This window comes from Erithacus rubecula, assembly GCF_903797595.1.
Source record: "Erithacus rubecula genome assembly, chromosome: 5".
Lineage (NCBI taxonomy): Eukaryota > Metazoa > Chordata > Aves > Passeriformes > Muscicapidae > Erithacus > Erithacus rubecula.
In genome coordinates this window covers 25,609,448-25,753,626 of record NC_136687.1, presented here as the reverse complement: position 1 = coordinate 25,753,626, position 144,179 = coordinate 25,609,448, and the positions used below count along the sequence as shown (strand labels likewise).

The 144,179-nt window shown below is 39.1% G+C and overlaps 4 protein-coding genes across 11 annotated transcripts; 2 read left to right on the top strand and 2 right to left on the bottom strand.

The window, feature by feature from the left end:
* The first annotated feature begins 27,852 nt into the window (after positions 1–27,852).
* Positions 27,853–41,041, top strand: NMU (neuromedin U). Of its 2 annotated transcripts, XM_079305742.1 has the most exons (10): positions 27,853–27,960; positions 30,483–30,541; positions 33,789–33,836; positions 33,935–33,994; positions 34,324–34,353; positions 34,461–34,511; positions 36,512–36,586; positions 38,644–38,697; positions 40,105–40,144; positions 40,718–41,041. In XM_079305742.1, the coding sequence occupies exons 2-9, from the start codon at positions 30,491–30,493 to the stop codon at positions 40,138–40,140; spliced, it is 405 nt and encodes a 134-aa protein (XP_079161868.1). In that variant the 5' UTR covers positions 27,853–27,960; positions 30,483–30,490; the 3' UTR covers positions 40,141–40,144; positions 40,718–41,041. The 2 variants fall into 2 exon arrangements, with proteins under 2 accessions (XP_079161868.1, XP_079161869.1); XM_079305743.1 differs by lacking the exon at positions 34,324–34,353.
* An 8,281-nt stretch (positions 41,042–49,322) lies between these two features.
* CLOCK (clock circadian regulator) lies at positions 49,323–114,710 on the top strand. Of its 7 annotated transcripts, none has more exons than XM_079306137.1 (24): positions 49,323–49,636; positions 59,352–59,450; positions 61,401–61,487; positions 79,370–79,483; positions 81,659–81,749; positions 83,403–83,462; positions 83,867–84,015; positions 87,891–87,982; positions 89,269–89,358; positions 90,633–90,753; positions 92,329–92,442; positions 95,023–95,141; positions 98,811–98,893; positions 99,123–99,229; positions 99,662–99,809; positions 100,014–100,089; positions 100,985–101,126; positions 101,492–101,592; positions 102,311–102,400; positions 104,337–104,483; positions 105,589–105,795; positions 106,828–107,036; positions 107,331–107,616; positions 109,165–114,710. In XM_079306137.1, exons 5-24 carry the CDS (start codon positions 81,703–81,705, stop codon positions 109,339–109,341), a joined length of 2,565 nt encoding a protein of 854 aa, XP_079162263.1. In that variant the 5' UTR covers positions 49,323–49,636; positions 59,352–59,450; positions 61,401–61,487; positions 79,370–79,483; positions 81,659–81,702; the 3' UTR covers positions 109,342–114,710. The 7 variants fall into 7 exon arrangements, with proteins under 7 accessions (XP_079162263.1, XP_079162260.1, XP_079162262.1 ...); XM_079306136.1 differs by having other exon boundaries at positions 49,324–49,636; positions 104,325–104,483; XM_079306134.1 differs by lacking the exon at positions 61,401–61,487 and having other exon boundaries at positions 79,375–79,483.
* Positions 114,711–118,504: 3,794 nt separating this feature from the next.
* On the bottom strand, positions 118,505–128,278 carry TMEM165 (transmembrane protein 165). Its single transcript, XM_079306159.1, has 6 exons — positions 128,024–128,278; positions 126,180–126,405; positions 123,658–123,833; positions 122,861–123,043; positions 120,657–120,762; positions 118,505–119,394 (listed from the first exon to the last, which is right to left on the bottom strand). Exons 1-6 carry the CDS (start codon positions 128,192–128,194, stop codon positions 119,318–119,320), a joined length of 939 nt encoding a protein of 312 aa, XP_079162285.1. The 5' UTR covers positions 128,195–128,278; the 3' UTR covers positions 118,505–119,317.
* Positions 128,279–130,794: 2,516 nt separating this feature from the next.
* SRD5A3 (steroid 5 alpha-reductase 3) lies at positions 130,795–136,879 on the bottom strand. The gene is made up of 5 exons (XM_079305917.1): positions 136,383–136,879; positions 133,281–133,432; positions 132,677–132,871; positions 131,547–131,669; positions 130,795–131,140 (listed from the first exon to the last, which is right to left on the bottom strand). Exons 1-5 carry the CDS (start codon positions 136,736–136,738, stop codon positions 130,881–130,883), a joined length of 1,086 nt encoding a protein of 361 aa, XP_079162043.1. The 5' UTR covers positions 136,739–136,879; the 3' UTR covers positions 130,795–130,880.
* Positions 136,880–144,179: the final 7,300 nt, after the last annotated feature.

The following is a 144,179-nucleotide window of genomic DNA, read 5'->3' as shown; positions in this document are numbered from 1 at the left end:
TTTTTTTAAATTTTTTAAATAGTTACACAAATAAGAGCTAATTCTGTCTGGTTTCTCTGGGTGGAGGTTCTTCTACTGAAACATTCATTCATTTTGAAAAACAATAAAAGAACTTCAAGTAGTTATTTGAAAATTTAAAATATTTGCACTGCAATAAGTTTCTAAATAGAAAGGGTTTTGCTTTCAAAAAAAACCAGTACGACAGTTGTTTTTCTAGATATAACTAAAAAGTACAAAACTAGGCAATTTTATTCTCAACATTTTTCATTAAATTTATTCTACTGTGTTTGTGCTAAGATATTTATCTTCATTTGACTACATTATTTGCATATAATAGTGTGTAATGCTTCACATAACAACATATTTGACAGTTTTATGAAATTGTTTACTGAGAAACCAATATCTCATAAGATTGTTCTATGCTGTCATTATGAGTAATTGTAAGTAATTTAAACAAGGTGATACCACTTAAAATTATGGAATAAGGGTAGAAATGCTTAAAATCCTCGACTGTCTATAGGGAGAAATTCACCTAAAACTGATCAAGGCAAGCCATTGTTCCCTGGTAGATGCACAGGCATCAAATACATTTAATCTGCAAAGAATCTGTCGAGGTTTAGGATCAGCACTCCCTAATTTAGTGCCCCATCCCTCCCACAGTCATTCTCCTCCCCGCTCTGATGGGAGACACAAGAGGCAGAGGTTACAGCTTGAGATAAAAACAATTCACTGAGATAAGAAAACAAATAGCAACAAATAAAAATATACAAAAAGAGGATGATTTATGGGCAAAAAATTGCTCACAGATCACGAAAATGAACACAGGATGGGCAGACCCTCCAGCTGGGATCAGTGTTACCCCATTGTTCCATTTGCTGCTTGCTGGAAAAGGGACCTGGGAGGAGAGAAAGTCCCTTTTGCCCACTCCCCAGCCACGGTATGTGGAATGGAAAGGAACAGCACAATGTCTTGGACATGCCCACACTGCTCCAGACTCGGCCCCTTCACTGCAGGAACAGCCCTGTCCTTGCAGGAAACCAGGGCAAAATCAAAATACTGGTATGTGGATAGTGGTGAAAGCCAGGGAAAGAAGCAGTTGGATTTGCTCAGGCTGCCCAAGGAAAACATAAGAGAAAGAATTATAACAATGATTAAGCAGCTGCTGGATGCATGAGAGATATGATGTGGTGAAAGCATGTTTGCCTTGCACCAATGAAATTGCTTCTATCTTAGTTCCACGATCTACTCTATACAAGTGTGATTTGATTCTTTAATAAATGGCTTTTTACTTCTCCTCTGCATAAAGAAAACATTGTTCTGCATCCTTTTTGCTGCTCCCCTGGCCCAGCAGCAACACTTGTCTGCACTGTGGAGCACTTTGAACTGTTTGTGAGAGCTGTATTTATGAGAAAATTACAGCTTGGGGCACATTTAGCCTTCAGCAATAAATGAGCTTTTCCTCAGAAGCTGATGCAAGATGCTGGGTGCTCAGCCCAGCACACCATGCCCACTGCTCTGACATGTCTGTCTGGCTGTCTCAGGAGGGCAGGAGCTGCTGGTGCCAGCCCTGCTGGGCTCAGAGCCCCTGTCCCAGCCTCTGCTAATGCAGTTAGGTGGCTCTGGCCCACGGCTTGCAGGCAGCTGCTGGAAGCAGGACAGAGCCCTCAGCCAGCTGATCCATGTGGGTGGAATGAGAGGCGAGGGGGCAGAGCTGCCTTCTGGCAGCAGCAGGTGTGGCCAAGCCAACCCAACATACAGCTCTGCTACAATTCACATGAAACTGGTTTAGCTGTCCTCTGAAATAATATGATATTGCCTCCTGATCTCAGCAATGGAAATGTCACCTATCTTTTGTCTTACAGAATTTGTTCCTCTGGCTTAGACAAGGTCAGTGGGTTCAAATACAGTGAAGAAAAAACCCTGGAATTTTTGATGGCACCAATATCCATCTGTCCTGGTTGTGGCTAGGACAGAGTTCATTTTCATCCTAAGCCACTACAAAATCACAACCTGGCTGCTGCATGATCAAACACAGCTTTTGTTGAAAGTTGGGAGGCTCTTGTGTGGCAACCTGATGACTGGATTATTGAGGATGTGCAGAAGTGCTAATAGATGAAATGACACACCTAATAAAATAAAATGGGTGCTATTTAATTCCTGTATTACAGAAGAAACTGTGGGTAAGTGTGTGTGAGAGTATGTGAGTAAGAAACAAAATGTAAGAACCAAAATTAATTTTGCAGCTAATCTATGACTTGAGCTGTTCTTTCACAGCAGACACTTCAAATTCACCTGGTTCTCTTGCCACCAAACTGGCCATGGAAGTCAAAACACAAAATTACTTCAGTTCAGAAGATGCCACTTCTCTAGTTACCACTGTTACACACAGTCTCCCTTTTATACCATATATATGGGACAAGGATTGCCTTGACACCAATCTTTGCTATACCCTATTGCTTTGAAGACCCCAATATACTGCCCCAAGAATGAAGTCATTTATAAAGAATAACACCAGGAAAATTATCAGATAGAGTTGCCATTCCTTTGCAGTACAATGCAGTTTTAGTTAAGCAGCAGATGTACCATGAAATTATACGCCATAAAGTATTTAGTAGGTCATTTCTAATGTTATTTTGTATTTGTTTAATCTTTACAGGGAGATTTTCTTCCTTTCCCTGGCTCCAATTTAATTTAGAAAAAAAAAAAAAATAGTCTGGATTTTGCAGGACAGAAGCCCCCAAAAATTAAATTTTTTGTGGCTTCTGGATATTAAAAAGAATTGAATCAAGCACCTTATGAGTACATTGGTCCTTCCTTTGCAGATCTCCTTAAATTTGCCATATGACAGCATAATTTCCAGATACTGCTGCTTGGTTGGAAAAGGGTATATCACAGGGAAAACTGGGATAGATAAAATTATTAACATATAGAATTTTATTATGGCACCTCTGTAAATCTTTAATTATCCTAAACTAGATAGGTTTAGCAAATGCAGTCATATATGCCTTGCACCACACACTACTACAAAACTAGGAAAAACCTGAGACAAAGGAGGCCAGAGTTAGACAAAGCCTGGGGGTCTGGTGGTCTTTGCAAACACCTCTCAGTGCTGAGCAAAAGCCAAGCAAAGGTGTGGGCACAGGCACTGCCTCTGCACTTCAGGCTCACTTTTCATAATTGTTTGCCTTAAGTATTACAGAAAGATCTGAAGATCCCAATTGAAAAGTGCAATTCACTTCAATTTCAGTAAAAATAAAATCTCATCCCAATGCTTTGGAGCAGAGTAGGAGGTTTATTAGCAAGCATAAAACTGTGTTTCATTTTTTAAACAGATTTGCAATGCCTTTTTCAGAAAAATAAAGTCTCTCCAGTACACTGCTCCCTGTAGAGATATTACAGATCTTGCTACTGAAATGTAACATATTCAAATATTAAGAAATAATCCCTTTTCTTGAAATAGTAAGGAGAATTTTTTAATAACTAGATGCAAATGTATCCAGTTAAACTTGACCTATAACAAAAATGTGTACCATATGTGTTCTAACAAGCTACATGAACACTTCATTTCTACTCACAAGGCTTCAAATTTTGTCATGAACTGAGAAAATATGTTGAAAAATTTTGCTTTCAAGTCCGCTTTTTGCAGTTTGCAAAGTACAGATTTCTTTCACTTCTATGGTATGAAATTGCCCTAAGTAATTTTGGAGATTGCTTTGCTTCCAAGAATTTCTGGCTTTTTTTGCCGTCTCTAGGACAGGCACAAGCATTATCTCAGGAAGCTCTAATGGTCACTGTCATGTCAGTGAGTTTATTAAATACACCTACTTTCCAGAAGGTGCCTTTAAAGTCACTGTAAGGCACAGTACTGAGGGTTTCTGTGACAGTGCTAATGCAAACTCCCACTGTGACAGAGCTAATGTCATGGAAGTCTGGCAGATTTAAAGGTTCTTAGGCTGACAGGATCTCCCCCATTTCAATGCTAGGGTTTTCCTATAAAGCAGCCTCTGCATAGCTTTGTGCAGTGGGAATGCAGGATTTTGGTCATCTCTCAAAAAGCAAAACCACAGAGAAGTGTCACATGGCTACATCTGTCTGCTGAGACTTGAACCAGTCACTGAAATAGTTCTAACATCTCAGTAATGGATCATTACTGATTTTTTAACTAAAGAGGGCTTCTCAAGGATGGAAAGATGTTACCTGAAGAGCCATCTGGGAAGCACTGTGAATTTCTGGAGCCAAGAATTATGGTTAAGGTTTTACATTTTCATTAAAGGCTGATGGAAGGCCCCACAGCGTTTGAATTGGAGAGCATCTTTTGCAAGCATGGATTTTCTGGGTAATCAGAGCAACCTTAATATATAGGGCTGGTTTTTACTTGTTAATATCATAACTAATACTGTACCTTTTCTTTCTTCATATAATCTGACAAAAAAAAAAAAAATCTGTAATCCTTAAAGCAAAGCTGCATGGACTCCTGCAGTTCCTACACCTCAAGACCAGACTGTCTTATGTAATTTCTTAGGCTGGAGATTTTTTAACAGAAAATCTTGTGTTTTAAAAATTGCTTGAAGAATGCTAGCTTGACCTTCTTGCATGTTTCTGCACAAATACTGCACAAATAAACATAATAAATGTGTTTTACTGAGCTCTAGCCTGATACTAAAGTGAGCAGTTTGACTGATTTGGACAGGAAGCTTGTCAAGCCAGGTAATGATGAAATAATGGCTCTTTATTATGACTAATACTTCCTTTTTCTTTCTTACTTTCTTTGTATAGTGCTGACATTGTTCATATGAAAAATGTCTAAGAAATAATATTAATCAAGTGATACTTAAGCATATTTTAGGTTAGTAGGAAAGAATTGTAGGTATAGTAAATGTGCTGATAAATCTTTAGCCAAAAGGAACGATGTTTTGTTTTGTTTTGTTTTGTTTTGTTTTAACAAAAAACTTGACTTCAGAGGTCACACAATTATTTGGAATTATTCACTTTTTTTGCTTGAATGAACTCACCCTATCCTGGTGTTCAAACTGCAATATTACACTGTGTGAAATAAGGACATCATGCCTAATTGAAAAACTCATGCCAGAATTTATTTTATTAGAAGGTAATTTAAAAAGTCAGAGAAAATGAATCATTTCCTAAATTAATGAATGTATCACTTACTGTCATTAAAACCTTGTTAATTTGATCCAGTGACAAAGCTAATTAAGAAGATACATGTGCTTCTAAAAACTAATTAATATTTTAAACACTTTATTCTTTTAACATCTTACTCAATTGTTTTAATAGACAGTGGCAGCACCGTGTCATCCTCTGCTGGCCAGAGGTGCCTTCAGAGACCCAGGAGGGAGAGGTAACAAGGCACTGCAGGCAGATCAAACAGCAGGCAGCATTTCTGGGAAGTGACAGCTCTGCTGGAAAGCCAAAGGGTGAGAGCAGAACTTCTCAGTGAGGGCAGATCTCCCTCAGCAGCAGCAGATGGCTGAAGCCAGAGACACATCATGACTCTACTACCAACTTAAATGCAATTACAAAGCTAAGGAAATGGTAAAAGCCTCGTCTTCCTCCTTAAATATTTAAAATGTTCTTGCTAAAGGATTTGTTGTGCTGCCAGCAAAATTTCAAAAGCCATGTTTTCAAATAAGTTCTTCTCCTGTGCCCAGCCTTGTGCTCTTCGATCACCTTATAAAATATTTCTTTTACCTGTGAAACTGCACCACCTCTCTTGAGATGTTTTGTTGACAGTGTAGATGAAGATTTTAACCTGAGGGTCCCTCTCTGTCATTATTTTCACAAGAATTTATACTCTTAAAAAAGCAGAAAAATGTGAGTGTCTAGCAAGTTGTCATATCCAGTTTTGTACTGCAGTCTTTTAGAAATAAGGCAGCTACTAAGCCAGGCAGGCTTCCCTTTTATTGCATTTCTACAACAGTTTGAAAGCACATGCCACTATTTACCCTTCTTCTCCTTTTTTGCTTATTTTTCCTCCCCAAAAAGAATAAATTGAAATAAATCATACAACTCCTCTCTCCTCACCCTTACATGTATTGCATTTTGCTTCCTGAACCATTTAAAAATAAGTCTTAAATAATAATTTAAATCTGATGGTCAACTTGCAGATACTCCTTATAATGTTTTAGGTATCTAGAATAGCTGAGACTATAGAATATTTCTATTCTATACACCTCTTCTTTGCTGGCACCTTCAGGTTTTTAGTCCCAGTATTTTCATCAACACCAGCTGTAATGCTTTTTAGCTGGTGGAGATCTCAGTGTAAACTTGTGTGAAGTACACTTGTGTGAAGGAACAGTGAAGTGGATGTTTAAATGGAAGGCTTAATACTTGATAGAGGGAATGAGAGTCTTTTCAGAATCAAGAAAATAATTTTTAAAAATAGTGTAACTATTATATACTGAAAATCAGAAAATTTGGCCATTACCTTATAAAGAAAGCCTTGGAGGAAGCAGGTTAATGGTACAACAGGGGAGGTGTATTCTCATGATCATAAAATACAACAAATACAGCAAAGGGGATCTAAAGCCACTTCAGTTTTTTCTGCCATGTGACTGAGGCATGGAAACATCTGGCAAATCAAAGTAAGCTGACACTTCTCAATGTGTCTTGCCAGATAAACCTTGAATTTACAGTCAGACATGTAGCTGGCTTCTAATGCTCTAAATCAACAAGTCAAGAAAATGTCTTACAAAGCCAAGAGTGACCCCCAGCCAGGCTTTGACCTGACAGTGATGCTCCTGTGCTCTTCTGAGAGCCTCCCAGTGCTGGGCACACAGCAGAGGCATCTCACAGTGCCCCTGTAGATTTGGGGCTCCAGCTGCAGCACTCGAGCTGCTGCTGCTGCTGTGAGCTACAAAGTGGATCACAAGGTGCTGTTTCCACACCTAATTGCTGGTCTCTGAAAGCAGTGGCCTCTATTCTACTGCATTTGGTAAGCCTCTAGAATGTTACTAAGATTGCTGTCAGCCAGATTTGTGGGGATTTTTAAATTGAAAGCAATTTTGTTTTATTGAGGAATAAAATAATAAAATGCTTTCACTTGTGAAGCAATATACATTTAGGAAAATTAGTTTGGAAACTTCTTGGGTGCATATTGGAATGGGAAAATTGTTTTAAAGTGCTCAGCATTTCATTAATCTGGGGAATGCTTTGTTTTCATGTCATCCTGACTGCTTTCACAAAAACAAATACAGGCTTGATGAACAGGATTTTTAGAGATACTGTTAATGTAGAGTCTCCTGTGGTTTTAAATGGAAATCTGTCTCTTTGGTAAAGCTGATGCTGTGGACACTGCATCCTGCTTCAGAGACTAATACTTCTGTGGGAAAGGAGGAAAAGAGACTGAGGTCTTGCTGTTTGTTGGAGAAAATATCTAGGCTCTTCACAGAGTTTGTGCACATGCACACACACATTCACAATATGCTCAATGAACAAAGACTGACAAAAAAGCTAATAATACATTCCTTCTTTTAATAAGTGCAGAATAGTGGAGAGCTGCAACAAAATAATATTCATTAGATTATTAACACTGCATGTCTACAAGTCTAGAAACCAGCTTGGTGCCAGGCTTATATTAATTATGGGATTGCCATGCTCACCAGTATCCTCTCCTAGCTTCCTTGTTCTCCCCAAGTCTTCGTTTGGTTTGGTCTGGTTTGGTTTGGTTCAGGATTTTTTTTTGCAACTTCCATGTGCAAGTGCTTTGCTTGCAACAAATCAGCCTTTTCCAACCAAATAAATATTCCAGACAAAAAAAAAACAAAACCCAAAAATCCCAAAACTGTAGCTGTCTTTCTGATTGCATATATTTGAACTCTGGCCTTGCTTGTTTGCTGCACGTACTAGGTCTTGCATGACTGATGCCTCATTGACAAAAATTACTGGAGGATAAAAAATAATAATAGTGCATTGAGACACTTTCCTAGGTCCTCCTGCACAGGCTGTGGAGTGATTCCTTCCATTGCTCACCATGGCTTTTCCTACCAGTTTTACCAGTAGATGATGTTTCATGCTGTATTGTTCAAGATGTGAGTTAATATTCAACATTCCAAAGATTCAAAATGAGGCAGGCATTAGCAGATTAGCATACTACAATTTAAAAATACTTATTAAAATAACTTTAATAGTGGTTGAAATATAGATTTAGTCTAGAAAGTTAGCTGTTAAATTAACAACAAATTATTTATTAATGAAACTAATACTGAATTACCCATATTCATGTTATAAACACCTTGTGGTCAGTAAAACAAAGGAGAAAGGTGGTTGACCATTAGTGGATAGCTGGTAGCTGTGCATAACATGTCACAAGGCAAAAGCAGACCATCTCAGACAGAGTTTGTATTTCTCTGAGCTTGCAGTATGGCTGAGGGTAGGGCTTGAACAGCAAGTTTTTTTCTTGAAAAGGCACTTTTTTTTTTTTTTTTTTTCATTAAGAACCACTGCATTTGCTTTCCTCAGCAGTTCACACAGATTGGAAGGTTGTCCTGTTCACCTCTGGCCCAAACCCTGGTGCTTGTGCCCCTGGTGAAAGCTGTAAGATGGGATGTGTGTGCTGAGCAGTGCTGACATCTGCATGAGGAGCTTAAATAATTGAGTAGTGTCAGACACAGACTGAGCAGCAGAGGGCAAGGGGTTAATTATCTGGCAGCTGTCATTGCCCAAAACACCATGGGTCAGCGTGTGCCAGGGGTCCCTGGGGGTTCACAGCTGCAACAAGCAGAAAAACAAGCACATTTCTGAAACCAGTGATCCCAGCACAATGCTACCACTTTAGCAGTATTTACATTTGTAGGGTGGGCTAAGGTGTGGCTGGGTGGCTGCCCTGGCCTCTTGCTTAGTCTATAAATACCCAAGGGAGCTTGTCTGGAGCTCTGCACAGCCCAGCAGCCACAAACTGAACCATGACCACCAGTCCACACCTCTCTGAACCTTCCAAGGCTCATTTTCCCTCCTCTGCACCATGGCAGGCTTGCATGGCCAATTACTGTGGAAAGGGAAATTAGGAACCATTCTGCTTCAAAACAACACTTTGCCACTCCATCCAGCATTAGCTTAACCTATCTCTGTAGGGAGTCATAACACTTTCCTAACCACAACACTTACTTAAAGTACCTTGCAGTGCTGGTTTAACATCTCAGATGTTCCACATGCAGCTTGAGATTTCTGTAATGACGTGCTGGAGTTCTGAGTTATTTGCTACTTGGTAGGTAAAAATGAGTTTGCAATTATATCCTTTATGCTATTATGTGTCATCAGAGATAAAGCAGTAAATGATGCTTAATATATTAATAGTGTATTTTAGCCTCTGTCTTCACTGGCTCTCTTCAGATTGTATCCTTAGGTTCAGCTTCTGCATTATTGACTTATTTCAAAGCAGTACTGTGGGAATCTGCCTCAGGGTATTCCAGCACTACCACCTTGCCAGAGCAAATTGTCACTGGAATGGGGGGTGACTTGTGAAGCTCTGCTGTATTTGAGTTGGATCAGCATTTGACTAGAAGCAGTTTGCAAAGTTACTGTAAATGTAGCTGTGTAAGTGTAGAAGTTGCAAACTCTTATATTTATATATGAACTATAGGGAAAACAGTGGGTTTTTTTTTACCAGAATACCTGTGTTATGTGAATTTAGACATAAAATGCCAGTAACTGGAAACAGAAGCAATTTCTTCCAATGTAAGAAGTGAGTCTTTCTGAGCCACACAAATTTGTGTTGTTTTTCTGGGAGAACACAAAGAATAAGGTTTTGGAGAAGAATTTAACGTCACTATTATTGTCAGTCCCCATAACAGTACAATGAAAATGGAAAGGTTGCCATTTGCAAGGAAACATGTTTAGAGCTGTCAAGCTCTATCACACCATCCTGTGCCTTGCAGGTCAGGAGGGAGACCTCCCTAAGGACCTAATCCAAGATCTTTCTGTACCTGAGCATGGGAGCAAAGGCAGAACAGGAACGTTCCCACTGATGTTTGCACACTGGACTAAACTATCATGGAGCAACCAAGGGATTGTTGTGGAGTGACCAAGGGGGACTTGTGAAGGCCTGGTAATAAATGACTGCCAGTTTCAGGGCAGAGTTGGCCTTTGAGGTGTTTTACTTGGGTACAGATGCTGACTTTTCTTTTTCAAGGCGGAAAAGTGCTCTGGTTTTAGTGGGGTTTTTTTGTTTGTTTGTTTTTACATTTTGGCTGCATTAAGAATTAGAAATACACATTGAAAGAGATGAAATCTAACCAAGAAGTTTTTAAATGCATTATATCTGGGAAGGATATAATGAAACAGGTTAAACTTGCAATAAGAGAAATAAACAAAAGTAAAATACATGCTCTAGTTGTAAATTGGAAGGACTTGGAAAAGAACTATTTAGCCTCAGGAAGAGATTTCCAGTATGCTATTTTTATTTTAGTTATGCCTCAAAGAACAAACTGGGGGGAGTTTTTATTTGAAGGACTTGGGAAACATGGAAATACAATGAATCAAAGGTATCACTTCTTTTTCCAAAGCAAGAAATCAAAGCTTTGTATTAAAATTTGTTGTCCTACAAATGAAGCAATTTAATTAGAATGTGTATAATAGTGTAGATACACTAGAAATTTGTGCATGCTCCTATTTCAGTGTCTATTTCTGTGGGCTATATATGTTGGTGTGGGCTTTTTTGTTTGCTTTGCTGCCTTCTTTGAGCAAACCATCTGCAGCTTGGCAGATTTTTTTATTTTACCTTTCATCAGCAGTTTGAACTAGACTATAAAAATCCCATACTTGGCAGTAGTCTATGCATAAATAATCAATGTAATATGTTGATTATATTTATAGTAAAGTTAAATACATCCTCATGAATCTTCAGAAAAGAAGCTGTATTGTTCTAATTAGTTTTGCATAATGTTCTATTTTCTAAAACTTGTATATATGTCCTCTATACACTGCCTAAACACAATACGCCTTTTTGAAAATTTTAATTTTGCAGATCTAGTGAACCCCTATAGGCCCATGTTTATGAAATACAATTTATTCTAAACAAAGATCATCATGTTTGTCTTAAAACATGGCACACAACTCTGAACAGCCTCCTTTAAGAGCTAAAGACAACAGTTTCATTTTTTTACCAATTATTAATTTTAAGCCCACATATGGTTTGGATGCATGTGCTGACATAATGTTTGTAGGTTGTATGCATGATTACACTTACTAAAAAATGACCTCAAGAACTATGGCTTCACCCTGAAAGGTCTGTACATAAAGATCCTGCTTGTGCTAGGAAGATACACACAGCTTCCTGTTTTACAGTGTCCTCATAAAAAGTGAGATATATTGCTTTCCCAGACACAGGAATCAAGTAAATCCAAAGTTTTTTTGTATGAGAGGCAGGACAGACCCTAGAAAATAAAAATTCTTATTTTTTTTCCCAGTGAGAATCAGTCTATAAAGATGACTTTCCCATGAGGAAGGTAAGTGAACCTCTTAACAATGTGTTGCCACCAATTCCTACATTGTCTTATTTTACATCATGAAATGAGAGCTGCTGATGTTGGAAATGCACTCCCTTGCCTCATGATCTCACTCAAAAATACTGAGTTGAAATTTCAGGGGTTTTTATGCAAATCCACTACCAGAACCTGGTCAAGAGAAAAGTTACATTCAAGACTGTTAACATGCCCTCAAAGATAACAGTACCACTGAAAAAGAGAGAACTAAAGAAAGTCAAATACTGTTTTTTCCTGATTAGACCTTTAAAGAGTCTCTTGAAGGAATAGGCTTAAGGAGTCTTTTACAACGTGCTTCTAGAAATAGAAGGTGCCTCTTGAGAGATTTGTGTAATTTGGAAAATCATTCTTACTATTAATGTATCCCACATGGTGCAGGATGTCTGGAATAACAATTAGGAGAGGCTGAGTGGCTGGGGCTAGAGTTGCTACACTTGCTCTGTGTGTGTAAGGTCTGCAGCTGTGCACAGAGAAGATGACACTGGATAAACCACACCAGCATATCCAGCCTGCCTGGTGGTTCTGGTGTGTACTTGTGCCTCGTGTGGACTGTGCTTTGGGAAGATATGAGCTGTTTCTTGTGGAGTTTTGCTGCATCTGTTGTACTGCATCCTCCTGTAGTCCTAGTCCACGCCAACCCTTGTCCTCTCTTCAGCTGGGGACTTGCACTGCCAAGCTGGGGATTTACATGAGTATTTTAAGTACTTTAAGTTCATTATTTCAGTCCTTCCTGGCTCCTGAAATTAGGCATGTACCTCAGCTCTGTCTTGAATCCACAAGGAAGATTAAACCTGTACTGATTCTTCATTTCTGCTGCCTGAAAGGTGTGACCTAAGTGAAACCTGGCCACACTAGCACAGAAGTCAGGCTCCCATAGGCAGGATGGGAACTTTTAGTTCTTCATGGGATAAACCCATCCTGAAACAGTTTAGATGTCAAAATCCTAAGATGTACTTGGGGGAACTCTCCCAACAGGTACTTCTACCCTTTTACTCAAACAATATTAATAAGAGCTCTAGGACTAGACCTTAGGATAGTGATTACAATAGCAGTTCATTTTAAAAAATATTAAAACCCAGTGCTGAATAAAGCTAACAGCTCCATGGCTGTGCTTGAGTGCATTCATTATGAGAAACCAATTTAACCCTGGGCCAGAAACACACTAAGCAGGCAGATATGGGAGTTGTCATGATGAGGCTCTCGAAGCTCCAGGGCAAAGCTAGAAAAATGGGGAAGTATTACAGCAACTTCAATTATTTTGCACATGATGCTGCAATTAGTATTGATTCAGTGAATAGAAGCTTATGCCCAAAGAGCTCTGAAGTGTGAGGTATGGTGAGGGGTGAGCAGTGACAGGAGTGGCAGCAATTCCCTTGTGAAGGCTTTGTGGGCAGCTGCTGGGAGAGCTGCTCCTGTGCCTGGGTTCCTGCCACAAAGGAACCTTTTGGGATGTCCTTCTTGTAGTGCTGCTCAGTGAGACACTTCCAGTCCCCTGTGTCCCCCCAGTGCAGGCACAGCATAAGGAAAAGCAGGGAAGCAGCTCTCCCAGGCTGGGCATGTGGAAAGCCAGCAGCAAAACAGATCCTCTGGGACCTCTGAACAGCAGGCAGGTGGCTGGGTAGTGCTGAAATACAGATTTTGGCAGAATGCTTTCTAGACTCAAACATTTTACTGCTGGTTCCATGAAGTATAGATCTTTTGTGTTTTACTTGTTTACTGGAGTAAATTTATTGGAAGTGTCACAGTGTGAACTCGGGAGTGCAGAAACAACAGTGAAGGAAAAGCTGCAGGGCAAATAATTCAGGACAACTTTCCTGCTCTGGTATGAAGCAAACTGTTTTCACCCTTGTCATCTTTCTGATTTTTATTATTCATCAGGCTGGGGGCCGTGTTCTGCTCTGAGCTGTAGCAGGACAAAAAAGAATAAATTACCAACCCAAGCGTGGGCTAAACTGGAGACAGATGATTTACTCTGGATTCTTCATGCTGTAGTTAGGCTCAATTCAGGTGTAATTCAGCAGAAACTGGTTTTTGTATTTTGTTATCCAAGACACTTTGTTTCCCAGGCAAGGCACTCTCAGGCAAGGCACATTATCATTATGAGGGGTGTGTGGGGATGACCTCAGCCTGACAATCCTAGGACACTCCAAGATTATCCCTCAAGACACATCCCTGGTCAGGTCCTTATACCACTGCTATCCTGATTGTACTACAGCCTCTGCTAAATTCTCCAAATCCAGCTGCTTTTCCAGGGAGCCTGAGCCAAAATCTTTCCAAGAGGCATCAGCCCTGCAGATGTGTTTAGCTGGGCACCATGAGAGACAATCTCCCCAGAGTGCAGGGCTGCCCTGCCCCTGACAGCACAAAAGCCTAGTCCTGCTCTAATGCTCTGCCCCAGGAGAGCCCTCTGCTCTCTGCCTCCAGGGTCCTTCACAAAAACCTTTCTTTTCCCCCAGGCTGTCTGGTAAGTTATAGGGTAGTTTCAGGATTCACCATTACAGTTATATGATTACTCCTACAGTCTGATAATGGCCAAAAGCATGAAGTTTTAGCAGGAATTAATGTCTATTGCAGACTTCCACTGGTGTATTAAGTATAGAATTGATGAGGTCTTATAGCATCTTAGGATACTCAATGGACACTTTGCCCCTGAAACCCCTTCTCACACAGTATATCAAATTCTCCCTGGATCTTTAGGGGAATGAATGAGGCTTTATTACACTTTTCTCTCTGTGTAAATCTGTAGTTGGCTTCATCATCTACAATTTAGAGTATTCTTGTCATCATTGAAAACATGTCTGAATATAGCAGGGTTCATTTACAGCTTTCAGTGTGGGATTATATCTGAAGGATGAAAAATTCCTTATGTTCCTCTCATAAATTAGATGGTGCTCAATTTCTATTCCTTTTTTAACTACTGACCATCTCCAGGGCAAAGGGGAGTAGGTGTGAGACAGAAGCCTGTCAGAATCAGTTCAGGATCATCATGCCTCCAGGTATCAGAGCCCCTTATCACCTTAGGATCAAACATTTTGTTGCTGTACACCTGTGTTATCTTTGCATAATTTGTGGGTGAGTGCATTATTCCTTTCTCACTTGGAAAGAAGAGTATGAAGCTAAATGACACATGCTAGGTGCTAAAATACAGCAGAGCTGGTCCAAAGGGATTGCTTCATATATATCATATTTAGGCTGCTTGAAGTACTGCATTAGTACATTCAACCATTTGCACCAGTGAAGAAAGCAAAGTTTAAAAACCTTTGTGTGAGAAGTTGTGACACAGTGAGTTGCAGGGAAGTAGTTTATAATAGTTATCTTCAAAGATGGATTGTATTTGTCTAGCTAGGAGAAAAATCCTATAACTAGCTAGGAAAGAGAAATCATCACAAAGAAAATTAAGAAAATAACAGTTCTCAAGACAACCTGACATTTGCTCTCCACTTGAGGAAAATATCTGAAAGAAACTTGGCATTTAGAGCTGTAGGAAAATGGGCTATTGGAGTAGTGTGCAGCTGAACTTGTTACCTATTGTTCTGGTTAATGACACAGACTGCTAATGCCACATGCACAGCATAACAAAAGAGCCATCTTAGCCAAGTAAAGAGAGTTTAAATTGGCCTGTTCTACACTCCTACTTATTACACCATTAAATATTTAACAGTAGTCTGAGGACTCATAATTATAGTTTTGAGCTGTTCTTTAGTGTTCTTCAGTTCCAGCACCAAGAACTTAAATCATTAAAAATGTATATAGGTTATTACTAAAATTTCAATGTTGTTAATATCATGAAATAAACAAATTCAAAGCAGGCTGTAAATTGTTATTATTTCTATTTAGATCCACTATTAGTACTGCTAAATCCTACAGACAGGCATATTGACAATAACTTCAGTGCTTGTACTGCCATACCTGCTTTATAAATATTCTCCTAACTGATCAAGGTAAATTTTCCTTTCCTTGGAAGTTAGCTGTAAGCCAGCATGAAGCCTGGTAATGGATAATTTTTGCTTGCATAATACAATCTTCTGACCTTTGGTGAGAAAGAAGAGGAAAAGCAAGGTTTGTTGGAGATCAAGAAAATCTGTCCAGGCAACATGGGGTTACTCACTTTTAAAGAATCTTCTCTCTTCATGAGAGAGGCAGGGGAGGTTGGTGCACTCCACTGTCCCCATTTACACACTGATGAACATTAAATATCTCCCACGGTGTTGGAACCCTGAAGCCTGGGAGTTTTGAACTTTCTGTGCTGTCAGGCACTGATCCTCAGTGGTACACTAGTTTTGACTTGAGGCCTTGGAGAGGCCTTCCAAATTTGGGTGATGGAGTTGGTGTCACTGGTGTGCAGTTTGAATAGAAGTGTGTGATATTTCACATGGTGAAGGGCTGGGAATTTGAGGGTTTATAATGTAGTAATGGGTATGGGACAGGGGGAATGTTTTGAGGCTTTGGTTTTTCTTCCTTCTCTTTCCTTCTTCCTGGTTTTAGGTGGTATTTTTATGATTAGATAGAGGATGCAGCACTGAGGGACAAAGGTGTTTGGTCATTGGGTCAAAAGTAAAAATAATAGGTGTTAGTTTTTAATTGGACTGTTTGGCTTTAAAAGACCATGTAATGAGCAAGATACAGCTCCATTTCATGACTTTTAGCTTGTTAGCTAGCAGTGCTGTAGCACTCACTGTACTATAGATAAGAATTAATAAACTGAGTCCGAACAAGAAAATCCATCTCTTCAATCCCGACTCTTACTGAAGACAGAGGGAAAAGGAAGATAAAACCTAATACCACAGTACTGAGGTACCAGGGGAACAGTGTGGTGACCCAATCCCTGCAGCACAGTCCGAGCTGGTACATGTTGGACTTGTCCTGGTGACCAGGAGAAGCAGTCAATTCCTGAGCAGTGAGAGGAGGGGGACTCACTGTGCACCTTCATCTGCCACTGTGTTCTAATGCAGAAAACAGCAGCTGATTTTGGAATACATTGGTCATTTAACAACAAAGTTACTCTATTTATCAGAATGCTTTGTCTCTCACTATGTTAAATTTCTACTGCCAGCACTCCAGGTATCTATGCAATTGAGTTTCATTTTTAAAAATCGATTTTCTGCAGCCCAGAGCATTGTCTCATGTCGCTGGCATCACATCAGTTGGTGTCCTTGAAAATGATCTGGTGTGAATGTGCAAGATTCCTTGGCAGTATTAAAAAAAAAAACCCACTTTTGCTTTGACACTGGACTACATTTGGATCTGGCATAAAGACAGAAAAACAGATATTGGGGTAACCACAGTGACTCCATTAATAAATTTGGACTAATGGCTCAGGATTTTTTATTATAATCTTTTTCTTTACAATAATAATGCAGCCTCCTTGAAGTCAGAGATTTTCACACCCTGCTGCTCTGAACATTCTTACCTAAAACCTGCTTTCTTTCTTTTCTTAACATTTATCTATTGCTTCACCAGTAAATATGAACAAATTGCTGAGGTTTTCCTACATCTGGCTGATTAGATGGGGTGATTGGAGGAAGCAGCAAGGAAATGGGTCAAATGAATTCAAAGTCACAAGTTTGGCAAAAAACCCAAGAATATTTTTCTCACGTTTCTCCTTCCCAAAAGTGATTTGCCTTTCTTAAAATGCATTTAGTTTTAGTAAAAAAAAAAAAAAAAAAAAAATCTCTTTTTAAGGTACTAACAACAAAAAAATTCATCAGACACATTATTTTTAAAAGCTCACTGATTTGCTTCCTTAGGAGTATCTTGGGAATGTGAAAGAAAAGAACTGGCTGGTAATAGGTGTGTGTGGTTATTCTCTAGACTGAAATGAAGAGCTCACACTTCTTTAACAGTGTTTAAATTCTACCCAATTTCTAACTATTATTCCCAACAGGTATTACACATCTGAAAAAACAACTGAAGTATAAAAACTCATTCTAAACTCCTGCATCACAAGCCTACTGCTTTTTAAATGGCTGGAACACAGCATTATGTTCAAGTTCCTTGGGTTTGGACTGTAATCATCCCATTGTCTCCTTGACAACACAAGGAATATCAGGCAATTCAGTAAAGGAGAGCCACAGTGGCAAAGGTTGCAGCCCTTGTAAAAGACATTTCAAAGACTTAGATCTGCCCAGAGAAGAGGCATCAACTCGTGCCTGACTTTCAGAATCATCTGAATTCAGGGACATTATTTTTAAACTATTTTTTTTCCTGGAATGGAGAAGATGTACAAGGAACCTGATCACCCCATATGTCTGCAGCAGCAAAAGAAAAAGGATATGCTTTTACATTTTTACTGCAAGATTAACAAATACTTATGAGTAATTACAGATAGTGAGAAAGTGATACATTTGTTGCAGACTTTAACAAAATTTTTTGTGCTTCCTGACTACACTTAATTCTAGAACTCTTCTTTTTCGAAACAAAGTTTGTGCTCAGATGGTGAAAATTTTTATGTAATGTTCATTGGGGAGGTTTAGGCTGCATATCAGAGAGAGTTTTTTCACTGAAAGGGTTTCTGAGCACTGGAAGAGGCTGCCCAGAGAAGTGGTGGAGTCACAATTCCTGCAGGTATTTAAAATCCATGCAGATATGGCACTCAGGGACATGGTTTAGTGCTGGACTAACAGTTGGTCTCAGTCTTAAAAACCTTTTCCTAGACAGTTCTGGTTATTTTAATTCAGGACGAATCAGGACTGGTAAACTGAAAGAGATAAAGGAGCTGCAAAAATCTCTTTAATCTTCTACCTTCCATGTAAGTGAAATGGTTTGCAGGTACAGGAGGCTGGAGTTGTAGATATGTCAAAGAATCATCCACAGCTGGAGACACACCAAGGAATCCCAAAGACAAGACTTGTACGTTTGGGGCTGCAGAAACAGGGGAAAATGGGATCTGTGGGTGGGAGAAGGGGTGGAATTAAAGTAAAGAACCTTTATTTTCAAACAGTAAATATATTATAAAACAGTATTCTTAGTTTAAGTATTCTAGGTATAACATATATATATTACAGCTACTTCATGCAGTTACCAACTCAGATTTTTAAAAAGAAGTAAAGAATGAGTAACCCACACAGAATTAAGCCTATATGAGCCTTAAGGCAAAATGTTCTTCAGCTAGGAAAGATTCTAAGTCTGTCTAATACACAGAAGCATTTACAATTTTTCAGGTCTTTAATCTGGAAATGTCCAGTGTGATTTGAATTAATTAAAGATGTCTGGAGAGTGTTACTTTTTGTGGAAGATGATATCTCAACTCCCACTTCTGAATCAAACTTTAAAGAGATGAAAAAATTACCACTTCGATCCCCAAACAGGCCCAAAGATAAAGACAGAAAGTCATGAAATCATGCCATCTGGAAAGGGGAAATTGCAAACACTGGTGGTCAGTCATTCTGCAGAGGCAACCAGGACATCTGCTACAGGGAGTTTGTCCTCAGTGCTCCTGCCCTCCAAACCTTCTTGGATACAGCAAAAAGAGGGGTCTGCTCCCCTTGTCCATGTAGGAGCTTCCTGAATGTGTCCAGAGCCTTGTCTCAGTGGAATGAAGGAGTTTTTGATCCCTTGTTTCTTTTTTAGCCTGCCTGTTATAGCTAAGTAGCATAAAGTGTGTGTGGTGGTTTGTGGTCTCCTCTTTTAGTTGACTAGGGGAAGGGTATATGCTCCATGCTTCCAACCAAGACAAGGCATCCAAACCTTACTGGCTGTCCTGGTTGGCTCTGATGAATAATTTCTAGCTCTGTTCTGTTTTTGAGCAAAGTAGGTAACACATACTCTGTTTGATCTTGATCTCTTTAATATTTGTTCCTGTAGAAGTGCTATCCTGCACAAATGTTTTTGTCCATGGCACTGGAAAACACACAGAACTGTCAGAAAAATGAAGTCCAGAAAGGAAGCAGGGTATGGCATTGTGTTCTTCAATGGTGACAGAACTCATCTGGGCAATTAGACTGGGAAACATTTCCATATAACTTCTATGAGATTTTACTTTCGTCAGTGAAAAATAATACTTTTCATTTGAGCTTTACAAGTTTGGATTATCATGTTGCATGATTCTGTACATGGTGATGACTGCTTAATGAAAAGCTGATTTGATAATACAGAGCAGTTCACCCTGTAGCTGCCCTTGCCCTCTCACACCAGCCCAAGACTTTGTTCAGCACTGAAACAAATGTTGTAAATTCCAGTTTAAGCTGCTGCTGGCCACTAAGGAAAGCCAATGCATAACTGTGTGGTTCGTGCCAACAGAGTATTTGAATTTTTTTTCCTTTAAATATTTTTGAAAATCAGAAGTTGTCTCTAGGTTCAGAGCATTTGTCACAAGCAACTAACACCAAGAGCTGTCAGGTCATGTATGTCCAGCAAAATGTCTGGTGAAGTGTTAGCTCTCCAACACTGAAATACACTGAATAAAAATTTCCAGAGCAGAATATGTTAATGATTGGCTTGGTCTCAGTTTAAAGTTAGTGTAGCTCCATTAGTTCTCTGCCTCACCTGTGACAGACTAAAAGAGCAATAGATGTTCTTTCACAAAGAACTGACCAGCTGATAAACCACTGTACATACTCTATACCTGCCATTCAAGTGCAAATTGTATTTCCATTTTAAACTCTGTTATTTTATTAGAGTGCAGTAATTGTGTTTTCATTAGTTGTGATCCCCATTCTCTGTCTTTCACTTCTAATGTGTTTTCCTTGGTGACATTTTTTCTTGTCAGGGAAAGGTCGTGACATTTCAGGGTGTTCACTTCCTGAAGCATGACTCCTTGGAGTAATGAGATTCAGCTGATCTGTCAGTAAAAACCTGCCACAGTGAAAACAAGCCAGGCAAAAGCAGAGCTCAGAGGCATCAAGGCATGGTCACTCCTGATGGAGCTGATGGCTGCTCCTGTTCCCTGTGTCATTACAAGGCTGCCCAGAAAGGACAGAAACCCCAGGACTATGTGTCACTGGGTGCTGTTGTTATTTGAACCTCTGTTTTCAAGCATCCCTTTAATTTGCATAGTGATTCAAGCTCAGGCAAACTTTGATTTGTTTAAGCCTTAAATGATGTTAACCATAAATGTCAAAAATTTTGGGTCCTTAATGAGTATAAATAGATTTCAGACTGCATATGTTAGTTTGAAGTTTCCTGACTGAAATTCTTAAACTTTTTTATGGTAGTTGTTACTCAGGAGTGCAACAGTGAGGAATTCAACCTCGAAGTGAAGTCCCTTTGCTGCTGGCATCTCCAGAATGTAAATCAAAAGTAGATTTTGTCCTGACTGGAAAAGTTGGTTGTTTTCTGCCCCAGTTTTGTTGCAGAAAAGTTGCATACAGTTTTCATTTCAACAGTGCTTTGCATTCTCTTTTAACCTGGGAAGGACTACATTACATTATTCAACAAAAACATGCTCAGCCCAGGGCGAGACTGAAAATAACCTTTACACATTCCCTTTGTGCCAATGCATGGAGAAATGTTAAACTGGAGAGAAAAGTGTGCTCTAGTGTTTTTAACATAACCTCCTTTCAGTAACAGTTGTTAAATAACAATTTCTGATAATTTCATCACATCTCCTCAAGAAAAGACCCAATTTGACCAAGTATATATTTTTGCCTATTACAGATTAGTATGTATTTCAGCCTTCATCCATTTTAGGGGCTGTGCTTAAGGCTGATAGTTTTTCTTTTCATAAGTTGCTGTCGGTTTTCAATACATTTGAAAAAAAATCTGTATTTTTAAACATGAACCTCTTGAATTGATTTATTATTTTTATTGGATCTCCCAACTTCACTATTTTATTGAAGTTGTTCTGTAATACTTGATTTCTGCAGCATTCATTGATCATATTCACCAAGCGAAAAAAATAACCCATTTTTAAAAATCTCGTGTCATCAATAAAACTGGAGTTTTTTCACAGATGATGTGTATATTTGAAGAGTTTTTTTGTCTGGGAAAACAGCAATATGAAACTAGAATTAAAAATGAAAATCTCATTATTTTAGAGTGATATTTCCCTGAAGAAGATGACAGTGTTAGGTACCTCCTTAAAAACAATTAAAACTAGTTTGTCCTAAATTTCTAAGTGTGTTTAAAAGACACCCATGTCTTTCTCCTGACATTAATCCATTTTTAACCTATTAAAATATGTTAAAATATTAAGTTACTGCACTTTTTATAGCCCTTGTGGGCTCACTTCCATGATAAGAATAAGAAATAATGATCCTACTCACTCCAGGGCTGTCATTTGAGATGGAGAGTGCAAGAGTGGTACAGACAGTTGGGTTTTATTTGCAGTTATGGGGAGAGCTGTCACTCATAGCAGTAGTAATAATCTGTATTATTCATCATTTGCAAATGTTTCTTCCTGCTAAGTAGCAGGAAGGAAAGTCACCTTCCATTTTTCCTGGAAATAACTGTGTGACCAGCATGTACTATGAACAACCAAATTTATAATGAGAGGGTTTTCAACAAAACCTGGAAGGAGTGGAGAAGGATGCTGAACTGACCATCAGTGATAGACTGGATCAATCTGCACAAAAAACTGTTCCCTTTTTGGGATAATAAAGAATGTGGTGTGTATAAAAGGTTTAGTAATTCCTAAGTTGCAGTTTATTATTGTAAAACTGTTGAAAAGTTCACGTCTGATCATGTCTCAGATTAGATAGGTAAGACACTTTACAAAACCCTCCTATGAGAGACTTCAAAAAACCCCAAACTAAGAAAAGACAAATTTCTTGAGTTTTGATGGCAAATACTCTACTAGGTTTTGGCATTCTTCTGCATTCAATGGTTGGAAGCATTAAAAAAGAAAAGTTGCAGGTTCTGTACAGAAATAATATTCTGCATGGTGAGGTGCCTTGCTGATTAACCCACAGCAAGAGCAGCTTTGTGGTGCTGGGAAGAGGAGGAAGGGATTGGTAGAATTGGATTTTTGTTTATGATTATTTTGACATAACACAAATCTATTAATTATTCTTCAGTTTTCTGCTCTCTTAGTAAATACAATTTATTAAGTAAATCTGACATGAGCCAAGTGCTCTGGTCTTAGGCAGACAGTGACCAGATGAACAGGACAAACAGGCACTGGGATCCCATTGCTTCACAGTTTGGGCAGAGAATCTCTGAATGATTCAAGCTGCAACACACTCAGAGGATTTTTGTACATTCTTCCAAATTATTTCCTTATGGTCTTTTCCCTCAGACTTCCAAGCATGTTCTTACATGTTGCATACATGCAAAGAAATTTCCTGCAGTTGGCATTAGCTGCACCTTACTAGGAAGCTGTGAGGAAACTTCAGGTGAAATACTAGAGTTTAGACAGTGTACCAAATTTAGCCCTGGATTATGTTGTTTTGTTTTGGTTTAGTTTGGGTTTTTTTTTCTGAAGCCAATGAAAATTGGAAAAATATTAACTTTAGAAACCAAATTTTCAGGATTCCTTCCTTTTGCTGGATTTATGTGCATATTGTGAAAAAATTACACAAAACCATTGTGAGGTTGTGATATGAGTTTGTCTCTCATTATAAGAGAAATGATCCCATTGTAAAACCAACTCACAGGGGTGTGGAAAAGAAAATGACATTTTCTAAGTGTCATTACCCATCTACCTTCACTCCTCTATTTTCTTGTTTAAGGCCTTTTCAGTTAATAAAACCTGTAGATTCTGAAAGCCGTATTGAGGAGAGAAAAGTGAGATGAGAATATCTTGAAGACCAACCTATTTCAGAAAAATGTGTGCAATCACACTTCTTAAAGAGAAGTTATAGTAGATAATTATGGCTTTCCTTTGAAAATAAATTTATATATATATTTGGACAATCATCAGGACTTCATAAAACAATAATCTATTCTGTTTCCAGTCCCATGTTTGTATAGAATAAATGGTGAATGCCGGTGGGCAATATAGAAAATGGTGTGAGTTTGGTGGAGAAAGGTTTATCATCTGTGACCTGTTCCACTGCTAAAACAAACTCAAGTCCATAAAAATTACACATTTCTTCTGGCTATTCACAGGTAGCCACCACTTTGGAAAGATTATACTGTTTTTCCTGAGGTTAGTTACTATTATCAAATTTTCTTTAGTCATTAAAGGGTTCAGTCATCTCTCCTTTACACAAGGAATTTTTTATGCAAAACATTCTGTAACTTTTGAAGAGAGCCCTGAACACTTGCTGTAATCTATGCCATCACTGTTCCCTAGTGGAGTCTCTCTTAGCACAGGGGCTGGGTTTTCTGTCCTCATTTCCAGTACTTCATGCAAGATCTAATTCATTAGAGGATCATTTGTGTTTTACTTATTCATAATGGAAGAGCTGAGGCATCATCTTAGATAAAATAAAAGAGGAATTTTTTTTTGTGAAAATACAAGGTCTCTCATGCCAAATATGACTTGGATTTTGTTGTTTGCTTTCTATTTGTAGGGAAACATCCCTGAAGACTACTTCTGACTGATTATCTCTTTGTGTTAGGTCAACACTGTAATAAAAGCCCATTTAGAGATGCTTATTCTTGAACTGAGACTCCAGTGACTTTTCTTTACAGATCTTTTTTCTGTTCTGACACAAACTCTCTATTCATTAGTAGTAATAAAAGGAGAGAATACCTTGAAGGATCACTGTATCTGAATAGCCATTAATTCATTTTTGAGACTTACCTACTCAAAATGTAATTCCCTAGAACATAAACCAGTAAGAACAAAATCCATGCACACAACTTGCCCATTGTACAGAAGGATTAACAAGTTATTAATGGGCCCATCTGAAGTTGTGAGAAACATCTGCATGCTTGCACAGTGAGCCATTTCAAGCACTCTCCGGCAAGTTTAGAATATATTGGTGGAGAAGCTGCAGTGTGGATAGAAGCACTCCTAGTGCAGATGTAGGAGGAATGATTTCTCATAATTTTTATTAAATTGAAGTCATAGAAAAACCAGCATGCACGAAGCTCTTCACTCACAGGCTGTGTGCGTGTGCTCAGAGAGTGGGCTCAGTGACGTTCCTCCTGACCCTGCCCTTGCAGAGACAGAGGAGATGATGTTTTCACAGACTCAGCTCTTTGATTTCCTTTCCACTAGCCATAATTAACATTTATTCAAGCAACATTAGGAAGAACATAAATATTTCAAAGAAGCTAATTACAGTATCCAAAACATCCTCCAAGCTATTCGTTTAATGAGGATGTGTTTTGTTCCTGCAATAGTGTAACATTAATTTCATCAAGCAATTAAACAAAACAAAACCAGATACAATAGAGAAAGACATATTTTTCTCCTGTTTACAAGAAGGCTTGCTTGAATTTCAGCGAGTTCCTTGAATAAGAACGAATGTCATAAACCATACAAGGTTCCTATAAACCTTCACCACAAGCTTGGTGAACTTGCTCTGTCAAAATTTGCACCAATTGCAGTAGAAATAAAATCTTGGTATAATATATAGTCTGAGCTTAATGCAAATGTACATTTTTGTTAGAAGTCATATTGCTTTTTCTAGTATGTTACAAGGAGGATTATAACTATGCCCAAATCAGTTTCTTATACCCACATATTAGGAAGTGCAAAACTACCCTGATGTTTTTAATAAAAAGGCATGGTCCAAAAACAATTCAGAGCTAGGTTGGAAATACTGGAGGAGTGTAGCCTGTTAGGATTCAGATACTGTAACTCATGGCACAAATAGGATTGAATGTGTAATGGCTACTGCTTTTGTCCATTAGTAGGAATCCACTGAAAACAAAATTCACATTTCAGATGAAGGACTATCAAGCAATACAAATCCAAGCAAGAGAGAAATACTATATTTTTAGATTTTTTAATGGTAAATGGGAGACCAGAAATTTTCTATCCGGATTTTTTTTCTCATCATCTTCAAAATCTCCTGATATGTTTTTGTACAAGAGGGCTCGAAAATTTTTCAGTTTGCAGTACTGGAATACACTGTGCCAAAATGCAACTTCTGGGCTAATCAGAACCCTTTCCCCTGAAACTAAAGTTTAATTAAAGATGTATCTCTTTTTCATTATTCTTAAAACACTTAACAGGTGCAGTATATTTACAGGTATCCTGTGCTTAAATCATAATAGACTGAAATTAATTTTAGTTCACAATCTATTAAATATTTAATATTACAAGACTGTAATAATTAAAATGCATAATAAATTAAATCTTTCCTTAGGCTAAAGCTTGGGACACTGATTCATGCAGATGAATCAAGATATATTAGGGAGATACCTTTTAGCACTGATGACTTCCCATTTATGAAAATTTCTTCAAATAAATGTGTTCTGCTTTTATTAATGAAAAACCAGAAATAAATGCAATCCCTCGATTAAGACTGTTTTTTAAAAACTCTTTTAATTGGGTAGATATAAATACAGTCATATCTACAAAATACAGGCTTCTTCAATTTATGTTCTGGTCTGACAACTGGCTGTCCATTGACATGAGGATTAGCTCTGTCCCCAGACAGAGGAAGGAAAGCTTTGCTACTGAATCTGATAGAGAAGATGCTTCTATTACTAATAGGATTTTATAGCATGCTGCTTTGGCAAAGCTTTTGCAATTTTGATGGCCTATCAAAGTGTCCAGGGTGGCAGAGCCCATCCTGTTTCACATACACCTGATGAAGGTGAAGGCAAAGAGCAGACATCAACACTATGGCTATAAATCAAAGTTTTGTTTGGTTTCACAGTAAAAGCCACTGCTCTTGTCAGGAAGATTTACTCCACCACATACTACTCAGCCCCCAGCCAAAACCCACTGAAATGGTAGAAAAGAACTGCAAGTTGTTTTGGAAAATTACAATCTCTGCATTGTCTCGTTGCTGGACTGTGATGTACTAATTTCCTTTGAGAGAAAAAAAGCAACCACACGAAAAAAATATGAGCGAATTGAAATAGAAGGGGAAACAAATCATAAAGGCAGACTCTAAATTGGGATCTCCTGTCCTGAAACCATCTCTGTAGCATTGGAGCAGCAGCTCAGATCTTCCTGGAGCAAATGGTGAGAAAGCAGAGACAGTCAGACATGCACCGTGCCTTAAAGCCAGACCTTGCTACTGGGCTCGGTGTGAGAAGCAGGTCAGCACTAGCTGATCATCATTTGTTGGACCTGATAGCAGGAGGAATGGCAGACCTGGGTACCACTCTGGTAAGGCAGACCTTGCTGGGGATGGCTGGACCAAACTGCCAAAGTGCCTTTACAAATCTGGAGTCTGTGTACTTTGGCTGTAGTTGTTTTCATTATATACAGGCATAAATAACAACTGAGACCAAAGTCTGCAGCTGTATTATAAGCAAAATACCTTGCTAAGCACAGTGTTAGGATTTTAACTACTAAATATTACCATATCGTAGAGTTCAATTTTGTGGTGTGGCACCGTGAGTGTATTTAAGGCACAGGAAAAGTCAGGAGGTAGTCACAGACCTGCAACGACCAAAAAATCAGTGACCAGTCGGTCACTGCAAGGCAAAGGGGTGCCCATCCCCAGAGCCCTGCATTCCCATCCCCAGAGCCCTGCATCCCCAGAGCCCCGCATCCTCAGAGCCCTGCATCCCCAGAGCCCTGCATCCTCAGAGCCCCGCATCCTCAGAGCCCTGCATCCCCAGAGCCCCGCATCCTCAGAGCCCGCATACAAGCTCCACGAGATTTACTCCCACTTTCAGCTAGCTGGGGGCAAATCAGCTCGTGGACCCGACTGACCACTTTAAAAGACGGCTCTTGTCCCGGCACACCGGGCTGGGTGTCTGCCCACCGCCCTGGTCTCATCCCTGCGAGCAGCCGGCAGCGCAGGAGCAGTGAGCGCCTGCCGCGCAACCACCGCGGCTCCTGCGGGGCTCCGGGGGTTTCAGACGCGGTTTTTTAATTTTTTATGTATTTTGTTTGTAAGGAGGGGGTTTAGTAAAGAGCTGGAGCCTCTCCCCAGTGCCTCGCAGGGCACCCCCGCCCCAGCCCCGTTCCAGCAGCCCGGGCGGGGCGGAGCGGGCTGAGTCACCCCGGAGCGAGCGGGGAGCGCTCCCGAGCCGCGCCGGGGCTCGGCCACGTGTCGGGGGCGTTTAAAAAGTTGTCGAGGATCGAGGCCATGGGCAGCAGAGCGGCTGGCAGAGGCAGAGCTGCCGGCCATGGGACAGCGGTGGCAGCCGCAGCGCCCCGCCGCCAGCCCCGAGCGCCGCCGCAGCACGGCAGGGCACGGAGCGCTGCCCGCCGCCCCGCCGCTCCTCCTCCTCACCCTCCTCCTCCTCGCTGCCGTGTCTGCCGGCCAAGGTGAGACCATCCCTCTGCGCACACCGTCGGGGTGCCCGCAGCTGCCCGGCAATGGGCTGGGGGGGTTCTTCGCTGGGATGGCTCTGTCCTGGAAAAACGCTCCAGCGACTTGCGGAATGGGCTTTTGTTAAGAGATTTTATTTTAATTATCATTTATTCTGATTTTTAAAAGACGTGAAACAACACGCGTCGCAAAATTGAAGGAAAAATTAGGACCCTCTGGCCAATATTTATCAGGTGAGGGATCCTGAAAGATGCTGCTTTTGTAGCAGGGGGCTCTTGTGAAACGTCTAGCGGACTGTTTAACAATCCAGACTCTCTTTTCTACTCTAATCTCCCACTTCACATAGATTAGGTGCTTAGACCTTGTAAAGAAACTACAAAATGCCGTGCAAGGACTATTTCTACTTTGTTCGTATTATATTTGTGATTTGTATTTGTGTGATTTGCTTCATTTGTAAAGTTTTTGTTCTGCTTTGTAGTGTTTTTTTAACACCAATAACCAAAGAAATCTAATTGCAACATACTTAATATTATGTTAAGAATAAGTTCTGAAGATGGGAAGAGGGGAGGGAAGGAAGAGGAGTGCAGTGGAGAGCAGTGGCACACGGTATTTCATCACTGTGCTTACACAAATGATTGCCAGGAGCTTGTTTAGGGACGCAGTAGAGAGAAGAGATGTAAGAAGTGAGTCCCAGGCTGTGCAGCTGGCATTCTACTGCCTTGAAAGAAGTTGAATTTCTTCAGGATGGCAGAATTGAAGGACAGGACAGCAAATGTGCTGTGGACAATGCTGATTTTGTAGAATAATTTTCTCCTCCATGTTCCCTGTAAACAGAACTCTTTTCTTCAACAGCACGTTTCTTTCTTTTTCTCTCTCCTCTCCCTCCTCTCCCATCTCTCCCTCCTCTCTCTCTCTTCTCTCTCTTGCCTTTTTTTTTTTCCCCTTCCCCCTATGGTTATTTTGTGTATATTGCAAGAAACCTTAACACTTCACTGTGTGTGCTGTTGTGTAAATGAATGAAGTCCCATAGGTAATGCAGCCCTGTTCTGGAAAGGGTGATGGAGGAGCACTGCTAAGTCTTTGGAGGAACACAGTCCTAGGTGCACAAAACAGATGGGATTGCACATGAAATAAAAATTTCTGAATATGTAGAGAAGGGTAAAGGAAAGTGAGGAGTGGATGAAATAATTTATTATCTCTCTCCAGAAATTTATGCTACAGGCCAAAAAAAAAAAAAAAAAAAAAAAAAAAGAAAGTTATAATATTCTGGCTTTCCTGGTTATTGCCCTAAGGTTTACTAATTCATGCTAATGAATTTCTTTAGCTCTCCCTGAAAAGCCTTGGGAACCAGTGAATGGCAGAAGCAGTGTTCAGAGAGAGGCAGGTAATGCTTTGATGGGGAAGGTGTGCTAATTTGAAGTGTTCCACTCCTTTAACTAGGATACTAATCCCAGGTAGTACTCCAGTTTGAATACACTAATTTAAGAGTAGGAGACAATGTAAGACAACTGTAGCACCTTTAATTTATTTGACATGTTTCTTTGAAATTATGCAAATAATTGGAAATCAGTTTCCTTGTTTTGTGAACAACTCAGAGATTTAAAAAATAATCCCACTTCTAGATAGTGTGAAATTAAGATCCCCTCTAATTCATTTTTTGGGGCAAAGCAAACATCCATAATAATTAGTGACTCTAAATCCATGCCAGTACAAAAATGTGGTTTTGAAATCCATCCCATTCCATTAATGCCTGGAACTAAGTACTGTTGTGATAATTGTTATTAGGGGTAAATGTAAAACAAATAACATGATAGGCAATTATTACCTGCTCACTGGACATTCCAGCTAGGTCTGGAGGCCTAGCACCAGTTTCCCTCCCATGGGAGTTACAGGTCATCCCCTCACTGATGCCATTGCGTGGTGCCTGACGTACTCACAATTCAGTGATGTTCATTTCTGTGATTTACAGAGACTCTAACAATCCACTGCTATCAGAAATACACTGCCAGGTAAAATAACAATGTGTAAGAGGGATATCCTGGACACTGAGCTGGAAGGGATCCTGGGACAGTGACTTCCATGCCTGCAGCCTGGGTGGGTAGGGATAGAGAAAGGAGCTGCCCCAAGTTAAGCACAGCTTCACTGCATCATTATGCAATTAAGAACACATTTAATCTACTGAGGGACAAGCTTTTCCACATCACACGTGTGAGACAGAGGAAACAAATCCAGTTACACATGTACTGTCTATCAGCTTCTCAAAACGACATGTTCACATCATGGGCACTATTTATATGCAATTGTGCATTTTATAGTGCATGCTCAGCTCTGCAGCTGTAGCTTACAGGAATGCAAGAATTAGAGCCAGGTCCTCAACTCACAGTGTGTACACTGGAGGTGAGCAGATTTCTCAGAAAGCTCAAAAGTTGTAGGAAATGGAATGTGATTTTCTGAACAGGTCTCAGTGAGACCTAAGTAACTTCCACACTGTTAGGCATGTTTAGACTTCCAATGCTCTGACATGTGAGTGTCCATACCTGCTGTGAATTTGTGAAAAAGTGGCCTGCTGTGTTGTTGAAACAGAGCAGGCAAATACTACTGGACAAACCACAGAGCATCCAGGGTCACAAACTTCCTTGGACCAAGCAGATCCTGGAGTTTGTAGTTAATAGTTGTGCTGGGTATGTCTGATATGGGACATTTATACAAATGACCTTTGCTGTACAGCATTGCTAAACACAGTCTGTGCTTCCAGGTGCACCAATGCCATCCCAAGCACTTGTATCAGATGAGGATTTGCAGCTGTTGAAAGAGGTAAGCATCACCTACCATGTGGTACCCTCCTATTTCTTCTGTGCCCATCCTTGCTACAGTCCCACCTCACTGTCCAGGATTTCTCTTGCACAGAGTTCAGCTATGTTTTCTTCTAGTATGACTTCCTGTATGACTCCTATCCTAGCACCAGCAAAGAGGTGAAATATCTAATTTTCCAGATATTCTGAACAGTTGCTTTGGGAGGATGTTTGAAGAAAGTGTTGAGATGTCATTCTGAGAAGAGATTGTCATGCCTCAGTGGAGAGTTGTGTTTGATAACTGTCAAGGATGAGGCAGACACTGTCCCTGGAAGCATCACAGTGTCCCTCCCATCTGGTAGTTTTATAATCTGTACTATAATCTGAGTTTCAACTCATCCAGTCCTGCTTTTTGCATCCTCTGCTCTGCACACAAGGCTGGGACTGTTTAATCCTGTCCTAGCCTCTCAATTTACTAGGTAAAGGACAATGTACAGTGTCAATTAGCCCCTCCCTCTAACATTTGGCTACTGATTGGTATCATAACCTCCACTCCCATCTCTGAAATGAACCTTTGTTTGACTCTGGAGTGTGATGCATGTGTTAACACAGGCTCTTCCCTGCCCTTTGGGAACAGATGGAGTGGCAGGGCAGAGCATGTGCAGAGGGTTTATCCTGCAACTTGCACACCCTGGTGTTGCTGCAACTGTCAGCTATTGTGTTGATATTTAATTTAGTAGCTTTTGATAACATTGGAAAATAAGTGACTCATCAAGGGAGCAGATGCAGAGAAGTAAATTTCTTCTGATTGAGAGCATTACAGGAGACATTCTGCTTACTGTCATCTCCCCACAGTCCATATTGGACATGGTGACTCAAAACTAACCTATTCCAGACTGGCACTTGAATGGGCCCTAGTGGAGTTTATCACCCAGGAAAGAATGGTCTCTTGGGAAGTAAGGTCCTGAAAACTATAAGAAGTTTTTGAAAATGAGTTATTTATATTCTAGATTTTAAAGCTGTTTTATACATTTCTGCATATCTTGGTAAGGTTTTCTATCTGTGAGTTTTGTCCCTGTCATGACTGGAAATCATTACAAAGGTCCTGTTGATTTCAACAAAGAAAACTGTATGCATAGAATGCTAAATTTTGCAAAATTTTTTAAGAGAAGCAATATAAAAGTTACCATTAGAACTAGAATTTCGCTGGACTGGAAAGGGTCTAAAGAAAGAGAATTAGATATATAGTTATATACACTAAATCAACCTATTTACTCACTCATACAAGTTCACCAGGGTTTCATAAAGTGCAAATAATAATTCTTCCCTCTTTGCTACTTTTCTAGTGGATCATTCAGGAGAAACCCTGCCTGTAAATAAACCTAGTATGTTCCAGGAATGTCTCTGAGTTCATAAATTTGAGACCTTTGTAACGAAGTATTTTGTTTCTTTACTTATCCCTTACTTTCTTTTGTTTGTTTATGTTATTTAAACAACCCCAAGCAACTTGCAGTCTTCTACCCTCAGGCCACATTTCTGAGACAGGAGAGAAAATTTTGGAGAAGATGCATAATAGATAGAAACTATTAATTATTTTAAAAGGAATTAACAGAAATTGTGGGTTTCCCCCAGCCCTTGCTTTGTCTGTGAAGGTTTTAGCTGAAAGATAATATTGTGTTGAGCACAAAGCAGTCTCTGGCTTGTTCTGCTACTGAATTATGGTAGCTCTCTTCATCAAGTAAAAAAATATAATAAAACCCAGACACAAGCAATACCCAAGAGAAAACAGCCCCTTTTTTGAACATAAGCTTCCAAAATTACTTCAGCTTAATTTTATCTCATTCATTACTGACTTCTTCCTCTATACTTTCTTACTCTGAAAGAAGTGAAGCTGAACTAATACTCTCAAACACATGCAAGGTGAAGGAAAAAGAGAATGGAGAGGATCTGTTACCAATGAAATCTATTTGAAAAGGGAATTCTGTGAGCTCTTAGTTTTCCCACCATGTCTGCTAATGCTTTCTCATAGATTGTCTCTGGAGAAATGAATCATCTCCTGTCCTGAAGTGAAGCATTATATTTTTTAATTTATTTTTATCCTTTAATGTTTTCATTGCTAATGCATGTCACTTAGAGCTTCTGATCTATAAAAAATTGCAGGAAAAATTGCACTGCCTGCTCTGTAAAAAAAATAAAACAAACAAAAAAAATCTCAAAAACCAAAACCCACTATGTTTTTTATGCAGTCTGTGTACAATATAAGTGGCAAAGATTTTTTTTTTCATCTAACACTAACAAAATGTACATGGAAAAAGCATAGCATATACTGATTGAGGTTACAATTGATGCAACTTTTGAAGTTTCTTTTTGTCATCATTATTAAACTGTGCAACTTCAGTTGCAGTGCTGGAGACTTTTCCTTCCAGAATACTCAGACCTTTCAGTGCTGGTATTATTTCTCTGAACTCAAATACCTTTTATTCCATTTCTTATTCCTTCTCTATTAATAACTCCTCTAAAAATGAGTCAGAATTACACTATTCTTTCATCTTGGAAGAGAGACAGATGGAGGATGTAATTAATAGAAGGTGATGAACTGTAGGGGGAGGATGGCTAGGAATCTCTTGTTTGGTACTTCTCCCAAGACAAGATCATGACAGCACTGGATGAAGAGAGGTTTGAAAGGACTGGTGAAGACAAACAGAAGTGCTGTTTCACTCAGTGTTTAGGAAACTTCTGGCACAAATTGACTGATGTGCATAAGATGTGCCACCATATATCATAATGCATGCATTGTACACCTGTAGGGATGCTGTAATACAATTGAAAGAGTTGTGTTGGAGGATTGATCCTTGAATCCCTTGCTTTAGTTTTGTCATTTTCTTCAGTTTTGTATAGTTCAAAGATATTGCAGAAGAGTTTCAAGTTCATAGTTCATGCCCCAGATGGTTGCAATCATAACTGAAAATATGACTTAGTCTGAGAAGTTTGCAATTAAGAGGGTTAAATGGTGGGGAGGAAAAAAAGGTCACAGATAAGTGTGTTCGAGGAAGTATAAGTTTGTTGTTGTTGTTGTTGTTTTTATGTGGTTAAAGCCCTTTTTCTCTTTGAATGCAAAATATTTAATGAATGGATCTAAAAGGATGCCTTACAGTCAGCAAACTTGCCATGCCATTAGCTGCACTTTTCTTTTTCTGAGAATGTGCATATTTCACTTGTTTCTATTACTCTGACTTCCTAAAAAAACCCAACTGTGTGAACTCTTACAGATAGACGATGCATGTTCTGCTTACCTGTCCACAGATTCTCAGCCTCAGGTGAGTCAGACAGAGCTAACTCTACTATTTTGATACTGTTTGTTATATGTAGCAGAATTGGAAATGTGATACCCGAGTTCCTGTTTTCTTTGCATTAGGTGTCCAGTACACTAGAAGAACTTTGTATTTTGGTCATGGGATTTCTCCAGAAAGCACAGGTAACACACACAAAAGACTGCTTAGCATTTTTGAAGCCTGATCTCTCACTGTGCCATTGTCTGCAATGAATTCTGAGGACCCAGTATGAGTCATTCAGCACTGGAAGTGCTTTTATCAGTTTTCACTTTGAAATGCCATGTGCCAGAATGTAACTCCTTGTAAAGACAACAGGGATACATCAATGTCTGCAAAATTATCTCCAGGTTGGGTACAAGGTGTTAGGTGTTTTTATTACTCCAGTTTAGAAAAGCTATGAAAAATCAAAATTATCCATTGCTCTTTTTATTTTAATGAATAAAAGCCTTTCTACCAACTATTATTCCCACAGGGTTTAGATGAGAAAGACAACACCAAAAGGGTAAGATGTCTATATATGTCCTACAATCACACTAAAAAAAAGGCAAGAAAATAATAAAACTCTTGCCCTGTTTTATAGTAACATCCACTTTTAATTTTTTTGAACAGTTCTTATTTCATTATTCTAAGACTCATGACTCGGGCAACTCAGACATCATGGTAAGTGGCATGAGTGAGTACATGTGTGCTTGTATATAAAACCAATATTCTTTCTTGCAGTAGTTTCTTCACCTGTATAGCAAGCTCGGGACTGGGAGTTGCATGTTTGCAGTATAGAAGGTGTTTTAATAATATGGGAGAGATGATCAGTACTGTACAAGTGTGGACAAAAAAAAAATCTAAAAACTCAACCAAACTTTCACGGAATCCCAACAGAATCTTAATCTTACAGTTTCAAGTTTTAAGAATGAGATCAAATACTTTTTTTGGGTATTGGAACATAGCATGTGTAGTGAAACAATATGGATTTACAGGACCTGAGAACATGACCATAATAGATAGTCTTGAAGCATTTTTATTAATTATTAATTTAACTGTATTTTTTCATTTGCACATCAAAAATATATATCAGGCAAAATAGTATTTAAGTCTCACATGGACTTTGGATTATATTTTGAATGAAAAATATAGCTTAAATCATGGCCAAGAATTGTTGTTCTAAAAGTATTCCCATAAACAAAGAAGGCAAGTACATGATCCATTCTTGCTTTTGAAGTGCAAACATACTTTGTTATCCATGTGCATCTATGCACCAGAGGATTTAAAGAGTTAAACATATTCATATTTTCTTGTTTCTTAACAATCATTCTTGCGTGCCAATGTCCATTTTTGCCTTGTTCTTTACATTTCTTCAAAAATTTGTGATGTATTTGCTAGGAAGTGATATCGCTCGTATTGGTGTCAATGTTTTTGTGCTACAGCTGCTTTGGAGGTTTTAATGGTAATTAAGGCACAATGAAATGAGCTATTTCTGCTGCTGCTCCTGCTTAAAAGTTACTGCATCCCACTGCCCCATGATTCTGAATACCTTTGCCACTGCCCCCAGAGATTACTGCTTTCTCACTCCTTTTGGTTCAGCTGTTCAGATGATTCTTTTCTAACCAGTCTCAGAGATACTAACTTAGGTGACATCCATCATTCCTTGGCTTTATAAGCTCTCTCCACTGGCTGCAAGACAGAGCCCAAGTGGACAGCTGGGATGTTCATTAACTACTTCAATCACATAAGACTCCTACTTTTCTTTTAGGTATTAAGATCCCATATTGCCTGCCTTAGGCAGGTAGCAAAAAATTGGCTAAAAATAAGCAAGTTCTTTTTACCTATTAAGTACAATAACACTTCAGTAGCTTTGGTTACTCCATATATTACAATGTTCTTAATTGCATTGCTTTTCTAAGAAGTATTGTAGCAAAAATGCATTGTTTTTTAAATTACATTTATATGAGTTGAAGGCTTAAATTGGTTAATGGAACACAGGTTTTTAATATTTTATTTCTTCCTGTGGACCCCTCTCCAAAATCCCACATAGTTGTGTTTTTCCAGGGTGAGCACTTAGACTGCACACAATACCACTGTGTATAATTAGGTTGTCTGCAGGATTAAAGTCTTGTAGAACACAAGGAATTCCATGATTGGAGCTTAGAGTGACCATGGTTACAAACATTCCTTGAGAATGGATTTCTACTGTATGCCATTCTTTAGCAAAAAATCCAATTCTTTTTGTTGCCATTTATTTTGAAGTAAAAGGAACTTTTTGGTACAACAGAGGTTGAAGCTGCTAACTTGCATATTAGAAAATCGTAGAAGTGTTAGTAAGAACACTGTGTGGAAATATTCTCAGTACCACTCATAGGGACTGATCAAAGTTTGAGTAATTCCAGGAGTCTGTAAATGGTTCTGAACTTTCAATTAAAGGTCAAGATACATAGCTTTTCCCTCCATCGCTCTATGTAGTGTAAATATAAATGTTGATGCCTGTTTGTTGTCAAGTCAAAATGTTAAAAAAAAAAAAAAGTTTTTCACATAATATGTTTCTCAGTCTTCAGTCCTATTTTGGTGCATGTTGGTCCATGAGCCAATAGTACAGAAAGAGACTTTTTTTTGCATCATAAGGGCCAAATTTCACTGTTGCTCATGTGTGTGTGTTCGTGTCCTCTCAGTCGTCTGTCCTGCATCCTTTACTGCAACTCGTTCCCCAGCTTAATGAGAGAAGAATGAAGAGATACAAAGTGGACGTATGTAACCTTCAACTCTGTATGCTTATGTTCTCACACTTTGGGTTCATTAACTTTTCTAAAAATGCCCTTGTAGACCCTTCTGCTTTTATATTTTGGTTGGACTACCCAAATCTTGATGTCACAGAATGTGCTTCAGAAAGGGTTATCTTGCTGGTCATCTTTTTACTTCCTCATATTGGGAAGAAAAAACAACCTGCTGTACATAAACACACAACACCTTTCCCTGCCTACACAAGGAATTGAAAAGGTGGATGGGTAAAGGAGGAAACATGCTCTGTTACATCCATTCTTTCTCCCCAGTTTGAAACAACACCAGATTTTTTCATGGCTTTGATTCCTGTTTGAGGTACAGTCTGCCTGGTAGGATATGATCTGAGAGAGAAGACTCAATTTTCTTGGCTAGTCAATACACCAGACTGGGCAAAATACCTTCTAGAGGGCAGGCATTAAAATAAAACTCTAAGTAGTCTTACATCTTCATGAATACATATTTTTCTATGTACATATGTATATGCAGGTTTGCGAATAACCTTGCATATTTATTACAGCAGGTATTGTTTTTTCTTTTTTTAACATCTCCAAACCCTTAGAAGTTTAGAAGGTGGGTGTTACAAAATCAGCTGTTTTCTAATACCAAACTTCTGACATTGAACTCAAACAGGAACATGTAATCTTTCAGAAGTTTCTGGTTGTAAGAGGAAAATTACATTAACATAATTCACATTTTCTCACTGTTTATTTTACTCTTGATTTCTTTTCTGTTCTGGATGAATTTCTTAATCTTGCAAAAGCTGCCTATTTTGTTCCTGTTTTCAGTTTTGTTCACACATTGAATAGAACAAGTAGAAAAAAATGCCTAAGAATACCATAAGACTCAAATGGCAATGTACAGAAAAAATTTTACCCTTTCAAAATATAAAAAATTATAATAGTGATCATATTATAAATCCAAGATGGGTGTTTCAAACACAGAGAATGGGAAGAACAGTAGAAATAAAAATCATACAGCAAGAAACTGAAAATAATGTTATATGTGATGAACTGAAGTCAGAATTAAAATCAAGACCCAAAAACTTCCTTTGAAAGCTTCCCTGGATTGAACCTACTTCTGTAGTTTGGAAATTATGGGAGCCATCCTGTTTTACACAATTCTCACAGCATTAGAATAGAGCATGATATGATTCCTTCCTATGACACTTACCCAAGAGATCACAGCATCCCAGTTGTTAGTTGAGAAATACCCTCATTGCTAAATAAAAGCTATCTTTATTTTATGTTCTCATAAGCATAACACTGAAAGTATTTTGTTTCTCAAATTTACTCTCTCCCAGCCTGCAGGACATCACTTCTGTCTGATACCAAGAGAAGCAATAAAACACTGTGATTAAGCTTATATATTCTCTAATCATGAAGGTCTCATCAAAGCAACTTGATACCTCATGCTTTGTACTTGTTACATTTAAATGGAATTTTTATTGTGTTCATCATTTGTTACCTTCCTTGCTGTATGGCTCACTAGGCAGCTGTTTCACCCTGTGTGCAGCATGAGCAGGACAGACTATCACAAGCACTGCTCTTTGAGAGTTAATGTGAGAGGGGTGGTTATGGTACATCTCTTGGAACAGTCTGGGGTCTCATTCCTGGGAGCAGCCCAAGCATTTCTGATATTTAAACCTCTTATTTTTGTCCTCCTGCAAGATGCAAAAAGCAGCTCTGCTTTACCTGTAGAGACTCTGCTATCATGAAGACAATCTTCTTGTGCCTGGGTAATGAGCCCTGGAAAATCAGAGGCAAAGGCTGTTCAATTCTAGTGCCATTCAAAAGCAATCTGAGCTCATCTAAAACTTCAGGTGGAATTGGGCTCCATTCATATGTTCTCTGCTATTTCTACATGATAACATCAACTTTGTGTTACTGACATGGAGAAATGCACATAAAGCACTTAAGGAGTAAGACTGTATGCAGTACTGAAGAAATATTTTTAAATACATGTAAACAACCTCTGTATGTATTAATTTACAGCTGTAGATACAATTTTAAATACTTTTTTTCAGGAAGAACTTCAAGGACCTGGAGTGATTCAAAGCAGGGGCTACTTTTTCTACAGGGTATACAGTTTACTTGATTTTTTCTTTTTGTTCTGTGCTGAGAGTTGCAAAAAAAAAAAAAAAAAAACCCCAAAAAAACCCCCCCCCCAAAAAAAACCAAAAAAAAAAAAAAAAAAACCAAAAAACAACCAGGTAGAGAAATAATTGAATTACAGAAAGAATTACTGTGATTGAGGACTTTTTCAGTAAGAGCATTCCACCCTACAGGTCTGCTCTTGATATTTCCTTGTATTAAAATAGAGGCATTGTAGGAATTTTGAAAAAATCGTATTCTTAGATTTGTGTATATATTATACCATTCTATGCCTTAAGAATTCATTGGTTATTTCATATGTATTTGTCAGAGAAAGTTCTAGAAAATATGGCATCTTAGAAAAATCATCATAAAGCATTGTTCAACAGGATATCTTTATATACACTATATAAATTATATAAATATGATTCCATGCTTACACATTGCAATTTTCCTTCTGTTTTGACCAGTAAGGTAAGAAACTGGATACAGAAATTCTGAGACTGAGTCTACTGTGCTCATATTTTATGCCATAGAGCCTTTTTACTTCACTTTAACAAAATTGAGAAGGTGCCAAGTCAGATGCTTGAATAGTTATTTTGATTTTGGTTTGTATTTCTACTTAAATAAGAAAGTGGTTAATGACTTTAAATAAAAATGTGGCTAAGGTTGTACTCAATGATTTTAAAGGTCTTTTTGCAACTTAAATTATTCTATAATTCTAAGGAAAAGACCACAGATTTATACAGTTACATTTCTAATATATCAGGCTTGGATCCTTAGAGTTGTTATGACAGGCCAAAGTTATGGGTAATATTAACATTGGTTCATTCATGCTTCCAGAGAAAACAAGAAATTCTTACTAAGCCCAGGAAGAAATTTTCTACCAGCTTTAGTAGAAGCTGTATCAAGTCCCTCACTAGAGGAAAATATTTCTGAAAAACCCCACAGTAAAAAGGAAGTCCTTACCAAATCAAAAAATACAGTTTAAAAAGAAAATAATTGAGAGTAACATGTATTTGTTTGTTAATAGAAACAAATACTTATAATGCAATAATAACGACAATCAGAGAGCACATTTTAAGAAAATACAAAAAGAATAAGGATTAATGATCTCTAGAAAGGGCTTCTTACAGCTTTCTCCCCTTTCTAAAATCATACAAGATAGACAATTCATTCTTCAATCCATATGCAGTAAATTTTAGAATTTTGCTTCTCCCCCAGGGGTAAATATAAATTAAACAATAACTTATCTTAGGTCTATCATTGATAATAATCACAATTACACTACTGAGAAATTCATCAATTTCTATACACACCAAGTGTTTTGGGGCTTTGTTACTAAATTCTGTCAGTTTTATAGAATATAAACTTACTGAGTATTTGTCTTTCAGCCACGTAATGGAAGGAGATCCGTGGATTTTCGTTAAGGAGGTACTTATTTAATGCTTTTAATCATTATCTACATGTAAATTAGTTCGTTTTTATCCCAATAGACCACAATATTTTTGTCAAGAAGTTGTCTCAGAAAGCCTTTAACTGTGTAATTGGTTTAGATTTCCACCCACAAACTTTTCCTAGATGTGCTAAATACACTTATGTTCAGATAAACCCTAGATATTCAGTTCCCAAAACTAAGAGAGCACAGAGGTGTTTCAGGTAGCAAGAAATGGAAAATATCCCACATTTGTAGACAATTTGGAAATTACTGATGATGATGAGTAAATCTAAAAGAACTGAGTCAACTACCTGTCAAATGAATGCTGAGAAGGAAACTGAAATCCTGAAGGTAATTCCCTAATCTTATGAAGATAAAAAGCTCACAGTGAAGCTGAGTGCAAACTTCAGGATTTAATTTCAGTGTCTGCAACTATTTGGAGAGATGTAAAAATATAGACCAATACTATAATGCTCTCTTTTCTAATTTATTTTATACTGCCATCATTTTAAAATGTTATCTCCAGCTTAGTGTTATATCAACAGCTAATGCACTATCTTATTTTTCAGGCTTGTAGATTCCTGACTTAGAACTAAACCTGCAGGAAGGCTGACTACATGGACATCCTGTTTTCCTTACAATAATTATTTGTTATTAATGTACAATTAGAAATCACTTGAATGTAAATATTCCTAAACCAGATTCAGTTAAGAAGGTCTTTCCTATCTCGATTATATTAAAAGCATATTAAAATTATTTGTTTCCTAGTGTTATGATGTTTACAACCACATGTAATTCAACTGTAAGAGAGTCAGTGTTTGCATGCAACAGACATTGCCTCTAACAACCCTGTTAAGCAAATTTTCCCTTCTAAATAAAGGCCCTCAGCCAGACAGTTGTTTTAATAGGAATGTTTGCAATCAAGACTACTGTGTTTTTTCCAGAATACATTGTGATTTGTGTGTTACATTATCTGAGCAAAAAAAAAAAGATAATCCCTTTTCCCTTAATAAAAGGAACCTGAACAAGTTGCATGTTTTGAAGAAATATTATTACTTTAATTCAACTAAAATATAATGGCATCCTGGTTTAGTTATTAAGAACACTGATGCACTATGGTTCTCATTTAGAAGACTCAATTGTAACTGGGATCACAATTCACTTGAAAACTCAAGAGCTTTTGATGGAGACTAAAAGTAGTTTCTCTACTGAGAAACTCAAGTTAGCCTTACAATCTTCCCAGCTTCTCTCTACGAGTTTATTTTCACATCAAAATTGTATTAAATTATGTTGTTGAAGTTGTAATTATATTGAGAGCAACTAATCACTCAGAACTAGATGATCTTTAAGTCCCTTCCAGCCCAAACCATTCTGTGCTTCTATGACTCAGTTTAGAGGTGGGCTAGAGTTTTAGACACTTTATTGGCAGGTCATGGTTTGAATTGGCCTCAGCATTACTGCTCTTGCTTCTGCACTTTTGGATGAGCAATGAAACTTCACAAGGTAGTTGAAAAAATTACAGCCTCAGAGGAAGACAAATTGAGAAAACCTTTTCCTCTTCTTGCCCACTTTTTGTTCTGCATTTCAATAATTAACACTTCTTATTAAAAAAAAGTTCAATGTTTTTGGTTTAATTTTAATGATTTTCACTTGATTATTTTAAAAAGGATTCTAAATTAAATATACAGTGCAGATAGTGACAAGCAGTATGACATCTAAGATGTACAGTTAACTAACATAATTTCATGAGGGAGCCAGTCAGTATAAGGAATATTACCATTCTGAATTATTGGTAGCAATCCACTCCTGTATTTCTGTATTTTCCTGTATAGTTATAATGAAATAATTTCTTTTTTTCTTTTTTCCCTCTCTCTTACTCAGAGTTATGGCAAAGTTAACTAATTTCTGAAACAAATACATACTTTTCTTTCATTAGTTACACATCTGCTTATTACTTTTCATATATTTAAAATGTTTGGTGACTCTAGAAAACAAAAGGTGAACTTGTTTTGTTTGTTTATTTGCTTATTTTGGTTTGGGGTTTGTGTGCTTATAGTGAAACCACATGAATGAATGAATCTTGAAGAACTAAAGAAAGCTGAAGATGGCTTTGATGAGACTGATAGGAAAGCTATTGATATGTACAGGTGTAGTGAGAGATATCTACCCAGATTAGCAGAGCACATGTCACTATTGTACATGTACATGCCCCTAAAAATAAACCCAGAATCTTTTGAACAGCAATGTCTGCTGACTGACACAGCTGCCTTTTTACACTTTCTACTCTTTTGACTTCAGATAGCACTCACATTACTGTCCCAGTTCTTCCTGATTGCCAATTTACAGAGAAGTAGTTTACACCACATTTTGCTTTGACATTCTGTTAGAACAAAATTACTCACCCTGAAAGCTGGATATTTAAAAGAAAATGTTGAACAGGCCAAAGTGGAAACCACTGTTACACATCCTCAGTTGAGCTGAAGATACATTGAGTTTGGAGGAGTTCTGTTTGAAGTTCAGGACAAATGTTGATAGTCTCAACTCTGCCACGCTAAAGACACATTCTGCTAGTCTTTAGGACTTTGTGCAATGATGATAAATGTTCAAAGAAAGAAATTCAGAGTCCTATTTTCTCCCTTCTGTTTTGGATAGACTTTTCTGTGCATTTCAAGCCAGAAAGAATGGACAACTGGTTGTAGGTATCCCTTTTCTCTCGTGTGCACAAAAAAAATAGGAAAAACAAGACCTTGTCATACATGGGTCCAGTTTGCATATGGGGCTCATGCCACCTATATGAGGATGGCATGCCATTAAAGAAGAAAACTCTATTTTAGAGCTGGAATAAAACTGTCCAGAGTTTTTAATTGATTAAAGGGACATATGGCTGTGCAAGGTTCAGACAAGGTAAGAAAATGATGTGTGAGGGGCAGTTAGGTAAGGCAGCTGGTTAAGGGACAGCTTGGGGCTAGCCAGTCATGCAGGAGGGAGAAGGGAATTTGCAGAGAGAAGACAAAACAGAGTCAGTGCTCTGTGGAGTTGCTTGATAGAAGTTCATTGAGGGAAAGCACAAAAAGTTTTTAATAGAGGACTGATGATGGTGTCAGTTCAGTCTGTCTCAACATAGTTTTCTTATAAGAGAGATGCTCCAGTCAATGAACTTGTGTGGTGTTAAAGCCAGCTGTGGATCCCTAATAAACAGGTGTTGTGTTTGGTTTGTCTCTTATTCAAGGTAGATTTTAATGGCTTTTCTATTTCTTACTTCAGGAAAATGTTCATTTGATGTCTATATTGAAGGAAGGCTCAGGGGAGACTAAATTAATGTCTATAAATACCTGAATGGAGGGTATAAAACAGAGACAAGGTGTTTCTAGTGGTACCCCATGACAGGACCAGAGGATGTGGGCACAAATGGAAATGCTGGAGGTTCCCTCTAAATATCAGGAAACACTGTTTTACTGTGAGGACGACCAGCTGAAATGTTGCATGGTTTTCTTCCTTGGTGATGTTCAGAAGATGGCTGAATGTGGCTCTGGACAGCCTGCCCAAGGCTGATGCTATTTGAGCTGGAGGGTTAAATCAGGTGACCTCCCTCCCAAGCCCAGCCATGCTGCAATTTTGGGATTCTGTGATACACAGTGCACTGTTTTTAGGTATAACTGTGACACAATCAACCTTATATAACTATTTAATAGGACTGCATCAATCATTTTACTTACAGTACCATACAGAGTCCATGCATTTATGAGTTTGGGTTCAGAAAAAATTGCCACCTTGTATTGACTTCAGCAATTGTTTTTATACCAGACATTCACATGTATTTTTCTGTACATATTTTACAAGGTTCTCTGCCCAGTTGTGGGGACTCTGGAGTTGTGTCCAGTTACATTCTATTGTAACTAAGAAAACTGAGGCACGCAGTTTACACAAAATAGAAACCTAATGTGATTGGAACATTTCTTCTGTCTAGATTCTACTTGTACTTACTGCTGCTGAATTGTTAAATTGCTAAGATAATTCTAAGACTAACACAGTGTATCTAGTAATGCACTCTCAGAGAAAGAAAATAATTCACATAGATACGTGGAAGTTGTGAGCCAAAACTATAATGTATTGTTGCTAGAGTATAATAACATTGTATGCTTATAATTTCTTTGTGTGTGAAAAGTAATTCCACAGTACCTCTCAGGTACTGTAATTAATAGTTGCTTTTAGTTCAACAAGTTTCAGTAAAGCATTTTCCTTTTCTAACTTGCAAGTATTTTTATAGATGAAGACTGCCATCTACTGATTTTACATTACAGTTTTCATTAATTATTTTAAAACTGTCTGGTAAATATTTGTATAAGTACTGTAATATCTCCTTAAACTAATATCATATGCAGAATCACACAAGTATAGAGTACCTGCTTTAATATCTCTTGCTTCATCTCAAATGAGAAATGCTTATACAATTTGTTTGCTATTCAAGTTTCCCAAATCTGATACTGATAAATTAAGAAAGCTTATCTTAATGTTACCTTATTGAATAAATATTTGCATAGAAGTCTTTCTAGCTCTAAAATTTTGAGACTGCATGGTCAAGACTTACTTAAAAAATTTAAGTAATTGAGATGCACTAGATATTATTTTAAAATGCATGTTAAATATTCCAAAGATGCTTATTATTTTTACTTTCTAATTAGGCAGCAACACTTGCAGAAATGGAAATGTCTGCAGAGGAAGAAAAAGTAGGTGAAGCTGAGAAAGTTGTGGAAAGCAGTATGCAAAAGAAGTTTACAAATGCTCCAGAGGATGTTTGGGTTACAATTCATCTTCATTGGTCAAGGAAATTACATTCTTGCATAAGATGTAGAATACTTCAATACAAATAATTGAAATGGTAATAAAAAAGTTAAATAAAGGAAACTAATGAAAAAGCAATTTTTGGAAGCAATAGCATCATAGACTACCTGACCTACTCGATTTGTTAATTCACTTTCTGAGAGTTAATAGTTCACTTTTGTTCAAATATATGGAAGATTTATTTTGCTGTGCATGCTTATCACCATGCATGTAACCTTACTGAGATGTGAGTTTCACTAAGAAAGTGGTGCCCTGTTTGCAGTTTCTATTCTCAGAGGGAGTGGTCTAACAGGTTTATTCTACCTCTATTTTCCCCTTGACTTGAACAAATCTAAAGCCCATCAGGAAAAGTCTCATGTACGCAAGCTGAGGAAAGCTGGGGACTTTTAGTTTATTTATTACCCTGTAAATTATCTGATGATAGCAGAAGTTGTGACAGGATGCAGCAGAAATGTCAAGACTCCCATTATTTGCTCTGTGTATGTTAGCAACTCTATTAGATGTTTTTGAAAACCACTGAGAAATAGTATAGAATGCTTAATAATTTTTTAGATTCAGACCAGTTTTCTCTTTGTCTTCTTTTAAAGTTTTTTTGGGAGGCAGTTTCTTCTCAATTGTCAGGAAACAAGTATTTTTTTCCAGGACCAAAAGGAATAGGACAACCAAATGAAATTGTTAGAATTACAGTAATGTAAATTTCAAGATCTGAAGAAAATAGTGGCATTTCCTGATTTTCATTTGATTTGTATAATGGAGAATAAATTCTGCAATTTACCATTGCATAAATAAGAACCCCTGAGGAAATTTGTAATCCCTTAGGAAGGAGTATGAGTATCCCCAGGCTCTCACCCCTATTAACAAACCTGGCTCACCTGCTGTGACCTCCAAGGTGCACAGGCCACATCAGCTGATTTAACTTCTGTCAGATACAAAAGATCCTAATTGCTCAGAGGTTAATGTGCTGGAGGGGAACAAGAAAAACTCTGGTGCTTTTGGTGTTTTTTGTGTCTGGTTTTTTTCATGATTGTTTGGTTGGATTTTGGGGTTTATATAGTGATTATATTTTAAATAGTAACTATGATAATAATGAACATGGCAAGCTGTGATAAAAGTACACAATGGTTTCCCTGATGCTACTTAAGGAATGGAGAAGAATTTAAATGTTTAACTGAAATCTAGTTAAAATAAATCAAAGTAAAATGTATGTTACAGCTTCAAAAATCTCATTTAAACACTATGGTGGACAAAATCAGTTTTAAAAACTTTGTGAGGAATGAAACTGAGGCACAGTGCTTGAAGTGTCTGGTAGCTTTACTAACATACTTTGTAGACTGTGCCTATGTATTTTTACTTTAACAGCTCTTTAAATCCCAATGCTTTTGGAAGAAGTTATTAAAATTTGTCCTGTAATTCTCTTAACAAATTAAAGTAGAAGCAGACTATAGGAAAAGGTACATGTATTCTTCAAATGCTTTAACTTCAGTTATTTTACAGATGTTTTACACCAGAAGTGCCATTATATTTCCTTATTATTTTCTAGTATCCCAGTGTGTTTACTGGTTAATGAACACCTCAACCTGATGGCCTGAAAGTTTCCAGTAGGCAAGTTTCTCAAAGCCATTGTAAACTGCTGCATTCAGAATTACCAGGACAGGTGTTTACCCACAATATTGGGTGTATATATAATCTGATGAAATACAGGGCAGGCTCATTGGAGAGGCTAAACATAGGGGGATATATCTGAAAGCAGAAGCTACTAGAAATATGTCTCAATAATTCACATTATGGAAATTTATGTTGTTTGCAATGATTAGATCTAAAGGCCACTTAAATGTTAAAAAGGGAAGGGAAAAAATTCTGAAAAAAAGCAAAGAATTTGGATAGAATTGATGTAATTCTGAGGTAAGAATATTGCCTAAGCATGGGTATTTTGCAATTTCACAGTTAGATATTTTACTGAGATAAAGTTGGGCTGGCTCTAATTTTTGTTGTTGATATGTATCTTGGTCTTTATAAAGAGTCAATTCCCTTTTCTCTTGTGAGAATTTACTGCAGTATCAGAATAAATTATTACTTGTTACTACAGCAGAAGTTGGACAAAAACCAGTGATGTGATAAAAACATGTATTGCTCGAAAAAATTTTAATTAAGATCATGTGTTCTGACACGAGTTCGTTCAGATACAGTTTTCTACTCCTTTGGCAAGCCTATTGGTAGATACCTAGTAGCAGATACCAGTATTATTTTGCAGATTCAAAGAGATAACTAGTAGATGCATTTCAGAGACAACAGCTTATCTGCCATTATCTGCCACTTCCAACTAGAACGCCAGCTAGTAGTTTTATATGTAAATAGGTCACCAGGGACTTTAGATACGATTGCGCAGTCCCTTCAAGTGTGGAAGCTGGCTGCTATAAAAGCAGCATTGCTTCCTCCCGGCAGCCAGCCTCCCTGTGGCTGCTGCCAGGGACAGGGAGAGAGCCAAAGCTCCCCTTTGCTGATGGCCCTGGCTCTGTGCGAGCAGTGACCACACGGCGGTAATTAAAGCCATCACACGTAGCAAAGCAGCAGCAAAATCTAAGGTCATCTGCAGGTTAAATCCAGGTGTTTATGGTGCTGGGTCAGTTTGTTTGGAAGAAAAGGCTTCAGGAATGTCAGCCAATCTTGCTTTACAAGGATTACGTGGATTGTGACAAGCTTTCAAATCAAGATCCATTTACTTTAGTATTCTGGAGTAATGTGAAATTAATTTCAAAACTAGTTTCCTCAAACAGATCCTCTTTTGAACAGGCCAGCGTGGATCAAAAAGGAGCACACTAAGCAGGTTGTTCTGTAGCTTTGCAGTGCATCATGCAGGATAGCAATGGCATTTCTCTAGGAAACATGGCTATAGTTAGTGGAAGTGCACTGCAAATTTCTGCATTTCTGGCCCAATGCAGCCCCTTCATTCACCAATTCACAAAAGATCTGCTGTTCCTAATTTGGCATTGTTTAAGAGAAGTAGCATTTAAAAAAATAACTTCGATTAGGCCACTGCTTTGGCAGAAAATGCAAATGTGTATCATCATCTCCACAGCTGTGTTGCCTGTTTTGACCTGGCCAAAGAATAACTTGCAGTAAATTGGTGTTATGTTCCCATTCATGCAAGGTGTGAACAGATAGAGCAGCATTTTCTGAAGAATGATCACTGGTTACTAAAGATCTTCTGGCAAATTCCACAGAAACAGCTTGATGCTGTTTGTAGCCTCCTGGCTTCTTTGCCATATTCTAGTCCTGATAATTCCGCATTCTTGTTGAAAATATTCCCCCATTTTCTCCTGGATGTTCCATTCCTGCTGTACCCTATTATCTCTAATACATTTCATCATAACAGCGTTATCTTTTGTGTGAGTGATAATAGTATTTGTTTTCCTTATGTCACATTTTCCTCAACTGAAAGCTAGAATTAGAGTATTATGAATCAGTAAGCAAAATAAGTGTTTTTACTAATGCTTTCCAGAATTCCTCCAGTGGAAAAAGCTCATAGTTAGCTCTTTGGGAGCATTACTGGTAAAGAAGCTCTTATGCAAAGAAGTCTTTGCACAAGACTTTGGTCACATTTGTGAATGAAATGGGGAAACTGAACTACCTGAAAAGTAACCCAGAAAGGAAAACCACGACAACTTGCAGTCAATCTGCAGTCTTTACTTCGTTCTAGACACAACCACGATTTAAGCTTCTATAGATACCTTTAGATACATTGCTACTCAGGTAACAACTGAAAAATAAAATCATTTTAACTGAGGAAAAAAAAAATTGGATTACTTATACAATATTAGTCATAAGCGTTTTTATTTTACAGAGGACGGTTCACTGCAATGTTCTGCTGCAGGTATAACAGGTTAATGTTTAAATGGTCGCCAATTATTTGTGGAATGGCATTAACAGCCTCGTACAGACAAAAGGGTTGAGGCAAACACGTCTGGTCTCTGTCGCTCTAGGAATTTCACCGGTGTATGCACAGGAAAGAAGAAACCACGGACCCCACGGGTTCATTGACCCCCTCAATATCTCGGGACGCATTTCCCGGAGAAGACCCGGGATGTCGCTTGTTCCGCTTTGAGAATGCGCGTGTGACGGCGTTTTGTGCCGGGGTCACCGTGCGGGGGGGAAGCGCCTCCGTTCAGCGGAGCCCCTCGCTGCCCCGCCGGCTCAGCGCCGCCGCCATTTCCTCGGCCGCGGGGTGAGGTGAGGCGAGGTGAGCCGAGGTCAGGGAGGCGCGCGCCCACCGCGCCTGCGCGGCGCGCGCCCCTCCCCGCCCCCTGCGCACGCGTGACGGGGCGCGCGCGCAGAGCGGGGATCACCTCCCCGGTGCGCCGTTCCCGCGCACGCGCGGCGGCGGCGGCGGCCCCGGGGTGCCGCGGGTTGCAGTGCGCGCCGGCGCACGCGCGGTGGCGCGAGGCGCCGCGGCGGCCGGCGGCGGTGGGGGCTCGGCGGCGCAGGCGCGGTGCTGTCGGGGGGACTCCCGGGCCCGGGTGCTGCCGCGCCGCCGCCGGAGAAGCAGCAGGGGGACGAGGTTCAGCCAGGCAGTGCCGGCGGGCGGCGGGCGCGGGGCTGCGCGCGAGGAGCCACGCTACCGGGGCAGGGCAGCGGCAGCGCGGGGCCAGGTGAGCGGCGAGCGCGGCGCGGGGCGGCGCGGGCGGACCCGCCGGGCCCCGGTGTGCGGTGGCGAGGGGAAGGCGGGGGCGCGGCACGGAGGGGCAGCGGTGGAAGTTTGACAGCGCCGGCGCGTCTCCCGCCGCGAAGCGGGGGGCGGGAGTGCAGCGGCTGCCCTTGGGCGGGCACGGCCTCGGCCGGGGGCGGGGGGCGCTCGCGGGGCACCCGCTAGGCCCGGTGACCCACTTTGCTCCTGTCACAACTCCCGGGCGCGTCGGGAGCGCTGCCCGCCTGGCCCCGCGCCCGCCAGCCGGGCAGGGCGGTGCGGGACTCCCCGGCATCCCCCGGGCCGGGCCGCGCCGCGCCGGACCGAGCGGAGCTGCGGGCGGCACCTCCCCGGGCCCCTCCGCCGCCGCTCCGAGGGGCGGCTCGTCCCGCGGCTGCCGGGGGTACGCGCCCGGCCCCGCCGCCCCGGGCGCGGGGAGGTTTCAGCGGCGGCGCTGCGGAGCGCGGTGTTTACACGGCGGGCGGGCGGCGGTCGGTGCCCGCTCGGCCCCGGGCCCTCCCCGCGGCGGGACAGCTCTGCGGGGCCTCGGGCTCCGCGCTCTCCCTGCCGCAGGTGGGCTGCAGCTGCCGGCTTGCCTCTGCACCTCGTGGGCTTATTTTTTTCCCCCTCTTTTTTCTTCTGGTTCCCATAACTTTATTGCGATAAATGTAGTATGTTCACGCTCGTAAAACCTGAGGGATTCTCAGTAGCCCCCGGTCCTTTCTCGAGTTATTGCGGCCTTAAAGTCAGGGTGTTAAATATTCCGTGCATGCAGGTGTGAAACACGACCATCGAGGGACTGGAAATCCTTGGTACTTCAGTTTTGTGTTTGGGTTAAAGTGGTTCAGGATTTCTGGTTGGTTTCGCTTTCAAATTCCAGCTAGTTTAGGCTTCGATATAATTTGGATTTTTTTTCAATCAAACATATTTGCAGTGAGATTTTTGTAAGGCCGTTGTTGGTAACAGTTAACCTACCAAGAGGCACAGGGCAAATCAGATATGGCTTTGGCTGCAATATGAAACTGCATGTAGAGTCTAATTCCTTAAAGAACTTATTTTTTCTTAAATGACTGGTCGACAAGCAGTGCTTTTGGTGGCAGTATTGACTTGACCTGGCCTGCCTCTTCCTTGCTCCAGCTGTACCAGCACAATGCTTTGTGGAATAATGTCCCATAGCTTGAGGAAATGATTCGGGTTAAAATTAACTACCTTGGTTTTGTGTTTTTGTTTTTTCTTTTTAATGTGGTTATATTTAACCTATATAATTTCTCTGGCTAACAGGTGTGTCAGGAGGCAAGAGGATTGTTTAAGCAAATACCCTAGTGAGAGAAGTACTTGAGAAATACACCTTGACTGTGTTAGTCCTGGCAAAGTTCAGTATGAACAGTTGCAGTTGTTTCACAATGTTCAGTTTTACAGAAGTAATATTGACTTTGTTTATAAATGTCTGTGGGGTTTTGGCCTGTTGTTTGAAATTGGAGAGCATTTGATTGTTGTAATAGAGGGATTCTAGTTGAAAGTAACTCTGCTTTTTAATTTTTTTAGATTAAACTATTAATTTTCATATGTATCCACTTAAGACACTTCCTCAAACTCCTTACAGACACTGCTTTCAGATTACTAGACATAATATATTTGGTTCTTTTTGTAGAATATGGCAACTTTGTCTGAGAATTTTGTTGGTAAGGCAAGGGTTACTGCTTCTTAACAAACAATTCAAACAGGGAAAAAACCTCCAAACTTCCGGGTTGATATTTAATAGTGTAAGGTGCCATTCAGCCATGTCTTGTTTTTTATTTCTTCCGCTTCATGTTCTTACATGGAAAAGTTTAACACATATCGGCAAAATAAAAGAATGTGAACAAAGCAGAGTGTTTTCATTGCTAATGCTCTTTGAAGGACCCCAAAACCTCTGCTGTAGGTAACTGTACTCTCTTTGTACTAAGCAATTTAAAAACTGAGTGGTAATTACCCTAAATTTAATTTGTAGTGTTGGTTAATTAGCTTCTTAGTATAGAATTTCACTGAAGTCATGAATTTTCATGGGTTGGATTGGTCTTGCAAAAGAAATTGCTGCTTTTAAGAGCTTTGAGCTTTTGCTTTTTTTTCCCCACCTGCATTTTAAATTTCCTACAAAAAGTTGTCAGTGCCTCAGCTTAGCTTTGTAGATGAAGACTATGGATAGCTCTCATATTAGGATAAAAAATTAGTATCCTGATACAGTTTTTAATATAAAATACAGTTTAGAAGAAGTGGAATTCCATCTGAAAGGTGCCTTTTCATCACATTGCAATGAGTTCATTTTTCTTGAGGGAAAGACTTTGGTAGATCTCTGAAGTAAAGAAAAGTTCATTTTAGTGTTTCAGCCTTTTAAAAGCACTAGCTTCCCTATGAACACTGCAAACTGTGAAGGTCAAAAGAGAAGCAAATGTAGAACAGTTTCTGAGAATTTGGTGATATTAGTAGGTAAATTCAGTAGTGATTGTTCCTGCCATTCTTACTGTTTATTTAGTTTGCAAAGTATTTTTGACCTTTCAGTGTTAATGAACTGGTTCACCACTGAAGGAGTGGCATAAGAGTCACCTGGCTGTTGGGAGAACAGTAGGTGTTTTACAGGAGAAAAAAAGTGTGAGACTACAGATAGTGGCTAAACCATTCAAATGTTTCTCTCATCTTAAGCTAATACCGAATTATTGTTATTTTGGATTTTGTGGTCCTTTAGAATAAAAAGATGTGTTAGAAGCACACCTTCACTTCATGACCAGATTCTGAAATGAAAGGTCTCAGTGTCTCTTTGTAACTGGTGCAAGCAAATTTAGCTATGCCCATTAGGAAGGATAATGGATATGCACCACCACAATGGATAATGGATGTGGGTGGTGCACCTCGGGAAAGGAACTTACTAGTATAGTTGGTTATTTTGTTAACTCAATGGGAATCTGTAATAATTTGACACTCTGACAGACATTATGCTGTTCGTTTGTTGTAGGACTTATTAAAGATGTGAAATGCAAAATCACGGAAAAGAGACTCAGGGTTAATGCAGCTGCCCTGAAGGATTGCATTCTCTATCCCCACTGTTGCCACAAAATTCCTTTGTCATGTAAAAGCCACTTTAATTTTGGCACACCTCAGCCCTGAGTGTTTAAATTTATAGTCTTAGTGTTTTCTTACCATACCTTTTGTGTATGTTATGAATTCTTTATTGTAGCCACTTTTAGAATATATAATCATATACATAAAACATTTTGGCCCTCTGTAGTTGTCATATAGTTAATATTATGTGGAAATAACAAGGCTTTACAGATTCTTTCAACAGTTTAGAGCTGCACACTTTGGTCTCTTTCCAACTGTTACATTTTGTCATTAAAATCAGTGAGTAATTTACCTTACCCTGTACTGATGTTCTGAGTATATTATGAAAATATCATTAATAGAATTAATATTTTATTAAATATAGATCCTTAAAAATTAGATATATATATGAGATTTAAGACCAATAACGACTTATTTAGGGTATGATGCTTTTGAAGCTTAGTGGACAATATAGGCATTTCTCATATTCATGATAAAAAAGTAGCCAAATTAGGCATAAATGTGGCTACTTCAATGCTTTGTTCTTAAAACTGTGTGTTTGATAATCTCAGAGTATGTAAGAAGGCTTCAGTTTTGAAGCTAATGTCATTTTACCACTAATGACAGCCTGGTACCACAAGATAAATGGTATTAGACTATTATCCTTTTGTTAAAACAGAAGAAAACACTTACTGGAGTAAGACATCCAATTAAAGTGGATTTTTAAAATAAATATGTGACATAATTATTCTACAGAGGTCCTTCTAGAATTCCTCTAAAAAGGATATTTGTAGGTACCCCTGAGATAGTTTTTGATGTACGTTATTTTGGTATGTGGCCAGATCCATAAAATAATATGGAGAAGTCAAAATTGATTTAGATGGATTTCGTGTGTCCAGCCCCAAATAAAATTTTTATATCCTTGTTAGAGGTTTCTAGGTTTTCACTAGTAAAGTTTTTCAAAGTTGAACACTGAAGTTCTGTTCTCATTCATATCTTCCAGAATCTTATCACAACCGAGCATCTTGGCATCTAAATCTGTTTACTATTCATAAATTAGGCAATCTGTAAATTAGGCCTTCACTTGTTCAAAGGCATGTTCAAACCACACCTTAGGCACACCTATGGAATTGGACTTGGACCAAAACCCTGTGGTTACTCTCCCTTTTGTTCAGAAGCACAAAGGAGTGAGGAGGAAGAGGTTTTGTTCATGTCTCCTTTAAAGAAAGAAATGCCTAAAATAAACAACAGACCACCAAAACTCCAAAGCCTAGAACCTCACTTTTCCTTGCAGACAAGATGATTAAAGTCTGATTGGGCTAAAGAGATATACTAGGCCAGTTGTTTTCTTGGAGCAAAAGGACATTATATGTATATATATGTGCCTATATTCTGGCCTGTGTTCTGTTTAAAATATTGAATGCCATAATGAACTGGAACCCATGACTTACGTCTCTTGTTTGCTGCTCTTCTCCTTAGTGAGGCATGTATACTTCTGGTGCTGCTCTGTCCAGTAAAGCTTTACTTTTTAGTTTTGATTCTGTATTCTGAAAATTGCCACTGAAATGAAAAGTTGTGAGTTGATGCATCTTCCCGGTGTGATCCAGAACCTTCTGAGAGATTATGGTTTGAGCCCTGTTTGGCAGACTAGAGATTAGCTTTCCAGGTTCTGTGTTGCAGGTTACTGTGCTGTAACCCTTTGCTGCTGGACAAAATGAGAGCACATCTTTTTCCCCCTGCTGGCATGTTAAAAGTATATATTGCTCCTGCTTTGATGGGAAGAGTTTAGCTATGTGTATGGTAAGGACAGTGACCAGGATTATGAGTACTTGCCTTATCTATGTCCTTGGCTTCAGAAACAGTTGAAGGCAAAATACTGTATTCACTGGTTACTTCCATAGTTTGCATCATTATTAACTTTTGAAAAAGTCCTGCTGAATGATGAAACTCTCCCTGGCTTTGGTACTTAAGAATTGTAGATACTTTTGTATAGAATCCCCTTTTTGTGTCCTGTTTTAGTGAAGATTTTGCTGCCTTGGGGTTCTGCTGCCTATTACAGCCAGAGCAGGCTGCAGAACTCATTAACCACATTGCATAGTAAAGGTCTTGCTGTGGGACACTTAGAAAAGGAGGAATACCTGGGAATGGGCTGATCAGCCAGCATGATGTCACAATTTTAAGTGCTTTATAGTGGGGAGTAGCATTGCTAGCAACTTCATCTGCAAGAGTTTTTAGCTTGCAGCACCACAAGTTTGAGAGTGTATCTCCATTGCTTGCAGAAGAGTGATCCCAGATCCCATAAGCATGTCATTCATTACCTGCTGAACTGGTAGATCTCCAGAAAGTTTCAGCACTTTCTTCATTGGGGCAAGTATTTGTGAACATAGAGGAGGCAGGCTGGCCTGTAAGAAGTGGCTCTTGTGGGAGATTAATGTGGGAGTTTCCTAATGTACATTAGAAACACTGAGTAAAATATATTTTCACATCTTAAATTATGATCTTAATGAGAGTAGGAGATACTAAGCTGCCTAATAAAAAAGATATTTCAAAACACCTTAATGCAGGTAATTTAATATTTCAAATTCTGAGAATCTTGCTGCTGTTATACATAAAACATTAGTCACCATTTTTATGTTTAAGTTTTCAGTGAAGTAGTTAATAATAGTTTCTGGCATTTAACAGCATTTGAAGTGTTTGGTGGCTATTTCATTACATCTTAAATGCAATGTCAGTGACTGCCTCTTGAGTTTTGGCTATTACTGACATGAATCCTGGCAGAGCAATGTTCCAAGAGTTTAGAGGTTGCTTTTGAGAAGATGGTTGTGAATACAGAGAAGGTAGTCTCCTGCTGGTGTGCTAAAGTAGAATATATTGTAATTTTTTTCAGATTACTCTTGCTAGAGAAATGTTAGATGCTTGTGGATTTTCACCTGTCATCCTAAAGCCTCAAGATACATTAGGAGAAAAAACCCTGTCTGGTTTCATGTGGTAACTTTCCCAGATCTTAGTTCCCCAAAGCTTAATTTGAAACCTTCATGTGAAGTTGTAGAAAGATAAAAAATATTTGCCGAAATCTGCTTATTTCCTTGACTCAGTAAACAACTAGGAAATGTTCCTCGATTAAAAGCTGTAGGGAGTTGCCTTTTTTATTAGACTGATTTCCTAAGAAAATGTGATTTATGCTTTTTCCTTGTTTTCTCTCATTCTTTCCTTATGTATTCACCAGTAGGTTTTGAATTGTTGATCAGTTGTAGCTGTGTTTGTAGGAGGGATGGAAATCACAGACTGTAATGTTACCACAGGTTTTGGAAAAATTGGCAAGCTGCATAGAGAGAAATGTGTCACTGCCCTCTCTTGAGAGAGAGATAATGCAGTGGGATTTTGGTACTGACCTGTTTTTTTCAGCATGCACTGGGTCTGTGTTGGATTGGAGAGCAGGAGTTGTATGTGTCATCAGGACTTAAGGAGACAGGAAGTATATTGGGCTGCTTTGGAAAGGGTGGGGACCAACGATATCAGTGTGACATTATAGCAAAATAGTAATAAAACCAATGTTTTTCTGTAAATGTAAGAACAAAAGACAGTAATTCCCAAATCACATCTCCAGTAAGCCCACTCCTCAGTCTTGTAACATGGAGTTACTTGTTGAAAAGCAGAAGCTGAATTTATGTCTAGAATTGCATTTCTTGCCCTTTTTTCTGTCTGGCCTGTATTTGCATTACCTGTTTATCATAATCAACCTCAGACTGCAATCTACCTCATTATGTTCAACTGGAAGATTTTTATCAAGTCTCAGTAGAGAAATGTAGGGTATCCTGCTGGTTGGTTTAGAAAAACTGAAAAACTTGGTGAAAGTGAATAAAACTTTATTAGCTTGTGCTGCTTTTGTTTCTAGAGAATTCTCTGCTGTATAATATGAAATATGCTTATCAAACCTTCAGTAACCACCATAATCTTTATAAGTTTTAATTTATTCAATTATTAAAATATTTCAGTTTTAAAATATCATAGCAGACTGCAAAATAGGTGTTTCTGACTTGTGCTTACTTTATAGTAGTTTTCATAATAACAACAAATACTCTAAAGAAAACAGTGTTTTCCTCTACTGTGAGTAGAAAAGAAAGTAGCAGCATGAATCACAGCTTCCAAGAACTGTCAGAATAGGAATGCAGATTCTCTCTCACACACACAGATTTTTCTCATACATACACACGCTTTTCTGTCAGTTTTAATGTAGTAATGTGATTTAATTAAGTTTTCTTACCATCCACAGCAGCAACATCCATTATGTGTAATCAAGCTACTGCTAGCAACTGTGTGTTTGAGAACTACAGTTCAGAGCTAGTATGGTAGTTCCACTGATAGTTTTCTTAACATCTCAGCAATTTTACATGTAATATTTTTTTCTGGAAGTGTTTTTGTTGTTGAAATGTCCTACTTTATTTTTTAATATAGTCTTTTTTTCCAGCTCAGAAGCTGTAGCTAAACATTCTGTGCTACCCTAGAGCTTTTCATGATGTTTCATAGATAATAAGATAGAATTTCAGCCTTGAGAAGCTTGTGATCTGAATTTCACTGACATAGAAAACGATGACAGTGACCTCAGAAAGGGGGACAAGGATTCAAATTAATAAGCATGTAATAGTGAGTGAATTAAACAAGTTCTCATTTCTAAGAACATAAGATAGATCAGCAACAAGTAATATGAGGATATAGAAGCAAAAGTCAAAAAAAAAAGAAAAGAAGCAAAATATTTTACAGGACCTGGAAAGCATAATGAAATCAGAAAAGTAGTGTGAATCAAGAGGAAGAATAGAATGTTTTATGAAATAGAGCAGGAAAATGATCTATAGGAACTTAAAAATTATGTTGATGGGTTTAGCTCTTCTGAAGGAAAAAAAAAGAGACCGGAAAAGGATTTGATAATATGCTGTTTTGGTCAGTATGGTTAGGACACAAATTCTAGTACTAATATACATGTTTTTTTAATTCTTTAAGAAATTTTGCTGTTGCTTGAACTTGCTTTTAAAGTGAGTGGCAAAGCAACAGGCAGTGGTGCCTGAAAATTTCATCTCAGGCATCCCTATTGCTCTGTCACTACCTTCTGTTAGACACAATTTTTCTACAAGCTGGAGGACTTCATATAAATTTCAGTACAATTGAGAGTGGGACTGTAGAAGTTTTTAACATCAATGGTGGTTGACATACTACCAATTTATCTAAGTCAAAAGGATCACAAACTTTTTCCCTAAAATAACTGAAATTGCTTTTTCAAAATATTTTAGTTAAATTTGTACTGCCTTTATAGAGACAATTAGATTTATGGTTGATTTAGATTGAGTTACATTAAACTTTATGTTGCCAACAGAAGTGAAAAATAATCTTTCATAAACCGGCATATATTTTTAAGAAAATGCACCTAAACTTCCTATCTTGTAGAATATAGTTTACCATTTCTTATCTACATACTGATATTTGATTCAATTTATTGATTTCTAACACTAGAATATTTCATTTAACCACTTAGGAAAATAGATATGTAGGTGATAATGGTCTGCATTTCTTACCCCATTATCCTTGGCAGTAGATCTTCCTTAAACATTGGCTTTCTTCTTCCCCAGGCTGACAGCTGCTGCTTTCTATGTTATATGTACTGAGGGACAAGGTGGTAAAGAACGGGGGTTTAGAAGTTACTTTGTTTTGGTTATTTTATGTCAAAGGAAATCCGCCTGTCCTTGTATGCAATGGAAGGGAATAGATTTATGTATGCCTTAAAGGATATGCTTTGCCACATGGGAGTGCTGAATAGAAAACATCAGCAGTGGGTAACTAGAAGTAGATTTTTCCAGCAGTGTTATCATAAGTTAGATGATATTACCAAGTTGGTGCATGTGTATTTAAAACACAGCATGGTGTGTAGGAATGCAGTATTTATGATCTGTAGCAGGTAGAGAGCTATTTCTTCATTGAATTAGTAGAGTATTTGTGTATAGATATCTCTGTTGTATAGTTAGCTTTTGCTCAGCACATCTTACTGAAATTGTTTTTTTATTAGTGAAGGGAGTTTGATTAGAGAGGGGAATCTTGTGCTGTTGCATACCATGTTCTCTGAGAGTTTCAGGTTGTATTCTGAGGTAGTTCATGTGTCCTGTTTGAACCATAGTGTACACAGTTAAGATTTTATTGATGCATTTCCTTTTGTGTACTATATATATTGAGTGTATTACTGATGTCCTGCAAGGTCATAATACCATCAAAACCAATTGTAATGCAATAACTGTAATATTAATGCTTTGTTGACATCATTGCATCTGTAAATTTCATGTTACCGTGGGGCTGTTGCATTTGTCTCTCAGGTTTGGATTTTAGACAGTGCCAGAGCTATGTAAAAGGTGGTGTGCAATGCTGAAGTTCTTCTTCACGAGTATTTGCATTATTTTATTGAATAGAAAAACTGGAAAGTGAAATTGTGTCCAATTTAAGGATGCATATAAAATGATTGAAATGGCAGGAGAAAAACCAGAAATAATTAAGGGCTCATCCCCAAAAGTTTTTTCAAACAGATTATTTTTCATTAAGCTATGGGTTTTTTTGTTGTTTTCCAGAAGACTGTGCCAAAGACTTTTACTCAGATGACATCACGTTTGGACTACTAATGCTACCCACCCACTCTACAAGGCACAATGTATTTCTAGATAATATAAGTAAGTATGTAGATTTTATTGCTATAAGAACAGTAATGCTTTAAACAGAACCATCTCTTTTTCAACCTCAGGCAAGGTAGGCATTCCACTTCAATTTGAGATTCAAATTAATGGTGTGTGTGGGCTAGAATAAACTTCAAATAGGCTTTTTATAAGCATTTATCCTGTACACTGGAGCATGGAGTGAAACAACTGAACTGTACCTGAGCTGCCTTGGAAGCTAGAAGGAAGACAAAGCCCAGACCTCATGAAGGCACTGTCCCCAGCAATGCAGCGTGCTAATGTGGCCCTGTGGTTTCTGGAGACTAAACTAATATCTCACCCAGAGAATGTGTTGCAGTGAATGAGTGTACTGCCATGCTTAGTGCTATTCAGAGTGGTTTTTTGTTTATTTGGGTTTTTTTTTGTGTGATGTGTTACCTTATCTATGAAAGGGTTGCTTCTCCCTGCTTCCTCGATTGGATACTGTGTACTGTCCAGCTGAGGATGCACCAGGAGGTGCAGATTTTCATCTTTGCAAGATTCGTCTGTGTTGTATCTTGCAGTAGGTTTGCTGATGGTTTTGCACATCACTCAGAAGCACAAAACAGCAGGGTAGCTTGTTTATGGTTCATCTTTTGAGCAACAAAGGGATTTTGATTCAATGTCTCATGAGGATCATGTCCATGGCCCTCTATAGACTTCATGTATGTGTTTTTATGTTTTATCTTTCAAAGTAGATGTTGTTGTTCAGATGTTCTCTTTTTTTTTTTTTTTTTTTTTGACTGGGTCAAAACATACACAAAAAACACCAAGAAATTGATCTATTTATGTAGAACAGACATTGTGCCAATCTTGCTGAAATGGGATTATTTGTCTTGCTGGCAGAAAGCCTTCCTGTATTCCTAGTGGCCTATAATGTATTGGAGATGCTTAGTCATGCATGAAGTTTGGTCATGAATGGAATTACAGGTAGCAGTGCTTGTAGTTAATGATGCTTGACACTTTCTATTCCAGAACCCTGTTTTTGATTGCTTATAATTTACTAAGACGTCAATCTCTGTTATATGTCTCTTTCACCTAAAATTTGACCACACATCACCCTGTGTCTGAGAATGAGTTGAGAGGGAGGAACATACTGTTTTCTTTGTGCAGAATGCAATGAAAATTTTGCCACTGGAAAAATAAAGCACCTGCATATGCTGGAGCAAGCACTCAAGGTTTTAGGAGAAACAAATTTCAGTATTTTTTCTGCTATCCCACTTACATTAGGCAGCATGATAGATTTCTGAAAATATGTTTTGTACCATTTCAATGAATTTCCTAAATCCATTTCATTTGTCCAAATCAGATGAGGTAGATATATTCCAAATCCTTTTAGTCATAAGCAGACAGAGCTACTGAGCATGTTCTAGCTGGACTGTGAGAAGTAAACAGGTCTAATCTCCTCAACTCCATTGTAGTGTCAGGTTCAAACACTGAGTAAGAAGATTTTCTTCTGTACTCTTTGTGCTTTTCCTTAGCTTTATCACCTGTCTAGTGTTGATTTGGTCCTTCAAATTCTACTTCAGCAGTATATATCCATAACTGTTGTCCCTTTTTTCATTCAATTTTTCTCTATTCTTTACTTTTTTCATTATTGTTGCTCTAATGTTCACAAGAGATCATAATAAAATTCATCTTTTTGGACAGTGCAGTCTATGTGTGGTTAAAAGTTATGAAATATTTCTTTTTCAGCCTCCCGTAAACCTCTGTGTATTGTGCATCTTTGATGTTGCTTTTCAAGTAACATCTTTAGAACATGAAGACGGTATTTTTTCTGAAATGGAAAGGCAATATACTTAAAATTTTCAAATTTTGTACATGCGAAAATTTGTATAGTGTTGTATTTCTAAAAAGACAATTTTTCCTTAGGAATTGCTCCAAAGAGATCTGGTTTTTTTTGGGTTTTTTTTTTTCATCTAAATTTAGCAAATGTAGAGAGAAGCCCATTCTTTCGTTTGCAGAATCTTTTGGAAGTTTATTTAGATGTTGTATACTGAACTTCTGTGAAACTAGGTGAGTCTGAATAGTTTGATTATTCTAAGCAACTTATGAATTAATTGTATGTAAAAAAAAAAAGGATTAAAAAATCCTATTTGTAATTTACAGTTCTAGGAGTAACTCTGGCATGTAACCTAAAATCCGGAGGATTAAATTGTTATATAAATTACATACCCCAGAAAAAAAAGATCAGAGATTAAGCAATATATTCTTGGGTTTACATCTAAGGTAAAAAGCTATGTATATACCAAATATCTAGTGTTTCTTTAATGAAGTTCTTGCATTCCATAAATTGCCTGATTAGCTTCCCTTAGTATTTCTTTGTTCCTGTGGCTGTTCTCTGAGATGTTTAGAACCAAGCTAATTTCAGTCTTACAGCAGACTAATACGTCCTGTGTCATTAATCTGATTTTTCTCAATTCCCACAGTTGGTTAGGGATTTAGAGATCGATTTGAGTTATTGCAGTAAACCCATCTTTGATCATCTTTACTCCTTTTAAATTTTGATTTAGAGCAAGTTAAATCATAGTAGTAGTGCTTATTGACCTGTTTCAGACTATACTATCTGAATTTCCAGGGGAAAAACAATACTGACACCTCAGAAATGCAAGAATATTTTCCCTTGCTATATTTACTAGCACAGGTAATAGAAGGAAATAAATAAATAAATGAGAGAAAGACTGAAAGAAATAAGCTAGAAACAAGAAGTAAAATACTTGAAGTGAGAAAACAGGTCATAAAAGATGAAGTAAATAAGCAAAGAAAAGAGAAAGGAAGCCTAGGAATAGGGATATCTAGATTTGTCTTCTGCTGAATTCTGGCACAGAGGAAATTTTATTTTTTTGTGGAAGCCAGTAGATGGTCTTTTTTCATGATTTTGTTTTTCAATTGTGAGACATAATGAAAAATGCTTACAGGATTTTTATGAAGTGTTTCAGTGTCATCAAGTATTCTGTTTGTGACATGACATCTCTGTTGACTAGTCTGATTTGAAAAGGCAGTGTATAACTCTGATGTATGCATTACAGTTGTGATTTAGATGATTAAAACTGCTTTGGAAAAAATCTCACTGTTGTCTCCCCTTACCACTTGCTTGGCTCAGTGTGTTTGAGCTACTTTCCTTTATCAGAAAACTAGTCTGTGAGTTCTGCTGCAGGTGTAGGGTGCTCTTCTGTCTCTACTGGGGACATGGAGTTCTGCATCAATCATGAAATTCCTGGAAAAATTTGAATGGTCCATGTGATAGTGATGTTTGCTTCTGGATACCAGATGAAATGTAATCCAAAATAAACCCTCTTGAACAGCTAGCATAGGAGTGTCAGCACCAGCTGCTGTGGTCTACTGATCTATTTCTGTGGTGTCAGATTGCTTTCTAATGGGGACAGAGTCATAGTTGTTCGCTTTGGTTATAGGTCAGTAGATGAGGGCAGTGAACCTCTAAGATACGTATCTATGCTATGTCCAATTATAAGTTTGGGTGTTGATTTTGAAAAATATTGAAGTGCCAGGAGCACTTTTTTCCAATTTTGGTAATATAAACCATCAATGAAGCACATAAATACTGTAAATGACAGTGGTTCAAACAACTAAATCATAACTGCCTTTATTCTGATGGATTAGTTTGGGGTTTTTACATGCTTATATTTTTAAATTGTTAAAGAGAGGATTTCTTTCTAATTTCTTTCATTTTTTAGTTTTAGCATAGAATCCAAAAATACACATGCTTCCTGCCCCAAATGTTTTGCTTGAGCTGCTTATCTGCTTGATAAAACCCCAAGGCCAGTGTTTTATGGCAGTCATTCATTAAGAGCAAGGCAAAAAATGAAAAAGAGATGGTCTTTGCAGGTTTTTGCAGTTATTACCCTTTTTCTTGTCTTAGCTGTCATGAATCATAACAGACTTTTTTTTTTTTTTTTTTTTTTTTTTTGTCTGGAATGAATTCCTCAGTTGTTAAGGTGTTGAAAATCTAAGTAATATTTAGGTGCTGGTGTTAAATCATTTTATCTTGAAATAGCAGTTGAAAGAGGACTCTCCATCTGCCCTGTTTAAAGTTCCAAGTTTCCCAAGAATTTTGCATGCTTAACTGCAGTATAATATCCCACATATCTAAGCCAGTAATTAGGACTAAATTCAGCTGTGTTTCTTTTTTATTAGATCTTTGCAGAAACTTGACCTTGGCTTTCAGCATATTTTCCAGAAGATTTCCAATATTCAATTAAGATTTCTGTTGACAGGAATGTTTAAACCTACCAATATAATCATTAAAATCCACCTGAAATTATTAAGCTTGCAGCAGGAGAAGCAGCAGCAGCATTTTGAAACTGTTTGAAAAATATAATTGACTTTAATAAAAACAACAAAATAACAAAGTTATTTGCAGTATTTAATTTCTTCAAAATTGAGATAGAAGCCTCAATTTCAAATGTAGAAAAATGCTGAGAGTCACAATGGGAGTTGTAAGCCAGTAAGTTCTGAAGACTCCTCATTATTTTAAGTACTCTTGGCTTAAGAATATTTCATTGCTATTTTTTAATGTGTTTGCTGTAAGTAAACTGTTTCAAGCTTTAATGTGTGCTTAAATACAATACTGCTGTTTTCATTGCCCTGTTAGCATATGGCCTGAATGTAAAATTTATGTTAGTTTCAAGATTTCCTGTAAATATTGATAACTTTTGGTATTCCATTCCTCAATACCAGTGTTTCATAGCCTAGTAGCAAGATCCTATGTCTTTGAAACCATTCTCACAATGTGGTAAGCAGAAGAAAATTAAATAAAACCTGATGTAATTTTGCTTTTTGGTAACTGATACATTAATTGTAAATGGAAATAGCTGTAATACTTCTATAAATATTTTTAGTGTTGCTTTTGGAGACTTAGATGATCTAGGTCAGATTTTGTTAATTAAGTGGGAAAAGAGCCCTTTGAGTGATGGAACCATCCACTGTGAAGGGGCCTTGGTCCCAGCAGTGAGTCTCTGATGGTGGGAGTGGCTGCCAGAGTGGATCCCAGGCAGAAAGGAAACTTTCCTTAATATTGGGATCTCAAGAGTGCAGATAAGACTTCGAGGGGCAGAAAATAAGCACTCAGAAACATGTGTCTTGGTACATAGAAACAATGTGGTCTGATTGTTCTGTGAAAGAAAAACTTGAGAACTGTAGAAGATAAAAATTTTAAAACTGAGGAAGGGAGTTTGAAGTCACGCAAATGTAGCAAGTGTGGTCCTAAGTAGTTGATATGATTTTTTTTTTTGTTGAGTATTACAGATAGAAAAAGGACTAATAGTTCTCACAGAAATGACTTTGAGGACTCATTTGAAGCATTGTAGGGTTTAAATAGGGTGTCAGGATAGAATCTGAATTACCAAAATACAAAAAGGAGCTGAATTTGTGACCTTTTCCCCACCCTTAATCTTATCTTGAAAATTATTGTCTTCAATAATGTAGCTGCAAAGTTTATAAGAGCTTGGTGTGGAATTTCCTGCTATGTGTTGATTTTCAGTCAATATCATGCTCTTAGAATATTTTTGAAAGAATGGGAGACACATGATAGAATTTTGCTATGAGCAGTGAATTAGTCTGCAAGGTATTGAAAGCCTTCATTATAAAAATTCCAGTGCATGAAGAGTAATATTCTCATCATAATTAATTAACTTAATTTACAATTAAATTGACTGGAGCCAGTATTTTGAAGATGATACTGATATATGAAAAAAGGAATTTGTTGTTTGTCTTCTGCTGTTTCTCTGGTGACCCTCAAAAGGTGATTTCAGTAGGTTTTCTGGACTTAGCTTAGCTCTGAAAGCTTCAGAGGAGAGAGTGCATGCTTCTACTGCACAGGAGAATAAAGAAAAAAATTGTAGTCTACATAAATAGATAATGTTTTAGAAGCACAAAATGTTAAAAAAATGTTAAATGTTACAGTAGTACTTTAAACTGCAATTTTTCTTTGACATTTGTTTCCTGAACATTCAGAAATTGTTGCGTTCAGTGCTCTGTTTGAATCAAGTAAAGATACTCTTCTTTTATTTCTGTATAAGAGTATATGCAGAGTGATTGCACTAAAATGAAATTAAATTTGGAGTTGGCTTTTTATACTTTTTCCTATTGCTGCATTGCTGTTTCTGTTTAGTTCATGCAGCACTATCTCTTTTGTTACAGCAATGTATCATCTTTTCTACCTGAAAATGTTCAATGACAGAATAAATGCTGGCTGATTCCATTTCCTTTGAATTCTTCCTTGTAGCAGGGTGGAAAATATACCCCAAGTGGTTACTGAGTGTTTTGCCAAAAGTTTCTGGGGACAATAAAACTAAACTTGTTTTGTCTTAGTTTTATTCATTCTTCAGCCAAGAGTTATTTCCTCTCTGTATCAGTTGCAAAACTCTTCTGGTTTGTTGCTTTTTTGGTGGTTTCTGTTTTGGTTTAGTTGGTTGGATTTGTTTGTTTGTTTGTCTTTTTTTGGGAGGGAGTGTCCCCTTTCCCTGTTAAGGCACTTCTTGCCTTTGTAATATGGAGTACTTGTAAGTCTTGCAATCACTGTAATTTTCAGTTGAGCCCAGATTCTTCTGTTGGAAGTTCTGACAAAAAGAGTAACTCCAGTATTTGCTTTAGTGAAATTCAAGTCTGGAATTCTGCAAGTATAGTGTTGAGTTTTTGTTCACAATATAAGCTTGTATTTTTAATAACAGATAGCTGTGTTGAGGGGTAAACTGAAAAAACTGACAGACACTAGAATTCTAGAAAATGAAGTTCTTCTGTTAAAACTTGTTAACCATAGGAATATAATAGTATAAGCATGCTAATACAGAAGTGTGTTTTGTCACATATTTTTTTGATAGAATCATAGGCTTAGTTTGGAAGAGACCTTAAAGATCATCTAGTTCTAATCCCCCTCCCCCATGAGTAGGGAATGCCATTCACTAGATCAGGTTGCTCAGGGTCACATCCAGCCTGGCTTCAAACACTTCCAGGAATGGACTATCCACAACTTCTCTGGAAAACCTGTTCCAGTGCTTCAGCACCCTCTGAATAAAGAGTTTCTTCCTAACATCTAATCTCAATCTTTGCTGTTTTAGTTTTAAACTGTTCCTCCTTGTTCTATAATTACCTGCTTGTGTAAAAAGTTGTTCTCCATCTTTTTTAAAAACCCCTTCAAGTACAGAAGGCTGCAGTGTCGTTTCTGTGGAGCCTTCTCTGCTTAGGCTGAAGAATCTCAGCTCTCTCAGCCTGTCTTCAATAGAAGAGGTGCCCCAATCCTCTGTGGCCTCCCCTGGGACTGCTCTAGCAGGTCTGTGTCTTTCTTGTGTTGAGGATCCAAGAGCTGGATGCAGTCACCTCTTCTCACTGGCCTTCATCTGGACATAGAGACATTGACTACAAAGTCTTCTGGCTGTGTCCATCCATCCAGTTAGTTTTCCCTCCAATAGTCCACCATGTAAACCTATGTCTCTCCAATTTGGTCAAAAGGATGTGTGGACCATGTCAAAAGCCTTGCAGAAGTCTAGTTAGATGACATTGGTTGTTCTTAACCTTGTCAGCTTCATCATTGCTTCATCATTGAAGGCCACCAGATTGGTCAGGCACGACTTGCCCTGAGGAAAGCCTTGTTTAAGCACTTGTATGTGCCTTAAAATTGCTTCCATGATCTTCTCAGACACAGAGGTGAGGTTCATTGTTCTGTGGTTGCCTGGATATTAATTTCTTCTTTTTTTATAAAATAGGACTGATGTTTTTCCAGTCAACAGGGTTTTTGTCTGACTGCCATGGCTTTTCAAATATGATAAAGAGTGGCATGGCAGCATCATCTCATCAGCCCAATAGACTTGTGGCAGTTCATCAGGTAGTCTCAAACTTGCTCTTCTCTTACAGTTGAAATACAATGAATTGACCATCCCCTAGTGCTTTCCATGTTTTGTTTGGTTATTTTTTCAGCTACCTCATTCATTTTTCTTTCATTACCACTTTGTGGTCTTCAAAATGATGTGCAGGAGTTCTGAGGAAAGTGGTAGGTGGAGGTAGGGAGGAGGAGCTGCTTGTTTGGCAATTTTTGACTTGGACTGCACTTCAGTGTTGTAGCTTAAAATTTTCCAGTTCTTCATTTTATGGAAATGTGAAGTCTCACTTTTTTCTTTTAGAAGATGCTTTCCAATGAAGTACACTGCCTACTCCATTTTTCAGGCAGGCAAACAGTCCACTCTTCACAAAAGCTTTACAGAATAATTTAGCTGTGCATGAGTCACCCATGCTGGGAAACTTAGGCACCAGAAGCACTTCCACAGCTGCACAAATCATGGATTGTGCAATCAACTTATAAAAAATAAAGTAATGACTAGCACTAAATATTTTTGAAGCGTTTTATTTGCATGTATGCATGTATGTGATACAGATAATTAAGTTTCAGATTAAATACTAGCTTTGCAAGGCACCTGTCATATGTTTTTGGATGTTGCTGTTAGCAACTGTTGTCAATTTTTAAAAATTATGTCCATTTGGTATACCTGTACAATTGTAAGTGTTAGAAGTAGCTGCTGTTGGTGTAAAACATTAATCAGATTTTCTTAGTTTCAGATTACTAATTTAGAGGAATATCCTTGTATAAGTATCTGTACTAAGGATCATCCTAAAACCATCCAACTTGATGCTAATGTACATGCTGTTTGATAAATAGGTTGACAACTAAGCAACACATCAGGTATATATATTTCCATTTTGCTTGAGATTCCCATTGACTCTGAGTTGGTTTTCATAACCAGAAGCTGATCTGTGAGTCTGGATCAATATGTAAGAATGAATCGCATTCTGCCCAGAAGTTTAATTTGTCATGGGTTGTCATGTGAGAGGCAACAGCACATAGGAGACTAAAGATGTTTCATTTAAATATGGTGCAGACTTCTTAAGTAGTAACCACAGTGCTCATTTCTTTGAGCACAAATTTGAATCTTGTTTTTCCTAATTTTGCTCTCTGATTATGATTTAACAAATGGTGTAGGTCAGCATGAAATGCCAAAGTTGCTGAAAGATGTCTAACCTGGTGATTTGCTGCTTCTTCTTTCCCTGTGCCAGCACAGCTTTTGAGCAGCCATATGGTGAAAGAAACGTAGTTGATGTAGCTGAATGAAACAAAATTTGAGTTGGTTTGGGACTTGACCAGTTTTTGGCTGTGTTGACTGATCACATATTAATGCTAGCTGAAAAGAAGGAATTTAATGTAGTCATGAAAATGAGTGGTCAGAGTAATGATCTAAGGCTAACATTGCACAAACTCTTGGCTTATCAAAGAGATCAGTTTAAAAGTGCTTACAAACATAAGTAGCTGTTAGGGTGTCAAGTGCCTGGTCTCTGTAGCCACATAGTTACCTGTGTGGTCTGTGTATTGCTCTTGCTGTCTTTCATGTGGTAATTCTTCATCTGTGGACAGATTCAGAGGAAGTACTTAGTCTTACATCTCCCACATTCTTGGTAAATATGCTTATCACGAGTTAGGAATAAGTCTTTGTCTCCTATTTAGAGTAAACCAACCAACCAAAGAAAAAAGGGCGAAACAAAATAAGCAAAAAAACCCCAACAAAACAAAACCAATTACAAAAATCCACTGAGTTAATTCTTTTTAGTTGTCTGGCACGGTGTGCCAGTTCCCCTCTGACCTCTCCCTCACTTTTTTATGTGGGCATAAGTGAGAAGCAGTAAGATGTTTCTGGATATGCCAGACATTTGTAACTTAAAGGAGTAAGTTGATGACATAAAAGAATTTCACGTCCCTTAAAATTGATAAGACTCATAAGCTATACCTTTATGGATGTAAAGGGTGAGGATGAAGTAGGGCAGCAAGTAAGATTATAGCCATGGACTTCAGGAGAGCTAATTTTGCCTCTCAGGGATCTTGAAAAAAATCCCATGGAAACAGGAGTCCAAGGGAGCTGGTTAATATTCAAGCATGACTCCCTCAAGGCTCAAGAACAATGAACAAGAAGTTGGGCAAAGTGGGGCAGGAGACCTGCATGAATGAATAAAAAACTGGTGTCATTTTTCAAGTATAACCAGGAAATACACAGGAGGAAGCAGGGGCAGATTGCTTTGGAATCACTGTAGAATGCTTGTCAAAGCAGAAACAAGACCACAAAGACCAAGACCCACCTGAAATTAAATCTGACTGAGGGTATTAAGGACAAAAAGAAGGGCTTCTTCAAATACATAAATAATAAAATAAAAAGCTGAGATAATCAGAGCCTCTTACTAAGTGGAAGGGGACCCTGGTGACAGAGGATGCAGAGGAGGTGGAGACACTGAATGCCTTCTTTGCATTGGACTTCACTGACAAGACCAGCTCTCTGGAACATCTGCGTGGGGAGGCCAAGGTAAAGGAATGTTGGAAGGAAGACTTTCCTTCAAGGAGGTCAAGGAGGATTGGGTTAGAGAACACCCAGGTAAACTGAACATGCACAAGTCCATAAGCTGTGATGGATTGCATGAACAAGTGCTGAGAGAGCTGGTGGACACCACAGTGAGGCTGCTCATGAGAGGTCAGGGCAATCAGGACAAGTACCTGAGGATTGGAAAAAAGCAAATGCCATCCTGGTCTTCAGAAATGGCAAAAAGAAAAGCCCAGAGAACTACTGGCCAGTCAACCTCATCTCAATCCCTGGAAAGGTGATGGAATGTCTCTGGAGCCCATCTCTATCCATGTGGGTGACAAGAAGGTGATCAGGAGCATGGATTCACTAAGGGCAAATCATCCTTGGCCAACCTGATTGCCTTTTACGATGAAACAACTACCTGGAGGGATGAAGGAAGAGCAGAGGATATTGTTTAACCTCAAACAAGACCTTCAACACACTCTCACAACATTCTTGTAGGCAGACTCAGGAAGTGTGGCCTGGATGAGTGGATGCTGAGGTGGATTGAGAACTGGCTGACCCCAAGAATCATTGTCAGTGACCTGGGGTCTGGCTGGAGGCCTGACACTAGTGGTGTCCCCCACCATTCAGAATTGGGAATTGTTTAACTTATTCATTAATGACTTGGGTGAAGGGGCAGAGACATCCTCAGCAGGTTCACTGACATAAAGCTGGAGGAGCAGCCAATACCCCCAAGTGCTGTGCAGCCCTTCAGAAGGGGCTGGAGACTGACCTGCTGGACAGCACTGTACAGGGAAGGATCTCGGGGCTCTGGTGGACTCACTGTCCATGAGCCAGCCATCCATGAGCCAGCCAGCCATGAGCCAGCCATCCATGAGCCGGCCATCCATGAGCCAGCCATGTGCCCATGTGGATGAGAGGGCCAGTGGTGTCCTGGGGTGCACTGGGAAGGGCATTGCCAGCAGGCTGGGGGAGGTGATGTCTGCTCAGCCCTGCTGGGGCCACATCTGGAGTGCTGTGTCCAGTTCTGGGCTCCTCAGGAAAAGAGAAACATGGAGCTCCTGGAGCAGGTTCAGTGCAGGGCATGAGATGAGGAGATGAGAAGGGGATTGGAGCAGCTTTCTTGAGAAGAAAGGATGAGGGAACTTGGCTTGGAGAAGAGACAGTTAAGAGGGGATCTTATGAATGTATCTAAGTATCTGCAGGGAGAGTTCTGAGAGGATGAATCCAGGCTGTTCTCAGTGTTGCCTAGCAGTAGCACAAGAGGCAATGGGCAGAAACAGGAAGTTCCACCTGAAGAGGAAGGGCTTCTTTACTGTGCAGGTGAATGGGCCCAGGAACAGGTTTCCAGAGAGTCTCCCTCACTGGAGATACTCAAGAACTGCCTGGACATAACCCTGTGCCTTTATGCTTTAGGATGACCCTGCTTGTGCAGGGAGGGTGGATGGGATGACCCACTCTGGTCCCTCCCAGCCTGACCCATTTTGTGATTCTGCGATAAGGGCATTGGGTGCAGAAACAATTTGTGTAACTGTAAATGATTTCTTGCAGACCCTCTTGGTTAGCTGTTTGCTTTCTTGATTTTTGGAAAGTTTTAGAATGGCATAATGAGAACAGAGCAGGAAGTTTTGACTGAAGTTTTCTCTTGATTAGTCAATTTTTTATGTAAAAAAGTGTAAGTGTTCATTTGAATGTGAAAATTAATAAATCTTCATTGAGTGTTTTTTTCTGGATAGAATTTTAGAAAGATTCATTTGTGTGAATTTCATCACCTCTTCTTAGCATCTTTTCCCACCTTTTAAGACATCTGCTGCTAGAAGTTTGGCAGTTGATGTGCTCACGTCATGTGTAGGTTTGTAGGTTATTTCAGGAAGAGTAATTGAGGTGGATAGCTGAACGTTGTTGCAGTAATAATAGCTGTGATAAAGTCTCATTTCCTAAGTTTAAGCCTGCCTGTTTCTATCAATATCAGACAGAAATTTTGCATGGAATAGAAGAAGAATGTCCTTGGTGTTATCTTGCTTTGAATGTGTAATAATTATGTCTGTTGAAATTGATAATTAATTTTCTCCAGGGCAGTTTGCACAAAGTAGTTGACTTTCTGTATTTAGTAATTTTTCCCTTTTGTTACTGAGGTAGAGGAAAACCAATGTTTGACTCTTTGATCTGTCTCATTTCTTGGTGAATTAGCATGTTTATTTTCCAGTATAGGAATTAAATGTTTAATAAACTTTTCTTCTTTGGTTTGATTTAATAGGATTCTTTGTAGTATTTTTGCTTTGATGAAAATGTGACAAACCATTTTAGAAAAATTGATTGTTAAACTAACACTTGTGTCTGATACAAAACATCTAAAATTCATAATGCTCAGTTTCGTAAGTATGTAGATTTTTAATTGGATTAATTATTTCAAAGTGTTTTTAACTCTAGGATAGATATCTGGGTACTGTATTTTAAAGTTTTCTCTTTGAATTTCTGTTCATATTGAGAAATCATTAAGTGAGGATTTTTTTATTGTCTGGTAACTTTATTCTGTAGAAAAAAATTGATTTGTGTGTAGTAAATAATTTCATGGAATAGTTTTAATATTCATTGGGAATTTAAACTTTGGAATCTGCATGTGGAATTTTTTCACCTTTTGAACTTCTGAAAAAAAGTGCCAGTTGTCTACCTGCTCAGTTATATCTGAGAGGCTAGAAGGAGGAAACTTGGTTTTATTTGTTCATTGTAAAATGTACCAAATGTAGGTGAGTCCTGTTAGAGAATAGCAGACTGTGGATTTTATACCATCTATAGCACTTTTTTCCTCTGCACAGTGAACTTTAATTTAGGATCTGTTCTTCAGCTGGCTGGCTAACTGCAGGTTGTATCTCCCAGAATTCCATTAAAGGAAGTGGAGATTTACACAGGGATGTGAAAGTTTTCAGTTTTGGAGTGTAACACTAACAGGTTAGTAATTAGCCTCTCTTGATCTGAATTCCTGTTGTGAAGTACTGGTTTGTTTTAAGCACCATTTAAAGAAACAATAGGTGTACTTTTAAGCCAGACTTGATTATGAAATATATATTGTATTTTAGATGTGCAAACACAGCACATACTCATGTCTAACCCAGGTACCCTGTTACAGAACCAGGAGTGGGAGAGGTGGCTGAGAGATGTAGCTAACAGTACAGAGAATACTGTTTTTAGCTGTGCCAATTTTCAAAGATAGATGGAGCCACACTTTTAAAATACAATCTTTATTATTTTGTTCTTATTAAAATTACTGTGTGGTATGTGCGTTCTTTTAAACACATAATTTCACAATCTGCTTCAGTGTGTGGCCAGAGATAAAGAGGTGTGCTCCTCCAGGGAAAGCCAAGGGTGGAGCCTTAAAAAAATGGGAACAAGTGGGATCATAACATGTAGCCACTATCTTTTTTTTGTACACTAGTTGCACATGAGTGCAGACATCATTTCTGCCACTTACTCTTGGAGCTTTGTTATTGAAGGAAGATAATCTCTTGTAAGGAACTGTGTATACAAATAACTGAGAAAATATTTTAGGTGAAACTACAGAAAAATAGCAGCTGTTTCTTATGGCTAGATTATTAAATGCTACCTTTCAAATTTATCTTATAAACTTGGGTTTGTAGTGTACTTATTGTCATTTTTGTTTTTCTGACTTGGGGTGCTTGTTCACTGATGGCTCCAAAATTTGTATTGTATCACTTTCTTTTAGTATCTTTATTAGTTATTTGATGGAGGCTCATAAACAGCACCTTGGGTGTTTATAAATTTAGTTACTTGGAATCTTGGAAGGTGAAGATAATACAGGCAGCCTGGAAAGGGATGGAGGAGGGGAAAAGGCCTGGTAAGTGCTTCAGCACCTCCCAGCCAAGGACCAATTATTAGACACCTGGCAACCTGCTGAGAGCTTTCCTGGTCACCCCCAGGGAGCTGGAGGGAAGCCAGGCTCAGGCAAAGAGCCCAGATTGCTCACGAATTCCTGGTGAGGTGGCAGGTCTGAGGATGTTTTGAGAAGCCAGTTTGGTGAGTCAGAGACCAGATCATTGGGGTGCATGGACAAGTGTGGCTATGTTTGAATGTATCATAAAATAGTTAACGTTGGAAAGCACCATAAAGAGCATCTGGTTTCAATGTTTCTCTTTTTCCAGTCAGCTGGAACTTAGCTTGATTGCCATGACTTCTCAAATATTATGGAGAATGGCTGTGCAAATACATCAGCCAGTTTCCTCAGGACTCCAGGGTGCATCTACCAGGTGTTATAGACTTAAGTGCATTCAGGTTCTTCAGGTGATCATGGATCTGATCTTCCCCTACAGTAGAAGGAACCTTTTTCTCTAGTTCCTGTTTTGCAGTCCACCCATTCAAGAAGTATGGGAAGAGGTTGCAAGCTAAGACCTGTAGGTGTTAATTCAGAGAGACTCTTGACTTACAGACTCCAACACAGACCAAAGCAAAAAAGTTGAGTAGCTTAGCCTTCTCCTCTGTTGTTACCAGTTTACCAATCTTGTTTAGTGGGTGTTACCCTCTTCTTTGACCTTCCTTTTCTGATTAATATGCTTGTGAAAGTTGATCTTGTTATTCTTTGCATCCCTTGTTAAGTACAGCTCCAGCTTTGCCATGGCCTTTGTCATCCCATTCCTTCACAACTGGACTGCATTCCTGGATACCTGTCCTGGGACAGAGTAGAGGGATGTATTTATATCTCGCACTTTGGTTTGACCAGCAGTCCCTTCTCATCCTTGCTAGACTCTTGCTCCCAGTTTCTTGTGCCTGGAGATCATTAAGTCTTGTACTCTAAGGAGGACATCCTTACAGATCTGCCAGCTCTGTTGCTCTCCTTTGTGCCTGAGGGTAGTTTTCCTGGGGTTCATATTGGCTAGCTCCAGAGGCCTAACTTTACATCCCTCAGGACTGCAAGCTCCACCAGCAGTCCCTGTAGCCCAGGTGAAGGTCTGAGGCTTATAAGAGCTTCCTTGCTTGCATCTTCACTGCAGTGAGATGCACTGTATCAGCAAGGGAGCTGTGGGGCCAACTCTGTGTTGGGTAAGGGGAAAGAGATACAGACTGCATAGAAGGGTAGAAGAGTGACTGCAGAGCAGCTAGTCTAGCAGAGATCAGCCCAAATGATCTGGAGCAAAGGAGTGATGGGCAGGGTATTTTCTTTTTGTGTGCACTAAAGAGATGGAAATTACATACGTATGTCAAAACTGTAATCAGTCCCAAGTCCTAGAGAAATCTCTCTCCTGATGGTGGATCAGTCTAATACAGGAAGCATTAAGGAGAGAATTGCTTTCTCCTGTATTCTTCATAATTCATGTTTCTATGAAGATGTTATTTACAGTGACTTTGGAGCAGATTTGTTTGACCAGCTTGTTTAGGCCCATTACCTTGCCAGGGAGTAAATAGACCAGGGCACATCTGTGTGACAAACCATTTCTAAGAACTTAACCTCTCTTTACCTCTGTTGTCATGTTTTCTGCTACTCAGGGTGATCTGTAGCCTCTTCCAGCTCTGTGGACTGTGTATGATGGTACACGAATAGTATGCACTCTTTGCAATTTATAACTCAGCTAAATTGGTGATATCACTAACTACTACCATAACAAGCCTTCTGACAGGCATTTAACCTCTCCTGTAGACTGCTTGGACTTACCCTCCTCCCAGAAGTCCTTCAGTAGCAGACATGAGACTGCCTTTCAGGTAATGGCAATTCACACCACCAGTCTTCTGTTCTACTGCACTTTCTCCATTATATATCCTAGAATACTCCCTGAAAGGGTTATAAACCTAAGGAAACTGCTCATCCACAGCAGACTACTCAGGGCCACTCACAAATTTTCCTGTTAAAAGCCATCTGGAATACATCCATGCTAGAAGCAGGCCTCTCATTGGTTGTCCTGTGGAGCACTGGAAGATGAACACCTGCTGCTATAGCGTGTTTTATCTCAGGAAATGACATTTCTAGGATGTGTCATCGCTTCTGCACAAGCACAGACCAAAAACTGATTTGTTGATATGCTAGACAAGAGCTTGCAATATGTGACTATTCCCAGCTGCTGGAATAACTGGTTCAGCTGCAAAGTTTGAGCAGTGTTCCTTGAAGTTCCTTTTGGCCCTATCTTTTGATTATTTTTCCAATTGCCCCCCTTTTTTTTTTTTTTTTCTTTTGAGGTAAAAATGGAGACATGTCAGTTTTAAAAACACAGTATATTCACAGGCAGTCTTTGATTAGCAAGAAAAGATTAATCAGTAATTACCCTAACTTGCTTTCTGTTGGTTTATATACCATTGCGAGCAAAGGAGCAACTAGCTTGGAACCTGCTTGCTTGTTCTGTTAGACCAAATTATATGTTACTAGAGAGCATTTACCTGTCTAAAAATCTCTTCTGTACAAAATACTATGGTTCCTGGAGAGAAAATAAACCATAGCAAATTCTTCCTATTCTCCCCTCTACCCCACCTCCAAAAAAGAGAAAGGTAAAGAGAAAAATGGCTGGGCTGGAGGTAATCCAGTGAAGCAAAAAGCAAAGTGGAAAATATGAGTGATAGTGATGGGCTATTCTGGGCAGGAGATAATGGCTTGATCTCTGCTTGCCCTCATTATGGTATAATGTCCTAGTAGAGTAAAACCTCAGAAATTCATAATCCAAATGATCAGAAGGTCATGGAAAGAAGTATCAGGAAGGTTTGTAATTATCTTCAGAATTGCTGTAGTGAACAGGGCTTCTGCTGCTGTGCTTACATTGGGAGTCAGGCTCTGCTCAGCTGTTTACTCAATGTGATGTTTCTGCTCTTGGTCTTTCTTACCCTGGTGGGTGACTAATGTTAGAGCTCTGCAGGACACTGGGTGTTGTGGCTTTGATTCTTTAAACAAGATCTTCCCTACAGCTAATCCTCGATGATTTTAATAACTAGTTTGCTTCCCTGGCAAAATTGGATTATAGCACAGAAATCGGGTTATATTAAAGAAGTTAATATGTTTCTGTTTGAAGAAACTGTAGGGTTGGAAAACTCTATTACTTGACATGTTTTTTGTGTGATATTCCTGGTATGAAATTATTTCCTGTAATAATACAAGTCACCTCACATTATTTCTGAGGGCTGTAATCTACAAAATCATGTAAGTATTACTTGTGTGCCATGACATAAATCAAGGCTTTTTTGTAAAAATATTTTGTACAGTATAAGGGCAGTACTTACTCTTCTTCAAAAATAATTAGCAGTGTTACCATTATGGTGAAGTACTGAAGACGTAGGGATTTCAGTCACTGGCTCTACACAAAATTAAATACAGGCAATGCATTTACCATTGTCCCACTCATTTTTCAGTCCAGTCCTGACAGAATATTTGTCATTAGCAAGACTGTACTGTAATTTCGTAGTTTTTTCCAATCTTTGAATATGTTTCCAATATTTAATATTACCAATGTGCATTCTAATATTGATAATAAAATTGGGGCTGAAGGTATTGAAATTCTCTGAGTCTTAAAAAATGGAATTTTTTATCACATGGTGTGGACTTTATTACCTTAGGTTGGATTATGGCTTTTTACCTTGTAACTTGCTCAGAACATTTTTTATTTGGCCAAGCAATGACTTGGGACCCAGTAACTTATTGCCTCTCCATGAGTGGCAAGTCAGCATAGTGCAGAATTCACAGTATTGCTAGTTTTTGCAATTTTTCTACAGATTGAGCAATTTTGTGTAGTAATGGTTTGCACATCCATGGCAGCAGCTAAGATTTTTGATTAAGGACCTCGGATTCCTTTAAGATAGTAAGGTTCTAGCTGCCTTGGTTACAGAAAAGTTGGAAAACATGTCTAAATGTGTTCAAAACACACAGGATCAAGTGGCAGACACACATAATTTTTTTTTTTTTAAATTAATGAGTTGTGCAGACAGAATGATGACCTTTGGACACTTGTGGCTGCCAGTGCTGGCATGTAGGCGTTTTAACCTTTCTGCTGGCTTTCACAGGCATGCCATTTCTACTGAGTTACAGATCTGTGTGCTTTTGGCAACAAAAGTGTTTCCACTGGGATTAGGTTCTCTTTTGGTCTGATTTAAGCTTGCTTGTGTTCATTTATGATAAAAGCATATTCCTTTCCTGCTCTTCTTAAAATGCCTTATTGAAATGTGTGTAAGAGCTCCCTTTTTTGACCTTATAGAGGATGGCTCTGTGATTAAGACCTGTGATGTTTATCATAAGTATGTAATTGTGGTTTAAAAGAAATGCAGAGAGGTGGTCTAAAATTTTCATCATTAGAACTCTGTTAGGCACTAGGTGAGAGCTGGCAGAGTTGTTGCACTACAAGCAGTTTAAAAACACTGGTTTCATGTTGCAGACTTCCATGGGACTCTTTGTCACTATTAATGTTTGCACTTGTCAAATGGAACAAAACAAAATAGGAGAGGAGGCTGTAAGCACCTAAAAAAGTAGGTCAATGGGCCAGCAGGTTATTTGGCCAGACAAGAGCAAGTGGCTTCATTGAATCATGCTGTAATTATTTCTCTCCTGTTGGCAGATTGTTCTTCTGTGCTTTAACTTCCTATGTTAATGTTTGCATCTGTATCTTAACCCCGTGAGATCCTCTGTTAGGTGCAGAAGGTACTTAACTTTTCAAATCAAATAAGTGATAATTCTGGTGTTTTCCATAAAAATCAATGCATTTATGAGTAGCATAACTTTAGTTTATAGACTCCGACTTCCTTTTTAGAATTTAATACACTTTAAAAGAAATTTTTTCATCAATGGAAGAAGTACATAATTGCAGTGAATTTGTTTTAAGACCAGTAAGCAAGATAGATGGAAATAGGTATGAGGGGAAAAAACCTGATTTCGTGTAGCTTAAACATTTGGAAAGCAGCATAGTTCAGGGGAAAAAACTAGAAATTAAATGTAATGGTATAAAGAGACTGGAAGTAGGTGATCACTTCTATGAAGTCAGTGGTGAGTTTTTGTTTGGAAGAAGTGCATTTGTGAAGCAAGTTTGTGATACATTCTAGGAATTGATTTTAAAGTAGGTTTTGAAACAAAATGTTAATAGCTGTGTTTGAGGGAGAAGCAATAATGCATAGGGGTAACTTTGCTAGTTGTCAGCATCAGCATTCTACATGTGCTGGAGAAGATGTAACAGAGAAAGCCAGAAGACATGCTAATAAGAACTTCAGTGGAAAGATGTTTAAATAATGGTGTGTAAATACACTTTTGGTAGTAAGTGGATGTGAAGATGTAGATGTTATGAGTGATATCAAGTACAAAAGTGAAAAGGACATCAAGACTAAAGATAGCTTAAAGCCAAGTTGAAACTGTATCAGAATATCCTGCTTTTCAAGAGAACTTTAAAGGCATGTTAATTCAGATAGTGAAATACTTGAGATATTTTTCATAAGTAGAGTATTGCATTTAGAGATTACTCTCATTTAAATAATTGATTTATTTATTAAAATTGCTTTGTTTTCTTTATTAAAAAATGAAGTAGATAATTTTTAAACCCACTGATTTTAAAGCTCTCCATTGTTATTTTTTGACAGTTCAGAATTTGTTTTCTTCAGAAGAGGATACATCTAACTCCACATTGATCTTCAGATTTTGAAGCAGATTTCATCCCTAAACCTCATACTTGAACAAGTCCCAAAGTGTAAAAGGTAAAACTGTGTTCTTATAATTAATAAGGTTCCCTTGGCTATCAGTTATCAACACTGATGGGCTGACTAGCAGTTTTAAGTAGTGTCTTTTGTTCTCCAGAACAGGACTGAATTTGAATCTTAGAAATAGACATAGTCCTTTATTTACCTAGTGTTTACTTTCAACTTGACTGGTCTTAGTGGCATTATCTCTGCAGTCTTATCTTTGGCATGTATAAGCACTGAGAATATTCAGTGTCTTGAAGATTTGGATGCAAAGACAGAAGGTTCAGACTTTGAAAGATGAAAAACCAGTGTACCAGAGGTGCATTTCCTGTACTTTTCAGTACTTTAAACTATTTGTCTTGGATACCAGGTCTAGGTTGCTGGTTCTGACATAGGATCTGTAAATTGTAGTGAATGATTTTATTGAATTCTGGGAATTGAGTGCTCTGTTAAAGTGAAAAATACTTTTAAATTCTAATTTCGCATAATGAATACGTCAGTTATGTCACAAATAAAAGTTTTCTATATTTAGCTGTACCGGTGTTTTTCTTTTACAGATTAGGATTAGTGTATAATTTATCTTATAGAAGTTCATATTGCTCTCAGTTTCTATAATTTTAGGTACCATTTTTATACAAAAATTAACATAGGGCTAGAAGTGTAATTAGTTTATAGATGTATCATTTAGCTTACATGGTAAGCACTAATACAAGTTTATACCTCTTGTCTTGATTTTAACTTGGTTCCATGCCAGTCGTGATAGTTAGCTTTTACTGCTGAGCAACCTGTCTCTTGTTGCCCATGGTTGACAAAAAATCTGATATTTCTTCATAATTTACTTTTCTTGTGCCATTTATGGCTGATTTTCAGATGGCACAACTCTGTTACTTGGCCTACTAATTTGGGGAATGTAGTTTGCTAGTATGTCCAGTGCAGTTGTTGTTTTTAAGAATTGAAAGGAAGAAGTGGTTGCTGCCAGTGTCTCCATAGCATTAGATTTTGGAGGGTGAAGGCAAGACAAAGGTGGTCTAATTGAAGAAGTGGGGTGTTTTGACAGAAACAGCAGCACACTTTGTGATGTGCCTTGAAAGAGGTTCTGCTGCAATGCAGCTCTCCCAACTACTTTCCTGTTGCACTCCAGTTATGAAACTTGGTAGTGAAAAATGCTATTCTTGTGAAGAAAACCCACACATTATGAGGCTGTTGTAGATGCAGAGACAGTTTAGTTGAATCACAAGCTTTCTTCCTCAGTTTCCTCATCAGGCATTTGCTGCCATAATTCTTCTGGTGTTGATACTGCAAGTTCCACTGGTTTTAATACTTTCAGGAACAAACAAATATTTCTCAGAAAACACTGAGTCACTACATGGACTAAGATAATCTTCTTTGAAATAAATATCTTTTTTGCTTTTAAGTCTGTAGCCTACTAAAAATTCTTGAAGATCGGCAAGTTCAGCTCATATAAAACTTGCTGCATGCAGTTGTTCCTTAATTACTGCCAGTGTTACAATCTTGCTGCTCCATGATGTGCTCCATGCTGTCCTCTGATAACTGACTTTTTCATGTGGAAGAAACCAGCTTAATTCTATTGTTCTGTGTTTGAATTTGGCCTTTTCCTAGCCTGTGTCATATTCCTTTTCTCACTGTTAATATTTTGGTCACATTCTTAACTCAAAGTCAAAATGCACATCTGGAAGATTAAATTTCTCACAGTACAGAGTAGAGGTATCTTTTCACATATCTGTTATATGATATATCATAGATATGATATATATATGATAAATTAGAGTTGTAAAGTACTATATCCCAAATGCTTTCTGTTTGCACTGTTTCTAAATAGAATGTGCTGCTAAGTGTATTTAACATCTGTTCAACCTTCAAACTTATGAGGGTTCTTTAGGAAAATTGAAAAAAAAAATTAAAAGCTATATGTGAATTCAGAGTAATAGAAAGGTTTGTATTGGTTCAGAACAGACTAATTTACTGTAGCCTTTAATAATGTTCTCTTGAACTCTGTTGTGTAAAATGAGATGCTAAGGCCCAGGTTATGCTGGTAATGGAGACTGCTTTAGAGAAGGTTGGAAGAGAGAGAGGGGGAAGGATTAGGAGCAAATGAAAATGTCAGTAAGCTCTAATGAAGAATATTGTTTTCCCCTCAGTCACATTTTGATATTTTTTCTTCTCTTACAGGCAAGCGTACAAATGTCTACCACAAGACTAAAGTGTGATATGTTATGTTTTTTACCATAAGCACCCATAAAATGAGCTCCATTGCAGACAGGTATGTTAATAGATATGGAGAGTTTGGGGATAATATAACTGTTCAGTTTTCTTAAATAGTTCCTCTTTGTATAGTGAATACATTTAAGTGTTAACTTATACAAAAATTAAAGAGTGGAGTTTTGGTTATTTTAGACGAAGTTAGTTTGGTTGTTAGATGTGTCATTTTGTAGTCACTGGACATAGTGATTTCAGTTGCTTGAGGTTAATCTTAAAATGCATTACTTGTTTTCAGCCATGGAAAAAATCTGTGTGAGTTGAGCAGGTTTTTAATGTTTACTTGAACTTTTAATTTTTTAGTACTTCAGTTTTTGATTAAGGAAAGCAAATACACTTAAATGATTAGTTTTGCTGTAGATGATAGTAAAGTGACCTGCTGACCTATTTCAAGGGAAAAGTAATAGCTGAGGTATGTTTTCTACTTGATTCCTTCAGCTGCACTCTTTTAGCAGCTTAGGTGAACATCTGTACTTAATATCCTGTATATTACCATTTTTTGAGACTTGGAGGAATTAAATTTTCATCTAATTTATGTCAAATTAAACAAATTGAAAAAATAAGAATAAAAGCAAAGGGTAAAATTTCTGTAATGCTTGTCTAACTTGTCAGTTGTCCTAGTGAAATTTTGTGGCATCTCACTTAAAGCTTCAGCCTTTTAAATATATGAATTGGTTCTAAAAGCTTATGTAGTAGCACACAAAATAGTAACTTCCTAACATCACTGTTTAAAATAATGTGCAGTACAATTGCCTGATGGTTTATAAATCAGAGAGATGAGGTAAGCATTTTAGAAAGGTTATTTGGCTTAAGGGAAGGAAACATTAGGATAAGAAATTCCACAATAGACACGCAGAGGTCAGTGTGGGCAACACTAAATAGACTAAAAGCAGAGAGAAGTTAGAGAAATAACATGTGAAAGTCCATTATACAGCAGTTTTGGAAAACAGAACAATTTTGACTTGAATTTCAATGCAAAAGGAAGTGAAACAAAGGAATTGTATGATGGGTACTGAGGCATCTTCAAAGGAAGACACATTCTTATTTTAGCAGTAGATGGACAGTTGTAAAGCTAAGAAATTTATGTGATACTTATCGAGGAAACAAATAGTTACTGTTTGACATTGATATTAACTGTGTATTTATGAAATTACATGTGTGGATGAAGTACAGTGTATTCCTTAGGTCTCTTCCACTAATAATATTTCATAGTTTGTGGAAAGTACTTTTTCAGTGGTTGGAATAGAAATTGCCAGTAAGTAAAAATAAACGACATATGTCCTCTCCCATGTTTTCAGAAGGGTATGGTAATACAAGTAATCAAGAAGATAGAAAACCAAATTTAAGCTTTGTTCAATTAAGTGTTTGTAAAGGGCTGTAAGTTCTTTTGAGAAACAGTCTGAGAATCCTTTGAGTTGTGTCAGAAGTATAAGGTTTGTTTGCTTTTTCTTTAGCAAATGCAAGCAGAACATAGAAGACAGCTTCAGGTTACTGATGATGGTCCTCATGAGGCATCACAGTAAACAATTCTTTGCTTTCTTGATGTAATGCTGATGATGATGAATAGTCAGCTCTTTCCCCTTCCTCCTTTTTTGTGATTGGGCTTCAGAGGAGAGGAATTTCCTCTCCAACATTTATTTCTTTTTGTTTCTTTCAGAAATGATGGAAGCATTTTTGATGGGCTGGTGGAAGAAGATGACAAAGATAAAGCAAAAAGGTAAATTTCAAAGTTATTTAAAGCTAAGAAATGTCCTATACTTGTACACTTTAAATTACCACTGTAATTTCTAAGCAATAAAACAATTACTCTTATAAATGAACATAGTACTTAACATCATTTCTCCTACTGTGATTTTTCAGATATATTGTATATTTGTAATTTTGGTTCAGTTATTTGTGTTTTGGAAAAGGGTACTTTATTCCTAAGGCTTTGCTGCACTGTTCCTCGAGGAGGAAGCCATTCTTCAAAAATAATGTCTGAGATACTGAGGAGGTGTTTTTGCGATAATTATCGCAGCAGAAATTCGTAAGGGATTGTTTGCATCAAGAACCTGGCAGTAATATGCAGCTTATAAGACAGTCTGATAGTTTTTATAAAACATTTTCTGGTTTGCTTTTCAGGGTGTCTAGAAACAAGTCCGAAAAGAAGCGTCGAGATCAGTTTAATGTACTTATCAAAGAGTTGGGTTCCATGCTTCCAGGTAATGCTCGGAAGATGGATAAATCCACTGTGCTGCAGAAGAGCATTGACTTCTTACGGAAGCACAAAGGTAACAATAAACATTACTTAGGAATTCTTAAAGTGATACTCAGTTATTACATAGAATATTAGAAATTTTGCAGCTCCTTTAAGGAATTTGTCAAAAAAATGTGAAGCACTCCTGGAGAAAGATATTCTTAAGATCATCTAGATAGCAGAGATGCAACTGTGTTTCTGCTAATACTTAATTTCTTTTGTCCCAGAGTTGTCAATGAAATCTGTTTCACAAACACAAGATCTGTTTTTGAAATAACCTCAACGTTTTTTGTTGTGAACACATTGGTGCAAGTTAAGGTTTTGCTTCACAGGAAAACTGCTGATCCATTTCAGTGGAAGTACTTGCTGGAAATAACTTGCTGTTTAGATAAGCCTGGATTGAACAGTTGTTCTGTCTGGGTTCTACATGAAGCAAGCTAAATCACTGAAAAGTAGTCCAAGAGAAGTCAGTGCTCCTTCTTGTCATGTCAAATGCCTACACAACTGGCTGCTTAAACAAAGGTGATAAGGCAATAGGCATTGTGGTTTCCAGGAATGTTTCTGGGTTGTATCTTGACAAGAGAAAGTGAAATACAGGGGCATAGAGATGAGGAGTAAGGGCATTTTGGCTTCTTTTTTTGTTCCTTTTAGCTGGGGGAAAAAAAGCCAGAAAAATCTATAAATACTTTTAGCCAAACACTTAAAGTTTTAAAATGTACCCATGGATATATAAGGCAATGGGTGTATGTGTGTGTTGTTTTTTAAAGGTCATATGAAATGTCAGAATGGTCAGTATCCTTGAACATAGTTGATATGTTTTGTTCCTCTGGCTGTTTGCAACAGCTGATGGTGGGATATACTCAGATATGTTGTACTGAAGTTTGTTACAGGTTGTTGCTTCTGTCATGTCAAAAATTCTTCCACCAACTATACTCTTGTTTACCACTGTTAGATATTATATATATTAAAAAATCCCTATTCCTGCTCCTACACTTGTTCTTAATCTGGCACCTTATGGTTTGCTCTGCCAAAAATAAGACAAAAGTTGAAGAAAATTTATTATTTTGCTAATAAAATAATTTCCTTGGGTGGTTTCTTGGAATGCATACTAACTAGAAAGCAGTAGAGTCAAAAGAAGTAGCTATAAAGTTATAAAATAAGTAAAGCTATTAAGTGGATGTATAGTTATGTAATTATCAACAATATGTGTGTTAGTTTAAGATATGAGAAATGCTTTTCTATGCCCTAGCACATCTCTTCCATGAGTGTTAATGTTTCCAGTAACACCAAATGTGTACTGAATTTTGCTATTAAAATTGTAAACATGACTTAAATGAAAAAGGAGGGAGGTATAATTTGTATGAGAATTCATAGGTTTGGGGGTCTCATAACAAAAAGAAAAGCAGTATGTAGGCCCCTCTTCTGTAAAATTCAGTTTTTTAGGTTATAAGGCTTTTGAAAATTGGTTCTGTTTAAAAATTGCTTTATCTTGTGTTGGTGATTCCTGACATAAAATATAGAATGCAGAACAAATGTGTGTCAGCCAGCCAGCAGCAGCAGTTGTATTTTTTTCTTCAAAGTACTTTCTGAGTTGATTTTTTTTTTTTTTAACAAAGGGGCAAAAAACAGCTCTGGAGATGGTTTCCTTTTAGGGCATGGCACTTTTGTCCTTCACTTGGTGTGACAGTATGCAGCTCTGTGTGACTGCACATACCATATTAAGTTCCCTAAAGCTCTGGCTGTCAGTGCTTACTAGTATTGCTGTGCAGTGTTTTACACTAAAATGTTTTTGGACAAAATATTGGCAAAGTTCAGAAGAATGTTTTATTTCCTGAAGTGCTTGAATATGTTACAATAAAGAACAATGACCTAGCAATAAATGGATTGTTCAGCACCGAGTAGCTAAACACACTGGAATTGCATCACTGGGAACTTCTCCTTTACTAATACTGTCTGTCATCTTTCTTTGAATTTCTAAACAAGAAAGTTTTAAAATTAGTAAATACTGAGGAATTTAGCTGTGGGTAGAAAAATTGCAGGTACTCCTGCAACCCACAGAGAAATGATGCAGATCTTGGCTTGGCTAGCAGTTTCTTTTGAGAATTGTCAGTGCTGGTGTAGTTACTTCAGATACAGAACTTGAGGACTGAAGTTTAATGTGAAAGTTTGGTTGTGCTCCTCTTTCTGTTAACTAGCCCAGGAATGTTACCTTACTGCCATTTATCTATGAGTGCAACCCTCTGACAGAACTTCCAGGCATTTTCTGAAGGTACCAAGTGAAACAGGTTCTTTGTGTTACTTCGGCTGTTTGCCTCTATCATATTTGCTCTAATGATGGAAAATGTAAAAGAACACCTGTGCTTGTGGTATTTCAGTGTGGCTTGTTAGAGGCATGAATTTCAGCTTTTATTTGGCAGAAATCCATTCTAATGAAAAAGGCAGTCTTTTTAATTCGGAAGTAGGATGGTTATAAGGACTGGAATGAGCCACTGAATTGGACTTTTCCAGTTTAAAGTGAAGATTATCTGTGTTCTGTGGAATGAATGCTCTAAGTTCCTGGAATTTTGCCTCCACTTTGGTGGCAGAGCTTTTCATTTTCATTTGACTTGCCTCTCAATGTTCAGTATCTTTTTGCTGACTGAAAAGCTGCATTTGGGGTTATACTTCAGTTTTCTTTGTTCTCCAACCCACTCTTTCTGCTTTGTGCTATTGTTCTGAAACAGCTTGGAAGAGCCTGATGGATTTATGTTTTGTGAGATCTGATAATTGGAAAGTCTTATTTGTTGATTTTTTTTTTTTTTGTTTTCCACCTCTTCTTGCAGCTTTCCACTTTTGGCCAGTTTCTTGCATGATGTTGCTGTTGTTTGCTGTTCTTTTAGTTAAGTCTAAAGCTTTTTTTGTAAAGTTTTCCCCCTTCAGTGTGGTAAACAAAATTGCAGACTGCTCTAGCCCTTTACATATTTTACTCAATTCCAGGGTTTCTGGCTCTTTAAGCCATCTGAAGTTAGACTCTAGCTTATGGTCTTTGTACAGATATGTCCTTTAAAAATAAAAAACCTTAAAGAATTGGTTTGGTTCTTTTGATTTGTCTAAATACTTGATTACTTGTCCAAGGTTGTTCTTACGACCAGCACTTCTGTGATACTCTTGTTATTCATCAAAACTGGAGCATTATGAGGTCTCACTTCTTGTTTCAGTTCTGAGTTGATAAGGAAGCACCACTTTCAGAACCCAAGGTCAGGCTTTGCTTAGCAGCTGTTGATTCTCTCACCTCTATATGGAAGTTAATCTATGTATTTCTGAACTCCTGCAGGATTCTCTACTTAAGATTCATCTATGTCCAGATTAATCTGTGTGTTTGTAATATGCAGGAATTCTAGAGTGGAGTCTGTCATACAGCACTTAACAATCTTTGTTGAAAAACTACTCTTTTTAAAGTGTAACCAGAAGAGAGCAGGAAGAAGAAAAAGGGCAAGGACAATTTTTTGTGCAAGGGTTAGAATGACAAGGATTTTCCAAGATACTTGAGCATTAGCCATTTTAATGACATAAACAGATCAGGAATCTTGGCTTTCTAAATCTTTGTAAACAACACTCTTAATGAAACATTTTTTGTAATCTCAGAGGAAAGCGTACTATTTTTTCATTTATCAAAGTCCATTACTTTAGTATTACCTTGAAGTCTGGCAGGACTGTATAACCAGCATAAACTGGTTGAAGGAAAGAGAAGATAAATTTAATTATGACATGGGAGAAGACATTTATTTTCTTTTTAAGGATCAATATCTATATGCAATGAATGAATAACAGAGGAGACTGAAGAGCTTTCTGCTTTTCTTAATGTGTATATGTAACTTAGGGGGGAAAATTGAGTATTAATCCTTTTACTGTGCCTGTGTTTTATTGTAGAAATTACTGCACAATCAGATGCCAGTGAAATTCGACAGGACTGGAAACCAACATTCCTTAGTAATGAAGAGTTCACACAGTTAATGTTAGAGGTATATTATTTCTGTTTTTCTGGGAGTAGAATAATTTCTCATTCTATTATGAAATTTTTCAGTTTGATGACATAGCTTTTTATTCTTATATTTGGGTTTTAACTATTATATTTTAATGAAGATAAACCATGAATAAGCCTATGTTTTGGGAATTTCAGAAAAGCAGGTTTTCTTTGAACTACATTTTCAATTAAATAAACATAGTGAGTGAGCAAGTCTGTAAATGAATGTATTTACTGTCCAAGTGGATATTTTAAATTATCAACATACAATGCTAGAAAGAATTATTATGTGTAAATTAAAATCGTAACTATGAAAAAGGCATAACATATCCATGTAACTTATATATTTTTGTAAACAATAAGTAAGTGTTCAATTTCTTTACATGATATGCTTTCCAAAACTGGTATGAGAGCATTACTTTGCTGAAGATTACATGAATAGTTGCAAAAATTCCAGAAAGCAATTTTAAGGTATTTAATTGAAAATGAGCATAAGTCATTTATATCTTGTTAGTGAAACAATTTTTAATAATAGTTAAATGAAAAATATTACAAATTATCAAACACTTTCTTATTTTCATTCCATAGTTGTTCCATCTGTGCTTTGTTACACAGATACAAAAAAAGTTCTGGGTTTTGATATTTAAATTTTTTTTTTTAAATCCTCTGATACAATATTTTTTTTTGAAGATGTGAGCTTAAAATTTCCTATTTAGAAATAAGTTTTGTCATGCTTTCGTTGGTAGCTTTTAACTGAAACGTTGTGCTGTATTCAGTGGAAAGAAATTTGAGTTCAGCAGAAGATAAGGCAGTCAGAACTGTATCTCATAAGTTTCAAGTCTCAATAAAATCTGGCTGCAAGCATCTTTCTGTGAGACTGGGAATACTGATATTTTTAAAGCCTGAAATTTATTGATTTTGCTGGCTCTTTTACTTGTTCTTCTCATATTTTTCCCACATCTTCTTGCTTTTGTCTCTAGCTCATTTTTATGAGCTTTCTGACATCTAAAATGGTGATGGAATTAAAAATAACAGGCAGGCAGAGTGGGAGTTGGAGAAAACAGTGGCTGTCTATATATGTACTTTCTTCTGAAACCACAGATTATTTAGCAACAGAATACTATGTAAATTGTAATGCTTCTAGTGTAAAAACAACATTAAGGATTTTTCTATTATACACTTAACAAAGATATGTCTGCATCGTTTTCTGTATTGAATATAGCTTAACATTTTTAATAATCGCTGTTTCTTTTTTATTTAACTGCCCATTATGTTTAATTTCAGGCTCTTGATGGTTTTTTTTTAGCAATTATGACAGATGGAAATATAATATATGTGTCTGAAAGTATAACTCCCTTACTTGAACATTTGCCAGTAAGTAATGAATTTGCTTTCAGTACCGTATCGGTTTGTCTGTGGTTGATGGGTGTTCTGATATGAGTCCTAATTAATTGATGGACTTTTTGACATTGTAGGGCAGATGTATGCTTTGTTTTAATGTTTCTGTTTTTCTTCAGCACAACTGCTTCCTACTGGTCTGTCTTCTATATTAAACATTTCCTTTGGAAATGCAGAATGCAGTCAGCACTCTGTTAGAAAGGATTATAAAGTGCCTAGCATCAGTTTCAATGTAACTGAAGTAACACAGTTGTTTTCAGGAGACCCTTTAGAGGTCACAGCTTCTACATGAGTCAGAAAAAGATCTAAATAATTGAAATTTTTTAAACTACTTTTTTACTTCTTTCTTGACAAAGTGTTCTGATGAATACATTGCTGCTAGTTCTGCTTTTGAAACTCAGAACGTATTTTTGGGTTTATCATATTCACTTATCTTTAATCTGGGTGACATTGCTCACTGGTACATGTAATTCTAGGTTTTAAAGTTGCCTTTGAATATTATTTTGAAGTGAGGCAAATTAATTACTGTGAACCATTGAGTTAAATGGAGTGCTTTTCTTGAAGAGAAGGACAAATTCTCTTTAAAGGCTAGTTGTCTTACTGTGGTAAGAGACAAAATCAATTCTCTTAAGGTATGCATGATAACAGTCTGAGAATTTTTAAAAATATGCAGGTAATTGTGGTTTTTATTATTTTTTTTAGTAGAATTTGCCAGGTTCTCAGAGCGCCACATTTGTTCTTTTAGGTGTGATTGAATTCTAAACATACATTTTATTATTCCTCTTTATTGAATACTTAACCAAATGCTTTTATGCATATAAACAGTTGTTCAGTTTTGCTGCATCCATCTCTGTTGTTCACAGTTTTGTGTACACAGCTATGGAACTGATTACAAAATATGGTAACTGGCAACTCATCCTCACCCAGCAGCTCACTCATCACCCCTCAGTGGGATGGGGGAGGCAATTGGAAGGGTAAAAGTGAGAAAACTCATGGGTTGAGATAAGGACAGTTTGAGAGGTAAAACAAAAGCCGTGTATGCAGGCGAATCAAAGCAAGGAATTAATTTACCACTCCCCGTGGGGCAGGCGTATCAGAGTGGGATTTTTTTCTTGCAAAATATTAATATATATTCCAGCAGGTGGCTTTATTGAGTCAGAAATGAACTGTGGAATTGCTTTGCATTAAAATAGTAGGCTTTGTGACATTGTACATCTTGAATTAACCCTTATTAAATCTTTTTCTTTCAGTCTGATCTTGTGGATCAGAGTGTATTTAATTTTATCCCAGAGGGGGAACATTCAGAAATCTATAAAATATTGTCTTCTCATCTGCTGGAAAGTGATTCCTTGACACCTGAATACTTAAAATGTAAGTAGTTATTTTGGGCTAACCCCTGTAGGCAGCTCAGCCCCACACAGCCACTCACTCCTCTTAGCTGGATGGGCAAAGAATCAGAAGAGTAAAAGTAAGCAAACTTGTGGGTTGTGATAAAGGCAGATGAACACGTGAAATCAAAAGCTGTCTGCACAAGCAAAGCAAAATAAGGAATTAGTTTGCTCTGTCTGGTTGGTAGGCAGTTGTTCAGCAGTCTCTAGGAAAGCAGGGCTGTGATGATTACTTGGGAAGATAAATGCCATAAACCTGATGTCTCCCTGTTCTTCCTTTCCCCAGCTTTTATTGCTGAGCACAGTGCCATGCAGTATGGGATATCCCTTAGTTCAGCTCTCCCTGCAGTGTCCCCTCCCAGCTGCCTGTGCAGCCCCAGCCTCCCCACAAGTGGAGCAGAGTGAGATAAGGAGAAGACCTTTGCACTGTGCAAGTGCTGCTGAGCAATAATGGGCACATCCCTGTGTTAGCAGCACTGCTCTAGTCAAAATCCAAAACAGGGCACCATGTGACCTGCTGTGGAGAAAATTACCCTATCCCAGATAAAACCAGTACAGTAGTTGTGTTAAAACTATCTACTTGAAATTGTACATGATCAGTTTTTCCAGTGTTATTTAAGTAGAGGCATATACTTCAGCCCTGAAGAATGCAAGTGTTATTTTGTGTCAACCCTGCTCTAGAGTAGAATTTTCAAAGTTACATTGCCTTTCAGTCTGTAACTTTCCTATGTATTAGAAATGTTCATATTGTTTATAGAGCTTCTATTTAGACAGTTTTAGCAGTTGGCAAGTATAAATACATAGCAGCCCAATGGAGTTTGGGATCATGTGTTTTAGTGAACTTAAGTTCAGGGCGTTTTCTTTATTACAGCTCTAGTTATCAGAGATTTTTGTGTCACTAATATTCAAGCCCTTTGTGCACAAAATCTAAAGGCATTTTTTAGGTTAGTAATGGTTGTGGTGGTTAAAAGCAGATGCTATTGATGCCTTAAGATTTTAGCCTTTATATTTTTCAAATCCTGTACTGCATTAGTGCATAACTCTAAACTCCATCTAAAGTGTTAGTTAACTGTCTTCACATTTTGGTCAGACTAAACAATTCCCCTTAGCAGGCCTAGGAGATTCCAGGACACCCTACAACATCAGGCCCTGAAAAGTATAAACAAAAGTGAATTGGAAATTGGGGGGGAGAAGCAAACTGGGGATATATGATTTCATTACCCGAAGCTGTAATTGGAGGATTAATCCCTGATATGTGAATGGACCAAACATATCTGTCTGAAAAACTTGTGACTGTTGTCCATCTTGGATCTGGAAGGCTTCTGAATGCCCACTGTGTATTTTTTTGAAGGCCTTTAATAAATGCCTTGTTTATTCTTGTAATCTTGTTTAGCCTCTGTTCTAGGTAGCCACTCCATGGCATCACTGTAGCCAGCTGTAATCACTATACTTACAGTACCTCAATATGTATTCAGCTTCATTATACCTGCTTTCCATTTCATGTTGCCTGTGTACTTCATCAAGCATATAGACTATTATTTTATTTTTTTTTTCCCAGCAAAAAATCAGCTGGAATTCTGTTGCCATATGCTACGAGGAACAATAGATCCAAAAGAGCAACCTACGTATGAATACGTAAAATTTATAGGAAATTTCAAGTGTTTGAATCACGGTAAGTAATTTCAGCAGTGTTGGAATGGAATAAGTAGGCAGCTCCACAGCTAAACTGGCTTGGGAGCATGGTGCAAAATGTAGGAGAACTAAAATCAGGCTTTCAAAAGAAGATCTTGAAGCAGTTTTATCACTTTTATATTAGTGCAATGGAAAAGAAGAAAATGTAGCATCAGGCATTGCACATCTGTGTATTTGAATGCAAAATGTAGTAATTATGCTTAATGCTTTCAATTAAACTAGTATTTTATTGTAAAACTAGTAGTTTTACAACTAGTACGGTGTAAAACATTGTTTAAAAGAATGTAAGAGAAATGTAAGCAAATGCTTTAAAATACAGAGTCTGAATTTAGTTCAGTATAAGCCATATTTAAGCAGGTGACTAACTTGAAGATTAGTGGTATTGAGTACTGCAGTGCTCATTAAACATGCAACTGGGAAGGAAAATGTAGGTTTTCCCCCTGTTTCAGTTTTGTGCTTTCACTTGAGTTCACAGGAGTTGCCACTCAGGTGAGTGGAGGCTGTACAGTTTTCCACACTGAGTTCCTACTGCCTTCTGTTGAAATTATTTTTATTAGTTATGTATAATATTCTTTATCTGTACTGCATATCTAATCTGACCACTCTATGGTGACTATTTACTTGAGAAGCCTGTTTATTTGTCCAAGTGGGTTTTGCAGTTTGATCAGTAGTAGATTCTTAGAAAGCTCACCCAAAAATGTTATGAAAAAGCCAGTATGTTGTAAATAAATCTGTGGGGTTTTTATCTGGTATCAGTATTGCTGTAACAAAATGGGAAGAGGTTGAGTTTTAATGCAAATGCTGTGATGTAATATTGTAGGAAAAACACAAACAGTCCTGGAAAGGTCAAATATCATGCTGGTCTTGGAATGAGGAGTTGGGAAACTGCAGACCTACTGGTTACAATTCAGTATTTGGAAATACTCTGGAACAAATAATTAAACTATATATGAACTTTAGGAAGCTAGCAGGGAATTGAATGGTGAGCATTGTGGATTTTTCAGGTAGAGATAGGATCAAATCAGTTCAGCTTCCTCTACCAAAAAGTAACACACTGTGTGGATAAGAGGATAAACAACAAATAAAATACGGACTTTTAAAAGATGTTTTTGTTACCATAATCTGTTCTCACAAACATGTAGGGGAAGCACATGTTAATTGAAAATGCTGGAGAGTAGCTGCAGAAACTGATTGGAAAACTTACCAGTGTTGACCATCAATGTGGAATTTTAATGGACAGCTTCTGGATTTGATCAGCGTTTTCATTAATGTTATGAACAATGGAACATGGTTTGCAGTTATGAAATAATCCACTAAAAACAAGAGAAGAATTCATCCCCAAATTTCGAAAAGAAATTATTTTAGGCTAAAAACCCAGAAAAATTGACTAAGAAAAAAATGTAAGCTACTGTATTTAGGAATATTGAACTATATGAACAAGAATGTTTACAGCCAGCTACATAGCAGTCCTTTAGGAAAAGGAGTTACTGTGGAATGTAAACTGAACAAGACCGAATCACCTTGACCAGCCACCAAGCTGGGAAAATGCAAAAGCCTTTCTAAAGTTAGTCTAAATCACATGAAATAGTCCTACTGCTCTTCTTAGTAGTACTTGCATGTCCTCATTCAGTTCTTGATACTTATTTGTCAGAAGTAATGAAGTTGGAGAGTTCAGAGTAGAGCAACAAAAGCATGAGTAGTTTATAAATCTAACTTACAAGGCAAGATAAACTCCAAAGAACAAAGGACAAGATGAAAATGAAAGAAAGTGCCAGTTTTCTTTCTGATGAAAAGAGCCAGGAGCTGTAAGATGAAATTGCGTGAAGAAACTTCAGTAGGAGTTTTAATCTAGAGCTGAATTAAAACCAGTGAGGCTTCAGAAAGCCTCAAAGGGTTCTGAAATCACCATCTCTTGACCTTACTAAATATAAACTAAATTTGGTAACTGCTGGAGATGGAAGATAAGGTTAATCTGTTTTGCCTCCTTTTGATTCTATCTCTGTGATTCAATAAGTGGAATTCATTCTCAGCTCAGTATCCTGATTCTTTCACTTCCGTAATTGTGCCTTTGGTTCTTTTGTTACTCTGTATGTCTTCAGCATGTATTGCTTAAATGTGATGGAAATCTAGAAAGTAAGTACTTAACCTCACAGTTCAAAAGAAAAACTTAGCAAAACCTGATAAAAAAGATAAAATTTTAAAGATATTTTTGAATAAAGTGTAATCCAGTCATTTGTACCAGTTAGCAAGGATTAGAACTGTTACTAGTTTCTTTAAAATGCTTTGTCAGTAATACTATATTAACTGTAGTTTTCATTCTTTAAAAAAGTTATTTGATATTTGTGTTCCCATAACTACTGTATAACTACTCCTACTACTTGTGGCACTATTTCTGCACATATAAGTGTTGATATGTAGCATTTTTAATACCTGTTAAGTTACAAGCAAACAACAGATAAATATTGGGCTACTTTTCTTCTGATATTACTGCAATCTTCCTCCACACTTATATTGTCATCTCATTGTCATCTGTGTTGTCATGTCCTCTGTCTGCCCTCAGTTCCCAACTCAGCGCACAATGGTTTTGAAGGAACTATTCAGAGATCACACCGGCCTTCATATGAAGAGAAAGTTTGCTTTGTAGCCACAGTTAGATTAGCTACACCTCAATTTATCAAGGTATGTACAAATGAAATCACTTTTATGTCATTCTTAAATGGACTCTGAATGGGAAAACTTCAGAGAAAATGCACACATTTTAAATATTAATGAAAACTATAAGGAAGTCTATGATACTAAACTGAAGGTGTCTGTTTCTTACTTCAAATGGGCTGTTTTATGCAAAGTATCAAACCAAGTTATGGTGAACACTAATTTAAAATAGTAATATAAAGGAGAAATATGCAAGGAATAAATTTTGAAGAAGTCCACAGGAGTGTAATTTAATATGATGAACTTAAACAATATGAAGGATTACATTGAAATTCCACTTTCTGTGAAAAATTTACTGGTTTTAGTTGAAACCTGTATGTGCGTTTTTTGTTGCTAGTGGTCTTCAGTTTGACACAGAAGTAAATCTCAGAGGGCTTAATGAAAGTTTACATGACTTGTCAGTAGTGAAGAGTTGGGTTTGAGGTAATAGAAATCTGTTTCAATGCAGTTATTCAGAAACTCAGTGGTTTAAATTGAACATTTTGCTTAGCTGCTAAGGTACAATGTAAAGATGCTTTTCCAAGTTTAGAATTGAATGCATGTTTTACTTGTAGTTCAGCAAGTATAATCCTGCTTTTCTCCAAAACCAGTCAAAACAAATTCTCAGGATACAGTACAATATAGTCTGGGATTGTGATTCTGATTATGTATTTCACACAAATATATGAATCAAGGTTCAGGATAGTCTGCTATCTGACATTTGTTTTTGCAATTCAGCTGTAAAGTAATGCCATGAGATGTATGTGGCCCAGTGTTATGCTGTTGTCTGTAATGCAAGAATTCTGAACATGTAAGCATTTTGCCTCTTAAGTTTAAAGCACTGATGTCTTAAGCTGAACACTGTTAGTGGTAGCATCTGAAGATGTGGTTTCTATACTTTTCACTTCAAAAGAATAATAGGGAGCCTGTGGAGAAATCACATAAACTTCTCAGTTCTGTCAGCCTGAGTAGGAATTTTGTCTCTTCAGACTCCATGCCAGAGAAAGTTTATTTTTTCTGAAGCTTTTGTCTGACACTTTTCTTCCCCTGCAGGTCCAAAAAATATTCTTCCTGTTATGCCTACAGTTGGTAGAGATGTTATATGTGGGATTTTTGCTTCCTGAAATAACTGTGGAAAAAAAGATCAACCTGACATTTGCAATTGCTTTTGTCTTTTAAAGTCTGACAGTTCATCGTAAAACTTCTATGTTTCCTACTTCTGGAGGCTGAGAGACATCTATTTGTGATCTTCAGGTGTCTCAGTCTCCTGCAGGCCAAAGCCTTACAGATTATACTCTGGCCAAGGTTTCACTCCTCAGAGTGCCCTCAGAAGCTTCCATGTTACAAAAATTTTAAGATCCTCCCAAGACTTTCAACTGATGCTATTTATTTGGGAAGTCTTTTGAAGAAGAGTTAACATTAGAGTAAAGACTAAATCTGGCAGTACAAGTTAATACTTGTGGTACCCTCTCTTATTATTGAGGCTAGCATTGACTAGGCTTCAGCAAAAGTGTGTATGTCAAGAATTTTACTATCCCAGTAACTTCACTAACAAATGTGTGATGTAGCCAGTAAGGAGATGTGTGTTTTAGTACTTTTTTTTTTCATTTAAGGTAGACTCTTCCTGCTCATTTGTCACTTAAACTTTTTCAGTTGATGTACAGTTCTGGATTCTTTTTTTTGTTCTCAAATGTAATTTCTCAGGATTTGCACTTTTTTGCACCTTTAAAGTTCATGTTTTTGTTTTATGTATATGACCCTACCACTTTTACCACAAACATGACACAGATATTGCTCTCTAGTGAAGGCATTTCATTTTACATTCTGTAATTATATTACATTTGGTACACATTCTTTTATTTAGACATTTGTCTTGCATTTTGGCTAGTGGATGATTGCATGCTATCAAGAAGGCAGGATCAGTCCAACCAAAAGGATTCTACCAGAATACTTTTTGTTGCAAATGAAAGTCCTTTCTTTTCTAGATGCTTTGTTGACAACTTCAACAAGACGCCTTGTTGAACAAGCTGGCTTCTGCCCCAGGGGTATTTTACAGTGGAATATCTGCAAATCATTAATATAAATGCATTGAGTAATTGGATACTAACTGCTGACATTTCCTCTCTAACTATGAAGTATTTACTGTGATTTTACTGCCTGCAGTTCAGTGATTTTTACTTTTATTTTGACTTGTGCCAAAATAATTAGATCAAAAGAAACAACAAATCAAAAGTATATCTCAAGGATATACTCTTGCTCTGTCATTTCTCTTACTTTGAGTGGTGCTTTATTAAATATTGTAATTTTAGAAAAGTAGATGAGCTTTGGGTTTAGGGGTAGTTTTGGGTTTGAACCTTAAGTCTTGCTGGCTGGAGTTGACATCAAGAGTCAAATTTTTTCGCAGGGTTGTTTAGTTCATTGCCTCCATCTGATTCAACCATCATTTCATCATTTTCTAAGTCATTGTCTTTAGATTTTACAGTGATGAAGGTGAACAAAAAACATTGCCTAGGTATGGTCAGTTTTTCCTTTCATAGAAAGAAAACTTAGGTCTTTTAAAAAACTGTATGCAAAAGCATGCAATTAAACTCTTTGGATTATAACCTGAAAAAATGAAAAGAAAGGTGGTCAGTCCCTCTGTTGGTCTTCTACTGTATTTTTCTGCAGGACTACTTTGGTTACAGATGTTTGCAGGGCAGCAGTGTGCTCATCTGTCCACACTTGTTATGAGTATTCTGCTGGTGTAGCAGCAGCTTCTACACTGCAGTATTTAGGAAACTCTTGTACCTGATCAGCAGTAGATTCTGGTGTGTTCCTGGTAATAGGAATACCATTGCAAGTTCCTGTAAAGGACAAATGTGTGTAGGTGTCCAAAAAAGAAAAAATTACTTATCTCTAATTTTAATGCAATTTTCTGAGGGATGTATTTGTATGCATTATTCCATCATCCATCCTCCTTCCTGTAAGGCAGTACTGGAGGAGTTTGCAAAAGAATTGGCTGATTTGGGGTGTGTGGTGTTGTGGCTGTCTCTGCATGAGGCACAATACTCAGAGGGGCATCTTCACCTTTCTCAAAGGGGACAGTAGAAGTTGACTGATATACTCTGAACACACTTGAGTGGAATACATTTAGAATTATGAGCAGAATACCTTAAGATATTGTTGCAATAGAAATCCAGCCATTCTCTTACTTTTCATGTGTTCTAAACATAAGAATAGTGTGTTATTTGCAATATGTGTTTGTGCACTCAGAGGTTTAGAATAGTTGTGTTTACTAAAGGGAAGAATCATATTCCTAAACACAGGCTATAACCAGACCATCCGTTGGGAATGTTTCACCCCTTCTTTTGTGTGTTACAATTTAAAAGCATAACTGCAGGAACTATGGATTTCTGCTTGTGCTACTGTGTCTGTAGATACTGAGTTTGAGTTTAATCTCATGACATGGTTAGTCCATTTAAATCAACTGAGCATCGGCTTGGCACAGTTGAGATTAGATTCTACGTCAGTACTGTACAAGCAAAACCAATGAAGCTGTTTAAAAATAACATTATAACTATTGTGGAATTGTCTACTAACTTTAGGTAAGTCTGAATTTTGAAAGAGTTTAGGTACTAGAATAGAGCAGTTTTAAGAGGGTTTTTTTTTCCTTTTTAGGAAATGTGCACTGTTGAAGAACCCAATGAAGAGTTCACATCTAGACACAGCTTAGAATGGAAGTTCCTATTCTTGGATCACAGGTGCAGTTCCTTCTGTGTAGTAGCAATAGTGGCTGAATCACAGTGGTGGCTGTAGGATTTGGAGTTCACTAATTGCATTAACTACTCATAGCTTGTGTTTGGTTTAGTTTTTTAGATTTCTTGGGGAGCACATACTGTAAACAAGAAAGCTTATATAATTAATTCTGGTTTGTTTGAGATTCTTTCATGTGTGTGAAAATAAAAGAACATTGTTTTTTTTATTAATTAGGGCACCTCCAATAATAGGATATCTTCCATTTGAAGTTTTGGGAACATCAGGCTATGATTATTATCATGTGGATGATCTAGATAATCTGGCAAAATGTCACGAACATTGTGAGTACAACTAAATCACTAAAACTGTCAACTTTGTTAAATTATGCAACCATTTTGGTGAAATTTTGTGATATTGAGTGAAGTGTCTACTCATATTCATTTGACATTATTGTACTGCTGTTCCATATATTTTTCTCTTTTGATACAAAACTACAAAACAGATAACTTTATCTTATAGTTCTGAGCTTTTTTTAGGAGTGCACAATTCTATGACTAATACTTTTTCAGTTCGTCCAATGGCATGTAAAAGTCTTTATAATGTTTAATAAGTGCAAAAATTGGAAAATTTTCAAACCTGTTGTTGGTCATCGGCTTAATACTGGATTTAGACATGGGTTTGGGCTATATGAACCTGGGAAATAATGTTCTTTCTATGTGAATAAAGTATTTACAACGTGGCAAGACAGTGACCTTTATTCTTCATCTTTATAGTAATGCAATATGGGAAAGGGAAGTCATGTTACTACAGATTCCTTACAAAGGGACAACAGTGGATTTGGCTGCAAACTCATTACTATATCACGTATCACCAGTGGAACTCCAGGCCAGAGTTTATTGTCTGTACGCACACTGTTGTAAGGTAGGTTACTTTTTAAAGTAGTCCTACTGGTATGGGAGCTGAGGTAATGATATTTTGGCGGTAGAGAAATTACAGCAGGTGAAGAATCACTGGCAGACTTCTGGGATGGTTTGTAAGCAGGGAGGGTTTGAGGAGTTTAGTCTTTGAGGTTTATTTTTTAAATCAGCCTGTGATATAGTAGTCATCCTTGGTTTGTTCTTCTAGTTATGCAGAAGTTAGAGCAGAAAGACGACGAGAACTTGGTATTGAGGAGTCTCTTCCAGAGATAACAGCAGATAAAGTGAGTGTTTTATATAATTTTGTTTTTACATCTTCACATACTAAATATAATAGCAAGCAAATACACAGCAGCAAAAAGTGTTCTGTCCCATTTGTCCCCAAATAAAGTAATTATTTGATCTCTAAATAATGTGACTATTGAAAATTAACAAAGAAGTCTAGAAAGAGTGTTTAACTGTGCTCTGCTTATAGCACCCTTCCTTTTCAGGAATTAATCTGTAAGTAGTTATAACGTGGTAGCACCCATGAGTTTTTATTACTATGATTTCTGCAGCATTAGTTTCCTAAATAAATGATGTCACTTACAGGAAGTACCCATAATCTAAAAAACCAGTCAACACACCAAGAAGGAATTAACAATAGGAAAGTAGGAGCTGTTTAATTGTGTGACTCTGTTCCACTTCTTAAAATTATACAAGATTCATTTTGAATTAATGTCCTTCAAAGCTCAATGAGTCTTATCAGCTTGTGGAGATGATCTGTCATATTTTAAGTCTGACAGTTCAGAAATGTTTTCCTTTGGCAGTTTCACAAGTTTCATCTGTCGGTGCTCCTAGTGGAACGAAATCCTCTTTTCTCAAAAAAATAAGCAGTTCACTCATTACACTGTAGTTCAGAGTGAATTGAGTGGCTGCAGAAAAAGGGCAGCTCAGTAGTCAGTGTGTGGCGTAAGTCTGCGTGCATTTTGGTTTCTAGGCTTATATAGCTCTAGTTTCCAAGGATAAAAGCCTCAAATGGAAACAGCTTACAGCCATCAAACAGGCCACTCACTACTTCTGCATGGTCACCTGTATAAGGGGGTTGATTAGAAACAAAAGAGTCTGAGATATTTTCTAACAAATATACACTGTGTGCTGGATTAGATAAATAATTGTTGTTTATGTGTGTCTCTTCAGAGTCAGGACTCTGGGTCTGACAATCACATAAACACAGTGAGTCTCAAAGAAGCACTGGAAAGGTTTGATACCAGTCCTACACCTTCTGCTTCCTCCAGGAGTTCAAGAAAATCTTCACATACTGCAGTATCGGATCATTCATGTAAGTACCAACTGTTGAAAATAGAATTGCCTTCCTAATGAAGGCTTTCTCTACTTGATTTAATTAAATACATAAGTGGCAGTTAATGAGAAGTGTGCAAGTGAAAATACCATTTTCAATGGTTCAGAGATCTGCAGACTACTCTGAAAAAGACTTATTTCTAGGAGTACAATATCAGACACTAGTACACCCTATTTCAATTCCTCAGATTGCACTCTATCACCAATCAGATTGGTGGATAGAGGGAAACAAGAGTCCAAGCCTTAACAGTTTTTTTATTAATTAAAAGCTTCCTGTAATTAGATCATTGCATTACAGAATTGAGATAACATGTTTCTTTCTGTTCTAACTCTCAACATTGTCAGCAACACCAACTAAAATGACAGTGGACACTAGCACTCCTCCAAGGCAAGGCTTATCAGGTCATGAAAAGACTGCACAAAGAAGATCATCTCTGAGCAGTCAGGTAACTGCAGTGAAAAATGTTGTACTTAAACAGTGGAGTTCACCTTTAAAAGCTATTACTAAATCCATATAAGCTTTGTTTTATTTCCTCTAAGAACAGAATTCAAACTGTAAGAGTTTCTCTTGGAATATGTCTCTTAGAATTGCATCATCAATATGCAGCTTTGGTATAGGAGATTTTAAAGGAATAAATAATAAAGCATATATGCCTTTAGGTTTTGTCAGGATTTGCAAGAATGTGAATGAATGTCTGCTTTCACTTACACAGAACTTCTTTCTGTGGTTCTGGATTTTTAATACACATACTCGCCTATCTAGATATATGTAAAATTGCCAATGTATTGCTGTGTGTGTCCCTCTAAAGACCTCATACAAGTTTATGACTAAGAATATTAGTGAATCCTTCCATATCTTTTCTAAAATCTTGGTAGTATGAGAAATTGTCATGTTTCATATACTCGGTGCTTATTTTCCTGTTGAACTAATACATTCACTTCATAAACAGAATGCTTATTAAAATATGTATTTCCAAAAATCGTTAGTTTAAGAATAAATCAAAGGTGTCAACTTCAAAGCTTGTTGAAAAAGTCTTTTCCTTAGTACAATTAAGACTTCTAAAATACTTGTAGTTGTAATTTCTGTTTTATACCTACTGCCTATATATATTTTAGATATATATTCATTCTTTTATGATTATGGAATGATTTTTTTCATCCTAGTCTTTAAGCTCACAGTCTCTTGGACAACCAGTAACACAGCCAGCAATATCTCAACCTGCAACTCTACAGCTCCAGTCTGGAATGACACAGGTATGGATTGACTCGATTTACTGTGTATTATTTTTAAACAGTTCTGTTCTCCTGGAGAGCACCATTCTCCTGGAGTAATGGATTGCCTGTGGCTTGGATGGATGCACTGTTCACTGAGTGAAAAACAGTTTGGATGGCCAGGTCCAGACAGTGGTGGTGATTAGAGTTACATCCAGTTGGCAGCTGGTCACTAGTAGGGTTCCACAGGGCTCAGTACTGGGGCCAGACCTGTTCAGTATGTTTGTTGATGATATATTGATGATACTGATGACAAAGGGATCAAAGTCTCCATCAGTGAGTTTGCAGATGATACCAATTGGGTGAGAGTGTTGATCTCTTGGGCAGGAAGGTTCTGCAGAAGGATCTGGGTAGGCTGGATTGATGGACCAAGGCCAGTAGTATGAGGTTCAGCAAGGCCAAGTGTCAGGTTCTGCTCTTGGGTCACACCAACCCCCTGCAGCATTTCAGGCTGGGGGAAGAGTGGGTGGAAGGCTGCCCAGCAGGAAAGGACCTTGGGGTGCTGGTCAGCAGCAGCTGAGCATGAGCCAGAATGTGCCCAGGTGGCCAAGAAGGCCAGTGGCACCTGGCCTGTATCAGCAATGGTGTGGCCAGCAGGAGCAGGGCAGGGATTGTCCCCCTACACCCAGCATTGGGGAGGCTGCACCTCAAGTGCTGTGTCCAGTTTTAAACCCCTCACTGCAAGAAAGACACTGAGGTGCTGGAGCAGGTCCAGAGAGGGGCAGTGGAGCTGGTGAAGGGTCTGGAACATGCATCAGACAAGGAGTGGCTGAGGGAGCTGGGGTCATTTAGCCTGGAGAAAAGGCTTGGGGGAGACCCCCTGCAAGAAGGTTATAGCAAGGAGAGTGTGAGTCTCTCAGCTAACAGGGACAGAGTGAGAGGAAATTGTCTTGAGTTGCACCAGGGAAGGTGTAGATTATATATTAGGAAAAATTTGGGTAGAGGCTGACCAGGGAATTGGTGGAGTCACCATCCCTGAGGGTATTTAAAAGCCATGTAGATGTGGCATTCAGGGACATGGTTTAGTGTTGGACCTGGCAGTGCTAGGTTAGTGGTTATCCTTGATGATTTTAAAGGTCTTTTCCATCTGAAGCAATTGTCTGCTTCTATATTCTGAATATAATGTTATTTTTTCTTTTAGAAATTGAATCCTTTAGTGCCAGATTATTTATTCTCTTGAAATGAGCAAATTCTGTCATTTGACACTTTTCCTTTATTTCTTTCTTCCTATTATTTGTGTGGATATAGTTTTCAGGCTTGTGCATTAACAACATAGATTTAAAAACCAGTTAAAGCTATTTTAGGGCATGAATTTAAAAATACATCAACTCTGCTGGTAGCTTTCAGGCATATGCTTATAACACAAGACTTGGTCTGTGAAATGCTTCTGTGTAATAAGAACGGGATATAAGTATCAGAAGGTCATACTGACTTGGGGCCTGTAGCAAATGTCTGAGGAAGAACAGAATTGGCAAATAGTTTCTCTGTGAGCTCAGCCTTCAGCTTTTTGTGACTGAGGGTATTCCCGAGTTATTTGTATGTTTTAGCTCTGGATGAATCTTTTTTTCTAAACTGGCACAATCCTAATTTTTAATATGAGAGAACTTTAACATCCACAGTACCGTGTATTACTAAGGCTACACACACCACACACACATTTATATGTGTGATTTGGACACCAGTCAATTTCTTGTGCAGTTGATTCTTTTAGTTCACCTTTTCTCATGCATTAATTAAATGTTGATTCTGTGATATTTTAATATTCATTAATTGTTCCTCAGATTATGGTTTATTAGTAATTCAAAGATCAATACTTGATTTCTTTGCTTCTGTGGAGGACTGTACTTATCTCTTATAAATAAAATGTCATTTTTGCTCAGTTTTTAATTTATTGATTGCACTACAGCCTGTGTTTCAGTTTTCAGCTCAATTAGGAGCTATGCAGCATCTGAAGGACCAGCTAGAGCAAAGAACACGCATGATAGAGGCCAATATTCATCGGCAGCAGGAAGAGTTGCGCAAGATTCAAGAGCAGCTTCAAATTGTTCATGGTCAAGGACTCCAGGTGAGTTAGTGTACCACAAGTTTCATCTGTAGAGAATTTAGGCATCTGAAATGTGTCTAGTTCTACAACATGATCCTCTGTATTCCCTGTCAGCTGCCATCTGGGCCTGGCATGTCTAAAATCCATAGTATCTGAAGCTGCTGTTCCAGAGGTACTTGATGTTTTGCTTCTGAATGTATCTGGAAATGCCCCAGTGTTGAGCAGGCCAAGCCTAACTTATGACTTAACCTAATTAAATGTTAAAAGGATGGAGTGGGTGTTAATTCTTGCAAAGTTTTGCAGCCATTAGAATATTAATCCAAAATCTGCAAGATGAACATTTGTTTTTCTCTTTTAGCTCTGAGGATGTTAAATCCATGTTTCTGTGTTTCTTAAACTGTCCTATTGGGCTGAGTGGCTCTACTTTGCATGATAAACTTGAAGGAGTTACTGGATTCTCTGCACTGTGACTAGAGAGTAGAAAAATACCTCCTAGAAGTATTGAGTATGTTGCTTAAGTTCTGTTGGAAGAGTAGGAGTTTCTGGCGTGTGCCATTTTCAGTGTTGTGTGATGTCTAGTGTAAACACGCCAGCAGTATAAGGCAGTCGCCTTATCCGTGTCTCAAAAGGAGAGATTCACAGCTCTCCATCCCATGCAGTGCAGAGGGACCTGTTCAGAAATGTGAAAACTAGAGAAAATACTTCTGTGCTCCACATTCTGCCTTGTTGTAGGCTTGGGCCTAACTTTTTCTAAAGAACCTAATAATTTTTGTGCTGAATTCTGTTTATTACATTGGCAAGTTCAGTATGAACTTCATGATTTCCTTATTGTCCAGGAAGATTGCATTCTTAGTGCTATTCCTGGGATCTACTAATTCAGAGGTTTTCTTCATCTGATTTAGTGTTACTGTGGAAGGTTCTACAAATAGAAGTGTCATCTCAAATAAGCTTTGTCTTTAGATAGTTGTAGACTGCATTACTTGTTAGTCTCTAAATGGTGCTTTTTCTTTAAGAAAAAATGTTGAATGTTAATGTTTAGAAGTCTAGAAATCAGGATTCTTCTGATTCTTACCAGTTATAATTGAGACTCTGAATACTGACCCTATAACTTGTGGAATTTTTTAAGATGTTCTTGCAGCAGTCAGCTTCTGGACTCAACTTTGGTTCTGTGCAGCTTCCTTCCGGAAATTCTTCAACCGTTCAGCAGCTTACGCCAATAAACATGCAAGGTCAAGTTGTTCAGACTAATCAGACTCAAAGTGGGATGAATACAGGCCACATAAGTACTCCACACATGATACAGCAGCAGCCTTTGCAGAGTACTGCAACACAGGTAAAATTCTATTGCTGATTTTGCTGGACAGAGTATTTGCTCAAAACTCCAGCTGAAACAACAACAGCTTTGCTGACATTTCCCTGTTATGAATGAGTATTTGAGATTGCTTAAAAAATCATCAGCAAGGGTATCAGCAAAAGCCTCATTTAATATTAAGTGGCAGCACATGAAAGTTTGTTGGCAAGATTCACTCTACTACTTACAGAACAGTTAAGGCACAACAAGAAAAAAAACAAGCGAAAACAAAACCAAGCAAAATTCAGGCAATCAAAACAGAAGTGAACTGAGAACTATCTAGGGGAGTGTCTGTGTTTCAGTGCATGTGAAAAAAGGACAGCAAGGGCAGAAATAAAAAGGAACATGGTCTAAAACTTAACAGCACTCATTAAACCTTATAATATGACAAAGAAACAGCTCTTAACTTATACTATAAAGGTAACCTTAACAATTTAGCAGAGGAATAACATTCAACAGCATGTATCCCCACAGAACCTTGCTCTTCATGCTGAACACTTCTATGGGATTGACTATTTTGTGTATGGGGACTCTGTACACATCTGATCTCTGTGGTCATCCTTCTCTGTACCCTTTTCCACATTCCATACTTTCTTTTTGAGATTTGTGGAGAGACAGACTAGTGATGCATTTTGCCATCTCAGCAGTAGGCTAGTTCCAGACTTTCAAGAAAGAAATTCTTGACATTATGTGCATGTTTTAGTCTTAAGTTGGGCACAGAGATGCTAAAGGAGTAAGAAGATAATTTTGAACAAGCAATATGCAAGTAGCTGAAAAATTGAGGGGAAAAAATAACCTGAACAGGAAAAGAAGTTAATGTAAGAGACTCAGATGTCCAAGGTGCCGTCCCACCTCTAAATCTGCAGTCAGTAGAAATACCTGTGTACTTTGAATTAAGAATTCATTTGAATAGAACAGAAACACTGGCAGTTTTGAAATGTGGGCAGTGACAGTGAGGAGAACAGCTGTAATATCTGGCTATCTTCAACTTACTATCTCAAAATTTCTTTTCAGCATAATCAACAAAATGTACTTAGTGGACATAATCAACAGTCTTCTCTTGCCAGTCAGTCACAGAACACAGTCTCGGCACCCTTGTACAACACTATGGTGATTTCTCAGCCAACAGCAGGAAATGTGGTGCAGGTTCCCTCTAGTTTACCACAGAACAACAACCAGAATGCTGCTGCAGTAACCACTTTTACACAGGACAGACAAATCAGGTAAATCTTCAAGACCTATATTTAGATGACTTTTTATAATGGTATGCTTATGCAGCTGCACCATATCCAAAGGGAACTAAAGTAGCATTAAAAAGATCCTGTGCTTTGTGTTTCAACTGTATGGATACAACCCTTGAAACTAAACTGCTCAAAGTAACATATTTACAGGCTTATCAAAATCCTGTTGCTATAGTAAAATATGACTTTGAGAGATCTGCCTTTCTCAAATGTATTTGATGCTTCATACATTTTTTTTTTCCTGAAGGGTCTCTAAATGTCTTTTTCTATTAACAGATTTTCTCAAGGTCAGCAGCTTGTAACAAAACTTGTCACGGCCCCAGTAGCATGTGGAGCAGTAATGGTACCAAGTACTATGTTTATGGGACAGGTGGTGACAGCTTATCCCACTTTTGCTGCTCAGCAGCAGCAGACACAGACTTTGTCAATAACACAGCAACAACAGCAACAGCAGCAGCAGCAACAGCAGCAGCAAAGTCAGCAGGACCATCAGCAGCAGCTCACCACAGTGCAACAACCAGCTCAGTCACAGCTGACCCAGCACCCCCAGCAGTTTCTACAGGTAATGAATGTTGAGCTGTTTCCAAGTCCTGACACTTGCAGCAGCATTGCTAGGTTATCCAGGGGTGCTTTACCTGAAAATAAAGCACTTTAAATAAACCTGTGAATAAGCTTGATGCATGAGGTAAGTTTATTCTGTAGCTGTTCTCTAATTAAAGGAGAAGCAGTCTTTCCTGCAATGTTACTCCATGCATTGTCCTATCTTACATCTTTTTCCCTTTGAATTGCTGCTCTGAATTGATTGCGAAAAATGAATTGAATGAAAAACCAGCTGTTTCCTTTAAAACCACTTACATTTTCTTTCATTAACTTTACATGTTAATACAGTAAGGTATGAGAGATGATGTTTGATCTGGAAAGCAGCAACAGCCCAAAGCAAGACATGTCCCAATAACATAGGAGGCATTCATTTCAAGGCATGAAATTCTGTCCAGGTACAGGGGAGGCTGAGCAGCAAGTAACTTTGTAAGCAGAGAGTAGGGAAGAACCTTGTTCTAGTGGAGAAAGAAGAGAGCTTGGGTCAAAAGAGAAGGAAGACAAAACACAAGGAAATCTCTAAAAAAAACCTGAAGATAAAAGGAATTTATGGGGAAATCTGTTGCCATTTGTTGATTCCAATTAATTACTGGTACATGAGTCACCCAGCATCTGGAGTTGGTGAAGGAGATGTAGTAGTGGCTTAAATACTAGAGAGGCTGTTTAGTAGGTTGGTAGTGTCTGTATCTCTGTTTTTAAATTTAAAAGTTAATACAATTTTGAACTTAATTCTGGTGAAACAGACGTGAAATAAGATCTCAGAAGGTCTGTTCCTACTCTGGAATTTCATTCTAGGCAAAAGTCTAGTATTTTTACTATTAAATACTATTAAAGTGCTAGAATTTGAAGTGAAGCAAATACTCTTTAAAAAGGACAAAAGTGCTTTTTCTGCTTCTGTTTACTGGGGCATCTTACAGTCTGATTCTGTAGGTGGAGCAGTTGATTTTACTTTCTGCTGCAGAACATTTCAGGGTTGAGATGTCCTAGTGCATTTGTACCCATCTTTCATTGTTTTTCTTCAGTAATCTTTTTTTTGTTTTTCTAAGAAGAATTTTGTTTAAGTACCATTTCCAATAGTAAGTCTCCTTCAAAGGGGGTGTTTGGGTCTCAAATGCACATTTTCTTTGACTGTGCATTTTATCTGTGGGGAAATATGATCTGTGTCAAATCATGCACTATTTTTTCATTTGACTGCAGTGACAGCTACCTACACTTACTCAAATAGATTTCTTACGCCCTGCTAGGCTTTAGTGGTTTGAAATTAAGGCAAATTGCCATGTGTTCCTACCTATTACCACAGAAATTACAAAGAAATTACAGTTGCTTTATTAATTGGTCAGATGCACTGCTTAAATGTATTAGTATGAACAAATCTGTGCATTGTTTGCTCAGTTTCACTGGCCAAATCCAAAGTTTATTTTGACAGAATCCTTAGGAAAATTTAAAAAGCAGCTAGGCCTGTGTTTCTCAATGCAGCAGGAAAAATAATTTTTTTTCTATTTTCGTGTTTTAGACATCCAGGTTACTTCATGGAAATCAGTCAGCTCAGCTTATTCTCTCTGCTGCTTTCCCACTACAACAAAGCACTTTCACTCAGTCCCACCACCAGCAGCATCAGTCCCAGCAGCAGCAGCTGTCACGACACAGAACTGACAAGATGGCTGATCCTTCCAAAGTTCAGCCACAGTAGTGTGGGTGCTGCCTCTTTTTGAAGCAAACTGCCAGCAGGGGCTGCCCCACAAACAGTTGCACTGAAGCTACAGAGGTAACAGTACGAAGGCTTTCTAGCACCATGGTGTTGAGATCTGCTTCTAACTTCTGGAATTTGTTAAGAAAAGCCACAAGATGATGATGGGGACATGGCCAACTTTGAGAGTTGCCCCAGTTTCTGTGTTTAAAGGATTTGCTGCCATGTTGTAATTTGTCCAGGTGAAATCTCCAAATGTGACTGAAATGAGAGTGATGCTGAAAATATTGGTATTTTTATCAATCCTGTACATTTTTAAAGTATTAAAACGGACATGGAGCAATTGTTTTGAATTAGCAGGAAAAAATGCCAGAAATATAGTCCAAAAACCATCTAATTTTTTTTCAGATGATTACAGGACAGTAAATATTTTGAAAATGTTGTGTGAAATCCAGTTCTCTGTTGTACAGATGCTGTAAAATATTGTGTATATGTCTGCATAAAAGGAGAAAGAGCAAAATATTTTATATGATGCATGAAAATGTAATCTGTTATTTGTAGGTTTGAATATGTTTCCCTAAATTCTCACGCCATACTCAGACTAATGTTTTCCTCTGTTCTACCCTTTTGTTTACAACATGATGCATCATTATTTTCACCCTTAATGTGGGCACAAGTCTCTTGTTTGTGCTTTGTCCGTGATGTCAGGGTTTGTTCGGTGAGGTACAGTGTGTTGGTTAGTTGACTGCTTGAAGTTAAATTATTGATGAAGCTGTTTGAACTGGTGATCATGCATCAGGGTTCAGGACATTCAGATTCATAAATATCATTCATCATTTCATAATTAATTCATCATTTTATTTGAAAAATAGGAATTTGCACTGCTTTCTTGCGGATGGTTTGGAATTTTATTCCCCAAAGCTATCTTTTGATATAGTTCATAGTTGGAAATATTTATGTAAAAGGTTTAAAAAAAATGACAGTAATTTTCAAGAATGTTTCAGTTATAGGAGTAATTTGCACAAAAATATATTTACATTTAATAACCTTTTGGGCACTTTTTAACCACTTTCTCTGTGGTGAGAATTGTAACTTGTTAAACCATGTTGGAATCTTTTTATTCTCCTTCAAAAATTAGTCAGAACTAATTCAGGGTCATTTTAACAACAACAACAAAACCCATAGTGCCTTGATTTTAATTCAGGTGATAATGTTGAACATCTTGAATTACAATGTCTTGAATCTGTAACCATTTTCAATTTTGAAGTCTTAGCACATTGTCAACCAAACTTGTGTATCTACTTCATAGATATTTCTGTATTGTGTTAATTTTAACAGTGGTCTGAATTGAGACCATGAATATTTTTGACTGGTACTCCCCCTCAGACAGTATCTAGAAATACAGGAGTCTCAAAAATCTCAGATCTTTAAGGTAATACTCTTAAAAAACAAAAACAAAATGAAAAAAAAAAAAAACAAAACAAAAAGAAAAAAACAAAAAAAAAGAAAATGCAAACCTTAAAAGACAGGACTCCTTTTGCAGAAGGAAGAATAATAAGCTGATCTTTTTTTAATCATTTTTTGAAGCATTTAAAGTGTGTTTTGGGGGAGATCACGATTGCATTTAACACTACCAGGTATTGATTTAAGAGCTATCACTGAACTAAGACTTCAGAAGGCAACTTCACTTTATAAAGAAAATAAAAAGTTCCAACAGATATGTGCTATTTAAGTAAATGTTGGTAGGTTTTTATGGTACTAGTTTGTGGAAACCAGAACTTCAGAGGAAAACTAATAAATGCTGGTAGATCTGATAATTAATTAAAAACAAAAAACAGCAAAAGCAGTTAAAACTAGTGCTAGGGAGAGAAAGCTGGATTAATCTTGAATACTGAGGAGGAGTTGTATGAATGTAACCAAATGGTGATGGTCTATTTTGTACTGTGGAACAGTTTGATTGTATTGCTGGATGAACCAAACCGCAGGAGATGATGCCGGTTTAGCCAAGCCTTTGATGCCGTTGGTTACGTTCTGGGGCCAGCCTTTGCCTCTGCACGTGCCCCAGCATTAGACCTTTGTTATTCCCCAGTCATAAAGCAGGTGTTCGGCACCAAAAAGCCAAGCAGTGAACAAGGAAGGAGAGTGTGAGAAACACAGTACCAAAGAGAATCGGATTGCTCTCTGCTCCAAGAAGCCTATTGCAGCCTGGAGCAAGGAACAGATGCCAATACCAAACATAGCAAGAAACACTTTCCCTTCTTTAAAGGGATTTCTGGCATTCTTCAGACTGGGATAATTGTCAGAGACCTGTTTCTGTAAAGTTCTATGTAAAGAAATCCTGCCTTGCTCTGCTATCCTTACCACTCCATTCCACCTGTTTCTATATGAAGCTGCATTGACTAGACATCTGTGCTATCACTTCTTTGCCTAATGGAAAATAGGTTAGACACGAATTCCTTTAACCAATTACAATAAAAATATAGCACTAATAAAGAAAACTGGGAGAGCTTTTATAGTGCTGTTAGAACTACTGAGTGCTGGTAAAACAGGTGTATTAAACTATTATACTGCGAATTATAGAAATTAGAGGTACCAGCCAGACAGTTAATAATGCAGCTTTTTATATGAAGCTTCATTTCAACTTCCCATTCTCCTCTCCCCATATACTCTGGTGTGCTGCTATAGGTCTGTCAGTAAAAAGGCTAAACAAGGAGAGAGAAATTAGATGATGGGATAGTGTGGCTGCTGAATGAGAATATAGAAGCATATGCTTTGATAAAAAAGCTTTTTGTAGCCTTAGAGAGAGGTCATTCAATTACAGAACTACCAGCTAGTAGAGAAAGGATAGAAGATGGGGAAATTCTAAGGAACTGGAAAAATACAGCACACATTTGAAGAATTCCTGACCTGAATCAGGGAAACTTTACAAAGGCAAATGTGTAGAACTTGGTCCAGATTGTGTGCAAGTATGGGGATGCTTTGTTCACAAGGAGTGACTAAAAAGTGTATATTTAACAGGTCTGCAGCTTCCCCTGTTGCTGAATCAATTACTGAACTGTCCTTGAGTTTTAGTGAGAAGAGGACCAGGCTGTTGCCTCTTTCTTCATCAGCCTTTTACTTCTGCCCGACTCATTTACTACAGACTTACCTGCAACATCCTCATAAATAGAATGAGAATGAATGCTGTGATGCTGCAGGTTCTGGAGCAGAAATGTTGCAGAATGACTCTGACAGAAGGGAAGGAGTCTGTTAAGGGGAGGATTGTATTTGTGAAGAAATGGGCTGGTGATACATAATGGAGTGAAAAGGACAGCATTTGCACGGAGTTTAGGAGACAGACATTGTCTGCAATGGGTGAGGCTTTGAAGAAAAGTGTCTGGGATAACTTCAGAGAGAAAAAAGAATATAGCTATTTTTATATTATATTTAATATATATTATATTTGTATATAAATATGAAAGGATTCTAGTAGGAGCTCTCCATATGCCTTCCACTTCATCTAGAAGGTTTACCTTCTGCACTATGGTTCCAGTGTGTCACCACCTTCTGTGGGCATCTTGCCCACTGCCAAACACCAAAATTAGTAACCCAGCATCCTTACAAGAAATAGGTTTCATTTCAGCTTTATGTAAAAATAAATAAAGTAAAGATTTATCAGGCAGTTTATTCACAGGAAAAAAAATTATCTTAAGACTTAAATAGCACTTTCTCTTTTGGTTGTTTTTCTTTGGTTTTGGTTTGTTTTGTTTTTTTTTTTGAGTAATAACAAGCACTTTACTGAAAAGACTATTTGAAAAACAGTTTATTTCTTTAGTCGATGAAACTGTTAAAAAGGGGGCACATCAAGGAATAACACATAAAACTGTCAAGAGAGACATTTCTGGAAAATGTTTCTTTATTATGGTGATCCTTTGAGGTTTAAAGTGCAGGATTAAAAAGGCTTCTAAAACTGGTTGCCTTTGTGTTTTATATGGCCAGGGGAAGAGATTAGTGATGAGAGCTTCCTTGGAAGGAGGCTTTTTAAGTTGCACAGTTGCCTATGAGAGAGAATCATCTGGAGGCTCATTTGCCTGCTCAAAAATTCTAAGTGTCCCTTAGGATTATAAATTCTGTGAAAACGTTCTGAAGGTTTAAAGATGTGGCCTTTTTAAAATGTTAAAGTTGATTCAAGAATCATTTATATTTTCAGAGATTTAACCCAGGTATTGTTATGAGTGTTTTAAATGTCAAGGCATCAGGAGATGTCAAACGTGTCAGATTCATAAGCTTCTCTATTTGAAATAACTATTGAAATTAGATGTACAGTCAGAGGGCTGGAAAATGGTTATTTTGATTAAAAGGGAAAAGAGACTAGTTTTAATAATTAACCTTTTATTTTTTTACTTATCCCTGGTGGAAAAAATTGAAAAGAATGAAATTAATTTGGATTAAAAAAGACATATTTAAACAAATCAGAGTAGATGAGACAACTGTGAGAGAACATTTGAAATTGTCTTGGTCGTCCATGAGACTGGGTAGTTGCTTTTTCACTACCATGATTCTTAACACTACATTCCTTGTCTTTTTCTTTTTTTGTCTGTTTTAAACAGGTGATTTTAAACTCTGCGATATTTCATGCTATGCCATCTGCATGAATTTTGCCAGCATGATATGCTATATTCAAAGAAAGTGTATCTAAAATAAAAAGGAAGGGGGGGAACAAAACACTGTGTCTGAAAAAAATACTTTATGGCCTAATAACAGAGACCCCAGCTATGACTGAGAGATGCTGCATTAATAGACAATCAATCAATGGGTAATTATTTATGAAACACTTTTGGGAATGGTCTTAAAGATGTAACTGCTTTGAAAGCAGTTGGTGAGTTGTCTTTTTCTAACAAGAAAGGTAAAAAAATATTTATTTTCAAATATATCAGATTGAATTTTGAGTTTTTAAGCAGTGTTGATTTCACAGTGTCTTGGGTTTCAGTTTTGTTTTGTATTTTTTTTAACTGGCATTAGATTTATATACGTAAAAGAAAACAAACAAAAACCCTAGTGCCGTTTATATTGACGTCAGGAAATGTAGATACAGTTCCCTGGTGTTCATGTGACCATTACTAACTGTCAATTTTTTAACTGAATAAATGTAACTCGTTTAAAATTTTGTTTTCTGTAGCTTCTAAGGTTCTAGAAGTTTTTTTTCTGAGTTGCTTGATGTCAGTTTTATCCAAGTTTCACAGTGAAGCGCTCTTACCCTTCCCACGACTGTACCAAAGGCACTCTCTCTCCCCCACCCACAGAACTGACTTGTGAGAAGTTGCTTGATGTCACTTTTCTCTCCCCTACCCAGACAAATGACTTGTGAGATTTCAGTAAAAATGCATACTGTATTTTTTCCTTGTCTTCTCTCTGTATCTCTTTATAAACTGATGCCCCACTCTAAAGGCTAGAGACCTCTGATTTGTGTATTTACATTACTGCCTTGGAATTTACTCACACAGCACTTGGTTGAGTGTGCACAATTTAAAACTGCTTTTGTACCTTCATGTCTACAGTTCCTGTTCTTGGCAAAAGATGGAGCAGCACTGCAGGGTTTGGATGGGCAGAGCCCTTCCTCACTTTCTGTCATGGGAAAAACACCCCTCTCTTTAAAGTGGTGCCACTCCCCTCATTGGGTATTTCTTCTGCTGGTGAAATGTCAAGGAATAGTATTTTTGAAGAAGTAGAGGTGGTCTGAAATACTGGCTGTGCCACTGAGCAAGGAAGCAGAGGCTTGCATTTAGCTGCAAGCACAACTTGTTGAGAGCATGTAGCTCCTGCCTGGAAGAGCTGCATGATAATATGTAACCTGTCAGGGTGATCTGACCCTCTTTTCACTGATCAAAGTGTAAACATTAATAATTCCAAATGAATTAAATGTTCAGGGAAAGGAGGGTGGGAAGAAAATTGTGTAATTGAAACTGAATGCCTGGAGAAAATGATAAATACGCTTAGCCATTTTTACAGTCTGAAGTATTTTTTTTTTCTGTAATATCACACTGGATGACCAGAGGAGGATACTGATCTCCTGCCTTTGAGAATTTAATACTTGTGCAAGTTCTATATTACTTCTATATGCCATGAGGCCCCTATGGCTCAGGAGTGAAATAAAATCAGCTGTAGAAGTGCTGTAGCTGTAATTAAGAACTGTCACCACCCATCAGTGATAAGACTGAAAGCATGGAGCAAGCAAGACTGTCAGTTTTCTTAGAACTGAACTTTGGAAATAGCAATATATTTTTCCATAAACTTATCATGAAGAAGAGTGGTAATTACAACTGCTGCCACACCTGAAGCAATTCTGTTAAATGGCATTTTGCTGCCATGCAAGCTTGAAAACAAAACCCATGTTTATATGAGAATGAAGCTGTTAAGTACTTGTAAAGATTAGTAATCCAAAGGTTAGATGCACTTCTGACTCTCAGGCATTAGTGATATAAATTCCAGATTTCAGCTGTTTTGGGGGTAACATACAACAGCAAGAGCCTTACTAGCATTCTTTGAGGCACACAGTCTATCACTGTCAGACCCTGGCAAATGCATTCTCCCCTGGGAAGTGATGGAAGTAATGCCCAAGGAAAGCACAGCTATGGTACATGCCCAGGCCAGTGGGAAATGCTGTGGAAATGGACCCTGCATCTCCATTAGCAGAAGCCTGCCACTTAACTTGCCAAGAGTGCTGACTTAGGGGCCATACAAGGCCATCTCTGGGAAAATGCCACGTCAGTACAGCAAGTGCCATTACATCATTATTTCCGTGGCTCTGGAAAGAAAGGATAACTCAGATTATATTAGGATGGAACAGCTTGATCCTCTTGGTTCAAGATCTCATTTTGTTTTTTAAATACACAGTATCTGGGACAAACATGGAAGTATACACTAAGTTACCAACCTCTTTCTAGAAACAAAACTGCTCATGTGAATCTGGTGGCAGCGTTCCAGAGCCAGCCTGGGCTGGGTGGCTGAGGTGAGGGACAGCCTGCATGGCAGCAGGCAGCCTCTTGCAGTGCTCAGGGAACACAGCCCCTCTCTCACTTCCAGGTTTTCGGACTTGGTGTCTGACTCATAGATCTCTCAACACCAAGCCCAGGCACCAGCCCAGCACACACACACCTGCTGCACTGCCCTAAGATCAGGCTTGCTGGTGACCTGGTCCTGTACTTCCAGGTTTCCTTTGAAAAACTTTGTCCTGGCAGGATGAAATATTAGTTTGCCTCAGCCTTGGCTTATTGTGCTTTTCCATATACAGAGTAATGACAGGCTTTACCCATGGATTGGGAATAGGCATCTTTGAAAATAACAATCACAAGCTGATGTGAGAATTTTCCATCCCAATAGAACTGACTGTCATTTCCCTTTTACTTCTATTGCCTGGAAGTAAGGAATTGCTGGCAGTGTGCACTTGCAAACCTCTGCTTTGTGCAGTCAGAGCTGTAAATTCCTGCTTTAGATGCTGCTTTCGGGGTTCTTTGGCAGCAGCTGGAAGCAGGGAGAGCTGCAGGATGGATGGTGCCCGGTGGTGACAGTTGCCCATTTCCCATGTTGCAGACACAATGGTGTGATGGCCTTCCCTTCAACACCTGGGCTCTCACTCACTGCATTTCACATTCTCCAGCTACAAAAGAACAAGGAAGTGCACAGGATTGTGGCAATCAAGGCTTCAGCTGGTTACCTTGTACATATGTGTTCATGCACTCTATATTGCCTGTGTCTCAAGTATCCAGGTATTCTCAGTGAATATACAATGACAAGAAGTCTGATAAAAACTGCTAAAATCCCAACCATGAAAAACTCCAATAGGCACTCAACAACAATCAATCACTATCTAGTAGCAACTACTAAAGCACCTTTCAAAGCTTTTACTAAAATTTCATGAGCTATGTAATTCCATGCTAGACTTCCAACAAATCAATGTTTGTGCTTAAAAAAAATAAATCAAAAAGCTGCTTCAACAGCACTATTCAAACCAACCTGCCTAGCTGGCCTTTGGGAGCAGTCAAATGCATTGCTATGACTGGACAAAAGCAGCACTTGGCATCTCTGTAAGTATGCAATAGTAAAATATAGATGTGGAAGTTGCAGAGAGTTATTCTGCATCTTAACACTCATCTCTACAAACAACCTCTTGAAGAGCTTCCTTGTGTTGATCTTAGGATCCTAACTTTTCATATGAAAAACAGCATTAAGCAGCTAACACAAGCTTTGGGAAGCTTCTACAATTAGAGCATGGCAAACTGGGTTGGCTTTTTGGATTTTGAGAAAAGAAATTTCTGTGTCTCTTCCCAATTAGATTTCTACTCCTAAAAAATCACCACAGTTGCCCTGCCTGGGATGGATCTGTATGAATGTCAGCAGCACCACTTCTGATTAACATGAGCAGTTGTCCCTTGAACAGTTAGAAGTTTAGGCTCTTCCCTGCAGATCCCTGTTCCTGCCTGTTTTAACATGACCTCTGCTACAAATGCACTTCCTACCAGAGCTGAAACTCATCATGGACAGTGTGAGCCCTCAGACTGTGGAAAAGAAGAGGCTACAGGTTTTGACTACAAAGTTTGGTTCAAAAGAACACAAAAACCAACCCAAACAAACCCCCTTAAAACAACCCAAAAAAAACCCCATCAAACCACACAGTTCCTTTGGGCCAAGGCATGAACATGTAACCCTGGAGCCTGGAATGGCAGCCTGTGTTCACACCACTGTGCATCCCTGGCATTGCACTGCTATGGTCCTAAGGGGGTTTCTGGAAAGTGAAACCTAAGAGAAGGATTAGGGGCTGCTCTGTTTCTGATCTAGAAATGGAATGGGGTCAAATCTGAAATGCTCCATAGTACTTCAGCTTCAAAGAAAGGCAGATTGATAATATTAGAAACCATGTCTTCTGTCTTCCAAGGCTGCTACAAGGTAGATCTTAGTGGGTTATACAGGTTCAGAATGCAGATCACCATTGGAGAGCAGAGATAAGCAGGTATTTCTGCAACCCATGTACCTTCAGTGCTCAACATTTCGAAGGTTTTATAGCACTGGCATTTATCAGTAACCAAAATAAATTTAGTAAATTTTCCTCACCTAAAGCACATAATCACTTGGTAAACCTTTGTGGCAAGAATTATGTCAGCCATCAAAAACAAACTGAAAATAACACAAATGGAGACACTATGTTTTATTAATACTCTTCCAGATTACATTTCTATTCCTACAAAGAAAAACCAGGAATACATCTAAACCTAAGAATTTCATTACTGCTCAGTCCTGGGAATAGAACATGGTTAAGTTGGACCACTTCATTACTTTCTGTATATCTTAATATTAAAAAAAAAAAAAAAAAGTCAGATAATATAGCTCCAGCCAGATTGCATATTGAACACAGTAGGTTGTTAATCACCCCACATCAGATAAAAATCCCTGATTAAGAAGTTTTCCCTCTAAATTAAGTGTATAACATTCTCTTGGTTGGCTCAGCCACTGGATGGCATAGGGACTGCTCCCAGGTTTCTTGCTGCTTAGATTATCCAGCCTCAGGTGCACCATGGAACCACCATCTTTGGAGGTGGGAGTCAGCAGTTTTCTCCTTAACACAGTCTGCCTCAAGAGGCCTGAAGAATCAGCTCTTGAAAAAACAGGAAACGTTATTGTGTATCAGAGGAAGAAAAGAGGAATTCTCAGTACTTCGGACAGCAGATCCTTGAACTCAGCTGAGCCAGGTCCAGCAAGTGAGAAAACCGCTCAAATCCCACCATGGGAGCAGGCACCACAGCACAAACAAGCCAGACAATCAGCAGATCTCCACTGCAGAAGCTGTCCATAAATGCATCAGTCCCATGAATCATCCGCTATAAAAAGTTCAGTGTCTCATCTTCAGCACTTGTTTAACTACTAATTCTGTACATTATATACAAAAATGCACAAGGGTAACTGCTTGGTGCTTCCAATCCTTGTTCTTTTACAGCATTGAAAAATTTTAAAAACCAGAGTCTGGACTTATAAATAGTGCAGAAAATGCAAATGCTAAGAAGACAATTCCTCCTATGATTGTCACTGAAAACAAAACACAAAACAAGAAGAAATTAGATACAAAAAGTAATTATCTTACATGACACATTAGAGACTTCATTTTTTTTTTTAAATGTCTGATTCCCAAATAGCCTTACTTAAAAATTCATGCTACAAGCAGTGGATGTTGCTTCTAGCTCAGTATTGGGATGCCCATATGCCAACTCACTGTCTAACTGCATCTCCAAGAATATATTCTGGCCCACTGAAAGGAGCTTTGTTTTACCCACTACTTGAGCCAGTATAAAACTAGGCTAACATCTGCTGTTGAGTATTTGGCTGTATAGCAGAAAATAAATAGGATAGAATATTCTCATTCCAGAGCAAGCAATTAATTTGGATTGACATACAACAGGTGTTTTTTGCATATTTTAGGCAACTGTATTGGAAGAAAAATTATCAAAAAACATTAACTGCTTGCAATGGCCACAGTCTGAGAGAGGCTGTGACAGAATTCTGGGAAAGCATCACTGTGTATGTTCCCTAACTCTTTAAACAAGCTAACATGCTAGAAGAATCTCTGGTTTAATACAAGGCTACTCCTGTGGCCCAAGATCCACATTGTGCTTGCAGCATATGAAACCATTGTTAAATTAGCATTTTGTCACCAATTTTCTCAGCAAGCAAACAAACAGTGCATGTTTCACTTTTAGCAGTGAAGTTGGTTTTTTACCACCTCTGCAACTAAAGAACAAATATTCTGAATGAACATATATAGGAAACAGGATTATTCCTGGAAGAAGAAATCTCACCACATCATAGGACTGACAGTGGAAGCAAACTGCAACCTAAGTTAAGATAAAACAACCAACCTAATGTAACCTCACTGGTCCTGCCTGTTGCAATCAGCAGGTATGATAAAAAAAAAACATTTATGCCACACAGAGTAGCTTTTATGGCTTTTAAATGGCTGGTAAGCCATTAGGATGTAGTTCTCTTGCTCACCTGACTAGATTCAGATTTGCAACAGAATTTCTATTATCCACTGTCAAACAATAAATACTGACCATTTAAAATAGTGTATTTCTTTCCTCTGGTCTCCTAAAAGGAGTAGTTAATAATAAAGCAAAACGAGGTGGAACGTAAGAGAGACTCAAAAAAAATATCCTGAAATAATCCAAAACAAACCACCAGTTTTTATGGGTTTTCCAAAAGTTTTGAGGAACACTGTTACCAAGTACGCAGCTCTTTACATCAGAAACATTACCAGCATTATGTTTTTTTTGTTGGAGTGAGTTTTCACTTACCAGTCCTAACAGAAATTTTTTGTGCTATCATTCTCCCTCCAATAACTGCTAAACCAGTGCATAGGCAATGTCCCACTGTTCCTCCTACTGCCACACCATAGGGGTCCTAAGGGGGGGAAAAAAGCACAAAGGGGTAAATCAGCACTGTTGAAAACCCTCTAGTCCTACAACAACCTCAGAGCAGTGCTTTAATTCCCTATTTGCAGATTGCACAGAGGATACTGCCTGGTGATTCCTCTGCTCTGCTGTTCAGCACTATCTTAAAGACAAGCAATAGTGAACATCATCTGGAGAGACAGACTTAAATCCAGCCTAAGATAGGAGCATCTAGCATGCTTCAGCCAAGCAGCATCTTTAAGTTGTTAATTATAGATCCAGAAATTGCTCCACTGTAGTTAAACCAATAAGCAACCTCTAGAGGGAAGGTGGCAGCTGTTGAGAAAAACAATATGCATCAGCTGGAAGAACACTAACCTATCTATAAAGAAAGAGAGATGTAAGTCCTTGAATGGCAAATGAAAGCTTTCAGCAGCTACAACATTCCAAGTTCTTTGCCCTGCTTCACCCACTTGTGCTTTACACTCTGCCCCACTCTATCATTCAAAGACATGAAAAGATCTGAAGCATGAAAGATCTGAAGTCCAGAAGATAATAAATTATTTTATCATTTACTGTCAACAACAGCTTTTCACATCACCACATAACAAGCAGCTCCTCAGTGTGTGAACAACTGCACTACATAAAAGGGGTTTCTCAGATCTCCTTAGAAATTACACAGTTAAAGACAGCTTATCTTCCTGCTCATCTCTATGTGACACTTCTAGTTCCAAGAGGAAAAAAACAAAAAAAAGCTGCTTCCATCACTTGAAGAAGGCATGAAATCTCAAAAGGCAAACAGCAAAACTGTCCAAGAAATTCTGTGGTTTCAAGACAACACTTACTGGTCCAAAAGAACCAAAACCACAAGCCAGTGAGAAAAGGTGGTGAGCACTAAGCAGTTGGCAGGTTGGAAAGCACCAAGAAGTGCAGGAAGAAGCAGGGCTGGGCCAGCAGAACAAACAGGCCCCCAGGATAAGGACCCAGAGTCCCTGGATATCCCCACAGCCAGCAATTACCTACACAGCCCTCACTGCCAGAAGGTGGATCTCATCCCCCCATTCCATCATAATTATTCACTGATTTTGAAAGCCAGTTTTAAGATACATACCTTCAATTCATTTTTTGTTTGGCAGCATTCTTATGAACATTTCATATTCCACAGGTACAGCCCACAGGTTTTAACTACAATGCTCACTTCAGAAACCAGACTAAAGAGTCTGACAGACACTTCCTAAGGGGACACTTAGGAAATGCAAACCAGAAGTCAACAATCCCCCATAAAAAGATGGGCTTAAGCAACTTGCCTAGCAAACTGGGCAGAGGCTGTAGTGCTTCCTTTTTTTCCAAGAACAATGAGATCATCCTCTCCTGCTGTTAGCTCTAAACATCTTCCCTACACTGTAACAGAGACAAGAGGTTCCTGCGGGTTACAGCCTCCTTCATTAAACAGCCCTGATTTATCCCTAGGGAACATCTGAAAGCACCTGAGAGAAGCATGAGTCCTAGGGAAAAAAATGTAAATTATCTCAATGCATGAAAGAGCACAGGCAAGCTACTTATGTTTATTAAAAGCCTGACTACAAGCCTTCATTTTCCTTTAACTATAATACACTTATATACACTCTAATCACCACAATGCATACAATTTAATTTATGGCATTACTTAGTGCTCATCAGTTTAGAGTTTATTGTCCTTCTATACACCCTACCATATTAACTCATATTTTAACAAGAGGTATCTGAGGAGGTATCTTTCTAACAGTCTAAAGCCTGATGGAATGAAAGTATCTTTTAAAGTTACCCAGTTAAAACTGAACTACCACGAAGAGCAAAGAAACATCTCTTCCATAACATCTCTCAACACTGTAACAAAACCCAATTGATTTCAGCTGGGTGACATAAAGCAGCTATTTCCAGAAATGCCAGTGCAGTTCCAATCATGTAACTGTAGTTTTAATACCACACAGAGCTTAAGTGCATTTACTGTCAGGTCTTGTGCCTACATAAGGCACATCAAAGCACTCCTGTAAGAGTATTTTGTCTCTCACCTCTCTATGATCAACCCAAAGAAGGCAAAACAGCAGCAGGGATTCTGCAACACTCACCTCTCTGGCAGCCAAGACTATGGTTGTTAATTGGGAGCGATCTCCCCATTCTGCTAAAAATGTTAATGTAAAGGCTTGAACAAAGATTGGTGAAATAAAGTGTAGCCACTTCTTCTGAGGTATAGTGGTGCCTGGCCCAGATTCCACATCTCCTGGCCCATTTAACAGTTTAGTTCTCTGAAGCTGTGGAGGACAAGGGAAAAAAAAAAACCACAAGAAATAACCATAAAATTAAAAATGTCATCTAAACAACCCAAATGAAACATCTAACAATAAAGCTGGACATTCAGTTTCTAGAATGTCATTAGCCACTGCCTGCTACATTATCAGCATATTAATACAGTCACCCTCACAAAAATATAGCTAAGTATATGCACACATGTATGCGTGTGGAAGTATACACACACATATATAGCTGTAATCAGCTCTGACCTCTGATTATCATCCATCTTGTACTGCTTACAAATAAAGTATCTGACCATAAAAAGAAATAAAAGCAGAGCCAAGAATAAACTGTTGGTGTCCTCTCTGCAAGTAATGCATTAAAAACACGTCAGAAACACCCACACCAAGCACAAGGTCTGTTCTCTAAGAAGCCAGGCTTGCCACAGGACTGGAATCACCTGCTGGAAGAGCCTCCAGGGGCCACTTCCATCCCATCTACCACACATTTTCTGTGTCAGTTTCTCAGTCACAGACACTGCTGATCACCCCAAACATGAATGACAGTGCTGCTCTGCAGCTTCACAGCTGTAATTCTTCCACCAGCTGTAACTAACAGCAATTTTATGACTTACTTCCTCATCTTTTTTTTTAATTTCCGCTTGAACTTCCTCCAGCTCTTCCTGACCCTCATCTGGACTCATTTTCAAGCCTTCCCGAAGCATTCGGATGCCAAAGATTGCAAACAGTGCTGTGGACACATAGTACGTATACACACGAGGGATAACCGTGGTGGCATAGCCAAACAAAACTGAAAAGAAAACAAATGTGTCATTTAAAAAAATAAGCATGAGGATCATAACTGTTTTTCCCACTTCTAAGAAATGCTTGCTAGCAAAGTCTGCAATCCAAATATCTACTGATGAATAAATATTGCATCTTTTGTTAGTTTTGTATAATTTTCTAAGTTTTGGAAGATAACACCCTAGAAACTCCAAGCATTACTGGTCATACCAGAGACTGAAGTCCACTGTGACACAGACAATGCACTCCAGCCAATGTCATGGTGGGCTGCTCCTGAGAGCCAGTCCAAACAATATTATCTCTCCCATCAAGGTCTGTCTAAAGGCAAGTCCTGCCTTTCTCCATGCACACCATGAAACTACCATCTGTAATTGTGTTAGATTAGTCATAGAGTACCCAGTTAATTCCATTTACATGGTGAACAGCATCTCTTTCCAAGAATTCCATTTATCAGATAAAGTCAGAATAAGATTTTCAATTAGGTAAATCGACCAGGCAGATCTACAAATCACCCAGCTGGGTGAATCCATGCCTGTCTTCCTTTTGCCAAGTGCACATTACTATTCCCTTGTCCTCCATATTCCCCACATACACACAATGTGACCAACTTTGATCTTCCTTTATTTCAAAGACAGATCCCACTTACAGACTGAGAAGCAACCCTCACAGTGTGTCTTTTAGAGGTATTGAGGGTGATCAAATTAAGCCAAAACTAGTTCTTAAATAAGAAGTGTGTATCCAGGACAAAGTACTTAGTTTTCATAAAGTAAGACCACTTAGCATTTTTTGACAGAAAAAGGTCTATATAAATGGGAAGAAATAAAAAGTCCACACATTATATATAAGGTTGCTTGGACCATACAAGTGTTTCTGCTACTCTTTTCCACAATCAATTAGCTAAAAGGAAGCATATTATCATGTGTGCTTTTGGGTACACACCTTTTTAGTTGAAAAATGCACTAAGAAGTTGCTACATGGTCTAGAAATAATTCTGCATTGCCACTACCAGAAGTAAGAATGAGACCAGAATTAATCAGCGTTATTACCCATAAACACAGTACATACATACACAAATAGCAGTACTATTTGCAAAGCTAAATAAACCAGAAGTTAAACTAAGGATCTTTAAAAAGACTGAAAATACTGCAGTAAAACAATGCAAGAAAGCTAAACAAAAAAAAGCTATCTTTTTATTAGCATTTCTTACATATATAAGCACAGGTACAGTGAAATAACACAGCTTATTTTGTCAAGTAAGACAGCTTGAAAAAATATCAAAAGTACATTACTTAGAACTAATGAGATTAAGTGAGCATGTCTTCATGAAATCAAGGTGGGAAAACCCTCCAGGAAATTCCAAAGTCAGCTTGTATAAAACAAGGGCAAGAGATAGGAGAAGGAAATGGTGTGGAGGAGGAAGAACCCAATAACAAAACAAGTTCTTTTCTAAAAAGGGAAGAAATAATTGGGAACCTCTAACCTGGGGGATAAAAGTAGAAAAGGAAGCTTTTATGAGCATTTAAAATAACATTGAAGAAAGAATTGGAATAGAAAAAGAGAGCCATAATGGGCAGGAGAAATTACACACAATGCAAGTGGAAACTACTCTAACTTAAACTGCAATAATTGCAGCAGTGTACACAGCAACAGCTACACATCCAAAAACCATTCACAGAAACACTTGCCAAGCAGCCTGTGCCAGTGAACTGGCTGTCTCCAGCATGTATGAACCAAGCAACACTATTTCAAGTATTTCTGAAATGGGCTTAGTTAGAAATGAGCACAGAGACAAACTCCATGCTGCATCTGATGTACCTGAAGGCTGCTCCATTTCACAATCACAGCTACCTAAGTGCCCATGGCCACAGGTTCCTCAAGTGCCACCTGACACCTTACTTCCTGCTCCATCTTCCACTTAGACAGTTCCCAGCACAAATCCAAACAGCTATGTGTGCAGGAATACACGTAAGATGAGGAAAATGTGTCATCATACAAAGAATCTTTTGCCTTAGGAGGAAAAACAGAAGCCACTCCCACATTGCCTTTAGGCATGCTAATTTAATAGGAGAAAAAAAAAATTTAAAAAAAGTAAATTAGTCCAAAAATCAAAGGAAGTGTTTAGGCTCTTCATTTCATTCCCCTTCTTTAAATTCCAGTCAAAGCCAAGGGAGCACAAAGACTTCAGTGGAGGAAAGTCCCTAAATACTTGAGCTTTACTGGAAAAGCTTCACACTCTCCTCAAAACAGCAAACTGCACAGATGCACAACCTGCATTCCCATAAGGCTTTTTGATAAACACACACCCATCACTACTTAAGAGGTAAAACAAAAGAGGAAAAAGCAGAGTGCTAACCTGACAAGCAGGTCATCAGCCCCAGGGCGAGCATGGCCCCGGCCAGCACGGTCAGACGGTTGTAGCGCATGGCCATGATGGCCGCGATGAAGAAGGTCTTGTCCCCCAGCTCCGACACGATGATGACCGATATAGCAGCCACAAAGGCATGAATAAAGCCCAGGTTAGTCTTGTCAGCTGACTCTTCACTGACTATGTGGACTGGAGCAACTAGCGAGGAGCCTTTCTGTAACAAACGGGGAGAGAAAATGACACCACAAATCCTAAACACTCGTCAATTAGGCTTGAATTAGTACACAGAAATACAAAGCCTTGTACTCCTCCTGTCATACCATCCTGTGCAGAGTGACATTTTAAACAGATACAACTCTCATGCTCATTAATGATTATTAACTGGTTCCTGGCTGCCACTCACCTCAAATTACCAGTTAGGGACTTGGTGAGAGGATCAGATCTTGCTGATTATTAAAACATTTCTTCACCTTGCACGCTATTACTAGAACATGAGAACCACCATTACAAAAAAAACCATGGTCATTTCAGGTCTAATATTGCCATCTTTAAAATCCCTACCTATTTTATGACGTTAACCTAGAACTGTTTTCTGATATAAATAAGTGCTTCAAAATAAAACTGGGTGACTACAACACCTTAGGGGGAAAAAAAGCAGCCCATTCAAAAATGGTCAGGATCTTTTTCTTTCCTTGCAAAATCTTTGCATCTCAGACACATTAAAGTTTTAGAGATTCATAGAATAGGTTGGGTTGGACAGGACCCTAGTGCTCATCTAGGTCTGTTTTAAGACCCCTGCAATGGGCAGGAATATTCTTCCCTAGACCAGATTGCTCAGACTTCCATCCAGTCCTGAACACTTCCAGGGTTGGGGCACCCATGATTTCTCTGGGCAACCAGTACCACTGCCTAACTCCTCTCATGTAAAATAATTTCTTCCTAATATCTAGTCTACATTTCTCCTCTTTCCATTTGAGCCCAAGCCAAATTCTGTGCCAGTTTTCATCAGCTTCTTCTGTACTTGCACCGTGTTTGTTGAAACTAACTTTAGGACTCTCCAGTGGTGAAACCAGACCAGCACACTCCAGCTCCCACTCACTCACCGCAGTGTTTACTTCTACACACAGTAAGGTATCTGTGATCAAAAGCAAGGCCCGAGGTGTCTGTGCCGATGTTCACCTCCCTGAGCAGGGATGGCTGAGAAAGCTTGTCCCAGCACATCCGCCAGCAGAGACAGCCCGCAGCGTGTTTTGACACGATGGCTTCCCGGCATTCCACTTTCAGCAGGGCTCCAAGTTTTCCGGGGTTGATATTTAGCTCTCACGCTCTGTGTGACACACTGTGACTTCCCAGAGCTCCTTCCCCTTTCGCAGCGCTCTAATAATGTTTTCTGCTTTGGGTATGACACCCGGCGCGCTCCATGTGCTACACCAAAGCCACACGTCTGCAATTTCTCCAACCCTCTGTGTGATCAGTGGAACTAGAATCCTCTCACCGAAAACACTATTCAGTAAGTTTTAACGCAAAGGAATTTATACTAATTATTGAGAGAAGTTAAAAAGCCATAAAACCTGGCACCTCTGGAGAAGCAACAAAGCCTGCTTCCAGCTGCTTCTGCGGGGGAAAGAGCACTGACCGCCTTCCCATGTCGGACATGGATGTCCCCCTCTGAGCAGCAAAAGGGGAGGATGTGGCGGCCCTGCAGCCCTTCTTTCCTCAGCTAAAAGCGGGGAATTTCTGAGCCCGACAGCCTCCGGAGGCGCGGCGCGGCGCCGGGAGCGCTGCCGCGGGGGCACGGCGCGGGCAGCCGGCGCGGCCCGTCCCCGCCTCACCTCAGCCCGCGGCTCCGCTCCCTGCGCCGCCGGCGGTGGCGGCGGCTCCTTCTTCCTGCCGGGCTCTTCCTCGGGAGCGGCGCGGAGCCGCGCCGGGGCCGCCAGCAGCAGCGCGGCCGCCAGCAGCAGCGCGGCGGCCCGCGGGAGCGGCGGCAGCGGCGCGGACCCCATGGCGGCAGGGCGCGGAGCTGGGGGGCGGCGCGAGCCCCGCTCCAGGCCGCCGCGTCACCGCCCGCGCGCGGCCCACCGCCGCCCGCGCGCCGCTTCCTGCCGCGCACGCCCCGCCCCGCCCCGCCCCGCGCCGCCGGGCCCGCGCTCCCGCCGCCTCCTCCGGCTCCCGAAGGTGCCTGTGCGCCTTTCCCGGCGTCCCTTCCCCGTTCGGAGCTGCTGACGGGCAGGGGAAGGGCGCAGCGGAAGGGACGGGGAGCGGCTGCGTAAAGCGGCAAAAAAGCCGCGTAGGAACGGCTCGGACACGTCTCGGTTTGGTTGCACCGAGTGCGCAGCAGCGCTTAGTGTGTGCGTGCGCCCCGAGCACGGAACGAGCGGGCCGGGCCGGGAGCGGGAGCAGCGCTCAAACCCAGCACCGAACCACACGGGCCGGGCCGGGAGCGGGCACAGCGCTCAAACCCAGCACCGAACCCCACGGGCCGGGCCGGGAGCAGCGCTCATCCCGTCCAGCCCCGGCTCAATCCCAGAGCACACGGCACAGCGCTGTGTCCGGCCGCTCCTGAGTGTCTGCGGTGGGGGACACTCCACGCCTCTCTGCGCAGTCTGTTCCAGTGCTCAGACACCTGCACGGTAAAGAAGTTCTTTCTCATATTCAGGTGGAACCTCCTGTGCATCAGTTTCTGCCCATTGCCTCTTGTCCCGTTGACTGACACCAGCAAGGAGAGCCTGAATCCATCCTCTTGGCACCACCCCCTGTAGACACTTGTAGAAATTGGTGAGTTCCCCTCTCAGTCTCTTCTTGAGGATGAACAGGCCCAGCTCCCTCCCCCCTCCCTTGTGTAAGAGCTGCTCCAATCCCATAATCATCTCTGTTGTCCTTGCTGGACCTGCTCCAGGAGCTCCACGTCTCTCCTGTAATGAGGAGCCCAGAACCTGATACAGCACTCCAGATGAAGCTATCCTGGGGACCCCAGGATAGCCGGGATGCACTCCCCAGAGCAAGGACAGGAATGTGCTCCCTGAGGATCACAAGAACACCATTTAAACAGAAGACATTTGGACACAAGCTCAAGGAGCCTCTCTAGAACCACTTAAGTTACGCAGATCGATACAGTTTCAAGACATGGCCGCTGATGTTTCGTGGTGACCTGAAACTGAAACTGGAGAGAGGGATGGGACAGCCAAAGAGAGGCACATTATTTTGTATAAAGTGATTGCTCATGTTTTCTTTCATGTTTTTTTTAATACTTACGCTTAATCTCGAAAAACCATACAAAAAGGAAACAGTGTAACAAGCTTTTAATTAGGCAAATAATAAGATATGAATTATACAGTACATAAAAATACTTCTTATATACAAAATAAAAATGTAAGTTGACAACATGCTGAAACACCAGCACCTATGTAACTTCATCACACTGTGGTAACTGAGACTGGTAGTGTTGTAGATTTAATTAGCATATGCAGTTTGATAACCAAGATGCCTTGGCAAGAGCAAACAGAGCTTTGAAGATTACAAGAAGACTGGATCAAGACTGGCTGACAGGAAAGAAGATTTAGCTAAGTAGGAATGTGAAGTTTGTCTGTGTGATGTTTAACCAAATGAATGTAGTAAAAAATTACTACCCTTCATGAAGGCTAGTAATGGTATATAAGCACATGTAGCTCACAGTAATATTCAGATTCTGATCACAAATCAGTAGTCCCTGTCTCTCTCTCAATCGTCGATATCACATAAATCATTTACACCAGTATCATGAGAAGGACCCAAATATTCAATAGTTAAGTGCAAAAAAAGTGCTTGAGCTGAGTGACATCATCTTTTCTCAAGTAAAGAATTTCTTTGCAATGCTTGTCAGGTACGGTTTTCTGTGTGTGCTCTGCCTTGGCAGTTCATTATACCTGTTTAAAAACCAGTGTAGTCGTGGTCATGGTCATCTTGCTCATCTGTCCCCTCTAACACATGAGGGACTCCAATAACCCACTATAAAGACAACAGAACCACAAGAAGAACATGAATTTTCTGCAAATTCTCTTCTACTGTCTTTTTAGTCAGAGAACCTTCCACTGCTTTCCCAGTTTAGGGATAAAGCATCATCAATGAACAAAAACACTTTGGTGCAGAAGAGATAATGCAGCGAGTGGGTCTGTTTATCTCCACTGCTGAGCATGAGTCACTCCTCCACCGCAGCTTTCTCCATCACTTTTTGTGCTTACAGTTGTAAAGCACTGGCTGGTTTTCATTGTCACCAGGGAAGCACAGAAAGATGCACAGTTTGCCTCTCTCTGAAGTGATTCAAAGAAAAGAGACTTGGAAATAAATATGCTTAAATATTAGTCAAGGCATGAAATTCAGTAGTTCAAATTATTCCCTTATTTCAATAGCCTTTACATATATGAATTTGGACTTGTTGCACATGTTTTATGCATAAGATTTGATTATAAAAGAGAAAAGACACAATTAACATCTCCCCACTTTGAATTAAGGTCTTCAGTAAACCTTTTTTAGCTTGCATGATGTACAGAGACCTTGCATTTCCTCATGAATTGGTAACATAGATGAGATTATCATTAAAATTACGAGGTTTTGAGTTAGAATTAGAGAAAACGTGCAACTTCACCTTGGTTTTAATAAACCGTTAATCTCTTATATTCCCAGTTTGCATGAAGATACTTCAGAAAAACTTTTCTAAAAAACAAGTGGTATAAATGCTTTTCGATGCTTTGGGTAGGAGCTGAAGTTTTTCTGATAAAACTCATGACATGAAACAGCAGCCAGTGCCTGGTTAAAAAGAACATACATCACTACGCACCACCACGTGACATTATGAATTCCAAGTGTGATGGCCATAGAAACATATATGAGGAGCTCTGCAAAATAATGAGGGCAAGAAACACTCTCGAACCAGTCTCCAAAAGGTACACTGTGGCTCAGACTTACGACCTTTCCTGCAAGCAAACAGAAAGAAATTAATTGGAAAGATGCATTAAAACACACTCTTCTCACAATTACAGAACAATGTGCTTATTAATCATCATCATCCACCTCCATCTGATCTGGCAGCTTTGCACTTAATGAAATAAGATGCCACCTCTGGCTGTGCAAACACAGAGTGCGGAAACCACGTCTATCCTTAAGATGTTAGAAGACAGAGCTTCATTGTAAGTTTGACAGAACTATGTATCCAGTCATACCACACTCTCTCTCCCCAGTTCAGCCATGCAAACAGCCTTGTTCAATCTACACACTATAGGAATTGAGAAACATTTCAGGTATTGGAAGCCACAGAAGCCTATCAAAATAACAAGAAAAAAAAAATCTAAGTAAACAGTTGACAGAAATGAAATATCTCACCTGATCTGCTTTTTCTAAGATTAGCTAGAATTGCAAGGCATCTGTGCTGGTGAAGAGAGGCCCAAATGTACATCATAACTCCTATAATGTGATGCCAGCAGATCTGCACAGAAAGCTTCTTTCCTGAATGAAACATGTTTTATTAGTATACGGCCAGGAAGTAATTTCCCAAGCATCATCCCAAAACACTACACACATTTTTTCAAATGGCACCGTCTTACAAAATTCTAGTAGTAATTCCTTGAAAGATGCTTTTAAATCACTGTATCATTGAAGTGCTCAGCTAGTTGCTCATTTCCCTTGACTGCTCTATACCTAAGTATTAATCCAGAAGCTTGAAATACAGTGTGATGTACAATGATACATAATTGATAGTCTAAGACCTCAATATTCAGCAGTGTTTGTAACTATTATTATCCTAATTAAACATGTTGTCATGGCTCAGGTCAACATGCAAGCACACAGTTGTCTTTGTCACAGCGATACACATACATGCAAACACCTACACACCATCCCCTGCCTGCCCATGGTTCAAGGTGCTTAAAAACTTCAAACTTAGTACTGACTGCCTCATAAAAATTAATCACTGGAGGAATGCCACAGCCAGCTGATGGTTCATCTATGCAGGGGATTTAGCACCTCAGTTGTGAGACCGAATGGAATGTGTTGGCAGAAACAAGTCATATAATACAAATTTCTCATGTAATAATGGAAACATTACAGTACCAAGGGAAAGAAGACACTGCCTGAGTCAAGGCAGAGCAATGGGAAGTTCTCCATGGAAGAAAAAGGAGGTGGCCAAGACAGCCTCACAGACTCAGCCTGCAGGAAAGCTTACAACAAAAAAACCTCCTCTTCAGTTTGAGAATTGAAGTTGTATAGTGGCATTTGAGAACGGGTACCTATTACTATCCTTCACAAAGCATATGATCTGTATCCTTCCAGCAAATAACTGTGATGGTTAACATGAAAGTGTGTCCCTGTATGATATCCTGAAATGTAATTACTTTGAACTATGCCAGAAAGTTAACACACTTCTCAAACAAGCAGCCCTCTACGAAACCATTTGCCACAATGGAAACAAATGAGAGCAAAACTGCATCTTTGATGGTAACTGAGCAGGCACTTACCATTCCTGCCATTAGTAGGCACTTGACACAGCACAGTTGACCCAACAGCAATGTAGTAACCAAGTCCAAAGCAATACTGCACGATATGAATGACACCATTGGAAAACACACTGGTCCAGAGGCATTCTGCAAGTCTCCGACAGCTATGCAGCCAAAGGAGCAAGAGAACCAGGAGTGCAGAGAAGTGCTCTCCATCTGCTTACAGATAAAAAACAGCAACTTTGAAACAGACAGGAACAATTTAACCCTGACACTGCTTCAAAAAGACTGTTGTTCCCTCTTCCCACAACAGAATTTTAGCCTCATTTTAAATTAAGTGGAAAAAATATTTGTACAGGCAAGGCACTGGTGACCAGAGCAAGATTTCTTCCAGAGGGTGCTAACAGCCTTTTCTGTTAAAAGGACTGCTGAAAACATCATATCCATAAATCAGAAGTATTCTATCTTCAGTAATTACAAAGGTACTTGGTGTACTAGGAAAGTAATTTGGGATGTAGTTGAAAAGTGACCAATGAAATAGCACTTGTATACAAATTAAGCACAGTGTTAGTAATACAGTTTTAAAATATTTATATGGCTGCATTATAATATCTGGAATACTTGCCTTTGTCCTTCCTGTGAGAATCTCTGCCAAGAGCATGGTGCATGTCCTGAATCCATGATGGGAGTGACTCTCCAAGGAACTCGGCTCGGAAAAGACAGATCAGCAGAAATCCATTCCAGAGCACAGAAACCACATAAAAGTGAGTAAACCACCTGTGGGAACAAAAAATGGTTTTCATTAATGTTCCCATCATTCCTTGGAAATGTAGCTGCAGGTCATGCTTGTCTGATGGTGAGTACATTCCATTTTGGTGCCCACATCAAATGTCCAAGTAGAGAACTCAAGACTTCAGTGGTACCAAGCAGAAATAACCTTAACACATTTTACCCCAGTGAAATGCTGCCTGGAATAACTTCTAACTTAGCTTAGCTTACTAACCATACTGTACTAAAGAGGAGACAGTGTAATCCACACATTACAAAAGTATTCCTCAAGTCTTACAAATAATCATGATGTACATAGCATTTTCTTTTTAATTTACAGCCCTCAAAGCACATCCAAATTAGTTTTCTGCTTATTTCCAAGCTGCTGCACCTCACAGCACTCCCATTTTTCTCAGTTCCACAGGGTGCATTACATGACATGTTGAAGTTCATCAAAGGAGCCCAGAAGTAATTATCCTGCTCTACATTAAAATATCTTGTCCTGCAAATTCAAGGTCTGAAACTTATCACATAAAAAAAGCAGTGACCATCAACACTGCTGGGTAATTACAAGGCAAGACCACATGTTTGTTTTTTTAAGAAAACAAAGAATCTCCCAGCCTCATAACACACTTATAAAAGCACACTGTGCATTACCAAAATATAAGACATGACAGTCAAGGCAGGTAACTGGGCTGAGCTAAACAGCCTACAGCTGTTTACAATATCCAGCCCAAACTAGATGAGCCAGTATTTCCATTTGTTTTTAAAATTAAAAGTCCTTCTGGCAGTAAAGAAAAATCAGGACTCCTGGAAACATCTGCAAAGATATAAAATATGTCCCATAGGAAGATGCTGACAGCCTTGACTTGACAAAGTAACTCTAAGTAAAAAACTTAGGATATAACTGTACAGTCAAGAGAATATCATATTTCTGTTGAACATGCAAACTCTTCTCTTGGGGCAGTGAAGGGGTACAACACCCTTGCTTAGTGAAACTGATGGAAGTGACCCCTCCCAGAGCAGCTCAAATATCTCTCAAGTGCCCAAAAGAGACCAAGTCAGGATCACAGCAGCAGCAAGCATCCCTGCATGCTCCAGAGCACCTTGCCCATTAGCAGCTGTCTTTCCCTACAGATTATTACTTCTCCTACCAAGCAGAAACTGCAACATTACACCTGCTGATTTGCCACAGCAGAACTAAAATTTAACCCCTCTCCCTCACTTTCTGTTAATAAGACAAACAGAATTTGTATATTGATAAAAACCTCACCATTACCTCTGAGTTTCAAGCTCTTTCCCTACAGTCTTGCTTCTCAGTTGACTCCTATCTTGCCACTTGCCAGGGAACTTTCTCCACACACTGATTTTTGCTACCAGCACACAAACAAGTCCTGGCAATTTAAAAGAGACACACCCTTGGAGCTTTCAGCAATCCCAATTACACTGGGGATATATCTGACCTACAGAACAAACCAGCACTGCAGTGAGTGCATGTGCCATCCCTCCTCAACAAGAGGAATTTTCACTATTTGCCAAATCGACCTGAAATGTAACACAACACTTTACAAGACAGAATACCAAAATTAAAAACAAGCCCAGGCTAGTGAAAACACAACGCTTGTCTGGAAACAAGACACAGATGGAAAGAATAGAAAACACCTTGGTGGCTACCTTCAGGAAAGATCTCTCTACTCCTTCAGGTAGAAGCTATGGATTCACTAATTAAGTAACAGAATTGCTCTGTAGATGTCGAGACCTTGAGACCAATTCCCTGAAAAAGTACATTCTTCAGACACCAATCTCCCTAAGAAGGAAAAAACTTCTATTGGAGAAAGGTCAACTCAGACTAGAACCATCAGTACACAGTGATTAAGACAAAGCCTTTATGAATCCTTATTTTCAATCAGGGTACTGCACATTTTAAACACATCCCTGGGTATCTTCTGTATCAAGAAGTCTGATAACTAAGATACTACATTACAACTTTTGCATTAATAACATGGTGTATCACAAAACTTTTTTTTTTTTCTTAAACATTTGGTTAAAAAACTTTTTAAACACTTAAAAATGTGTCAGAGATTGTTACAATTGGGGAGATCAGATCTTTAGGCCTCCCAGTCATGTCCTACCAGCCTTGCAAGATCCTGTCTGGCCTATGTTCAAGTCAAAGACAAGTTCTGATCATGAATCTCAGCTGATTAAAAAATAAGAAATCCCATAGGATACAGAACAAGAAACATAAAAAGCTGTAAACCTGAGGAGAGTGGGGGGAAGGGGGCGGGGCCCGACCTCCTTTCTTGATTTCACTAAACATCTGTTTAATTTCATTATTTCATTTCATTAAACATCTAAACATATACATATATTTAATTTTGTTTCATTAAGCATCTGCTAAGATGGATTTGGATAACGCAGTTGCTCTTTTGCCTGATCAGTCTGTTCATGCAATGCCTAGACTGCCGTGTTCCCATGCTGTTATTGGCCACATTTCAGAAAGAAACTTTGAAGGGAAAAGGCAAGAACTGAGAATTGGTGTAAGACAAGCTGCAGCATATCTGCAGTCACAGTTACTCAGGATTGCACGTTCCCAGGTGCCTGACCTGAGCCTTGCGGGGAGGTTCGTTCTGGAGGTCTGAGGTTCAGGGGATTAGGTTCCGATCTGGAACACACGGGTTCTGTAACATCGCTCGCAGTCTGTACGCTCCCCATCAGCAGAAGCAGATGACACTTTGCAGCACAGCTGCGCCCAGCTCCATAAACCTCGCCGCGCTCTCTGCGTGCGCTGCTCGCTGCTGCGACCCCCAGCCGCGGTACCGGGACACGCGCGGCCTGCCCGCAGCACCGCCCCTCACCCCGGCTCCGGTACCGGGACACGCGCGGCCTGCCCGCAGCACCGCCCCTCACCCCGGCTCCGGTACCGGGACACGCGCGGCCTGCCCGCAGCACCGCCCCTCACCTCTTGGGCACCTGCAGCAGCCGCAGCCAGGCCGGCAGCTGCTCGCTCCCGCGCTTCGTCTTCCCGTAGCGCAGGAGGTCCTGGAGCAGCTCGGAGATCTCCAGGCCGCCGCCGCGCCGCGTCGCAGGGCCCTGCTGCAGCAGCGCCAGCGCCCCCAGGAAGGCGGAGGCCAGCAGCGACCACGCCGTGGCCAGCAGGGACCAGGTCGCGGCCAGCAGGGACCAGGCGGTGACCAGCAGGGACCAGGCGGTGACCAGCAGGGACCAGACGTCAACCAGCAGCGACCAGACAGCGGCCAGCAGGGACCAGGCGGTGGCCAGCAGGGACCAGGCGGCCTCCAGCAAGAGCCAGGACATCGCCCCGGCCTCACTCCTTTCCGACCCGCTGCTCCCGGCGCTGTCCTTTCCGCTTCCCGTTCCCGGGAGCAGCGGGGCCCTGAGGGGCGAGCGGGCCGCGGGAGCCGCGCCCGAGAGCGCCGGGCGGTGCTGGCAGCCCGGGCTGCACAGAGCCTTCCCCGCGCTCCTCGGTAATCTCCCGGAGAGGCTGTCTGCCCACGGCTTGGACACGTGTAGACTGTTAGAAATTATGATCTCTCCAATGATTATTTGTCAATAGAAAAAGCAGCAAGCAAACAGCGCTGGGTGCGCCGTGGAGTCACTGCTCCAGCGCACGCTGCTCAGCAGTAGTTCCACTTTTTTATTCAGCCTGAGTTTCGTTTTCCTGGTATTCCCCGCCTTCTTTCGTTTCCTTACTTCCACATCGATGGTTGCATTCTGCGCAGGCATTGGCTGTTGCTAGGGGATCGCTTGCCCTCTTTCGGTGTCTTTTGGATGAAGGCTCGTCATCTTCCTCAAGCAAGCATTTCTCTTAAACAGGCGTAATAACAATTTATCTTTTATCTTTTGTTACACGCCTTATTTGACTTTCCTAAAACTGATTTTTATAATCATCCCAAGCACTTATTCCACTCATCACACAACATTCTCGTGGTTTTACTTTTCCTATTGCCTCGTAACACGAATCACACATACATTTTTCACAACCCTTCGCTGGGTTTAGAGCAGACTGGGTGGCCAGGCCCTGGAAGGGATGGTGAATGGTGCAGCATACAGCTGGCAGCTGGTCTCCAGGGCTGCTCCCCAGGGATGAGTGTAGGGCACTGTCCTGTTTAATATCATTATTGCTGATCTCTATGAGAAAGTCAAGTGTACCCTCAGTAAATTCTTGGATAGCAATAAGTGGGTGATGGAGTTGATCTGCTGGAGAGCAGGAAGGTTCTGCAGAGGGATCTGGACCATCTGGATCATGGGCTGTACTGGTTTGAAAGCAAAACCGGTGAGAGACCCCAAGTCAGAAATACAATTTAATAGGAAAAAAAAAAAAAAAAAAAAAAAAAGTGAAAAATAAAATACATGCAGTAGTACAAAAGAAAAACCACTGACAGAGAATACAACCTGACACCCTGCTAGTTAGGGTGGTGGTAGCAATCCAGATGAAGTGGTCTTGTTGAAGAAGTGATCCTGTAGAAAGGTCTAGTAGCTCTTGTCTTCTGGAAACCAGTGAGCTACCTCAGTGTTCCAAATCTCAGTTTTTATCTGAGTAGGAGATGTTTGGCTCCTCCCCCTGGGTGGAGCATCTCCCAATGGGATGATGTAATTTTATCAGTCATGCTGTGGAGCTCAGTGACCCATTAAAAGAAGATATCTTCTGGAGGAAGGGTGGGTTGTGGGAAAGATAAAGAACATTGCCCCACCTGGTTTCAGCAGATGGTGATAGAATACATACTTTTGGGCACATCTTTACGTTGTAAGCTAGGACATAATCCACCTCTTATTCTCTTACTGTCTACATCATACCCAAACCAATACCCTCTTATAGTTACATATATATATATATATATATATAAATAATACAGAATAAAATCCTACACACAGTTCTCATTTAAAATTAGGTCTCCTTGTGGTACACAATGGGTTTCTCCATTTTTCTGCATTGAGTCTAGATGAGCTTCTTGTGTTAGATGTCTCTTTTTCAGTTCACATACCCAGGCTGCTAAGGAGGAGGTGCATTTTCCATCCCACTTTCTCATGGCTTCTCCATGCTCCTGAAGAAAAAACCAGAGGTCACCTTGTGGAGTGTATCCTCTCTACCTGGCTGGGGAATTCTGTCTCCTAATGGCACACTCTTGTTGGTTCTGGTGAGATGTGGTAGTTTTCTTCCTTAAGTTCCTTTTCTATTTTCTGGTGGCCCTCTTCAATCAAGCTCTGGATTTGCTCAACCAGCCTTGTTTCTATGGATGAGACATGGATACTAAATGGGGCAGTGACAGTGTCCTCCTAAATTCTTAGTTTATTGACCAAGACTCACCATGTCCTCCCTTCCCTCCATTGCAGAGCTGCCAGGTAACGGGAGTACATCTCTGGTCCAAACCATGCGAATCTCATCCACATTTGCGATGTGCACTGGATGTAATCTGGGCTCTTAGGAAATCTCTTGTCTTCTGGGAAAATGATTTCCACCACAACCAATTCCCTCAGGCATTGGATACCTTGTTCCATTGTGCTCCATTTTCCTTGGTGCACTTGGAGGTCTTCTTTACAAAGATGTCTGTCCTGCACACTTTTCAGCAGTTTCCACCAGAGGTTGAGAGTTTCTTGGGTTCTCCCAATCCCCTAGTCAATGACCACATCCCGGGACAGTGATTCCAGCTGCCTGGCCTCATTTCCATCCAGAATGGTGTCATTGGATGCAGTGTCCCAGATGTGGAGCAGCCAGGTCAGGATGTACTCGTTCGTCTGGTGGGTGAATTTCCTCCGCAGGTCGTGCAGCTCACCCAGGGTTGAGAGCGAGTGATGATTTCTGGCTCTGTCTCCTCTGCTGGGTGCAAAGGTCCTGCTGCATCCTTGTAAGTCACTATTTGGACTGATGTGCTCTTTGATTTTTTTTTCTGAATGGGGGCAACTGCTACTGGTCTAGGCTGTTCTGGTTCAGTGATGGTTTGTGTGGAGACGCTTTTGGTTCCTTTCTCCTCTGTGACAGACTGTGTAGACACGGATGCTGGTACTCTGTGTTTGGTTGTTTTCTTCTCTGTGACATTCTGAGCAGACGTGGACACTGTTGCTTTGCTTCTTTTTTCCCTCTTCCTCAAGAAGACGCTGCACCACACCATGTAGTGTTTTGTTTCTGAGCATGTTGCAGGTTGTGCAGAGAAGACAAAGCAGGACTAACAACAGCACTATGTGATCCTTGCCACCCAGAGAGAACTGAACATTTCTAAAAACTGCTGTATCAGGCCTGAAAAGCTGGAAAAAATAAATCTTTATTCCTCCCCCCAGGGGGCTGAGTGTGATTGTTGAGGCCCCAGACGTAGCAGCCTAGACTAGGAAAAGCAAACAAAGTTGAGTATATATTCTGAATGATGTTCATTGCCTCGGAGGTTATCATGCAACAGATATAATAGACCAATAAAGCAATTTTTATACTGTACCCTGGTCTACACAGGAGCGTTACAACCAACAGATAGTTCTCCATGTGTGGAAAAATATAGAGATAGATGTAAGACCCATGTAAGCATGTTGAGCATCATAGCAAATAGGTGGCTTCTACAACACAAAATTGTAATTCTGACTTTTCTCAGTACTTTCTGCCCCACATTGGGTGCCAAAAATATGTATTGGTTTGAAAGCAAAACCAGTGACAGACCCCAAGTCAGAAATACAATTTAATAGGAAAATAGAGAAAAATAAAATACATGCAATAGTACAAAAGAAAAACCACTGACAGAGTCAGAATACAACCTGACACCCCACTAGTTTGGGTGTGGTAGGAGTCCAGATGAAGTGATCCTGTAGAAAGGTCTGGTGGCTCTTGTCCTCTGGAAACCAGTGGGTAAGGGCTGCCTCAGTGTTCCAAATCTCAGTTTTTATATAGGTTGGAAATGTTTGGCTACTCCCCCTGGGTGGAGCATCTCCCAATGGGATGATGTAATTTTATCAGTCATGCTGTGGAACTCAGTGGCCCATTAAAAGAAGATATCTTCTGGAGGAAGGGTGGGTTGTGGGAAAGATAAAGAACATTGTCCCAGGTGGTTTTTAATAGATGGCCCACTAGCACAGGATATCTCCAACAGAGGTAAGAATCCCTGCCACCCCTGGTTTCAGCAGATGGTGGTAGAACACATACTTTTGGGCACATCTTTACATTGTAACCTAGGACGTGGGCTAAGACCGGTAGTGTGAGATACAACAAGACCAAGTGCTGGGTGCAGCACTTGGGTCACAATAATCCCCTGCAGCACTTCAGGCAAGAAGAAGAGTGGCTGAAATCTGCCCAGCAGAAAAGCACCTGGGGGTGCTGGTCAGCAGCAGCTGAGCAAGAACCAGAGTGTGCTCAGGTGGCCAAGAAGGCCGATGGCATCCTGGCCTGTGTCAGCAATAGTGTGGCCAGCAGGACCAGAACAGGGATTGTCCTCCTGCACTCAGCACTCAACACTGGTGAGGCTACACTTGAATGCTGTGTCCAGTTCTAGACCCCTCACTAGAAGAAGGACATCAAGGTGCAAATTTTGTATTTTACCAATGTACTTTTCTAAGCAGAGGTATAAACCCTGCCTAAATTATTTGGAGGTATGGCTGCATTAATCAATCCCATCAGCAAATCCTTGAAAGCAGCACATGCACTGCTGAAGCACTCATGATGGCAACAACATTGCTTTTGGAAAAAATCATTGAAGTTCACATTTCCTGATAAAATGTGTTGGTAGCACTCTGGTTCTATCTGCATGACAGGTTATAATAAATACATTTAATTCAATATAATTTATGTCAATGCTTAGCACTCAGTCTAATTCTCTTGTCAATTCTGTATAACTGAAACCTAAATCTGGTTCAAGGATTTCATGGCCAAATGGTTCTGGTAATTAACAGGAGATGAATATATCAGGCAGGTGGGTGTAAATCTTTGGGGAGTGACAGGAAGGAGCTGGCTATGTGTGGGTAGTCCACCAGCTGGTGAGAGCAGGAGGGAAAAAAGCATGTCCAGGCTGTGCTGGGCAGGAGGTAGGGGTGTCACCACCCCTGCTTCCCAGCCCGGCAGCTGTGGAGCTCCATCAGCAGCTGCCTTGCTGTGCTTATCTCTGTGTTCCACATTTCCAAAGTGCTGCTGTGATGATTGGCTCTGGCAGAGCAGTGCAATCAGGGAGCAGCCATGCCTGCTTTGCAAGCAGTGAGCTGCCTCTGACAGCCTGCAGGTCACAGCTGCAATGTTCTTCTGCAGGTCCTGACTTTGAGGCACCCTGTCCTCTTGTGCTGCACATTCCCCTCAGCTGGACATTGTCCGCTCTTGCAGTGTGTCTCTCTGAAACGTGACAGATGTACCTCTTTCTTTTCAGCCTCATCTCCTTTCCAAAACAGAAAGGAGACATCTCGCAGCCTTGTCTCTGCAGTCTGCTCCTTTCACAGATTCCACAAGACAGAAGGCAAGGGGCAGCAATGGTCTGGCCTACAAATCAAGTCCTTCCTTTGTCTGAGCAGCAACCTTCTAAAACTTTGACACCACAGTTTTGGTGGCCAGTTGCTGTCTTCATGAAGTCATGGTCTGAAGACTCCTGGCTGTGTGTATGTCATGACTCTGCAACATGGATCTGAGTGGATCCTTGGCTTCCACAGCACTTAAGATACAATTTTTTTTGTAGAGTTTGGGCTTTGGGGATGTTTACAAAGTGAAGGATAAAGAATGTGGCTGTTATAGTGCCCATGAGACAGTGAAGGTCAGAGTGCCTACAGGTGTGCTGCTGGGGAGTACATCTGTATGTATTCATGTGTGTCAGCAGGACTCCAGCAGGACAGTCCCCCATACCCAAAGACATGCAGTGCTCTTGCCATGTTCTTGTTTAGGGTGACAAGTACTCAACTTTTTGGCACTTCAATGATCTTCCAAATTTATCTATTCCAGCTTCTTAGAGGTACAGCTCTCACAGAGATCACTGAACTACCAAATGTTTAATATCAAATAGCTCTTTCATGAACTAAGCTTCAAGGAATGAAAACCAAGAATCTTCTATATGCAGATATAAGTGTATGAGGCACTAATTCTACATGGCAGCTGTGATGTGTTGACTGCACTGTTACTAAGAACAAAGCCTGGCAAAGAGGGATTTAGTAGGCATGGCCTAACCCTTGTCCTGCAGTCTACTAGGACACAAAGGTGGGAAGGGAGAGAATTAGTGTTTGAGAAAAGTGCATCTGTAACAGGTAGAACAGATCTCTCTTAATATCTTAACAATCACCTTCAGCGCAGCTGCCATGTGGGATTTCCTATGGGGCAAATAAGAGCCACAGGATCAATGCTGTGCCCATGGACCAACCCATGGCAGTGATCATGTGCAGGAGATTGAGGGAAAGTGGTGTGGTGCATAATGTTTTGATCCACACTTCCTCAGAAATTACTTTAACCTACAATGAAAGGGGTACAGAGTCCACCTGTCAGCAACACTTCCCTAAGATCCATAGTGTCCTCACAAGTTACTGTCACTGCTGTAGTCATGGTAAAACCTACAGGTTGTAGGTGGCAGATTTAGTGATGAAAGAATTACAATGATTTATGTTTATGCTTGAATCCTTCCTTTGCTTGTGGATGCTGGCTCTTTTCCTGCTATAAAGCAGAGCAGACTTAAGTTACACAGGAAAATGCTAGACTCCAGATGGATCATTTGGAAAAGCTGATGGTCTGCAGAGGGCTGTGCAGTTTCATCCCTGAGGCTCTCTTGACCATATAGTCAGTGCTTCCTGGACACCCAAGGCACCCTCCACTCCAACTGGCTCCAGCCACGGCTGTTGCTACAGGAAAGCAGGATCCAGCCCCCAATGTTATCAGCTTGTTGGCTATTTCCTCAGAGTTCAGATAACTGGAGGAAGAAGGTAAGGAGTACAGCTGTATGGCTGGGAAATTGTTTCAAGAGAAGAGGAATCAGTAGTCGGTTGTCTTGAATTACATATATATGTCTGCTTTTATAATTTCAAGTTAAATGAGATGCAGAGTCAAGTTTTACACTGCTACTGTCCGTACTGTGTAAACAGTTTGCACAGCAGTAAACGAGAATGCTGCTGTCTGGGACTTTTTCCCCAGTGCTATACTAGTGTGGCAAACTGTGTGACGCCATGTGCGGTGATGATTTCCCCGCTTTTCAGGCGAGCAATTCCCTCTAGGTGGCACCAGCACTCTTTGGTTTCCCGAAGCTCGCCGCCCTGCACTGGGCTCCGGCTCCTGCTGTCCGGGAGCATTCCTCCAGCATCCATGCCCCGTGCATTCCTCCAGCATCCTCCAGCATCCTCCAGCACCATCCCAGCACCCTTCCAGCATCATCCCAGCATCCTTCCAGCATCCTCCAGCATCCTCCAGCATCCTCCAGCATCATCCCAGCACCCTTCCAGCATCCTCCAGCATCATCCCAGCATCCTTCCAGCATCCTCCAGCATCCTCCAGAATCCTCCAACATCCTTCCAGCATCCTCCAGCATCCTCCAGCATCCTCCAGTATCCTCCAGCATCCTCTAGCATCCTCCAGCATCCTCCAAGCATCCTCCAGCATCCTTCAGCATCCTTATAGCATTGTCCCACCTCACAGCCTCTCCTCACGTTAGGTGTCTGGAGCAGCTGATTTTTGCATTATGGGCTTTGAACTTTGATAATTGCAGACGTTTGTGCTTGCTTGTTGGCTTTCTGTGGCAAATTGTTCTCAGCTCTTGACACTTATTCCATCCTGAGGGGTGGAGTTCAACTTAGCCTAACTTTAAACATC

What these genes read in the sequence shown, in the direction of transcription:
- SRD5A3 (XM_079305917.1), bottom strand. Translation starts at nt 136,738, where the DNA reads ATGTCCTGGCTCTTGCTGGAGGCCGCCTGGTCCCTGCTGGCCACCGCC. An exon ending in CTGCTGCAGGTGCCCAAGAG is followed by an intron (nt 133,433 to 136,382) that starts GTGAGGGGCGGT and finishes TTGTTCCCACAG; the next exon opens with GTGGTTTACTCACTTTTATG. An exon ending in TTCTCACAGGAAGGACAAAG is followed by an intron (nt 132,872 to 133,280) that starts GCAAGTATTCCA and finishes ATCTGTAAGCAG; the next exon opens with ATGGAGAGCACTTCTCTGCA.
- CLOCK (XM_079306135.1), top strand. Translation starts at nt 81,703, where the DNA reads ATGTTTTTTACCATAAGCACCCATAAAATGAGCTCCATTGCAGACAG. An exon ending in CTACACCTCAATTTATCAAG is followed by an intron (nt 95,142 to 98,810) that starts GTATGTACAAAT and finishes TTTCCTTTTTAG; the next exon opens with GAAATGTGCACTGTTGAAGA. An exon ending in TCCAGTCTGGAATGACACAG is followed by an intron (nt 102,401 to 104,324) that starts GTATGGATTGAC and finishes ATTGCACTACAG; the next exon opens with CCTGTGTTTCAGTTTTCAGC.
- TMEM165 (XM_079306159.1), bottom strand. Translation starts at nt 128,194, where the DNA reads ATGGGGTCCGCGCCGCTGCCGCCGCTCCCGCGGGCCGCCGCGCTGCTG. An exon ending in TTAAAAAAAAAGATGAGGAA is followed by an intron (nt 123,044 to 123,657) that starts GTAAGTCATAAA and finishes TGTCCTCCACAG; the next exon opens with CTTCAGAGAACTAAACTGTT. An exon ending in AAAAATTTCTGTTAGGACTG is followed by an intron (nt 119,395 to 120,656) that starts GTAAGTGAAAAC and finishes TTTTGTTTTCAG; the next exon opens with TGACAATCATAGGAGGAATT.
- NMU (XM_079305742.1), top strand. Translation starts at nt 30,491, where the DNA reads ATGCCATCCCAAGCACTTGTATCAGATGAGGATTTGCAGCTGTTGAAA. An exon ending in CCACAGATTCTCAGCCTCAG is followed by an intron (nt 33,837 to 33,934) that starts GTGAGTCAGACA and finishes TCTTTGCATTAG; the next exon opens with GTGTCCAGTACACTAGAAGA. An exon ending in TGAAGAGATACAAAGTGGAC is followed by an intron (nt 36,587 to 38,643) that starts GTATGTAACCTT and finishes ACTTTTTTTCAG; the next exon opens with GAAGAACTTCAAGGACCTGG.